This window comes from Chiloscyllium punctatum, unplaced genomic scaffold (genome assembly GCF_047496795.1).
Source record: "Chiloscyllium punctatum isolate Juve2018m unplaced genomic scaffold, sChiPun1.3 scaffold_57, whole genome shotgun sequence".
NCBI classification, from domain to species: Eukaryota; Metazoa; Chordata; class Chondrichthyes; order Orectolobiformes; family Hemiscylliidae; genus Chiloscyllium; species Chiloscyllium punctatum.
Genome location: NW_027309792.1, coordinates 432,996 through 565,089, shown reverse-complemented (window position 1 = coordinate 565,089; position 132,094 = coordinate 432,996).

The following is a 132,094-nucleotide window of genomic DNA, read 5'->3' as shown; positions in this document are numbered from 1 at the left end:
GCCCCTCTGATTCAGCCCCTCTGATTCAGCCCCTCTGATTCAGCCCCTCTGTTTCTCGCCCTCTGTTTCAGCCCCTCTGTTTCAGCCCCTCTGATTCAGCGCCTCTGTTTCTCGCCCTCTGTTTCAGCCCCTCTGTTTCTCGCCCTCTGTTTCAGCCCCTCTGATTCAGCCCCTCTGTTTCAGCCCCTATGTTTCTCCCCCTCTGTTCCAGCCCCTTTTTTCAGCCCCTCTGTTTCAGCCACTCTGTTTCAGCCACTCTGTTTCAGCCCCTCTGTTTCAGCCCCTCTGTTTCTCGCCCTCTGTTTCAGCCCCTCTGTTTCTCGCCCTCTGTTTCAGCCCCACTCTTTCAGCCCGTCTGTTTCAGCCACTCTGTTTCTCGCCCTCTGTTTCAGCCCCTCCAGTTCTCACCCTCTGTTTCAGCCCCTCTGATTCAGCCCCTCTGTTTCTCGCCCTCTGTTTCAGCCCCTCTGTTTCTCGCCCTCTGTTTCAGCCCCTCTGTTTCAGCCCCTCTGTTTCAGCCCCTCTGTTTCTCGCCCTCTGTTTCAGCCCCTCTGTTTCTCGCCCTCTGTTTCAGCCCCGCTGATTCAGCCCCTCTGTTTCAGCCCCTCTGAATCAGCCCCTCTGATTCAGCTCCTCTGTTTCACCCCCTCTGTTTCAGCCCCTCTCTTTCTCGCCCTCTGTTTCAGCCCATCTGATTCTCGCCCTCTGTTTCAGCCCTTCTGATACTCGCCCTCTGTTTCAGCCCCTCTGATTCAGCCCCTCTGTTTCAGCCCCTCTGATTCAGCCCCTCTGATTCAGCCCCTCTGATTCAGCCCCTCTGTTTCTCGCCCTCTGTTTCAGCCCCTCTGTTTCAGCCCCTCTGATTCAGCGCCTCTGTTTCTCGCCCTCTGTTTCAGCCCCTCTGTTTCTCGCCCTCTGTTTCAGCCCCTCTGATTCAGCCCCTCTGTTTCAGCCCCTATGTTTCTCCCCCTCTGTTCCAGCCGCTTTTTTCAGCCCCTCTGTTTCAGCCACTCTGTTTCAGCCACTCTGTTTCAGCCCCTCTGTTTCAGCCCCTCTGTTTCTCGCCCTCTGTTTCAGCCCCTCTGTTTCTCGCCCTCTGTTTCAGCCCCACTCTTTCAGCCCGTCTGTTTCAGCCACTCTGTTTCTCGCCCTCTGTTTCAGCCCCTCTGTTTCTCACCCTCTGTTTCAGCCCCTCTGATTCAGCCCCTCTGTTTCTCGCCCTCTGTTTCAGCCCCTCTGTTTCTCGCCCTCTGTTCCAGCCCCTCTGTTTCAGCCCCTCTGTTTCAGCTCCTCTGTTTCTCGCCCTCTGTTTCAGCCCCTCTGTTTCTCGCGCTCTGTTTCAGCCCCTCTGTATCAGCCCGTCTGTTTCAGCCACTCTGTTTCTCGCCCTCTGTTTCAGCCCCTCTGTTTCTCACCCTCTGTTTCAGCCCCTCTGATTCAGCCCCTCTGTTTCTCGCCCTCTGTTTCAGCCCCTCTGTTTCTCGCCCTCTGTTTCAGCCCCTCTGTTTCAGCACCTCTGTTTCAGCCCCTCTGTTTCTCGCCCTCTGTTTCAGCCACTCTGTTTCTCGCCCTCTGTTTCAGGCCATCTGTTTCTCGCCCTCTGTTTCAGCCACTCTGATTCAGCCCCTCTGTTTGAGCCCAACTGATTCAGCCCCTCTGTTTCAGCCCCTCTGTTTCAGCCCCTCTGTTTCAGCCCCTCTGTTTCTCGCCCTCTGTTTCTCACCCGCTGTTTCAGCCCCTTTGTTTCTCGCCTTCTGTTTCAGCCCCACTGTTTCAGCCCCTCTGATTCAGCCCCTCTGATTCAGCCCCTCTGTTTCTCGCCCTCTGTTTCAGCCCCTCTGTTTCAGCCCCTCTGTTTCAGCCCCTCTGTTTCTCGCCCTCTGTTTCAGACCCTCTGTTTCTCGCCCTCTGTTTCAGCCCCTCTGTTTCAGCCCCTCTGTTTATCGCCCTCTGTTTCTGCCCCTCTGTTTCTCGCACTCTGTTTCAGCCCCTCTGATTCTCGCCCTCTGTTTCAGCCCCGCTGTTTCTCGCCCTCTGTTTTGGCCCCGCTGATTCAGCCCCTCTGTTTCAGCCCCTCTGAATCAGCCCCTCTGATTCAGCCCCTCTGTTTCAGCCCCTCTGTTTCAGCCCCTCTGTTTCTTGCCCTCTGTTTCAGCCCCTCTGATTCTCGCCCTCTGTTTCAGCCCCTCTGTTTCTCGCCCTCTGTTTTAGCCCCTCTGATTCAGCCCCTCTGTTTCAGCCCCTCTGATTCAGCCCCTCTGATTCAGCCCCTCTGATTCAGCCCCTCTGTTTCTCGCCCTCTGTTTCAGCCCCTCTGTTTCTCGCCCTCTGTTTCAGCCCCTCTGTTTCTCGCCCTCTGTTTCAGCCCCTCTGTTTCAGCCCCTCTGATTCAGCCTCTCTGTTTCTCGCCCTCTGTTTCAGCCCCTCTGTTTCTCGCCCTCTGTTTCAGCCCCTCTGTTTCTCACCCTCTGTTTCAGCCCCTCTGTTTCAGCCCCTCTATTTCAGCCCCTCTGATTCAGCCCCTCTGTTTACGCCCCTCTGTTTCAGCCCCTCTGTTTCTCGCCCTCTGTTTCAGCCCCTCTGTTTCTCACCCTCTGTTTCAGCCCCTCTGTTTCAGCCCGTCTGTTTCACCCACTCTGTTTCTCGCCCTCTGTTTCAGCCCCTCTGTTTCTCACCCTCTGTTTCAGCCCCTCTGATTCAGCCCCTCTATTTCAGCACCTCTGATTCAGCCCCTCTGTTTACGCCCCTCTGTTTCAGCCCCTCTGTTTCAGCCCCTCTGTTTCTCGCCCTCCCTTTCTCACCCTCTGTTTCTCGCCCTCTGTTTCAGCCCCTCTGTTTTTCGCCCTCTGTTTCAGCCCCTCTGTTTCAGCCCCTCTGTTTCTCGCCCTCTGTTTCAGCCACTCTGTTTCTCGCCCTCTGTTTCAGCCACTCTGATTCAGCCCCTCTGTTTCAGCCCAACTGATTCAGCCCCTCTGTTTCAGCCCCTCTGTTTCAGCCCCTCTGTTTCAGCCCCTCTGTTTCTCGCCCTCTGTTTCTCGCCCGCTGTTTCAGCCCCCTTGTTTCTCGCCTTCTGTTTCAGCCCCACTGTTTCTCGCCCTCTGTTTCTCGCCCGCTGTTTCAGCCCCTCTGTTTCTCGCCCTCTGTTTCTCGACCTCTGTTTCAGCCCCTCTGTTTCTCGCGTTCTGTTTCAGCCCCTCTGTTTCAGACCGTCTGTTTCAGCCACTCTGTTTCTCGCCCTCTGTTTCAGCCCCTCCAGTTCTCACCCTCTGTTTCAGCCCCTCTGATTCAGCCCCTCTGTTTCTCGCCCTCTGTTTCAGCCCCTCTGTTTCTCGCCCTCTGTTTCAGCCCCTCTGTTTCAGCCCCTCTGTTTCAGCCCCTCTGTTTCTCGCCCTCTGTTTCAGCCCCTCTGTTTCTCGCCCTCTGTTTCAGCCCCGCTGATTCAGCCCCTCTGTTTCAGCCCCTCTGAATCAGCCCCTCTGATTCAGCCCCTCTGTTTCACCCCCTCTGTTTCAGCCCCTCTGTTTCTCGCCCTCTGTTTCAGCCCATCTGATTCTCGCCCTCTGTTTCAGCCCTTCTGATACTCGCCCTCTGTTTCAGCCCCTCTGATTCAGCCCCTCTGTTTCAGCCCCTCTGATTCAGCCCCTCTGATTCAGCCCCTCTGATTCAGCCCCTCTGTTTCTCGCCCTCTGTTTCAGCCCCTCTGTTTCAGCCCCTCTGATTCAGCGCCTCTGTTTCTCGCCCTCTGTTTCAGCCCCTCTGTTTCTCGCCCTCTGTTTCAGCCCCTCTGATTCAGCCCCTCTGTTTCAGCCCCTATGTTTCTCCCCCTCTGTTCCAGCCCCTTTTTTCAGCCCCTCTGTTTCAGCCACTCTGTTTCAGCCACTCTGTTTCAGCCCCTCTGTTTCAGCCCCTCTGTTTCTCGCCCTCTGTTTCAGCCCCTCTGTTTCTCGCCCTCTGTTTCAGCCCCTCTCTTTCAGCCCGTCTGTTTCAGCCACTCTGTTTCTCGCCCTCTGTTTCAGCCCCTCTGTTTCTCACCCTCTGTTTCAGCCCCTCTGATTCAGACCCTCTGTTTCTCGCCCTCTGTTTCAGCCCCTCTGTTTCTCGCCCTCTGTTCCAGCCCCTCTGTTTCAGCCCCTCTGTTTCAGCCCCTCTGTTTCTCGCCCTCTGTTTCAGCCCCTCTGTTTCTCGCGCTCTGTTTCAGCCCCTCTGTATCAGCCCGTCTGTTTCAGCCACTCTGTTTCTCGCCCTCTGTTTCAGCCCCTCTGTTTCTCACCCTCTGTTTCAGCCCCTCTGATTCAGCCCCTCTGTTTCTCGCCCTCTTTTTCAGCCCCTCTGTTTCTCGCCCTCTGTTTCAGCCCCTCTGTTTCAGCACCTCTGTTTCAGCCCCTCTGTTTCTCGCCCTCTGTTTCAGCCACTCTGTTTCTCGCCCTCTGTTTCAGGCCATCTGTTTCTCGCCCTCTGTTTCAGCCACTCTGATTCAGCCCCTCTGTTTGAGCCCAACTGATTCAGCCCCTCTGTTTCAGCCCCTCTGTTTCAGCCCCTCTGTTTCAGCCCCTCTGTTTCTCGCCCTCTGTTTCTCGCCCGCTGTTTCAGCCCCTTTGTTTCTCGCCTTCTGTTTCAGCCCCACTGTTTCAGCCCCTCTGATTCAGCCCCTCTGATTCAGCCCCTCTGTTTCTCGCCCTCTGTTTCAGCCCCTCTGTTTCAGCCCCTCTGTTTCAGCCCCTCTGTTTCTCGCCCTCTGTTTCAGACCCTCTGTTTCTCGCCCTCTGTTTCAGCCCCTCTGTTTCAGCCCCTCTGTTTATCGCCCTCTGTTTCTGCCCCTCTGTTTCTCGCACTCTGTTTCAGCCCCTCTGATTCTCGCCCTCTGTTTCAGCCCCGCTGTTTCTCGCCCTCTGTTTTGGCCCCGCTGATTCAGCCCCTCTGTTTCAGCCCCTCTGAATCAGCCCCTCTGATTCAGCCCCTCTGTTTCAGCCCCTCTGTTTCAGCCCCTCTGTTTCTTGCCCTCTGTTTCAGCCCCTCTGATTCTCGCCCTCTGTTTCAGCCCCTCTGTTTCTCGCCCTCTGTTTTAGCACCTCTGATTCAGCCCCTCTGTTTCAGCCCCTCTGATTCAGCCCCTCTGATTCAGCCCCTCTGTTTCTCGCCCTCTGTTTCAGCCCCTCTGTTTCTCGCCCTCTGTTTCAGCCCCTCTGTTTCTCGCCCTCTGTTTCAGCCCCTCTGTTTCAGCCCCTCTGATTCAGCCTCTCTGTTTCTCGCCCTCTGTTTCAGCCCCTCTGTTTCTCGCCCTCTGTTTCAGCCCCTCTGTTTCTCACCCTCTGTTTCAGCCCCACTGTTTCAGCCCCTCCGTTTCAGACCCTCTGTTTCTCGCCCTCTGTTTCAGCCCCTCTGTTTCAGCCACTCTGTTTCTCGCCCTCTGTTTCTGCCCCTCTGTTTCTCACCCTCTGTTTCGGCCCCTCTGATTCAGCCCCTCTGTTTCTCGCCCTCAGTTTCAGCCCCTCTGTTTCTCGCCCTCTGTTTCAGCCCCTCTGTTTCAGCCCCTCTGTTTCTCACCCTCTGTTTCGGCCCCTCTGATTCAGCCCCTCTGTTTCTCGCCCTCTGTTTCAGCCCCTCTGTTTCTCGCCCTCTGTTTCAGCCCCTCTGTTTCAGCCCCTCTGATTCAAACCCTCTGTTTCAGCCCCTCTGTTTCAGCCCCTCTGTTTCAGCCCCTCTGTTTCTCGCCCTCTCTTTCTCACCCTCTGTTTAACGCCCTCTGTTTCAGACCCTCTGTTTTTCGCCCTCTGTTTCAGCCCTTCTGTTTCTTGCCCTCTGTTTCAGGCTCTCTGTTTCAGCCCGTCTGTTTCAGCCCCTCTGTTTCTCGCCCACTGTTTCAGCCCCTCTGATTCTCGCCCTCTGTTTCAGCCCCTCTGTTTATCGCCCTCTGTTTCAGCCCCTCTGATTCAGCCCCTCTGTTTCAGCCCCTCTGATTCAGCCCCTCTGATTCAGCCCCTCTGATTCAGCCCCTCTGTTTCTCACCCTCTGTTTCAGCCCCTCTGTTTCAGCCCCTCTGTTTCAGCCCCTCTGTTTCTCACCCTCTGTTTCAGCCCCTCTGATTCAGCCCCTCTGATTCAGCCCCTCTGATTCAGCCCCTCTGTTTCCCGACCCTCTGTTTCAGCCCCTCTGTTTCAGCCCCTCTGTTTCAGCACCTCTGTTTCTCACCCTCTGTTTCAGCCCCTCTGTTTCCCGACCCTCTGTTTCAGCCCCTCTGTTTCTCACCCTCTGTTTCAGCCACTCTGATTCAGCCCCTCTGATTCAGCCCCTCTGATTCAGCCCCTCTGTTTCCCGACCCTCTGTTTCAGCCCCTCTGTTTCAGGCCCACTGTTTCAGCCCCTCTGTTTCAGCCCCTCTGTTTCAGCGCCTCTGTTTCTCGCCCTCTGTTTCAGCCCCTCTGTTTCTCGCCCTCTGTTTCAGCCCCTCTGATTCAGCCCCTCTGTTTCAGCCCCTCTGTTTCTCCGCCTCTGTTCCAGCCCCTCTGTTTCAGCCCCTCTGTTTCAGCCCCTCTGTTTCTCGCCCTCTGTTTCAGCCCCTCTGTTTCAGCCCGTCTGTTTCAGCCACTCTGTTTCTCGCCCTCTGTTTCAGCCCCTCTGTTTCTCACCCTCTGTTTCGGCCCCTCTGATTCAGCCCCTCTGTTTCTCGCCCTCTGTTTCAGCCCCTCTGTTTCTCGCCCTCTGTTTCAGCCCCTCTGTTTCAGCCCTTCTGTTTCAGCCCCTCTGTTTCTCGCCCTCTGTTTCAGGCCCTCTGTTTCTCGCCCTCTGTTTCAGCCCCTCTGATTCAGCCCCTCTGTTTCAGCCCCTCTGATTCAGCCCCTCTGTTTCAGCCCCTCTGTTTCAGCCCCTCTGTTTCAGCCCCTCTGTTTCTCGCCCTCTGTTTCTCGCCCGCTGTTTCAGCCCCTTTGTTTCTCGCCCTCTGTTTCAGCCCCACTGTTTCAGCCCCTCTGATTCAGCCCCTCTGATTCAGCCTCTCTGTTTCTCGCCCTCTGTTTCAGCCCCTCTGTTTCTCGCCCTCTGTTTCAGCCCCTCTGTTTCAGCCCCTCTGTTTCAGCCCCTCTGTTTCAGACACTCTGTTTCTCCCCCTCTGTTCCAGCCCCTCTGTTTCAGCCTCTCTGTTTCAGCCAATCTGTTTCAGCCCCTCTCTTTCAGCCCCTCTGTTTCAGCCCCTCTGTTTCTCGCCCTCTGTTTCAGCCCCTCTGTTTCTCGCCCTCTGTTTCAGCCCTTCTGTGTCAGCCCGTCTGTTACACGTACTCTGTTTCTCGCCCTCTGTTTCAGCCCCTCTGTTTCTCACCCTCTGTTTCAGCCCCTCTGATTCAGCCCCTCTGTTTCTCGCCCTCTGTTTCAGCCCCTCTGTTTCTCGCCCTCTGTTTCAGCCCCTCTGTTTCTCGCCCTCTGTTTCAGCCCCTCTGTTTCAGCCCCTCTGATTCAGCCTCTCTGTTTCTCGCCCTCTGTTTCAGCCCCTCTGTTTCTCACCCTCTGTTTCAGCCCCTCTGATTCTCGTCCACTGTTTCAGCCCCTCTGTTTCAGCCCGTCTGTTTCAGCCCCTCTGTTTCAGCCCCTCTGTTTCTCATCCTCTGTTACTCGCCCTCTGTTTCAGCCCCTCTGTTTTTCGCCCTCTGTTTCAGACCCTCTGTTTCTCACCCTCTGTTTCAGGCTCTCTTTTTCAGCCCCTCTGTTTCTCGCCCTCTATTTCACGCCCGCTGTTTCAGCCCCTCTGTTTCTCGCCCTCTGTTTCAGGCCCTCTGTATCTCGCCCTCTGTTTCAGCCCCTCTGATTCAGCCCCTCTGTTTCAGCCCCTCTGATTCAGCCCCTCTGTTTCAGCCCCTCTGTTTCAGCCCCTCTGTTTCTCGCCCTCTATTTCTCACCCTCTGTTTCACGCCCTCTGTTTCAGACCCTCTGTTTTTCGCCCTCTGTTTCAGCCCCTCTGTTTCAGCCCCTCTGTTTCTCGCCCTCTATTTCTCACCCTCTGTTTCACGCCCTCTGTTTCAGACCCTCTGTTTTTCGCCCTCTGATTCAGCCCCTCTGTTTCAGCCCCTCTGTTTCAGCCCCTCTGTTTCTCGCCCTCTATTTCTCACCCTCTGTTTCAGCCCCTCTGTTTCTTGCCCTCTGTTTCAGGTTCTCTATTTCAGACGGTCTGTTTCAGCCCCTCTGTTTCAGCCCCTCTGTTTCTCGCCCACTGTTTCAGCCCATCTGATTCTCGCTCTCTGTTTCAGCCCCTCTGTTTCTCGCCCTCTGTTTCAGCCCGTCTGATTCAGCCCCTCTGTTTCAGCCCCTCTGATTCAGCTCCTCTGATTCAGCCCCTCTGATTCAGCCCCTCTGTTTCTCGCCCTCTGTTACAGCCCCTCTGTTTCAGCCCCTCTGTTTCTCACCCTCTGTTTCAGCCCCTCAGATTCAGCCCCTCTGATTCAGCCCCTCTGATTCAGCCCCTCTGTTTCCCGCCCGTCTGTTTCAGCCCCTCTGTTTCTCGCCCTCTGTTTCAGCCCCTCTGTTTCTCGCCCTCTGTTTCAGCCCCACTGATTCAGACCCTCTGTTTCAGCCCCTCTGTTTCAGCGCCTCTGTTTCACGCCCTCTGTTTCAGCCCCTCTGTTTCTCGCCCTCTGATTCAGCCCCTCTGATTCAGCCCCTCTGTTTCAGTCCCTCTGTTTCTCCGCCTCTGTTCCAGCCCCTCTGTTTCAGACCCTCTGTTTCAGCCACTCTGTTTCTCACCCTCTGTTTCGGCCCCTCTGATTCAGCCCCTCTGTTTCTCGCCCTCTGTTTCAGCCCCTCTGTTTCTCGCCCTCTGTTTCAGCCCCTCTGTTTCAGCCACTCTGTTTCAGCCCCTCTGTTTCTCGCCCTCTGTTTCAGGCCCTCTGTTTCTCGCCCTCTGTTTCAGCCCCTCTGATTCAGCCCCTCTGTTTCAGCCCCTCTGATTCAGCCCCTCTGTTTCAGCCCCTCTGTTTCAGCCCCTCTGTTTCAGCCCCTCTGTTTCTCGCCCTCTGTTTCTCGCCCGCTGTTTCAGCCCCTTTGTTTCTCGCCCTCTGTTTCAGCCCCACAGTTTCAGCCCCTCTGATTCAGCCCCTCTGATTCAGCCTCTCTGTTTCTCGCCCTCTGTTTCAGCCCCTCTGTTTCTCACCCTCTGTTTCAGCCCCTCTGTTTCTCGCCCTCTGTTTCAGCCCCTCTGTTTCTCATCCTCTGTTACTCGCCCTCTGTTTCAGCCCCTCTGTTTTTCGCCCTCTGTTTCAGCCCCTCTGTTTCTCACCCTCTGTTTCAGGCTCTCTGTTTCAGCCCCTCTGTTTCTCGCCCTCTGTTTCTCGCCCTCTGTTTCTCGCCCGCTTTTTCTGCCCCTTTGTTTCTCGCCCTCTGTTTCAGCCCCTGTGTTTCTCGCCCTCTGTTTCAGGTCCTCTGTTTCTCGCCCTCTGTTTCAGCCGCTCTGATTCAGCCCCTCTGTTTCAGCCCCTCTGATTCAGCCCCTCTGTTTCAGCCCCTCTGTTTCAGCCCCTCTGTTTCAGGCTCTCTGTTTCTCGCCCTCTATTTCTCACCCTCTGTTTCTCGCCCCCTGTTTCAGCCCCTCTGTTTTTCGCCCTCTGTTTCAGCCCTTCTGTTTCTTGCCCGCTGTTTCAGGCTCTCTGTTTCAGCCCCTCTGTTTCAGCCCCTCTGTTTCAGCCCCTCTGTTTCTCGCCCTCTGTTTCAGCCCCTCTGATTCAGCCCCTCTGATTCAGCCCCTCTGTTTCTCGCCCTCTGTTTCAGCCCCTCTGTTTCAGCCCCTCTGTTTCAGCCCCTCTGTTTCCCACCCTCTGTTTCAGCCCCTCTGATTCAGCCTCTCTGATTCAGCCCCTCTGATTCAGCCCCTCTGTTTCCCGCCCCTCTGTTTCAGCCCCTCTGTTTCAGCCCCTCTGTTTCAGCGCCACTGTTTCTCGCCCTCTGTTTCAGCCCCTCTGTTTCTCGCCCTCAGTTTCAGCCCCTCTGATTCAGCCCCTCTGTTTCAGCCGCTCTGTTTCTCCCCCTCTGTTCCAGCCCCTCTGTTTCAGCCCATCTGTTTCAGCCCCTCTGTTTCTCGCCCTCAGTTTCAGCCCCTCTGTTTCTCTCCCTCTGTTTCAGCCCCTCTGTTTCAGCCGGTCTCTTTCAGCCCCTCTGTTTCAGCCCCTCTGTTTCTCATCCTCTGTTACTCGCCCTCTGTTTCAGCCCCTCTGTTTTTCGCCCTCTGTTTCAGCCCCTCTGTTTCTCACCCTCTGTTTCAGGCTCTCTGTTTCAGCCCTCTGTTTCTCGCCCGCTGTTTCAGCCCCTTTGTTTCTCGCCCTCTGTTTCAGCCCCTCTGTTTCTCGCCCTCTGTTTCAGGCCCTCTGTTTCTCGCCCTCTGTTTCAGCCCCTCTGATTCAGCCCCACAGTTTCAGCCCCTCTGATTCAGCCCCTCTGTTTCAGCCCCTTTGTATCAGCCCCTCTGTTTCAGCCCCTCTGTTTCTCGCCCTCTATTTCTCACCCGCTGTTTCTCGCCCCCTGTTTCAGCCCCTCTGTTTTTCGCCCTCTGTTTCAGCCCTTCTGTTTCTTGCCCTCTGTTTCAGGCTCTCTGTTTCAGCCCGTCTGTTTCAGCCCCTCTGTTTCAGCCCCTCTGTTTCTCGCCCACTGTTTCAGCCCCTCCGATTCTCGCCCTCTGTTTCAGCCCCTCTGTTTCTCGCCCTCTGTTTCAGCCCCTCTGATTCAGCCCCTCTGTTTCAGCCCCTCTGATTCAGCCCCTCTGATTCAGCCCCTCTGTTTCTCGCCCTCTGTTTCAGCCCCTCTGTTTCAGCCCCTCTCTTTCTCGCCCTCTGTTTCAGCCCCTCTGATTCAGCCCCTCTGATTCAGCCCCTCTGTTTCCCGCCCCTCTGTTTCAGCCCCTCTGTTTCTCGCCCTCTGTTTCAGCCCCTCTCTTTCTCGCCCTCTGTTTCAGCCCCTCTGATTCAGCCCCTCTGTTTCAGCCCCTCTGTTTCTCCGCCTCTGTTCCAGCCCCTCCGTTTGAGCCCCTCTGTTTCAGCCACTCTGTTTCAGCCCCTCTGTTTCAGCCCCTCTGTTTCAGTCCCTCTGTTTCTCGCCCTCTGTTTCAGCCCCTCTGTTTCTCGCCCTCTGTTTCAGACCCTCTGTTTCAGCCCCTCTGTTTCAGCCCCTCTGTTTTTCGCCCTCTGTTTCAGACCCCTGTGTTTCTTGCCCTCTGTTCAGCCCCTATGTTTCTCGCCCTCTGTTTCAGCCCCTCTGTTTCTCGCCCTCTGTTTCAGCCCATCTGTTTCAGCCCCTCTGTTTCTTCCCCTCTCATTCTGCCCCTCTGTTTCTCGCCCTCTGTTTCAGCCCCTCTGTTTCTCGCCCTCTGTTTCAGCCCCGCTGATTCAGCCCCTCTGTTTCAGCACCTCTGTTTCTCGCCCTCTGTTTCAGCCCATCTGATTCTCGCCCTCTGTTTCAGCCCTTCTGATTCTCCCACTCTGTTTCAGCCCCTCTGATTCAGCCCCTCTGTTTCAGCCCTTCTGATTCAGCTCCTCTGTTTCAGCCCCTCTGTTTCTCGCCCTCACTTTCAGCCCCTCTGTTTCAGCCCCTCTGTTTCAGCTCCTTTGTTTCAGCCCCTCTGTTTCTCGCCCTCTGTTTCAGCCCCTCTGTTTCTCACCCTCTGTTTCAGCCCCTCTGTTTCTCGCCCTCTGTTTCAGCCCCTCTGTTTCAGCCCCTCTGTTTCAGCCCCTCTGTTTCTCGCCCTCTGTTTCAGCCCCTCTGTTTCTCGCCCTCTGTTTCAGGCGCTCTTTTCAGCCCGTCTGTTTCAGCCCCTCTGTTTCAGCCCCTCTGTTTCTCGCACTCTGTTTCAGCCCCTCTATTTCTCGCCCTCTGTTTCAGCCCCACTGTTTCAGCCACTCTGTTTCAGCCCCTCTGTTTCTCCGCCTCTGTTCCAGCCCCTCTGTTTCAGCCCCTCTGTTTCTCGCCCTCTGTTTCAGCCCCTCTGATTCAGCCCCTCTGTTTCAGCCCCTCTGTTTCACCCCCTCTGTTCCAGCCCCTCTGTTTCAGCCCCTCTGTTTCAGCCCCTCTGTTTCTCGCCCTCAGTTTCAGCCCCTCTGTTTCTCGCCCACTGTTTCAGCCCCTCTGTTTCAGCCCGTCTCTTTCAGCCCCTCTGTTTCAGCCCCTCTGTTTCTCATCCTCTGTTACTTGCCCTCGGTTTCAGCCCCTCTGTTTTTCGCCCTCTGTTTCAGCCCCTCTGTTTCTCATCCTCTGTTTCAGGCTCTCTGTTTCAGCCCCTCTGTTTCTCGCCCTCTGTTTCTCGCCCGCTGTTTCAGCCCCTTTGTTTCTCGCCCTCTGTTTCAGCCCCTCTGTTTCTCATCCTCTGTTACTTGCCCTCTGTTTCAGCCCCTCTGTTTTTCGCCCTCTGTTTCAGCCCCTCTGTTTCTCATCCTCTGTTTCAGGCTCTCTGTTTCAGCCCCTCTGTTTCTCGCCCTCTGTTTCTCGCCCGCTGTTTCAGCCCCTTTGTTTCTCGCCCTCTGTTTCAGCCCCTCTGTTTCTCGCCTTCTGTTTCAGGCCCTCTGTTTCTCGACCTCTGTTTCAGCCCCTCTGATTCAGCCCCTCAGTTTCAGCCCCTCTGATTCAGCCCCTCTGTTTCAGCCCCTTTGTTTCAGCCCCTCTGTTTCTCGCCCCTCTGTTTCTCCGCCTCTGTTCCAGCCCCTCTGTTTGAGCCCCTCTGTTTCAGCCCCTCTGTTTCAACCCCTCTGTTTCAGTCCCTCTGTTTCTCGCCCTCTGTTTCAGCCCCTCTGTTTCTCGCCCTCTGTTTCAGCCCCTCTGTTTCAGCCCCTCTGTTTCAGACCCTCTGTTTTTCGCCCTCTGTTTCAGACCCCTCTGTTTCTCGCCCTCTGTTCAGCCCCTATGTTTCTCGCCCTCTGTTTCAGCCCCTCTGTTTCTCGCCCTCTGTTTCAGCCCATCTGTTTCAGCCCCTCTGTTTCTTGCCCTCTGTTTCTGCCCCTCTGTTTCTCGCCCTCTGTTTCAGCCCCTCTGTTTCTCGCCCTCTGTTTCAGCCCCGCTGATTCAGCCCCTCTGTTTCTGCCCCTCTGTTTCTCGCCCTCTGTTTCAGCCCATCTGATTCTCGCCCTCTGTTTCAGCCCTTCTGATTCTCCCCCTCTGTTTGAGCCCCTCTGATTCAGCCCCTCTGTTTCAGCCCCTCTGAATCAGCTCCTCTGTTTCAGCCCCTCTGTTTCTCGCCCTCACTTTCAGCCCCTCTGTTTCAGCTCCTTTGTTTCAGCCCCTCTGTTTCTCGCCCTCTGTTTCAGCCCCTCTGTTTCTCGCCCTCTGTTTCAGCCCCTCTGTTTCTCGCCCTCTGTTTCAGCCCCTCTGTTTCAGCCCCTCTGTTTCAGCCCCTCTGTTTCTCGCACTCTGTTTCAGCCCCTCTGTTTCTCTCCCTCTGTTTCAGGCGCTCTGTTTGAGCCCGTCTGTTTCAGCCCCTCTGTTTCAGCCCCTCTGTTTCTCGCCCTCTGTTTCAGCCCCTCTGTTTCTCGCCCTCTGTTTCAGCCCCACTGTTTCAGCCACTCTGTTTCAGCCCCTCTGTTTCAGAGCCTCTGTTTCTCGCCCTCTGTTTCAGCCCCTCTGTTTCTCGCACTCTGTTTCAGCCCCTCTGATTCAGCCCCTCTGTTTCCAGCCCCTCTGTTTCTCCGCCTCTGTTCCAGCCCCTCTGTTTCAGCCCCTCTGTTTCAGCCACTCTGTTTCAGCCCCTCTGTTTCAGCCCCTCTGTTTCAGCCCCTCTGTTTCTCGCCCTCTGTTTCAGCCCCTCTGTTTCTCGCCCTCTGTTTCAGCCCCTCTGTTTCAGCCCGTCTGTTTCAGCCACTCTGTTTCTCGCCCTCTGTTTCAGCCCCTCTGTTTCTCGCCCTCTGTTTCAGCCCCTCTGTTTCAGCCCCTCTGTTTCAGCCCCTCTGTTTCTCGCCCTCTGTTTCAGGCCCTCTGTTTCTCGCCCTCTGTTTCAGCCCCTCTGTTTCAGCCCCTCTGTTTCAGCCCCTCTGTTTCTCGCCCTCTGTTTCAGCCCCTCTGTTTCTCGCCCTCTGTTTCAGCCCCTCTGTTTCAGCCCGTCTGTTTCAGCCACTCTGTTTCTCGCCCTCTGTTTCAGCCCCTCTGTTTCTCGCCCTCTGTTTCAGCCCCTCTGTTGCAGCCCCTCTGATTCAGCCCCTCTGTTTCTCGCCCTCTGTTTCAGCCCCTCTGTTTCTCACCCTCTGTTTCAGCCCCTCTGTTTCAGCCCGTCTGTTTCACCCACTCTGTTTCTCGCCCTCTGTTTCAGCCCCTCTGTTTCTCACCCTCTGTTTCAGCCCCTCTGATTCAGCCCCTCTATTTCAGCACCTCTGATTCAGCCCCTCTGTTTACGCCCCTCTGTTTCAGCCCCTCTGTTTCAGCCCCTCTGTTTCTCGCCCTCCCTTTCTCACCCTCTGTTTCTCGCCCTCTGTTTCAGCCCCTCTGTTTTTCGCCCTCTGTTTCAGCCCTTCTGTTTCAGCCCCTCTGTTTCTCGCCCTCTGTTTCAGCCACTCTGTTTCTCGCCCTCTGTTTCAGCCACTCTGATTCAGCCCCTCTGTTTCAGCCCAACTGATTCAGCCCCTCTGTTTCAGCCCCTCTGTTTCAGCCCCTCTGTTTCAGCCCCTCTGTTTCTCGCCCTCTGTTTCTCGCCCGCTGTTTCAGCCCCCTTGTTTCTCGCCTTCTGTTTCAGCCCCACTGTTTCAGCCCCTCTGATTCAGCCCCTCTGATTCAGCCCCTCTGTTTCTCGCCCTCTGTTTCAGCCCCTCTGTTTCAGCCCCTCTGTTTCCGCCCCTCTGTTTCTCGCCCTCTGTTTCAGCCCCTCTGTTTCTCGCCCTCTGTTTCAGCCCCTCTGTTTATCGCCCTCTGTTTCTGACCCTCTGTTTCTCGCACTCTGTTTCAGCCCCGCTGTTTCTCGCCCTCTGTTTTGGCCCGGCTGATTCAGCCCCTCTGTTTCAGCCCCTCTGAATCAGCCCCTCTGATTCAGCCCCTCTGTTTCAGCCCCTCTGTTTCAGCCCCTCTGTTTCTCGCCCTCTGTTTCAGCCCCTCTGATTCTCGCCCTCTGTTTCAGCCCCTCTGTTTCTCGCCCTCTGTTTTAGCCCCTCTGATTCAGCCCCTCTGTTTCAGCCCCTCTGATTCAGCCCCTCTGATTCAGCCCGTCTGATTCAGCCCCTCTTTTTCTCGCCCTCTGTTTCATCCCCTCTGTTTAAGCCCCTCTGTATCTCGCCATCTGTTTCAGCCCCTCTGTTTCTCGCCCTCTGTTTCAGCCCCTCTGTTTCAGCCCCTCTGTTTCTCGCCCTCTGTTTCAGCCCCGCTGATTCAGCCCCTGTGTTTCAGCCCCTCTGATTCAGCCCCTCTGATTCAGGCCCTCTGTTTCAGCCCCTCTGTTTCTCGCCCTCTGTTTCAGCCCCTCTGTTTCTCGCCCTCTGTTTCAGCCCCTCTGTTTCAGCCCCTCTGTTTCTCGCCCTCTGTTTCTGCCCCTCTGTTTCTCGCATGTGTTTCAGCCCCGCTGTTTCTCGCCCTCTGTTTTGGCCGCGCTGATTCAGCCCCTCTGTTTCAGCCCCACTGAATCAGCCCCTCTGATTCACCCCCTCTGTTTCAGCCCCTCTGTTTCAGACCCTCTGTTTCTCGCCCTCTGTTTCTGCCCCTCTTTTTCTCGCACTCTGTTTCAGCCCCTCTGTTTCTCGCCCTCTGTTTTAGCCCCACTGATTCAGCCCCTCTGTTTCAGCCCCTCTGAATCAGCCCCTCTGATTCAGCCCCTCTGTTTCAGCCCCTCTGTTACAGCCCCTCTGTTTCTCGCCCTCTGTTTCAGCCCCTCTGATTCTCGCCCTCTGTTTCAGCCCCTCTGTTTCTCGCCCTCTGTTTTAGCCCCTCTGTTTCAGCCCCTCTGTTTCTCGCCCTCTGTTTCAGCCCCTCTGTTTCAGCCCCTCTGTTTCTCGCCCTCTGTTTCAGCCCCGCTGATTCAGCCCCTGTGTTTCAGCCCCTCTGATTCAGCCCCTCTGTTTCTCGCCCTCTGTTTCAGCCCCTCTGATTCTCGCCCGCTGTTTCAGCCCCTCTGTTTCTCGCCCTCTGTTTTAGCCACTCTGATTCAGCCCCTCTGTTTCAGCCTCTCTGTTTCTCGCCCTCTGTTTTAGCCCCTCTGATTCAGCCCCTCTGTTTCTCGCCCTCTGTTTCAGCCCCTCTGTTTCAGCCCCTCTGTTTCTCGACCTCTGTTTCAGCCCCTCTGTTTCTCGCGTTCTGTTTCAGCCCCTCTGTTTCAGACCGTCTGTTTCAGCCACTATGTTTCTCGCCCTCTGTTTCAGCCCCTCCAGTTCTCACCCTCTGTTTCAGCCCCTCTGATTCAGCCCCTCTGTTTCTCGCCCTCTGTTTCAGCCCCTCTGTTTCTCGCCCTCTGTTTCAGCCCCTCTGTTTCAGCCCCTCTGTTTCAGCCCCTCTGTTTCTCGCCCTCTGTTTCAGCCCCTCTGTTTCTCGCCCTCTGTTTCAGCCCCGCTGATTCAGCCCCTCTGTTTCAGCCCCTCTGAATCAGCCCCTCTGATTCAGCCCCTCTGTTTCACCCCCTCTGTTTCAGCCCCTCTGTTTCTCGCCCTCTGTTTCAGCCCATCTGATTCTCGCCCTCTGTTTCAGCCCTTCTGATACTCGCCCTCTGTTTCAGCCCCTCTGATTCAGCCCCTCTGTTTCAGCCCCTCTGATTCAGCCCCTCTGATTCAGCCCCTCTGATTCAGCCCCTCTGTTTCTCGCGTTCTGTTTCAGCCCCTCTGTTTCAGACCGTCTGTTTCAGCCACTATGTTTCTCGCCCTCTGTTTCAGCCCCTCCAGTTCTCACCCTCTGTTTCAGCCCCTCTGATTCAGCCCCTCTGTTTCTCGCCCTCTGTTTCAGCCCCTCTGTTTCTCGCCCTCTGTTTCAGCCCCTCTGTTTCAGCCCCTCTGTTTCAGCCCCTCTGTTTCTCGCCCTCTGTTTCAGCCCCTCTGTTTCTCGCCCTCTGTTTCAGCCCCGCTGATTCAGCCCCTCTGTTTCAGCCCCTCTGAATCAGCCCCTCTGATTCAGCCCCTCTGTTTCACCCCCTCTGTTTCAGCCCCTCTGTTTCTCGCCCTCTGTTTCAGCCCATCTGATTCTCGCCCTCTGTTTCAGCCCTTCTGATACTCGCCCTCTGTTTCAGCCCCTCTGATTCAGCCCCTCTGTTTCAGCCCCTCTGATTCAGCCCCTCTGATTCAGCCCCTCTGATTCAGCCCCTCTGTTTCTCGCCCTCTGTTTCAGCCCCTCTGTTTCAGCCCCTCTGATTCAGCGCCTCTGTTTCTCGCCCTCTGTTTCAGCCCCTATGTTTCTCCCCCTCTGTTCCAGCCCCTTTTTTCAGCCCCTCTGTTTCAGCCACTCTGTTTCAGCCACTCTGTTTCAGCCCCTCTGTTTCAGCCCCTCTGTTTCTCGCCCTCTGTTTCAGCCCCTCTGTTTCTCGCCCTCTGTTTCAGCCCCTCTCTTTCAGCCCGTCTGTTTCAGCCACTCTGTTTCTCGCCCTCTGTTTCAGCCCCTCTGTTTCTCACCCTCTGTTTCAGCCCCTCTGATTCAGCCCCTCTGTTTCTCGCCCTCTGTTTCAGCCCCTCTGTTTCTCGCCCTCTGTTCCAGCCCCTCTGTTTCAGCCCCTCTGTTTCAGCCCCTCTGTTTCTCGCCCTCTGTTTCAGCCCCTCTGTTTCTCGCGCTCTGTTTCAGCCCCTCTGTATCAGCCCGTCTGTTTCAGCCACTCTGTTTCTCGCCCTCTGTTTCAGCCCCTCTGTTTCTCACCCTCTGTTTCAGCCCCTCTGATTCAGCCCCTCTGTTTCTCGCCCTCTGTTTCAGCCCCTCTGTTTCTCGCCCTCTGTTTTAGCCCCTCTGTTTCAGCACCTCTGTTTCAGCCCCTCTGTTTCTCGCCCTCTGTTTCAGCCACTCTGTTTCTCGCCCTCTGTTTCAGGCCATCTGTTTCTCGCCCTCTGTTTCAGCCACTCTGATTCAGCCCCTCTGTTTGAGCCCAACTGATTCAGCCCCTCTGTTTCAGCCCCTCTGTTTCAGCCCCTCTGTTTCAGCCCCTCTGTTTCTCGCCCTCTGTTTCTCGCCTGCTGTTTCAGCCCCTTTGTTTCTCGCCTTCTGTTTCAGCCCCACTGTTTCAGCCCCTCTGATTCAGCCCCTCTGATTCAGCCCCTCTGTTTCTCGCCCTCTGTTTCAGCCCCTCTGTTTCAGCCCCTCTGTTTCTCGCCCTCTGTTTCAGACCCTCTGTTTCTCGCCCTCTGTTTCAGCCCCTCTGTTTCTCACCCTCTGTTTCAGCCCCTCTGTTTCAGTCCCTCTATTTCAGCCCCTCTGATTCAGCCCCTCTGTTTACGCCCCTCTGTTTCAGCCCCTCTGTTTCTCGCCCTCTGTTTCAGCCCCTCTGTTTCTCACCCTCTGTTTCAGCCCCTCTGTTTCTCGCCCTCTGTTTCAGCCCCTCTGTTTCTCGCCCTCTGTTTCAGCCCCTCTGTTTCTCGCCCTCTGTTTCAGCCCCTCTGTTTCAGCCCCTCTGTTTCAGCCCCTCTGTTTCTCGCCCTCTGTTTCAGCCCCTCTGTTTCTCACCCTCTGTTTCAGCCCCTCTGTTTCAGCCCCTCTATTTCAGCCCCTCTGATTCAGCCCCTCTGTTTACGCCCCTCTGTTTCAGCCCCTCTGTTTCTCGCCCTCTGTTTCAGCCCCTCTGTTTCTCACCCTCTGTTTCAGCCCCTCTGTTTCAGCCCGTCTGTTTCACCCACTCTGTTTCTCGCCCTCTGTTTCAGCCCCTCTGTTTCTCACCCTCTGTTTCAGCCCCTCTGATTCAGCCCCTCTATTTCAGCACCTCTGATTCAGCCCCTCTGTTTACGCCCCTCTGTTTCAGCCCCTCTGTTTCAGCCCCTCTGTTTCTCGACCTCCCTTTCTCACCCTCTGTTTCTCGCCCTCTGTTTCAGCCCCTCTGTTTTTCGCCCTCTGTTTCAGCCCCTCTGTTTCAGCCCCTCTGTTTCTCGCCCTCTGTTTCAGCCACTCTGTTTCTCGCTCTCTGTTTCAGCCACTCTGATTCAGCCCCTCTGTTTCAGCCCAACTGATTCAGCCCCTCTGTTTCAGCCCCTCTGTTTCAGCCCCTCTGTTTCAGCCCCTCTGTTTCTCGCCCTCTGTTTCTCGCCCGCTGTTTCAGCCCCCTTGTTTCTCGCCTTCTGTTTCAGCCCCACTGTTTCAGCCCCTCTGATTCAGCCCCTCTGATTCAGCCCCTCTGTTTCTCGCCCTCTGTTTCAGCCCCTCTGTTTCAGCCCCTCTGTTTCCGCCCCTCTGTTTCTCGCCCTCTGTTTCAGCCCCTCTGTTTCTCGCCCTCTGTTTCAGCCCCTCTGTTTATCGCCCTCTGTTTCTGACCCTCTGTTTCTCGCACTCTGTTTCAGCCCCGCTGTTTCTCGCCCTCTGTTTTGGCCCGGCTGATTCAGCCCCTCTGTTTCAGCCCCTCTGAATCAGCCCCTCTGATTCAGCCCCTCTGTTTCAGCCCCTCTGTTTCAGCCCCTCTGTTTCTCGCCCTCTGTTTCAGCCCCTCTGATTCTCGCCCTCTGTTTCAGCCCCTCTGTTTCTCGCCCTCTGTTTTAGCCCCTCTGATTCAGCCCCTCTGTTTCAGCCCCTCTGATTCAGCCCCTCTGATTCAGCCCGTCTGATTCAGCCCCTCTGTTTCTCGCCCTCTGTTTCATCCCCTCTGTTTAAGCCCCTCTGTTTCTCGCCATCTGTTTCAGCCCCTCTGTTTCTCGCCCTCTGTTTCAGCCCCTCTGTTTCAGCCCCTCTGTTTCTCGCCCTCTGTTTCAGCCCCGCTGATTCAGCCCCTGTGTTTCAGCCCCTCTGATTCAGCCCCTCTGATTCAGGCCCTCTGTTTCAGCCCCTCTGTTTCTCGCCCTCTGTTTCAGTCCCTCTGTTTCTCGCCCTCTGTTTCAGCCCCTCTGTTTCAGCCCCTCTGTTTCTCGCCCTCTGTTTCTGCCCCTCTGTTTCTCGCATGTGTTTCAGCCCCGCTGTTTCTCGCCCTCTGTTTTGGCCGCGCTGATTCAGCCCCTCTGTTTCAGCCCCACTGAATCAGCCCCTCTGATTCACCCCCTCTGTTTCAGCCCCTCTGTTTCAGACCCTCTGTTTCTCGCCCTCTGTTTCTGCACCTCTTTTTCTCGCACTCTGTTTCAGCCCCTCTGTTTCTCGCCCTCTGTTTTAGCCCCTCTGATTCAGCCCCTCTGTTTCAGCCCCTCTGAATCAGCCCCTCTGATTCAGCCCCTCTGTTTCAGCCCCTCTGTTACAGCCCCTCTGTTTCTCGCCCTCTGTTTCAGCCCCTCTGATTCTCGCCCTCTGTTTCAGCCCCTCTGTTTCTCGCCCTCTGTTTTAGCCCCTCTGTTTCAGCCCCTCTGTTTCTCGCCCTCTGTTTCAGCCCCTCTGTTTCAGCCCCTCTGTTTCTCGCCCTCTGTTTCAGCCCCGCTGATTCAGCCCCTGTGTTTCAGCCCCTCTGATTCAGCCCCTCTGTTTCTCGCCCTCTGTTTCAGCCCCTCTGATTCTCGCCCGCTGTTTCAGCCCCTCTGTTTCTCGCCCTCTGTTTTAGCCACTCTGATTCAGCCCCTCTGTTTCAGCCTCTCTGTTTCTCGCCCTCTGTTTTAGCCCCTCTGATTCAGCCCCTCTGTTTCTCGCCCTCTGTTTCAGCCCCTCTGTTTCAGCCCCTCTGTTTCTCGACCTCTGTTTCAGCCCCTCTGTTTCTCGCGTTCTGTTTCAGCCCCTCTGTTTCAGACCGTCTGTTTCAGCCACTATGTTTCTCGCCCTCTGTTTCAGCCCCTCCAGTTCTCACCCTCTGTTTCAGCCCCTCTGATTCAGCCCCTCTGTTTCTCGCCCTCTGTTTCAGCCCCTCTGTTTCTCGCCCTCTGTTTCAGCCCCTCTGTTTCAGCCCCTCTGTTTCAGCCCCTCTGTTTCTCGCCCTCTGTTTCAGCCCCTCTGTTTCTCGCCCTCTGTTTCAGCCCCGCTGATTCAGCCCCTCTGTTTCAGCCCCTCTGAATCAGCCCCTCTGATTCAGCCCCTCTGTTTCACCCCCTCTGTTTCAGCCCCTCTGTTTCTCGCCCTCTGTTTCAGCCCATCTGATTCTCGCCCTCTGTTTCAGCCCTTCTGATACTCGCCCTCTGTTTCAGCCCCTCTGATTCAGCCCCTCTGTTTCAGCCCCTCTGATTCAGCCCCTCTGATTCAGCCCCTCTGATTCAGCCCCTCTGTTTCTCGCCCTCTGTTTCAGCCCCTCTGTTTCAGCCCCTCTGATTCAGCGCCTCTGTTTCTCGCCCTCTGTTTCAGCCCCTCTGTTTCTCGCCCTCTGTTTCAGCCCCTCTGATTCAGCCCCTCTGTTTCAGCCCCTATGTTTCTCCCCCTCTGTTCCAGCCCCTTTTTTCAGCCCCTCTGTTTCAGCCACTCTGTTTCAGCCACTCTGTTTCAGCCCCTCTGTTTCAGCCCCTCTGTTTCTCGCCCTCTGTTTCAGCCCCTCTGTTTCTCGCCCTCTGTTTCAGCCCCTCTCTTTCAGCCCGTCTGTTTCAGCCACTCTGTTTCTCGCCCTCTGTTTCAGCCCCTCTGTTTCTCACCCTCTGTTTCAGCCCCTCTGATTCAGCCCCTCTGTTTCTCGCCCTCTGTTTCAGCCCCTCTGTTTCTCGCCCTCTCTTCCAGTCCCTCTGTTTCAGCCCCTCTGTTTCAGCCCCTCTGTTTCTCGCCCTCTGTTTCAGCCCCTCTGTTTCTCGCGCTCTGTTTCAGCCCCTCTGTATCAGCCCGTCTGTTTCAGCCACTCTGTTTCTCGCCCTCTGTTTCAGCCCCTCTGTTTCTCACCCTCTGTTTCAGCCCCTCTGATTCAGCCCCTCTGTTTCTCGCCCTCTGTTTCAGCCCCTCTGTTTCTCGCCCTCTGTTTCAGCCCCTCTGTTTCAGCACCTCTGTTTCAGCCCCTCTGTTTCTCGCCCTCTGTTTCAGCCACTCTGTTTCTCGCCCTCTGTTTCAGGCCATCTGTTTCTCGCCCTCTGTTTCAGCCACTCTGATTCAGCCCCTCTGTTTGAGCCCAACTGATTCAGCCCCTCTGTTTCAGCCCCTCTGTTTCAGCCCCTCTGTTTCAGCCCCTCTGTTTCTCGCCCTCTGTTTCTCGCCCGCTGTTTCAGCCCCTTTGTTTCTCGCCTTCTGTTTCAGCCCCACTGTTTCAGCCCCTCTGATTCAGCCCCTCTGATTCAGCCCCTCTGTTTCTCGCCCTCTGTTTCAGCCCCTCTGTTTCAGCCCCTCTGTTTCTCGCCCTCTGTTTCAGACCCTCTGTTTCTCGCCCTCTGTTTCAGCCCCTCTGTTTCAGCCCCTCTGTTTATCGCCCTCTGTTTCTGCCCCTCTGTTTCTCGCACTCTGTTTCAGCCCCTCTGATTCTCGCCCTCTGTTTCAGCCCCGCTGTTTCTCGCCCTCTGTTTTGGCCCCGCTGATTCAGCCCCTCTGTTTCAGCCCCTCTGAATCAGCCCCTCTGATTCAGCCCCTCTGTTTCAGCCCCTCTGTTTCAGCCCCTCTGTTTCTTGCCCTCTGTTTCAGCCCCTCTGATTCTCGCCCTCTGTTTCAGCCCCTCTGTTTCTCGCCCTCTGTTTTAGCCCCTCTGATTCAGCCCCTCTGTTTCAGCCCCTCTGATTCAGCCCCTCTGATTCAGCCCCTCTGATTCAGCCCCTCTGTTTCTCGCCCTCTGTTTCAGCCCCTCTGTTTCTCGCCCTCTGTTTCAGCCCCTCTGTTTCTCGCCCTCTGTTTCAGCCCCTCTGTTTCAGCCCCTCTGATTCAGCCTCTCTGTTTCTCGCCCTCTGTTTCAGCCCCTCTGTTTCTCGCCCTCTGTTTCAGCCCCTCTGTTTCTCACCCTCTGTTTCAGCCCCTCTGTTTCAGCCCCTCTATTTCAGCCCCTCTGATTCAGCCCCTCTGTTTACGCCCCTCTGTTTCAGCCCCTCTGTTTCTCGCCCTCTGTTTCAGCCCCTCTGTTTCTCACCCTCTGTTTCAGCCCCTCTGTTTCAGCCCGTCTGTTTCACCCACTCTGTTTCTCGCCCTCTGTTTCAGCCCCTCTGTTTCTCACCCTCTGTTTCAGCCCCTCTGATTCAGCCCCTCTATTTCAGCACCTCTGATTCAGCCCCTCTGTTTACGCCCCTCTGTTTCAGCCCCTCTGTTTCAGCCCCTCTGTTTCTCGCCCTCCCTTTCTCACCCTCTGTTTCTCGCCCTCTGTTTCAGCCCCTCTGTTTTTCGCCCTCTGTTTCAGCCCCTCTGTTTCAGCCCCTTTGTTTCTCGCCCTCTGTTTCAGCCACTATGTTTCTCGCCCTCTGTTTCAGCCACTCTGATTCAGCCCCTCTGTTTCAGCCCAACTGATTCAGCCCCTCTGTTTCAGCCCCTCTGGTTCAGCCCCTCTGTTTCAGCCCCTCTGTTTCAGCCCCTCTGTTTCTCGCCCGCTGTTTCAGCCCCCTTGTTTCTCGCCTTCTGTTTCAGCCCCACTGTTTCTCGCCCTCTGTTTCTCGCCCGCTGTTTCAGCCCCTCTGTTTCTCGCCCTCTGTTTCTCGACCTCTGTTTCAGCCCCTCTGTTTCTCGCGTTCTGTTTCAGCCCCTCTGTTTCAGACCGTCTGTTTCAGCCACTCTGTTTCTCGCCCTCTGTTTCAGCCCCTCCAGTTCTCACCCTCTGTTTCAGCCCCTCTGATTCAGCCCCTCTGTTTCTCGCCCTCTGTTTCAGCCCCTCTGTTTCTCGCCCTCTGTTTCAGCCCCTCTGTTTCAGCCCCTCTGTTTCAGCCCCTCTGTTTCTCGCCCTCTGTTTCAGCCCCTCTGTTTCTCGCCCTCTGTTTCAGCCCCGCTGATTCAGCCCCTCTGTTTCAGCCCCTCTGAATCAGCCCCTCTGATTCAGCCCCTCTGTTTCACCCCCTCTGTTTCAGCCCCTCTGTTTCTCGCCCTCTGTTTCAGCCCATCTGATTCTCGCCCTCTGTTTCAGCCCTTCTGATACTCGCCCTCTGTTTCAGCCCCTCTGATTCAGCCCCTCTGTTTCAGCCCCTCTGATTCAGCCCCTCTGATTCAGCCCCTCTGATTCAGCCCCTCTGTTTCTCGCCCTCTGTTTCAGCCCCTCTGTTTCAGCCCCTCTGATTCAGCGCCTCTGTTTCTCGCCCTCTGTTTCAGCCCCTCTGTTTCTCGCCCTCTGTTTCAGCCCCTCTGATTCAGCCCCTCTGTTTCAGCCCCTATGTTTCTCCCCCTCTGTTCCAGCCCCTTTTTTCAGCCCCTCTGTTTCAGCCACTCTGTTTCAGCCACTCTGTTTCAGCCCCTCTGTTTCAGCCCCTCTGTTTCTCGCCCTCTGTTTCAGCCCCTCTGTTTCTCGCCCTCTGTTTCAGCCCCTCTCTTTCAGCCCGTCTGTTTCAGCCACTCTGTTTCTCGCCCTCTGTTTCAGCCCCTCTGTTTCTCACCCTCTGTTTCAGCCCCTCTGATTCAGCCCCTCTGTTTCTCGCCCTCTGTTTCAGCCCCTCTGTTTCTCGCCCTCAGTTCCAGCCCCTCTGTTTCAGCCCCTCTGTTTCAGCCCCTCTGTTTCTCGCCCTCTGTTTCAGCCCCTCTGTTTATCGCGCTCTGTTTCAGCCCCTCTGTATCAGCCCGTCTGTTTCAGCCACTCTGTTTCTCGCCCTCTGTTTCAGCCCCTCTGTTTCTCACCCTCTGTTTCAGCCCCTCTGATTCAGCCCCTCTGTTTCTCGCCCTCTGTTTCAGCCCCTCTGTTTCTCGCCCTCTGTTTCAGCCCCTCTGTTTCAGCACCTCTGTTTCAGCCCCTCTGTTTCTCGCCCTCTGTTTCAGCCACTCTGTTTCTCGCCCTCTGTTTCAGGCCATCTGTTTCTCGCCCTCTGTTTCAGCCACTCTGATTCAGCCCCTCTGTTTGAGCCCAACTGATTCAGCCCCTCTGTTTCAGCCCCTCTGTTTCAGCCCCTCTGTTTCAGCCCCTCTGTTTCTCGCCCTCTGTTTCTCGCCCGCTGTTTCAGCCCCTTTGTTTCTCGACATCTGTTTCAGCCCCACTGTTTCAGCCCCTCTGATTCAGCCCCTCTGATTCAGCCCCTCTGTTTCTCGCCCTCTGTTTCAGCCCCTCTGTTTCAGCCCCTCTGTTTCAGCCCCTCTGTTTATCGCCCTCTGTTTCAGCCCCTCTGTTTCTCGCACTCTGTTTCAGCCCCTCTGATTCTCGCCCTCTGTTTCAGCCCCGCTGTTTCTCGCCCTCTGTTTTGGCCCCGCTGATTCAGCCCCTCTGTTTCAGCCCCTCTGAATCAGCCCCTCTGATTCAGCCCCTCTGTTTCAGCCCCTCTGTTTCAGCCCCTCTGTTTCTTGCCCTCTGTTTCAGCCCCACTGATTCTCGCCCTCTGTTTCAGCCCCTCTGTTTCTCGCCCTCTGTTTTAGCCCCTCTGATTCAGCCCCTCTGTTTCAGCCCCTCTGATTCAGCCCCTCTGATTCAGCCCCTCTGATTCAGCCCCTCTGTTTCTCGCCCTCTGTTTCAGCCCCTCTGTTTCTCGCCCTCTGTTTCAGCCCCTCTGTTTCTCGCCCTCTGTTTCAGCCCCTCTGTTTCAGCCCCTCTGATTCAGCCTCTCTGTTTCTCGCCCTCTGTTTCAGCCCCTCTGTTTCTCGCCCTCTGTTTCAGCCCCTCTGTTTCTCACCCTCTGTTTCAGCGCCTCTGTTTCAGCCCCTCTATTTCAGCCCCTCTGATTCAGCCCCTCTGTTTACGCCCCTCTGTTTCAGCCCCTCTGTTTCTCGCCCTCTGTTTCAGCCCCTCTGTTTCTCACCCTCTGTTTCAGCCCCTCTGTTTCAGCCCGTCTGTTTCACCCACTCTGTTTCTCGCCCTCTGTTTCAGCCCCTCTGTTTCTCACCCTCTGTTTCAGCCCCTCTGATTCAGCCCCTCTATTTCAGCACCTCTGATTCAGCCCCTCTGTTTACGCCCCTCTGTTTCAGCCCCTCTGTTTCAGCCCCTCTGTTTCTCGCCCTCCCTTTCTCACCCTCTGTTTCTCGCCCTCTGTTTCAGCCCCTCTGTTTTTCGCCCTCTGTTTCAGCCCCTCTGTTTCAGCCCCTCTGTTTCTCGCCCTCTGTTTCAGCCACTCTGTTTCTCGCCCTCTGTTTCAGCCACTCTGATTCAGCCCCTCTGTTTCAGCCCAACTGATTCAGCCCCTCTGTTTCAGCCCCTCTGTTTCAGCCCCTCTGTTTCTCGCCCTCTGTTTCTGCCCCTCTGTTTCTCGCATGTGTTTCAGCCCCGCTGTTTCTCGCCCTCTGTTTTGGCCGCGCTGATTCAGCCCCTCTGTTTCAGCCCCACTGAATCAGCCCCTCTGATTCACCCCCTCTGTTTCAGCCCCTCTGTTTCAGACCCTCTGTTTCTCGCCCTCTGTTTCTGCCCCTCTTTTTCTCGCACTCTGTTTCAGCCCCTCTGTTTCTCGCCCTCTGTTTTAGCCCCACTGATTCAGCCCCTCTGTTTCAGCCCCTCTGAATCAGCCCCTCTGATTCAGCCCCTCTGTTTCAGCCCCTCTGTTACAGCCCCTCTGTTTCTCGCCCTCTGTTTCAGCCCCTCTGATTCTCGCCCTCTGTTTCAGCCCCTCTGTTTCTCGCCCTCTGTTTTAGCCCCTCTGTTTCAGCCCCTCTGTTTCTCGCCCTCTGTTTCAGCCCCTCTGTTTCAGCCCCTCTGTTTCTCGCCCTCTGTTTCAGCCCCGCTGATTCAGCCCCTGTGTTTCAGCCCCTCTGATTCAGCCCCTCTGTTTCTCGCCCTCTGTTTCAGCCCCTCTGATTCTCGCCCGCTGTTTCAGCCCCTCTGTTTCTCGCCCTCTGTTTTAGCCACTCTGATTCAGCCCCTCTGTTTCAGCCTCTCTGTTTCTCGCCCTCTGTTTTAGCCCCTCTGATTCAGCCCCTCTGTTTCTCGCCCTCTGTTTCAGCCCCTCTGTTTCAGCCCCTCTGTTTCTCGACCTCTGTTTCAGCCCCTCTGTTTCTCGCGTTCTGTTTCAGCCCCTCTGTTTCAGACCGTCTGTTTCAGCCACTATGTTTCTCGCCCTCTGTTTCAGCCCCTCCAGTTCTCACCCTCTGTTTCAGCCCCTCTGATTCAGCCCCTCTGTTTCTCGCCCTCTGTTTCAGCCCCTCTGTTTCTCGCCCTCTGTTTCAGCCCCTCTGTTTCAGCCCCTCTGTTTCAGCCCCTCTGTTTCTCGCCCTCTGTTTCAGCCCCTCTGTTTCTCGCCCTCTGTTTCAGCCCCGCTGATTCAGCCCCTCTGTTTCAGCCCCTCTGAATCAGCCCCTCTGATTCAGCCCCTCTGTTTCACCCCCTCTGTTTCAGCCCCTCTGTTTCTCGCCCTCTGTTTCAGCCCATCTGATTCTCGCCCTCTGTTTCAGCCCTTCTGATACTCGCCCTCTGTTTCAGCCCCTCTGATTCAGCCCCTCTGTTTCAGCCCCTCTGATTCAGCCCCTCTGATTCAGCCCCTCTGATTCAGCCCCTCTGTTTCTCGCCCTCTGTTTCAGCCCCTCTGTTTCAGCCCCTCTGATTCAGCGCCTCTGTTTCTCGCCCTCTGTTTCAGCCCCTCTGTTTCTCGCCCTCTGTTTCAGCCCCTCTGATTCAGCCCCTCTGTTTCAGCCCCTATGTTTCTCCCCCTCTGTTCCAGCCCCTTTTTTCAGCCCCTCTGTTTCAGCCACTCTGTTTCAGCCACTCTGTTTCAGCCCCTCTGTTTCAGCCCCTCTGTTTCTCGCCCTCTGTTTCAGCCCCTCTGTTTCTCGCCCTCTGTTTCAGCCCCTCTCTTTCAGCCCGTCTGTTTCAGCCACTCTGTTTCTCGCCCTCTGTTTCAGCCCCTCTGTTTCTCACCCTCTGTTTCAGCCCCTCTGATTCAGCCCCTCTGTTTCTCGCCCTCTGTTTCAGCCCCTCTGTTTCTCGCCCTCTGTTCCAGCCCCTCTGTTTCAGCCCCTCTGTTTCAGCCCCTCTGTTTCTCGCCCTCTGTTTCAGCCCCTCTGTTTCTCGCGCTCTGTTTCAGCCCCTCTGTATCAGCCCGTCTGTTTCAGCCACTCTGTTTCTCGCCCTCTGTTTCAGCCCCTCTGTTTCTCACCCTCTGTTTCAGCCCCTCTGATTCAGCCCCTCTGTTTCTCGCCCTCTGTTTCAGCCCCTCTGTTTCTCGCCCTCTGTTTCAGCCCCTCTGTTTCAGCACCTCTGTTTCAGCCCCTCTGTTTCTCGCCCTCTGTTTCAGCCACTCTGTTTCTCGCCCTCTGTTTCAGGCCATCTGTTTCTCGCCCTCTGTTTCAGCCACTCTGATTCAGCCCCTCTGTTTGAGCCCAACTGATTCAGCCCCTCTGTTTCAGCCCCTCTGTTTCAGCCCCTCTGTTTCAGCCCCTCTGTTTCTCGCCCTCTGTTTCTCGCCTGCTGTTTCAGCCCCTTTGTTTCTCGCCTTCTGTTTCAGCCCCACTGTTTCAGCCCCTCTGATTCAGCCCCTCTGATTCAGCCCCTCTGTTTCTCGCCCTCTGTTTCAGCCCCTCTGTTTCAGCCCCTCTGTTTCTCGCCCTCTGTTTCAGACCCTCTGTTTCTCGCCCTCTGTTTCAGCCCCTCTGTTTCTCACCCTCTGTTTCAGCCCCTCTGTTTCAGCCCCTCTATTTCAGCCCCTCTGATTCAGCCCCTCTGTTTACGCCCCTCTGTTTCAGCCCCTCTGTTTCTCGCCCTCTGTTTCAGCCCCTCTGTTTCTCGCCCTCTGTTTCAGCCCCTCTGTTTCTCGCCCTCTGTTTCAGCCCCTCTGTTTCAGCCCCTCTGTTTCAGCCCCTCTGTTTCTCGCCCTCTGTTTCAGCCCCTCTGTTTCTCACCCTCTGTTTCAGCCCCTCTGTTTCAGCCCCTCTATTTCAGCCCCTCTGATTCAGCCCCTCTGTTTACGCCCCTCTGTTTCAGCCCCTCTGTTTCTCGCCCTCTGTTTCAGCCCCTCTGTTTCTCACCCTCTGTTTCAGCCCCTCTGTTTCAGCCCGTCTGTTTCACCCACTCTGTTTCTCGCCCTCTGTTTCAGCCCCTCTGTTTCTCACCCTCTGTTTCAGCCCCTCTGATTCAGCCCCTCTATTTCAGCACCTCTGATTCAGCCCCTCTGTTTACGCCCCTCTGTTTCAGCCCCTCTGTTTCAGCCCCTCTGTTTCTCGACCTCCCTTTCTCACCCTCTGTTTCTCGCCCTCTGTTTCAGCCCCTCTGTTTTTCGCCCTCTGTTTCAGCCCCTCTGTTTCAGCCCCTCTGTTTCTCGCCCTCTGTTTCAGCCACTCTGTTTCTCGCTCTCTGTTTCAGCCACTCTGATTCAGCCCCTCTGTTTCAGCCCAACTGATTCAGCCCCTCTGTTTCAGCCCCTCTGTTTCAGCCCCTCTGTTTCAGCCCCTCTGTTTCTCGCCCTCTGTTTCTCGCCCGCTGTTTCAGCCCCCTTGTTTCCCGCATTCTGTTTCAGCCCCACTGTTTCAGCCCCTCTGATTCAGCCCCTCTGATTCAGCCCCTCTGTTTCTCGCCCTCTGTTTCAGCCCCTCTGTTTCAGCCCCTCTGTTTCCGCCCCTCTGTTTCTCGCCCTCTGTTTCAGCCCCTCTGTTTCTCGCCCTCTGTTTCAGCCCCTCTGTTTATCGCCCTCTGTTTCTGACCCTCTGTTTCTCGCACTCTGTTTCAGCCCCGCTGTTTCTCGCCCTCTGTTTTGGCCCGGCTGATTCAGCCCCTCTGTTTCAGCCCCTCTGAATCAGCCCCTCTGATTCAGCCCCTCTGTTTCAGCCCCTCTGTTTCAGCCCCTCTGTTTCTCGCCCTCTGTTTCAGCCCCTCTGATTCTCGCCCTCTGTTTCAGCCCCTCTGTTTCTCGCCCTCTGTTTTAGCCCCTCTGATTCAGCCCCTCTGTTTCAGCCCCTCTGATTCAGCCCCTCTGATTCAGCCCGTCTGATTCAGCCCCTCTGTTTCTCGCCCTCTGTTTCATCCCCTCTGTTTAAGCCCCTCTGTTTCTCGCCATCTGTTTCAGCCCCTCTGTTTCTCGCCCTCTGTTTCAGCCCCTCTGTTTCAGCCCCTCTGTTTCTCGCCCTCTGTTTCAGCCCTGCTGATTCAGCCCCTGTGTTTCAGCCCCTCTGATTCAGCCCCTCTGATTCAGGCCCTCTGTTTCAGCCCCTCTGTTTCTCGCCCTCTGTTTCAGTCCCTCTGTTTCTCGCCCTCTGTTTCAGCCCCTCTGTTTCAGCCCCTCTGTTTCTCGCCCTCTGTTTCTGCCCCTCTGTTTCTCGCATGTGTTTCAGCCCCGCTGTTTCTCGCCCTCTGTTTTGGCCGCGCTGATTCAGCCCCTCTGTTTCAGCCCCACTGAATCAGCCCCTCTGATTCACCCCCTCTGTTTCAGCCCCTCTGTTTCAGACCCTCTGTTTCTCGCCCTCTGTTTCTGCACCTCTTTTTCTCGCACTCTGTTTCAGCCCCTCTGTTTCTCGCCCTCTGTTTTAGCCCCTCTGATTCAGCCCCTCTGTTTCAGCCCCTCTGAATCAGCCCCTCTGATTCAGCCCCTCTGTTTCAGCCCCTCTGTTACAGCCCCTCTGTTTCTCGCCCTCTGTTTCAGCCCCTCTGATTCTCGCCCTCTGTTTCAGCCCCTCTGTTTCTCGCCCTCTGTTTTAGCCCCTCTGTTTCAGCCCCTCTGTTTCTCGCCCTCTGTTTCAGCCCCTCTGTTTCAGCCCCTCTGTTTCTCGCCCTCTGTTTCAGCCCCGCTGATTCAGCCCCTGTGTTTCAGCCCCTCTGATTCAGCCCCTCTGTTTCTCGCCCTCTGTTTCAGCCCCTCTGATTCTCGCCCTCTGTTTCAGCCCCTCTGTTTCTCGCCCTCTGTTTTAGCCACTCTGATTCAGCCCCTCTGTTTCAGCCTCTCTGTTTCTCGCCCTCTGTTTTAGCCCCTCTGATTCAGCCCCTCTGTTTCTCGCCCTCTGTTTCAGCCCCTCTGTTTCAGCCCCTCTGTTTCTCGACCTCTGTTTCAGCCCCTCTGTTTCTCGCGTTCTGTTTCAGCCCCTCTGTTTCAGACCGTCTGTTTCAGCCACTATGTTTCTCGCCCTCTGTTTCAGCCCCTCCAGTTCTCACCCTCTGTTTCAGCCCCTCTGATTCAGCCCCTCTGTTTCTCGCCCTCTGTTTCAGCCCCTCTGTTTCTCGCCCTCTGTTTCAGCCCCTCTGTTTCAGCCCCTCTGTTTCAGCCCCTCTGTTTCTCGCCCTCTGTTTCAGCCCCTCTGTTTCTCGCCCTCTGTTTCAGCCCCGCTGATTCAGCCCCTCTGTTTCAGCCCCTCTGAATCAGCCCCTCTGATTCAGCCCCTCTGTTTCACCCCCTCTGTTTCAGCCCCTCTGTTTCTCGCCCTCTGTTTCAGCCCATCTGATTCTCGCCCTCTGTTTCAGCCCTTCTGATACTCGCCCTCTGTTTCAGCCCCTCTGATTCAGCCCCTCTGTTTCAGCCCCTCTGATTCAGCCCCTCTGATTCAGCCCCTCTGATTCAGCCCCTCTGTTTCTCGCCCTCTGTTTCAGCCCCTCTGTTTCAGCCCCTCTGATTCAGCGCCTCTGTTTCTCGCCCTCTGTTTCAGCCCCTCTGTTTCTCGCCCTCTGTTTCAGCCCCTCTGATTCAGCCCCTCTGTTTCAGCCCCTATGTTTCTCCCCCTCTGTTCCAGCCCCTTTTTTCAGCCCCTCTGTTTCAGCCACTCTGTTTCAGCCACTCTGTTTCAGCCCCTCTGTTTCAGCCCCTCTGTTTCTCGCCCTCTGTTTCAGCCCCTCTGTTTCTCGCCCTCTGTTTCAGCCCCTCTCTTTCAGCCCGTCTGTTTCAGCCACTCTGTTTCTCGCCCTCTGTTTCAGCCCCTCTGTTTCTCACCCTCTGTTTCAGCCCCTCTGATTCAGCCCCTCTGTTTCTCGCCCTCTGTTTCAGCCCCTCTGTTTCTCGCCCTCTCTTCCAGTCCCTCTGTTTCAGCCCCTCTGTTTCAGCCCCTCTGTTTCTCGCCCTCTGTTTCAGCCCCTCTGTTTCTCGCGCTCTGTTTCAGCCCCTCTGTATCAGCCCGTCTGTTTCAGCCACTCTGTTTCTCGCCCTCTGTTTCAGCCCCTCTGTTTCTCACCCTCTGTTTCAGCCCCTCTGATTCAGCCCCTCTGTTTCTCGCCCTCTGTTTCAGCCCCTCTGTTTCTCGCCCTCTGTTTCAGCCCCTCTGTTTCAGCACCTCTGTTTCAGCCCCTCTGTTTCTCGCCCTCTGTTTCAGCCACTCTGTTTCTCGCCCTCTGTTTCAGGCCATCTGTTTCTCGCCCTCTGTTTCAGCCACTCTGATTCAGCCCCTCTGTTTGAGCCCAACTGATTCAGCCCCTCTGTTTCAGCCCCTCTGTTTCAGCCCCTCTGTTTCAGCCCCTCTGTTTCTCGCCCTCTGTTTCTCGCCCGCTGTTTCAGCCCCTTTGTTTCTCGCCTTCTGTTTCAGCCCCACTGTTTCAGCCCCTCTGATTCAGCCCCTCTGATTCAGCCCCTCTGTTTCTCGCCCTCTGTTTCAGCCCCTCTGTTTCAGCCCCTCTGTTTCTCGCCCTCTGTTTCAGACCCTCTGTTTCTCGCCCTCTGTTTCAGCCCCTCTGTTTCAGCCCCTCTGTTTATCGCCCTCTGTTTCTGCCCCTCTGTTTCTCGCACTCTGTTTCAGCCCCTCTGATTCTCGCCCTCTGTTTCAGCCCCGCTGTTTCTCGCCCTCTGTTTTGGCCCCGCTGATTCAGCCCCTCTGTTTCAGCCCCTCTGAATCAGCCCCTCTGATTCAGCCCCTCTGTTTCAGCCCCTCTGTTTCAGCCCCTCTGTTTCTTGCCCTCTGTTTCAGCCCCTCTGATTCTCGCCCTCTGTTTCAGCCCCTCTGTTTCTCGCCCTCTGTTTTAGCCCCTCTGATTCAGCCCCTCTGTTTCAGCCCCTCTGATTCAGCCCCTCTGATTCAGCCCCTCTGATTCAGCCCCTCTGTTTCTCGCCCTCTGTTTCAGCCCCTCTGTTTCTCGCCCTCTGTTTCAGCCCCTCTGTTTCTCGCCCTCTGTTTCAGCCCCTCTGATTCAGCCCCTCTGATTCAGCCTCTCTGTTTCTCGCCCTCTGTTTCAGCCCCTCTGTTTCTCGCCCTCTGTTTCAGCCCCTCTGTTTCTCACCCTCTGTTTCAGCCCCTCTGTTTCAGCCCCTCTATTTCAGCCCCTCTGATTCAGCCCCTCTGTTTACGCCCCTCTGTTTCAGCCCCTCTGTTTCTCGCCCTCTGTTTCAGCCCCTCTGTTTCTCACCCTCTGTTTCAGCCCCTCTGTTTCAGCCCGTCTGTTTCACCCACTCTGTTTCTCGCCCTCTGTTTCAGCCCCTCTGTTTCTCACCCTCTGTTTCAGCCCCTCTGATTCAGCCCCTCTATTTCAGCACCTCTGATTCAGCCCCTCTGTTTACGCCCCTCTGTTTCAGCCCCTCTGTTTCAGCCCCTCTGTTTCTCGCCCTCCCTTTCTCACCCTCTGTTTCTCGCCCTCTGTTTCAGCCCCTCTGTTTTTCGCCCTCTGTTTCAGCCCCTCTGTTTCAGCCCCTCTGTTTCTCGCCCTCTGTTTCAGCCACTATGTTTCTCGCCCTCTGTTTCAGCCACTCTGATTCAGCCCCTCTGTTTCAGCCCAACTGATTCAGCCCCTCTGTTTCAGCCCCTCTGTTTCAGCCCCTCTGTTTCAGCCCCTCTGTTTCAGCCCCTCTGTTTCTCGCCCGCTGTTTCAGCCCCCTTGTTTCTCGCCTTCTGTTTCAGCCCCACTGTTTCTCGCCCTCTGTTTCTCGCCCGCTGTTTCAGCCCCTCTGTTTCTCGCCCTCTGTTTCTCGACCTCTGTTTCAGCCCCTCTGTTTCTCGCGTTCTGTTTCAGCCCCTCTGTTTCAGACCGTCTGTTTCAGCCACTCTGTTTCTCGCCCTCTGTTTCAGCCCCTCCAGTTCTCACCCTCTGTTTCAGCCCCTCTGATTCAGCCCCTCTGTTTCTCGCCCTCTGTTTCAGCCCCTCTGTTTCTCGCCCTCTGTTTCAGCCCCTCTGTTTCAGCCCCTCTGTTTCAGCCCCTCTGTTTCTCGCCCTCTGTTTCAGCCCCTCTGTTTCTCGCCCTCTGTTTCAGCCCCGCTGATTCAGCCCCTCTGTTTCAGCCCCTCTGAATCAGCCCCTCTGATTCAGCCCCTCTGTTTCACCCCCTCTGTTTCAGCCCCTCTGTTTCTCGCCCTCTGTTTCAGCCCATCTGATTCTCGCCCTCTGTTTCAGCCCTTCTGATACTCGCCCTCTGTTTCAGCCCCTCTGATTCAGCCCCTCTGTTTCAGCCCCTCTGATTCAGCCCCTCTGATTCAGCCCCTCTGATTCAGCCCCTCTGTTTCTCGCCCTCTGTTTCAGCCCCTCTGTTTCAGCCCCTCTGATTCAGCGCCTCTGTTTCTCGCCCTCTGTTTCAGCCCCTCTGTTTCTCGCCCTCTGTTTCAGCCCCTCTGATTCAGCCCCTCTGTTTCAGCCCCTATGTTTCTCCCCCTCTGTTCCAGCCCCTTTTTTCAGCCCCTCTGTTTCAGCCACTCTGTTTCAGCCACTCTGTTTCAGCCCCTCTGTTTCAGCCCCTCTGTTTCTCGCCCTCTGTTTCAGCCCCTCTGTTTCTCGCCCTCTGTTTCAGCCCCTCTCTTTCAGCCCGTCTGTTTCAGCCACTCTGTTTCTCGCCCTCTGTTTCAGCCCCTCTGTTTCTCACCCTCTGTTTCAGCCCCTCTGATTCAGCCCCTCTGTTTCTCGCCCTCTGTTTCAGCCCCTCTGTTTCTCGCCCTCAGTTCCAGCCCCTCTGTTTCAGCCCCTCTGTTTCAGCCCCTCTGTTTCTCGCCCTCTGTTTCAGCCCCTCTGTTTATCGCGCTCTGTTTCAGCCCCTCTGTATCAGCCCGTCTGTTTCAGCCACTCTGTTTCTCGCCCTCTGTTTCAGCCCCTCTGTTTCTCACCCTCTGTTTCAGCCCCTCTGATTCAGCCCCTCTGTTTCTCGCCCTCTGTTTCAGCCCCTCTGTTTCTCGCCCTCTGTTTCAGCCCCTCTGTTTCAGCACCTCTGTTTCAGCCCCTCTGTTTCTCGCCCTCTGTTTCAGCCACTCTGTTTCTCGCCCTCTGTTTCAGGCCATCTGTTTCTCGCCCTCTGTTTCAGCCACTCTGATTCAGCCCCTCTGTTTGAGCCCAACTGATTCAGCCCCTCTGTTTCAGCCCCTCTGTTTCAGCCCCTCTGTTTCAGCCCCTCTGTTTCTCGCCCTCTGTTTCTCGCCCGCTGTTTCAGCCCCTTTGTTTCTCGACATCTGTTTCAGCCCCACTGTTTCAGCCCCTCTGATTCAGCCCCTCTGATTCAGCCCCTCTGTTTCTCGCCCTCTGTTTCAGCCCCTCTTTTTCAGCCCCTCTGTTTCAGCCCCTCTGTTTATCGCCCTCTGTTTCAGCCCCTCTGTTTCTCGCACTCTGTTTCAGCCCCTCTGATTCTCGCCCTCTGTTTCAGCCCCGCTGTTTCTCGCCCTCTGTTTTGGCCCCGCTGATTCAGCCCCTCTGTTTCAGCCCCTCTGAATCAGCCCCTCTGATTCAGCCCCTCTGTTTCAGCCCCTCTGTTTCAGCCCCTCTGTTTCTTGCCCTCTGTTTCAGCCCCACTGATTCTCGCCCTCTGTTTCAGCCCCTCTGTTTCTCGCCCTCTGTTTTAGCCCCTCTGATTCAGCCCCTCTGTTTCAGCCCCTCTGATTCAGCCCCTCTGATTCAGCCCCTCTGATTCAGCCCCTCTGTTTCTCGCCCTCTGTTTCAGCCCCTCTGTTTCTCGCCCTCTGTTTCAGCCCCTCTGTTTCTCGCCCTCTGTTTCAGCCCCTCTGTTTCAGCCCCTCTGATTCAGCCTCTCTGTTTCTCGCCCTCTGTTTCAGCCCCTCTGTTTCTCGCCCTCTGTTTCAGCCCCTCTGTTTCTCACCCTCTGTTTCAGCGCCTCTGTTTCAGCCCCTCTATTTCAGCCCCTCTGATTCAGTCCCTCTGTTTACGCCCCTCTGTTTCAGCCCCTCTGTTTCTCGCCCTCTGTTTCAGCCCCTCTGTTTCTCACCCTCTGTTTCAGCCCCTCTGTTTCAGCCCGTCTGTTTCACCCACTCTGTTTCTCGCCCTCTGTTTCAGCCCCTCTGTTTCTCACCCTCTGTTTCAGCCCCTCTGATTCAGCCCCTCTATTTCAGCACCTCTGATTCAGCCCCTCTGTTTACGCCCCTCTGTTTCAGCCCCTCTGTTTCAGCCCCTCTGTTTCTCGCCCTCCCTTTCTCACCCTCTGTTTCTCGCCCTCTGTTTCAGCCCCTCTGTTTTTCGCCCTCTGTTTCAGCCCCTCTGTTTCAGCCCCTCTGTTTCTCGCCCTCTGTTTCAGCCACTCTGTTTCTCGCCCTCTGTTTCAGCCACTCTGATTCAGCCCCTCTGTTTCAGCCCAACTGATTCAGCCCCTCTGTTTCAGCCCCTCTGTTTCAGCCCCTCTGTTTCAGCCCCTCTGTTTCTCGCCCTCTGTTTCTCGCCCGCTGTTTCAGCCCCCTTGTTTCTCGCCTTCTGTTTCAGCCCCACTGTTTCAGCCCCTCTGATTCAGCCCCTCTGATTCAGCCCCTCTGTTTCTCGCCCTCTGTTTCAGCCCCTCTGTTTCAGCCCCTCTGTTTCCGCCCCTCTGTTTCTCGCCCTCTGTTTCAGCCCCTCTGTTTCTCGCCCTCTGTTTCAGCCCCTCTGTTTCTCGCCCTCTGTTTATGACCCTCTGTTTCTCGCACTCTGTTTCAGCCCCGCTGTTTCTCGCCCTCTGTTTTGGCCCCGCTGATTCAGCCCCTCTGTTTCAGCCCCTCTGAATCAGCCCCTCTGATTCAGCCCCTCTGTTTCAGCCCCTCTGTTTCAGCCCCTCTGTTTCTCGCCCTCTGTTTCAGCCCCTCTGATTCTCGCCCTCTGTTTCAGCCCCTCTGTTTCTCGCCCTCTGTTTTAGCCCCTCTGATTCAGCCCCTCTGTTTCAGCCCCTCTGATACAGCCCCTCTGATTCAGCCCCTCTGATTCAGCCCCTCTGTTTCTCGCCCTCTGTTTAAGCCCCTCTGTTTCTCGCCATCTGTTTCTGCCCCTCTGTTTCTCGCCCTCTGTTTCAGCCCCTCTGTTTCAGCCCCTCTGTTTCTCGCCCTCTGTTTCAGCCCCGCTGATTCAGCCCCTGTGTTTCAGCCCCTCTGATTCAGCCCCTCTGATTCAGCCCCTCTGTTTCAGCCCCTCTGTTTCTCGCCCTCTGTTTCAGCCCCTCTGTTTCTCGCCCTCTGTTTCAGCCCCTCTGTTTCAGCCCCTCTGTTTCTCGCCCTCTGTTTCTGCCCCTCTGTTTCTCGCATGTGTTTCAGCCCCGCTGTTTCTCGCCCTCTGTTTTGGCCCCGCTGATTCAGCCCCTCTGTTTCAGCCCCACTGAATCAGCCCCTCTGATTCACCCCCTCTGTTTCAGCCCCTCTGTTTCAGACCCTCTGTTTCTCGCCCTCTGTTTCTGCCCCTCTTTTTCTCGCACTCTGTTTCAGCCCCTCTGTTTCTCGCCCTCTGTTTTAGCTCCTCTGATTCAGCCCCTCTGTTTCAGCCCCTCTGAATCAGCCCCTCTGATTCAGCCCCTCTGCTTCAGCCCCTCTGTTACAGCCCCTCTGTTTCTCGCCCTCTGTTTCAGCCCCTCTGATTCTCGCCCTCTGTTTCAGCCCCTCTGTTTCTCGCCCTCTGTTTTAGCCCCTCTGTTTCAGCCCCTCTGTTTCTCGCCCTCTGTTTCAGCCCCTCTGTTTCAACCCCTCTGTTTCTCGCCCTCTGTTTCAGGCCATCTGTTTCTCGCCCTCTGTTTCAGCCACTCTGATTCAGCCCCTCTGTTTGAGCCCAACTGATTCAGCCCCTATGTTTCAGCCCCTCTGTTTCAGCCCCTCTGTTTCTCGCCCTCTGTTTCTCGCCCGCTGTTTCAGCCCCTTTGTTTCTCGCCTTCTGTTTCAGCCCCACTGTTTCAGCCCCTCTGATTCAGCCCCTCTGATTCAGCCCCTCTGTTTCTCGCCCTCTGTTTCAGCCCCTCTGTTTCAGCCCCTCTGTTTCTCGCCCTCTGTTTCAGACCCTCTGTTTCTCGCCCTCTGTTTCAGCCCCTCTGTTTCAGCCCCTCTGTTTATCGCCCTCTGTTTCTGCCCCTCTGTTTCTCGCACTCTGTTTCAGCCCCGCTGTTTCTCGCCCTCTGTTTTGGCCCCGCTGATTCAGCCCCTCTGTTTCAGCCCCTCTGAATCAGCCCCTCTGATTCAGCCCCTCTGTTTCAGCCCCTCTGTTTCAGCCCCTCTGTTTCTCGCCCTCTGTTTCAGCCCCTCTGTTTCAGCCCCTCTGTTTCAGCCCCTCTGTTTCTCGCCCTCTGTTTCTCGCCCTCTGATTCAGCCCCTCTGTTTCAGCCCCTCTGATTCAGCCCCTCTGATTCAGCCCCTCTGATTCAGCCCCTCTGTTTCTCGCCCTCTGTTTCAGCCCCTCTGTTTAAGCCCCTCTGTTTCTCGCCATCTGTTTCAGCCCCTCTGTTTCTCGCCCTCTGTTTCAGCCCCTCTGTTTCAGCCCCTCTGTTTCTCGCCCTCTGTTTCAGCCCCGCTGATTCAGCCCCTGTGTTTCAGCCCCTCTGATTCAGCCCCTCTGATTCAGCTCCTCTGTTTCAGCCCCTCTGTTTCTCGCCCTCTGTTTCAGCCCCTCTGTTTCTCGCCCTCTGTTTCAGCCCCTCTGTTTCAGCCCCTCTGTTTCTCGCCCTCTGTTTCTGCCCCTCTGTTTCTCGCATGTGTTTCAGCCCCGCTGTTTCTCGCCCTCTGTTTTGGCCCCGCTGATTCAGCCCCTCTGTTTCAGCCCCACTGAATCAGCCCCTCTGAATCACCCCCTCTGTTTCAGCCCCTCTGTTTCAGACCCTCTGTTTCTCGCCCTCTGTTTCTGTCCCTCTTTTTCTCGCACTCTGTTTCAGCCCCTCTGTTTCTCGCCCTCTGTTTTAGCCCCTCTGATTCAGCCCCTCTGTTTCAGCCCCTCTGAATCAGCCCCTCTGATTCAGCCCCTCTGTTTTAGCCCCTCTGTTACAGCCCCTCTGTTTCTCGCCCTCTGTTTCAGCCCCTCTTATTCTCGCCCTCTGTTTCAGCCCCTCTGTATCTCGCCCTCTGTTTTAGCCCCTCTGTTTCAGCCCCTCTGTTTCTCGCCCTCTGTTTCAGCCCCTCTGTTTCAGCCCCTCTGTTTCTCGCCCTCTGTTTCAGCCCCGCTGATTCAGCCCCTGTGTTTCAGCCCCTCTGATTCAGCCCCTCTGTTTCTCGCCCTCTGTTTCAGCCCCTCTGATTCTCGCCCTCTGTTTCAGCCCCTCTGTTTCTCGCCCTCTGTTTTAGCCACTCTGATTCAGCCCCTCTGTTTCAGCCCCTCTGTTTCTCGCCCTCTGTTTTAGCCCCTCTGATTCAGCCCCTCTGTTTCTCGCCCTCTGTTTCAGCCCCTCTGATTCAGCCCCTCTGTTTCTCGCCCTCTGTTTCAGCCCCTCTATTTCAATCCCTCTGTTTCAGCCCCACTGTTTCTCAACCTCTGTTTCAGCCCCTCTGATTCAGCCCCTCTGATTCAGCCCCTCTGATTCAGCCCCTCTGTTTCCCGCCCCTCTGTTTCAGCCCCTCTGTTTCTCGCCCTCTGTTTCAGCCCCTCTGTTTCAGCCCCTCTGTTTCAGCCCCTCTGTTTCAGCGCCTCTGTTTCAGCCCCTCTGTTTGAGCGCCTCCGTTCCAGCCCCTCTGTTTCAGCCCCTCTGTTTCAGCCACTCTGTTTCAGCCCCTCTCTTTCAGCCCCTCTGTTTCAGCCCCTCTGTTTCTCGCCCTCTGTTTCAGCCCCTCTGTTTCTCGCCCTCTGTTTCAGCCCCTCTCTTTCAGCCCGTCTGTTTCACCCACTCTGTTGCTCGCCCTCTGTTTCAGCCCATCTGTATCTCACCCACTGTTTCAGCCCCGCTGATTCAGCCCCTCTGTTTCTCGCCCTCTGTTTCAGCCCCTCTGTTTCTCGCCCTCTGTTTCAGCCCCTCTGTTTCTCGCCCTCTGTTTACGCCCCTCTGTTTCAGCCCCTCTGTTTCTCGCCCTCTGTTTCAGCCCCTCTGTTTCTCACCCTCTGTTTCAGCCCCTCTGTTTCAGCCCGTCTGTTTCACCCACTCTGTTTCTCGCCCTCTGTTTCAGCCCCTCTGTTTCTCACCCTCTGTTTCAGCCCCTCTGATTCAGCCCCTCTATTTCAGCACCTCTGATTCAGCCCCTCTGTTTACGCCCCTCTGTTTCAGCCCCTCTGTTTCAGCCCCTCTGTTTCTCGCCCTCCCTTTCTCACCCTCTGTTTCTCGCCCTCTGTTTCAGCCCCTCTGTTTTTCGCCCTCTGTTTCAGCCCCGCTGTTTCAGCCCCTCTGTTTCTCGCCCTCTGTTTCAGCCACTCTGTTTCTCGCCCTCTGTTTCAGGCCCTCTGTTTCTCGCCCTCTGTTTCAGCCACTCTGATTCAGCCCCTCTGTTTCAGCCCAACTGATTCAGCCCCTCTGTTTCAGCCCCTCTGTTTCAGCCCCTCTGTTTCAGCCCCTCTGTTTCTCGCCCTCTGTTTCTCGCCCGCTGTTTCAGCCCCTTTGTTTCTCGCCTTCTGTTTCAGCCCCACTGTTTCAGCCCCTCTGATTCAGCCCCTCTGATTCAGCCCCTCTGTTTCTCGCCCTCTGTTTCAGCCCCTCTGTTTCAGCCCCTCTGTTTTAGCCCCTCTGTTTCTCGCCCTCTGTTTCAGCCCCTCTGTTTCTCGCCCTCTGTTTCAGCCCCTCTGTTTCAGCCCCTCTGTTTATCGCCCTCTGTTTCTGCCCCTCTGTTTCTCGCACTCTGTTTCAGCCCCGCTGTTTCTCGCCCTCTGTTTTGGCCCCGCTGATTCAGCCCCTCTGTTTCAGCCCCTCTGAATCAGACCCTCTGATTCAGCCCCTCTGTTTCAGCCCCTCTGTTTCAGCCCCTCTGTTTCTCGCCCTCTGTTTCAGCCCCTCTGATTCTCGCCCTCTGTTTCAGCCCCTCTGTTTCTCGCCCTCTGTTTTAGCCCCTCTGATTCAGCCCCTCTGTTTCAGCCCCTCTGATTCAGCCCCTCTGATTCAGCCCATCTGATTCAGCCCCTCTGTTTCTCGCCCTCTGTTTCAGCCCCTCTGTTTAAGCCCCTCTGTTTCTCGCCATCTGTTTCAGCCTCTCTGTTTCTCGCCCTCTGTTTCAGCCCCTCTGTTTCAGCCCCTCTGTTTCTCGCCCTCTGTTTCAGCCCCGCTGATTCAGCCCCTGTGTTTCAGCCCCTCTGATTCAGCCCCTCTGATTCAGCCCCTCTGTTTCAGCCCCTCTGTTTCTCGCCCTCTGTTTCAGCCCCTCTGTTTCTCGCCCTCTGTTTCAGCCCCTCTGTTTCAGCCCCTCTGTTTCTCGCCCTCTGTTTCTGCCCCTCTGTTTCTCGCATGTGTTTCAGCCCCTCTGTTTCTCGCCCTCTGTTTCAGCCCCTCTGTTTCTCGCCCTCTGTTTCAGCCCCTCTCTTTCAGCCCGTCTGTTTCACCCACTCTGTTGCTCGCCCTCTGTTTCAGCCCATCTGTATCTCACCCACTGTTTCAGCCCCTCTGATTCAGCCCCTCTGTTTCTCGCCCTCTGTTTCAGCCCCTCTGTTTCTCGCCCTCTGTTTCAGCCCCTCTGTTTCTCGCCCTCTGTTTCAGCCCCTCTGTTTCAGCCCCTCTGATTCAGCCTCTCTGTTTCTCGTCCTCTGTTTCAGCCCCTCTGTTTCTCGCCCTCTGTTTCAGCACCTCTGTTTCTCACCCTCTGTTTCAGCCCCTCTGTTTCAGCCCGTCTGTTTCACCCACTCTGTTTCTCGCCCTCTGTTTCAGCCCCTTTGTTTCTCACCCTCTGTTTCAGCCCCTCTGATTCAGCCCCTCTATTTCAGCCCCTCTGATTCAGCCACTCTGTTTACGCCCCTCTGTTTCAGCCCCTCTGTTTCTCGTCCTCTGTTTCAGCCCCTCTGTTTCTCACCCTCTGTTTCAGCCCCTCTGTTTCAGCCCGTCTGTTTCAGCCACTCTGTTTCTCGCCCTCTGTTTCAGCCCCTCTGTTTCTCACCCTCTGTTTCAGCCCCTCTGATTCAGCCCCTCTATTTCAGCACCTCTGATTCAGCCCCTCTGTTTACGCCCCTCTGTTTCAGCCCCTCTGTTTCAGCCCCTCTGTTTCTCGCCCTCCCTTTCTCACCCTCTGTTTCTCGCCCTCTGTTTCAGCCCCTCTGTTTTTCGCCCTCTGTTTCAGCCCCTCTGTTTCTCGACCTCTGTTTCAGGCTCTCTGTTTCAGCCCGTCTGTTTCAGCCCCTCTGTTTCAGCCCCTCTGTTTCTCGCCCTCTGTTTCTCGCCCGCTGTTTCAGCCCCTTTGTTTCTCCCCCTCTCTTTCAGCCCCTATGTTTCAACCCCTCTGATTCAGCCCCTCTGATTCAGCCCCTCTGTTTCTCACCATCTGTTTCAGCCCCTCTGTTTCAGCCCCTCTGTTTCAGCTCCTCTGTTTCAGCCGCTCTGTTTCTCGCCCTCTGTTTCAGCCCCTCTGTTTCTCGCCCTCTGTTTCAGCCCCTCTGTTTCTCGCCCTCTGTTTCAGCCACTCTGTTTCAGCACCTCTGTTTCTCGCCCTGTGTTTCAGCCCCTCTGTTTCAGCCCCTCTGTTTCAGCCCCACTGTTTCTCGCCCTCTGTTTCAGCGCCTCTGTTTCATCCCCTCTGTTTCAGCCCCTCTGTTTCAGCCCCTCTGTTTCAGCCCCTCTGTTTCAGCCCCACTGTTTCTCGCCCTCTGTTTCAGCGCCTCTGTTTCATCCCCTCTGTTTCAGCCCCTCTGTTTCAGCCCCTCTGTTTCTCGCCCACTGTTTCAGACCCCTCTGTTTCTCGCCCTCTGTTCAGCCCCTATGTTTCTCGCCCTCTGTTTCAGCCCCTCTGTTTCTCGCCCTCTGTTTCAGCCCCTCTGTTTCAGCCCCTCTGTTTCTCGCCCTCTGTTCCTGCTCCTCTGTTTCTCGCCCTCTGTTTCAGCCCCTCTGTTTCTCGCCCTCTGTTTCAGCCCCGCTGATTCAGCCCCTCGGTTTCAACCCCTCTGAATCAGCCCCTCTGATTCAGCCCCACTGTTTCAGCCCCTCTGTTTCAGCCCCTCTGTTTCTCGCCCTCTGTTTCAGCCCATCTGATTCTCGCCCTCTGTTTCAGCCCTTCTGATTCTCGGCCTCTGTTTCAGCCCCTCTGATTCAGACCCTCTGTTTCAGCCCCTCTGATTCAGCCCCTCTGATTCAGCCCCTCTGTTTCTCGCCCTCTGTTTCAGCCCCTCTGTTTCAGCCCCTCTGTTTCAGCGCCTCTGTTTCCCCCCCCGTTTCAGCCCCTCTGATTCAGCCCCTCTGTTTCAGCCCCTATGTTTCTCCCCCTCTGTTCCAGCCCCTCTGTTTCAGCCCCTCTGTTTCAGCCACTCTGTTTCTCGCCCTCTGTTTCAGCCCCTCTGTTTCTCGCCCTCTGTATCAGCCCCTCTGTTTCTCGCCATCTGTTTCAGCCCCTCTGTTTCTCGCCCTCTGTTTCAGCCCCCCTGTTTCTCACGCTCTGTTTCAGCCCCTCTGATTCAGCCCCTCTGCTTCTCGCCCTCTGTTTCAGCCCCTCTGTTTCTCGCCCTCTGTTTCAGCCCCTCTGTTTCAGCCCCTCTGTTTCAGCCCCTCTGTTTCTCCCCCTCTGTTTCAGCCCCTCTGTTTCTCGCCCTCTGTTTCAGCCCCTCTGTTTCAGCCCGTCTGTTTCAGCCACTCTGTTTCTCGCCCTCTGTTTCAGCCCCTCTGATTCTCACCCTCTGTTTCAGCCCCTCTGATTCAGCCCCTCTGTTTCTCGCCCTCTGTTTCATCCCCTCTGTTTCTCGCCCTCTGTTTCAGCCCCTCTGTTTCTCGCCCTCTGTTTCAGCCCCTATGTTTCTCGCCCTGTGTTTCAGCCCCTCTGTTTCAGCCCCTCTGTTTCAGCCCCACTGTTTCTCGCCCTCTGTTTCAGCACCTCTGTTTCATCCCCTCTGTTTCATCCCCTCTGTTTCAGCCCCTCTGTTTCTCGCCCTCTGTTTCAGACCACTCTGTTTCTCGCCCTCTGTTCAGCCCCTATGTTTCTCGCCCTCTGTTTCAGCCCCTCTGTTTCTCGCCCTCTGTGTCAGCCCCTCTGTTTCAGCCCCTCTGTTTCTCGCCCTCTGTTTCTGCTCCTCTGTTTCTCGCCCTCTGTTTCAGCCCCTCTGTTTCTCGCCCTCTGTTTCAGCCCCGCTGATTCAGCCCCTCTGTTTCAACCCCTCTGAATCAGCCCCTCTGATTCAGCCCCTCTGTTTCAGCCCCTCTGTTTCAGCCCCTCTGTTTCTCGCCCTCTGTTTCAGCCCATCTGATTCTCGACCTCTGTTTCAGCCCTTCTGATTCTCGGCCTCTGTTTCAGCCCCTCTGATTCAGCCCCTCTGTTTCAGCCCCTCTGATTCAACCCTCTGATTCTCGCCCTCTGTTTCAGCCCCTCTGTTTCAGCCCCTCTGTTTCAGCGCCTCTGTTTCTCGCCCTCTGTTTCAGCCCCTCTGATTCAGCCCCTCTGTTTCAGCCCCTACGTTTCTCCCCCTCTGTTCCAGCCCCTCTGTTTCAGCCCCTCTGTTTCAGCCACTCCGTTTCAGACCCTCGGTTTCAGCCCCTCTGTTTCAGCCCCTCTCTTTCTCGCTCTCTGTTTCAGCCCCTCTGTTTCTCGCCCTCTGTTTCAGCCCCTCTGTTTCAGCCCGTCTGTTTCAGCCCCTCTGTTTCTCGCCCACTGTTTCAGACCACTCTGTTTCTCGCCCTCTGTTCAGCCCCTATGTTTCTCGCCCTCTGTTTCAGCCCCTCTGTTTCTCGCCCTCTGTTTCAGCCCCTCTGTTTCAGCCCCTCTGTTTCTCGCCCTCTGTTTCTGCTCCTCTGTTTCTCGCCCTCTGTTTCAGCCCCTCTGTTTCTCGCCCTCTGTTTCAGCCTCGCTGATTCAGCCCCTCTGTTTCAACCCCTCTGAATCAGCCCCTCTGATTCAGCCCCACTGTATCAGCCCCTCTGTTTCAGCCCCTCTGTTTCTCGCCCTCTGTTTCAGCCCATCTGATTCTCGCCCTCTGTTTCAGCCCTTCTGATTCTCGGCCTCTGTTTCAGCCCCTCTGATTCAGCCCCTCTGTTTCAGCCCCTCTGATTCAGCCCCTCTGATTCAGCCCCTCTGATTCAGCCCCTCTGTTTCTCGCCCTCTGTTTCAGCCCCTCTGTTTCAGCCCCTCTGTTTCAGCGCCTCTGTTTCTGGCCCTCTGTTTCAGCGCCTCTGATTCAGCCCCTCTGTTTCAGCCCCTATGTTTCGCCCCCTCTGTTCCAGCCCCTCTGTTTCAGCCCCTCTGTTTCAGCCATTCTGTTTCAGCCCCTCTGTTTCAGCCCCTCTGTTTCTCGCCCTCTGTTTCAGCCCCTCTGTTTCTCGCCCTCTGTTTCAGCCCCTCTGTTTCTCGCCATCTGTTTCAGCCCCTCTGTTTCTCGCCCTCTGTTTCAGCCCCCCTGTTTCTCACGCTCTGTTTCAGCCCCTCTGATTCAGCCCCTCTGCTTCTCGCCCTCTGTTTCAGCCCCTCTATTTCTCGTCCTCTGTTTCAGCCCCTCTGTTTCAGCCCCTCTGTTTCAGCCCCTCTGTTCCTCGCCCTCTGTTTCAGCCCCTCTGTTTCTCGCCCTCTGTTTCAGCCCCTCTGTTTCTCGCCCTCTGTTTCAGCCCCTCTGTTTCTCGCCCTCTGTTTCAGCCCCTCTGTTTCAGCCCCTCTGTTTCTCGCCCTGTGTTTCAGCCCCTCTGTTTCAGCCCCTCTGTTTCAGCCCCACTGTTTCTCGCCCTCTGTTTCAGCGCCTCTGTTTCATCCCCTCTGTTTCAGCCCCTCTGTTTCAGCCCCTCTGTTTCTCGCCCTCTGTTTCAGCCCCTCTGTTTCTCGCCCTCTGTTCAGCCCATATGTTTCTCGCCCTCTGTTTCAGCCCCTCTGTTTCTCGCCCTCTGTTTCAGCCCCTCTGTTTCAGCCCCTCTGTTTCTCGCCCTCTGTTTCTGCTCCTCTGTTTCTCGCCCTCTGTTTCAGCCCCTCTGTTTCTCGCCCTCTGTTTCAGCCCCGCTGATTCAGCCCCTCTGTTTCAACCCCTCTGAATCAGCCCCTCTGATTCAGCCCCTCTGTTTCAGCCCCTCTGTTTCAGCCCCTCTGTTTCTCGCCCTCTGTTTCAGCCCATCTGATTCTCGCCCTCTGTGTCAGCCCTTCTGATTCTCGGCCTCTGTTTCAGCCCCTCTGATTCAGCCCCTCTGTTTCAGCACCTCTGATTCAGCCCCTCTGATTCAGCCCCTCTGATTCAGCCCCTCTGTTTCTCGCCCTCTGTTTCAGCACCTCTGTTTCAGCCCCTCTGTTTCAGCGCCTCTGTTTCTCGCCCTCTGTTTCAGCCCCTCTGATTCAGCCCCTCTGTTTCAGCCCCTATGTTTCTCCCCCTCTGTTCCAGCCCCTCTGTTTCAGCCCCTCTGTTTCAGCCCCTCTGTTTCAGCCCCTCTCTTTCTCGCCCTCTGTTTCAGCCCCTCTGTTTCTCGCTCTCTGTTTCAGCCCCTCTGTTTCTCGCCCTCTGTTTCAGCCCCTCTGTTTCAGCCCGTCTGTTTCAGCCACTCTGTTTCTCGCCCTCTGTTTCAGCCCCCCTGTTTCTCACCCTCTGTTTCAGCCCCTCTGATTCAGCCGTTCTGCTTCTCGCCCTCTTTTTCAGCCCCTCTGTTTCTCGCCCTCTGTTTCAGCCCCTCTGTTTCAGCCCCTCTGTTTCTCGCCCTCTGTTTCAGCCCCTCTGTTTCTCGCCCTCTGTTTCAGCCCCTCTGTTTCAGCCCGTCTGTTTCAGCCACTCTGTTTCTCGCCCTCTGTTTCAGCCCCTCTGTTTCTCACCCTCTGTTTCAGCCCCTCTGATTCAGCCCCTCTGTTTCTCGCCCTCTGTTTCAGCCCCTCTGTTTCTCGCCCGCTGTTTCAGCCCCTCTGTTTCAGCCCCTCTGTTTCAGCCCCTCTGTTTCTCGCCCTCTGTTTCAGCCACTCTGTTTCTCGTCCTCTGTTTCAGGCCCTCTGTTTCTCGCCCTCTGTTTCAGCCCCTCTGATTCAGCCCCTCTGTTTCAGCCCAACTGATTCAGCCCCTCTGTTTCAGCCCCTCTGTTTCAGCCGCTCTGTTTCAGCCCCTCTGAATCTCGCCCTCTGTTTCTCGCCCGCTGTTTCAGCCCCTTTGTTTCTCGCCCTCTGTTTCAGCCCCACTGTTTCAGCCCCTCTGATTCAGCCCCTCTGATTCAGCCCCTCTGTTTCTCGCCCTCTGTTTCAGCCCCTCTGTTTCAGCCCCTGTGTTTCAGCCCCTCTGTTTCTCGCCCTCTGTTTCAGCCCCTCTGTTTCTCGCCCTCTGTTTCAGCCCCTCTGTTTCTCGCCCTCTGTTTCAGCCCCTCTGTTTCTCGCCCTCTGTTTCTGCCCCTCTGTTTCTTGCACTCTGTTTCAGCCCCGCTGTTTCTCGCCCTCTGTTTCAGCCCCGCTGATTCAGCCCCTCTGTTTCAGCCCCTCTGAATCAGCCCCTCTGTTTCTCGCACTCTGTTTCAGCCCTGCTGTTTCTCGCCCTCTGTTTCTGCCCCGCTGATTCAGCCCCTCTGTTTCAGCCCCTCTGAATCAGCCCCTCTGTTTCTGCCCCTCTGTTTCTCGCACTCTGTTTCAGCCCCGCTGTTTCTCGCCCTCTGTTTCAGCCCCGCTGATTCAGCCCCTCTGTTTCAGCCCCTCTGTTTCAGCCCCTCTGTTTCTCGCCCTCTGTTTCAGCCCCTCTGATTCTCGCCCTCTGTTTCAGCCCCTCTGTTTCTCGCCCTCTGTTTTAGCACCTCTGATTCAGCCCCTCTGTTTTAGCCCCTCTGATTCAGCCCCTCTGATTCAGCCCCTCTGATTCAGCCCCTCTGATTCAGCCCTTCTGTTTCTCGCCCTCTGTTTCAGCCCCTCTGTTTAAGCCCCTCTGTTTCTCGGCCTCTGTTTCAGCCCCTCTGTTTCAGCCCCTCTGTTTCAGCCCCTCTGTTTCAGCCCCTCTGTTTCAGCGCCTCTGTTTCTCGCCCTCTGTTTTTGCCCCTCTGTTTCTCGCCCTCTGTTTCAGCCCCTCTGATTCAGCCCCTCTGTTTCAGCCCCTCTGTTTCTCCCCCTCTGTTCCAGCCCCTCTGTTTCAGCCCCTCTGTTTCAGCCACTCGGTTTCAGCCCCTCTGATTCAGCCCGTCTGATTCAGCCCCTCTGTTTCTCGCCCTCTGTTTCAGCCCCTCTGTTTCAGCCTGTCTGTTTCACCCATTCTGTTTCTCGCCCTCTGTTTCAGCCCCTCTGTTTCTCACCCTCTGTTTCAGCCCGTCTGATTCAGCCCCTCTGTTTCTCGCCCTCTGTGTCAGCCCCTCTGTTTCTCGCCCTCTGTTTCAGCCCCTCTGTTTCTCGCCCTCTGTTTCAGCCCCTCTGTTTCAGCCCTTTTAATTCAGCCTCTCTGTTTCTCGCCCTCTGTTTCAGCCCCTCTGTTTCAGCCCCTCTGTTTCAGCCCGTCTGTTTCACCCACTCTGTTTCTTGCCCTCTGTTTCAGCACCTCTGTTTCTCACCCTCTGTTTCAGCCCCTCTGATTCAGCCCCTCTGTTTCAGCCCCTCTGATTCAGCCCCTCTGTTTCAGCCCCTCTGTTTCAGCCCCTCTATTTCTCGCCCTCTATTTCTCACCCTCTGTTTCTCGCCCTCTGTTTCAGCCCCTCTGTTTTTCGCCCTCTGTTTCAGCCCTTCTGTTTCTCGACCTCTGTTTCAGGCTCTCTGTTTCAGCCCGTCTGTTTCAGCCCCTCTGTTTCAGCCCCTCTGTTTCTCGCCCTCTGTTTCTCGCCCGCTGTATCAGCCCATTTGTTTCTCGCCCTCTGTTTCAGCCCCTCTGTTTCAGCCCCTCTGATTCAGCCCCTCTGATTCAGCCCCTCGGTTTCTCGCCATCTGTTTCAGCCCCTCTGTTTCAGCCCCTCTGTTTCAGCTCCTCTGTTTCAGCCCCTCTGTTTCTCGCCCTCTGTTTCAGCCCCTCTGTTTCTCGCCCTCTGTTTCAGCCCCTCTGTTTCTCGCCCTCTGTTTCAGCCCCTCTGTTTCAGCCCCTCTGATTCAGCCCCTCTGTTTCAGCCCCTCTGATTCATCCCCTCTGATTCAGCCCCTCTGATTCAGCCCCTCTATTTCTCGCCATCTGTTTCAGCCCCTCTGTTTCAGCCCCTCTGTTTCAGCGCCTCTGTTTCTCGCCCTCTGTTTCAGCCCCTCTGTTTCTCGCCCTCTGTTTCAGCCCCTCTGTTTCAGCCCCTCTGTTTCAGCCACTCTGTTTCAGCCCCTCTGTTTCAGCCCCGCTGTTTCAGCCCCTCTGTTTCTCGCCCTCTGTTTCAGCCCCTCTGTTTCTCGCTCTCTGTTTCAGCCCCCTCTGTTTCAGCCCGTCTGTTTCAGCCACTCTGTTTCTCGCCCTCTGTTTCAGCCCCTCTGTTTCTCACCCTCTGTTTCAGCCTCTCTGATTCAGCCCCTCTGTTTCTCGCCCTCTGTTTCAGCCCCTCTTTTTGTCGCCCTCAGTTTCAGCCCCTCTGTTTCAGCCCCTCTGTTTCAGCCTCTCTGTTTCTCGCCCTCTGTTTCAGCCCCTCTGTTTCTCGCCCTCTGTTTCAGCCCCTCTGTTTCAGCCCGTCTGTTTCAGCCACTCTGTTTCTCGCCCTCTGTTTCAGCACCTCTGTTTCTCACCCTCTGTTTCAGCCCCTCTGATTCAGCCCCTCTGTTTCTCGCCCTCTCTTTCAGCCCTCTGTTTCTCGCCCTCTGTTTCAGCCCCTCTGTTTCAGCCCCTCTGTTTCTCGCCCTCTGTTTCAGCCACTCTGTTTCTCGCCCTCTGTTTCAGGCCCTCTGTTTCTCGCCCTCTGTTTCAGCCACTCTGATTCAGCCCCTCTGTTTCGGCCCAACTGATTCAGCCCCTCTGTTTCAGCCCCTCTGTTTCAGCCCCACTGTTTCAGCCCCTCTGTTTCTCGCCCTCTGTTTCTCGCCCGCTGTTTCAGCCCCTTTGTTTCTCGCCCTCTGTTTCAGCCCCTCTGTTTCTCGACCTCTGTTTCAGCCCCTCTGTTTCAGCCCCTCCGTTTCTCGCCCTCTGTTTCAGCCACTCTGTTTCTCGCCCTCTGTTTCAGGCCCTCTATTTCTCCCCCTCTGTTTCAGCCACTCTGATTCAGCCCCTCTGTTTCAGCCCCACTGATTCAGCCCCTCTTTTTCAGCCCCTCTGTTGCAGCCACTCTGTTTCAGCCCCTCTGTTTCTCGCCCTCTGTTTCTCGCCCGCTGTTTCAGCCCCTTTGTTTCTCGCCCTCTGTTTCAGCCCCACTGTTTCAGCCCCTCTGATTCAGCCCCTCTGATTCAGCCCCTCTGTTTCTCGCCCTCTGTTTCTCGCCCTCTGTTTCAGCCCCTCTGTTTCTCACCCTCTGTTTCAGCCCCTCTGTTTCTCGCCCTCTGTTTCAACCCCTCTGATTCAGCCCCTCTGTTTCAGCCCAACTGATTCAGCCCCTCTGTTTCAGCCCCTCTGTTTCAGCCCCTCTGTTTCAGCCCCTCTGTTTCTCGCCCTCTGTTTCTCGCCCGCTGTTTCAGCCCCTTTGTTTCTCGCCCTCTGTTTCAGCCCCACTGTTTCAGCCCCTCTGATTCAGCCCCTCTGATTCAGCCCCTCTGTTTCTCGCCCTCTGTTTCAGCCCCTCTTTTTCAGCCCCTCTGTTTCAGCCCCTCTGTTTCTCGCCCTCTGTTTCAGCCCGTCTGTTTCTCGCCTTCTGTTTCAGCCACTCTGTTTCACGCCCTCTGTTTCAGCCCCTCTGTTTCTCGCCCTCTGTTTCAGCCCCTCTGTTTCAGCCCCTCTGTTTCTCGCCCTCTGTTTCTGCCCCTCTGTTTCTCGCACTCTGTTTCCGCCCCTTTGTTTCTCGCCCTCTGTTTCAGCCCCACTGTTTCAGCCCCTCTGATTCAGCCCCTCTGTTTCAGCCCCTCTGTTTCAGCCGCTCTGTTTCTCGCCCTCTGTTTCAGCCCCTCTGATTCTCGCCCTCTGTTTCAGCCCCTCTGTTTCTCGCCCTCTGTTTCAGCCCCGCTGATTCAGCCCCTGTGTTTCAGCCCCTCTGATTCAGCCCCTCTGATTCAGCCCCTCTGTTTCAGCCCCTCTGTTTCTCGCCCTCTGTTTCAGCCCCTCTGTTTCTCGCCCTCTGTTTCAGCCCCTCTGTTTCAGCCCCTCTGTTTCTCGCCCTCTGTTTCTGCCCCTCTGTTTCTCGCATGTGTTTCAGCCCCTCTGTTTCTCGCCCTCTGTTTCAGCCCCTCTGTTTCTCGCCCTCTGTTTCAGCCCCTCTCTTTCAGCCCGTCTGTTTCACCCACTCTGTTGCTCGCCCTCTGTTTCAGCCCATCTGTATCTCACCCACTGTTTCAGCCCCTCTGATTCAGCCCCTCTGTTTCTCGCCCTCTGTTTCAGCCCCTCTGTTTCTCGCCCTCTGTTTCAGCCCCTCTGTTTCTCGCCCTCTGTTTCAGCCCCTCTGTTTCAGCCCCTCTGATTCAGCCTCTCTGTTTCTCGTCCTCTGTTTCAGCCCCTCTGTTTCTCGCCCTCTGTTTCAGCACCTCTGTTTCTCACCCTCTGTTTCAGCCCCTCTGTTTCAGCCCGTCTGTTTCACCCACTCTGTTTCTCGCCCTCTGTTTCAGCCCCTCTGTTTCTCACCCTCTGTTTCAGCCCCTCTGATTCAGCCCCTCTATTTCAGCCCCTCTGATTCAGCCACTCTGTTTACGCCCCTCTGTTTCAGCCCCTCTGTTTCTCGTCCTCTGTTTCAGCCCCTCTGTTTCTCACCCTCTGTTTCAGCCCCTCTGTTTCAGCCCGTCTGTTTCAGCCACTCTGTTTCTCGCCCTCTGTTTCAGCCCCTCTGTTTCTCACCCTCTGTTTCAGCCCCTCTGATTCAGCCCCTCTATTTCAGCACCTCTGATTCAGCCCCTCTGTTTACGCCCCTCTGTTTCAGCCCCTCTGTTTCAGCCCCTCTGTTTCTCGCCCTCCCTTTCTCACCCTCTGTTTCTCGCCCTCTGTTTCAGCCCCTCTGTTTTTCGCCCTCTGTTTCAGCCCCTCTGTTTCTCGACCTCTGTTTCAGGCTCTCTGTTTCAGCCCGTCTGTTTCAGCCCCTCTGTTTCAGCCCCTCTGTTTCTCGCCCTCTGTTTCTCGCCCGCTGTTTCAGCCCCTTTGTTTCTCCCCCTCTCTTTCAGCCCCTATGTTTCAACCCCTCTGATTCAGCCCCTCTGATTCAGCCCCTCTGTTTCTCACCATCTGTTTCAGCCCCTCTGTTTCAGCCCCTCTGTTTCAGCTCCTCTGTTTCAGCCGCTCTGTTTCTCGCCCTCTGTTTCAGCCCCTCTGTTTCTCGCCCTCTGTTTCAGCCCCTCTGTTTCTCGCCCTCTGTTTCAGCCACTCTGTTTCAGCACCTCTGTTTCTCGCCCTGTGTTTCAGCCCCTCTGTTTCAGCCCCTCTGTTTCAGCCCCACTGTTTCTCGCCCTCTGTTTCAGCGCCTCTGTTTCATCCCCTCTGTTTCAGCCCCTCTGTTTCAGCCCCTCTGTTTCAGCCCCTCTGTTTCAGCCCCACTGTTTCTCGCCCTCTGTTTCAGCGCCTCTGTTTCATCCCCTCTGTTTCAGCCCCTCTGTTTCAGCCCCTCTGTTTCTCGCCCACTGTTTCAGACCCCTCTGTTTCTCGCCCTCTGTTCAGCCCCTATGTTTCTCGCCCTCTGTTTCAGCCCCTCTGTTTCTCGCCCTCTGTTTCAGCCCCTCTGTTTCAGCCCCTCTGTTTCTCGCCCTCTGTTCCTGCTCCTCTGTTTCTCGCCCTCTGTTTCAGCCCCTCTGTTTCTCGCCCTCTGTTTCAGCCCCGCTGATTCAGCCCCTCGGTTTCAACCCCTCTGAATCAGCCCCTCTGATTCAGCCCCACTGTTTCAGCCCCTCTGTTTCAGCCCCTCTGTTTCTCGCCCTCTGTTTCAGCCCATCTGATTCTCGCCCTCTGTTTCAGCCCTTCTGATTCTCGGCCTCTGTTTCAGCCCCTCTGATTCAGCCCCTCTGTTTCAGCCCCTCTGATTCAGCCCCTCTGATTCAGCCCCTCTGTTTCTCGCCCTCTGTTTCAGCCCCTCTGTTTCAGCCCCTCTGTTTCAGCGCCTCTGTTTCCCCCCCCGTTTCAGCCCCTCTGATTCAGCCCCTCTGTTTCAGCCCCTATGTTTCTCCCCCTCTCTTCCAGCCCCTCTGTTTCAGCCCCTCTGTTTCAGCCACTCTGCTCTCGCCCTCTGTTTCAGCCCCTCTGTTTCTCGCCCTCTGTATCAGCCCCTCTGTTTCTCGCCATCTGTTTCAGCCCCTCTGTTTCTCGCCCTCTGTTTCAGCCCCCCTGTTTCTCACGCTCTGTTTCAGCCCCTCTGATTCAGCCCCTCTGCTTCTCGCCCTCTGTTTCAGCCCCTCTGTTTCTCGCCCTCTGTTTCAGCCCCTCTGTTTCAGCCCCTCTGTTTCAGCCCCTCTGTTTCTCCCCCTCTGTTTCAGCCCCTCTGTTTCTCGCCCTCTGTTTCAGCCCCTCTGTTTCAGCCCGTCTGTTTCAGCCACTCTGTTTCTCGCCCTCTGTTTCAGCCCCTCTGATTCTCACCCTCTGTTTCAGCCCCTCTGATTCAGCCCCTCTGTTTCTCGCCCTCTGTTTCATCCCCTCTGTTTCTCGCCCTCTGTTTCAGCCCCTCTGTTTCTCGCCCTCTGTTTCAGCCCCTATGTTTCTCGCCCTGTGTTTCAGCCCCTCTGTTTCAGCCCCTCTGTTTCAGCCCCACTGTTTCTCGCCCTCTGTTTGAGCACCTCTGTTTCATCCCCTCTGTTTCATCCCCTCTGTTTCAGCCCCTCTGTTTCTCGCCCTCTGTTTCAGACCACTCTGTTTCTCGCCCTCTGTTCAGCCCCTATGTTTCTCGCCCTCTGTTTCAGCCCCTCTGTTTCTCGCCCTCTGTGTCAGCCCCTCTGTTTCAGCCCCTCTGTTTCTCGCCCTCTGTTTCTGCTCCTCTGTTTCTCGCCCTCTGTTTCAGCCCCTCTGTTTCTCGCCCTCTGTTTCAGCCCCGCTGATTCAGCCCCTCTGTTTCAACCCCTCTGAATCAGCCCCTCTGATTCAGCCCCTCTGTTTCAGCCCCTCTGTTTCAGCCCCTCTGTTTCTCGCCCTCTGTTTCAGCCCATCTGATTCTCGACCTCTGTTTCAGCCCTTCTGATTCTCGGCCTCTGTTTCAGCCCCTCTGATTCAGCCCCTCTGTTTCAGCCCCTCTGATTCAACCCTCTGATTCTCGCCCTCTGTTTCAGCCCCTCTGTTTCAGCCCCTCTGTTTCAGCGCCTCTGTTTCTCGCCCTCTGTTTCAGCCCCTCTGATTCAGCCCCTCTGTTTCAGCCCCTACGTTTCTCCCCCTCTGTTCCAGCCCCTCTGTTTCAGCCCCTCTGTTTCAGCCACTCCGTTTCAGACCCTCGGTTTCAGCCCCTCTGTTTCAGCCCCTCTCTTTCTCGCTCTCTGTTTCAGCCCCTCTGTTTCTCGCCCTCTGTTTCAGCCCCTCTGTTTCAGCCCGTCTGTTTCAGCCCCTCTGTTTCTCGCCCACTGTTTCAGACCACTCTGTTTCTCGCCCTCTGTTCAGCCCCTATGTTTCTCGCCCTCTGTTTCAGCCCCTCTGTTTCTCGCCCTCTGTTTCAGCCCCTCTGTTTCAGCCCCTCTGTTTCTCGCCCTCTGTTTCTGCTCCTCTGTTTCTCGCCCTCTGTTTCAGCCCCTCTGTTTCTCGCCCTCTGTTTCAGCCTCGCTGATTCAGCCCCTCTGTTTCAACCCCTCTGAATCAGCCCCTCTGATTCAGCCCCACTGTTTCAGCCCCTCTGTTTCAGCCCCTCTGTTTCTCGCCGTCTGTTTCAGCCCATCTGATTCTCGCCCTCTGTTTCAGCCCTTCTGATTCTCGGCCTCTGTTTCAGCCCCTCTGATTCAGCCCCTCTGTTTCAGCCCCTCTGATTCAGCCCCTCTGATTCAGCCCCTCTGATTCAGCCCCTCTGTTTCTCGCCCTCTGTTTCAGCCCCTCTGTTTCAGCCCCTCTGTTTCAGCGCCTCTGTTTCTGGCCCTCTGTTTCAGCGCCTCTGATTCAGCCCCTCTGTTTCAGCCCCTATGTTTCGCCCCCTCTGTTCCAGCCCCTCTGTTTCAGCCCCTCTGTTTCAGCCATTCTGTTTCAGCCCCTCTGTTTCAGCCCCTCTGTTTCTCGCCCTCTGTTTCAGCCCCTCTGTTTCTCGCCCTCTGTTTCAGCCCCTCTGTTTCTCGCCATCTGTTTCAGCCCCTCTGTTTCTCGCCCTCTGTTTCAGCCCCCCTGTTTCTCACGCTCTGTTTCAGCCCCTCTGATTCAGCCCCTCTGCTTCTCGCCCTCTGTTTCAGCCCCTCTATTTCTCGTCCTCTGTTTCAGCCCCTCTGTTTCAGCCCCTCTGTTTCAGCCCCTCTGTTTCTCGCCCTCTGTTTCAGCCCCTCTGTTTCTCGCCCTCTGTTTCAGCCCCTCTGTTTCTCGCCCTCTGTTTCAGCCCCTCTGTTTCTCGCCCTCTGTTTCAGCCCCTCTGTTTCAGCCCCTCTGTTTCTCGCCCTGTGTTTCAGCCCCTCTGTTTCAGCCCCTCTGTTTCAGCCCCACTGTTTCTCGCCCTCTGTTTCAGCGCCTCTGTTTCATCCCCTCTGTTTCAGCCCCTCTGTTTCAGCCCCTCTGTTTCTCGCCCTCTGTTTCAGCCCCTCTGTTTCTCGCCCTCTGTTCAGCCCATATGTTTCTCGCCCTCTGTTTCAGCCCCTCTGTTTCTCGCCCTCTGTTTCAGCCCCTCTGTTTCAGCCCCTCTGTTTCTCGCCCTCTGTTTCTGCTCCTCTGTTTCTCGCCCTCTGTTTCAGCCCCTCTGTTTCTCGCCCTCTGTTTCAGCCCCGCTGATTCAGCCCCTCTGTTTCAACCCCTCTGAATCAGCCCCTCTGATTCAGCCCCTCTGTTTCAGCCCCTCTGTTTCAGCCCCTCTGTTTCTCGCCCTCTGTTTCAGCCCATCTGATTCTCGCCCTCTGTGTCAGCCCTTCTGATTCTCGGCCTCTGTTTCAGCCCCTCTGATTCAGCCCCTCTGTTTCAGCACCTCTGATTCAGCCCCTCTGATTCAGCCCCTCTGATTCAGCCCCTCTGTTTCTCGCCCTCTGTTTCAGCCCCTCTGTTTCAGCCCCTCTGTTTCAGCGCCTCTGTTTCTCGCCCTCTGTTTCAGCCCCTCTGATTCAGCCCCTCTGTTTCAGCCCCTATGTTTCTCCCCCTCTGTTCCAGCCCCTCTGTTTCAGCCCCTCTGTTTCAGCCCCTCTGTTTCAGCCCCTCTCTTTCTCGCCCTCTGTTTCAGCCCCTCTGTTTCTCGCTCTCTGTTTCAGCCTCTCTGTTTCTCGCCCTCTGTTTCAGCCCCTCTGTTTCAGCCCGTCTGTTTCAGCCACTCTGTTTCTCGCCCTCTGTTTCAGCCCCCCTGTTTCTCACCCTCTGTTTCAGCCCCTCTGATTCAGCCGTTCTGCTTCTCGCCCTCTTTTTCAGCCCCTCTGTTTCTCGCCCTCTGTTTCAGCCCCTCTGTTTCAGCCCCTCTGTTTCTCGCCCTCTGTTTCAGCCCCTCTGTTTCTCGCCCTCTGTTTCAGCCCCTCTGTTTCAGCCCGTCTGTTTCAGCCACTCTGTTTCTCGCCCTCTGTTTCAGCCCCTCTGTTTCTCACCCTCTGTTTCAGCCCCTCTGATTCAGCCCCTCTGTTTCTCGCCCTCTGTTTCAGCCCCTCTGTTTCTCGCCCGCTGTTTCAGCCCCTCTGTTTCAGCCCCTCTGTTTCAGCCCCTCTGTTTCTCGCCCTCTGTTTCAGCCACTCTGTTTCTCGCCCTCTGTTTCAGGCCCTCTGTTTCTCGCCCTCTGTTTCAGCCCCTCTGATTCAGCTCCTCTGTTTCAGCCCAACTGATTCAGCCCCTCTGTTTCAGCCCCTCTGTTTCAGCCGCTCTGTTTCAGCCCCTCTGAATCTCGCCCTCTGTTTCTCGCCCGCTGTTTCAGCCCCTTTGTTTCTCGCCCTCTGTTTCAGCCCCACTGTTTCAGCCCCTCTGATTCAGCCCCTCTGATTCAGCCCCTCTGTTTCTCGCCCTCTGTTTCAGCCCCTCTGTTTCTCGCCCTCTGTTTCAGCCCCTCTGTTTCTCGCCCTCTGTTTCAGCCCCTCTGTTTCAGCTCCTCTGTTTCTCGCCCTCTGTTTCTGCCCCTCTGTTTCTTGCACTCTGTTTCAGCCCCGCTGTTTCTCGCCCTCTGTTTCAGCCCCGCTGATTCAGCCCCTCTGTTTCAGCCCCTCTGAATCAGCCCCTCTGTTTCTCGCACTCTGTTTCAGCCCTGCTGTTTCTCGCCCTCTGTTTCAGCCCCGCTGATTCAGCCCCTCTGTTTCAGCCCCTCTGAATCAGCCCCTCTGTTTCTGCCCCTCTGTTTCTCGCACTCTGTTTCAGCCCCGCTGTTTCTCGCCCTCTGTTTCAGCCCCGCTGATTCAGCCCCTCTGTTTCAGCCCCTCTGTTTCAGCCCCTCTGTTTCTCGCCCTCTGTTTCAGCCCCTCTGATTCTCGCCCTCTGTTTCAGCCCCTCTGTTTCTCGCCCTCTGTTTTAGCACCTCTGATTCAGCCCCTCTGTTTTAGCCCCTCTGATTCAGCCCCTCTGATTCAGCCCCTCTGATTCAGCCCCTCTGATTCAGCCCTTCTGTTTCTCGCCCTCTGTTTCAGCCCCTCTGTTTAAGCCCCTCTGTTTCTCGGCCTCTGTTTCAGCCCCTCTGTTTCAGCCCCTCTGTTTCAGCCCCTCTGTTTCAGCCCCTCTGTTTCAGCGCCTCTGTTTCTCGCCCTCTGTTTTTGCCCCTCTGTTTCTCGCCCTCTGTTTCAGCCCCTCTGATTCAGCCCCTCTGTTTCAGCCCCTCTGTTTCTCCCCCTCTGTTCCAGCCCCTCTGTTTCAGCCCCTCTGTTTCAGCCACTCGGTTTCAGCCCCTCTGATTCAGCCCGTCTGATTCAGCCCCTCTGTTTCTCGCCCTCTGTTTTTGCCCCTCTGTTTCTCGCCCTCTGTTTCAGCCCCTCTGATTCAGCCCCTCTGTTTCAGCCCCTCTGTTTCTCCCCCTCTGTTCCAGCCCCTCTGTTTCAGCCCCTCTGTTTCAGCCACTCGGTTTCAGCCCCTCTGATTCAGCCCGTCTGTTTCACCCATTCTGTTTCTCGCCCTCTGTTTCAGCCCCTCTGTTTCTCACCCTCTGTTTCAGCCCGTCTGATTCAGCCCCTCTGTTTCTCGCCCTCTGTGTCAGCCCCTCTGTTTCTCGCCCTCTGTTTCAGCCCCTCTGTTTCTCGCCCTCTGTTTCAGCCCCTCTGTTTCAGCCCTTTTAATTCAGCCTCTCTGTTTCTCGCCCTCTGTTTCAGCCCCTCTGTTTCAGCCCCTCTGTTTCAGCCCGTCTGTTTCACCCACTCTGTTTCTTGCCCTCTGTTTCAGCACCTCTGTTTCTCACCCTCTGTTTCAGCCCCTCTGATTCAGCCCCTCTGTTTCAGCCCCTCTGATTCAGCCCCTCTGTTTCAGCCCCTCTGTTTCAGCCCCTCTATTTCTCGCCCTCTATTTCTCACCCTCTGTTTCTCGCCCTCTGTTTCAGCCCCTCTGTTTTTCGCCCTCTGTTTCAGCCCTTCTGTTTCTCGACCTCTGTTTCAGGCTCTCTGTTTCAGCCCGTCTGTTTCAGCCCCTCTGTTTCAGCCCCTCTGTTTCTCGCCCTCTGTTTCTCGCCCGCTGTATCAGCCCATTTGTTTCTCGCCCTCTGTTTCAGCCCCTCTGTTTCAGCCCCTCTGATTCAGCCCCTCTGATTCAGCCCCTCGGTTTCTCGCCATCTGTTTCAGCCCCTCTGTTTCAGCCCCTCTGTTTCAGCTCCTCTGTTTCAGCCCCTCTGTTTCTCGCCCTCTGTTTCAGCCCCTCTGTTTCTCGCCCTCTGTTTCAGCCCCTCTGTTTCTCGCCCTCTGTTTCAGCCCCTCTGTTTCAGCCCCTCTGATTCAGCCCCTCTGTTTCAGCCCCTCTGATTCATCCCCTCTGATTCAGCCCCTCTGATTCAGCCCCTCTATTTCTCGCCATCTGTTTCAGCCCCTCTGTTTCAGCCCCTCTGTTTCAGCGCCTCTGTTTCTCGCCCTCTGTTTCAGCCCCTCTGTTTCTCGCCCTCTGTTTCAGCCCCTCTGATTCAGCCCCTCTGTTTCAGCCCCTATGTTTCTCCCCCTGTTCCAGCCCCTCTGTTTCAGCCCCTCTGTTTCAGCCACTCTGTTTCAGCCCCTCTGTTTCAGCCCCGCTGTTTCAGCCCCTCTGTTTCTCGCCCTCTGTTTCAGCCCCTCTGTTTCTCGCTCTCTGTTTCAGCCCCCTCTGTTTCAGCCCGTCTGTTTCAGCCACTCTGTTTCTCGCCCTCTGTTTCAGCCCCTCTGTTTCTCACCCTCTGTTTCAGCCTCTCTGATTCAGCCCCTCTGTTTCTCGCCCTCTGTTTCAGCCCCTCTTTTTGTCGCCCTCAGTTTCAGCCCCTCTGTTTCAGCCCCTCTGTTTCAGCCTCTCTGTTTCTCGCCCTCTGTTTCAGCACCTCTGTTTCTCGCCCTCTGTTTCAGCCCCTCTGTTTCAGCCCGTCTGTTTCAGCCACTCTGTTTCTCGCCCTCTGTTTCAGCACCTCTGTTTCTCACCCTCTGTTTCAGCCCCTCTGATTCAGCCCCTCTGTTTCTCGCCCTCTCTTTCAGCCCTCTGTTTCTCGCCCTCTGTTTCAGCCCCTCTGTTTCAGCCCCTCTGTTTCTCGCCCTCTGTTTCAGCCACTCTGTTTCTCGCCCTCTGTTTCAGGCCCTCTGTTTCTCGCCCTCTGTTTCAGCCACTCTGATTCAGCCCCTCTGTTTCGGCCCAACTGATTCAGCCCCTCTGTTTCAGCCCCTCTGTTTCAGCCCCACTGTTTCAGCCCCTCTGTTTCTCGCCCTCTGTTTCTCGCCCGCTGTTTCAGCCCCTTTGTTTCTCGCCCTCTGTTTCAGCCCCTCTGTTTCTCGACCTCTGTTTCAGCCCCTCTGTTTCAGCCCCTCCGTTTCTCGCCCTCTGTTTCAGCCACTCTGTTTCTCGCCCTCTGTTTCAGGCCCTCTATTTCTCCCCCTCTGTTTCAGCCACTCTGATTCAGCCCCTCTGTTTCAGCCCCACTGATTCAGCCCCTCTTTTTCAGCCCCTCTGTTGCAGCCACTCTGTTTCAGCCCCTCTGTTTCTCGCCCTCTGTTTCTCGCCCGCTGTTTCAGCCCCTTTGTTTCTCGCCCTCTGTTTCAGCCCCACTGTTTCAGCCCCTCTGATTCAGCCCCTCTGATTCAGCCCCTCTGTTTCTCGCCCTCTGTTTCTCGCCCTCTGTTTCAGCCCCTCTGTTTCTCACCCTCTGTTTCAGCCCCTCTGTTTCTCGCCCTCTGTTTCAGCCCCTCTGATTCAGCCCCTCTGTTTCAGCCCAACTGATTCAGCCCCTCTGTTTCAGCCCCTCTGTTTCAGCCCCTCTGTTTCAGCCCCTCTGTTTCTCGCCCTCTGTTTCTCGCCCGCTGTTTCAGCCCCTTTGTTTCTCGCCCTCTGTTTCAGCCCCACTGTTTCAGCCCCTCTGATTCAGCCCCTCTGATTCAGCCCCTCTGTTTCTCGCCCTCTGTTTCATCCCTCTTTTTCAGCCCCTCTGTTTCAGCCCCTCTGTTTCTCGCCCTCTGTTTCAGCCCGTCTGTTTCTCGCCTTCTGTTTCAGCCACTCTGTTTCTCGCCCTCTGTTTCAGCCCCTCTGTTTCTCGCCCTCTGTTTCAGCCCCTCTGTTTCAGCCCCTCTGTTTCTCGCCCTCTGTTTCTGCCCCTCTGTTTCTCGCACTCTGTTTCCGCCCCTTTGTTTCTCGCCCTCTGTTTCAGCCCCACTGTTTCAGCCCCTCTGATTCAGCCCCTCTGTTTCAGCCCCTCTGTTTCAGCCGCTCTGTTTCTCGCCCTCTGTTTCAGCCCCTCTGATTCTCGCCCTCTGTTTCAGCCCCTCTGTTTCTCGCCCTCTGTTTTAGCACCGCTGATTCAGCCCCTCTGTTTCAGCCCCTCTGATTCAGCCCCTCTGATTCAGCCCCTCTGATTCAGCCCCTCTGTTTCTCGCCCTCTGTTTCAGCCCCTCTCTTTAAGCCCCTCTGTTTCTCGCCCTCTGTTTCAGCCCCTCTGTTTCTCACCCTCTGTTTCAGCCCCTCTGTTTCAGCCCCTCTGTTTCAGCCCCTCTGTTTCAGCGCCTCTGTTTCTCGACCTCTGTTTCAGCCCCTCTGTTTCTCGCCCTCTGTTTCAGCCCCTTTGATTCAGCCCTTCTGTTTCAGCCCATCTGTTTCTCCCCCTCTGTTCCAGCCCCTCTGTTTCAGCCCCTCTGTTTCAGCCACTCTGTTTCAGCCCCTCTCCTTCAGCCCCTCTGTTTGAGCCCCTCTGTTTCTCGCCCTCTGTTTCAGCCCCTCTGTTTCAGCCCGTCTGTTTCACCCACTCTGTTTCTCGCCCTCTGTTTCAGCCCCTCTGTTTCTCACCCTCTGTTTCAGCCCGTCTGATTCAGCCCCTCTGTTTCTCGCCCTCTGTTTCAGCCCCTCTGTTTCTCGCCCTCTGTTTCAGCCCCTCTGTTTCTCGCCCTCTGTTTCAGCCCCTCTGTTTCAGCCCCTCTGATTCAGCCTCACTGTTTCTCGCCATCTGTTTCAGCCCCTCTGTTTCTCGCCCTCTGTTTCAGCCCCTCTGTTTCAGCCCGTCTGTTTCACCCACTCTGTTTCTCGCCTCTGTTTCAGCCCCTCTGTTTCTCACCCTCTGTTTTAGCCGCTCTGATTCAGCCCCTCTGTTTCAGCCCCTCTGATTCAGCGCCTCTGTTTCAGCCCCTCTGATTCAGCCCCTCTGTTTCAGCCCCTCTGTTTCTCGCCCTCTATTTCTCACCCTCTGTTTCTCGCCCTCTGTTTCAGCCCCTCTGTATTTCGCCCTCTGTTTCAGACCCTCTGTTTCTCGACCTCTGTTTCAGGCTCTCTGTTTCAGCCCGTCTGTTTCAGCCCCTCTGTTTCAGCCCCTCTGTTTCTCGCCCTCTGTTTCTCGCCCGCTGTTTCAGCCCATTTGTTTCTCGCCCTCTGTTTCAGCCCCTCTGTTTCAGCCCCTCTGATTCAGCCCCTCTGATTCAGCCCCTCTGTTTCTCGCCCTCTGTTTCAGCCCCTCTGTTTCTCGCCCTCTGTTTCAGCCCCTCTGTTTCTCACCCTCTGTTTCAGCCCCTCTGTTTCAGCCCCTCTGTTTCAGCCCCTCTGTTTCTCGCCCTCTGTTTCAGCCGCTCTGTTTCTCGCCCTCTGTTTCAGCGCCTCTGTTTCAGCCCCTCTGTTTCAGCCCCTCTGTTTCTCGCCCTCTGTTTCAGCCCCTCTGTTTCAGCCCGTCTGTTTCAGCCCCTCTGTTTCTCGCCCTCTGTTCAGCCCCTATGTTTCTCGCTCTCTGTTTCAGCCACTCTGTTTCTCGCCCTCTGTTTCAGCCCCTCTGTTTCAGCCCCTCTGTTTCTCGCCCTCTGTTTCTGCCCCTCTGTTTCTCACCCTCTGTTTCAGCCCCGCTGATTCAGCCCCTCTGTTTCAGCCCCTCTGAATCATCCCATGATTCAGCCCCTCTGTTTCAGCCCCTCTGTTTCAGCCCCTCTGTTTCTCGCCATCTGTTTCAGCCCCTCTGTTTCAGCCCCTCTGTTTCAGCCCCTCTGATTCAGCCCCTCTGTTTCAGCCCCTATGTTTCTCCCCCTCTGTTCCAGCCCCTCTGTTTCAGCCCCTCTGTTTCAGCCACTCTGTTTCAGCCCCTCTGTTTCAGCCCCGCTCTTTCAGCTCCTCTGTTTCTCGCCCTCTGTTTCAGCCCCTCTGTTTCTCGCTCTCTGTTTCAGCCCGTCTGTTTCAGCCACTCTGTTTCTCGCCCTCTGTTTCAGCCCCTCTGTTTCTCACCCTCTGTTTCAGCGCCTCTGATTCAGCCCCTCTGTTTCTCGCCCTCTGTTTCAGCCCCTCTGTTTCTCGCCCTCTGTTTCAGCCCCTCTGTTTCAGCCCCTATGTTTCAGCCCCTCTGTTTCTCGCCCTCTGTTTCAGCCCCTCTGTTTCTCGCGCTCTGTTTCAGCCCCTCTGTTTCAGCCCGTCTGTTTCAGCCACTCTGTTTCTCGCCCTCTGTTTCAGCCCCTCTGTTTCTCACCCTCTGTTTCAGCCCCTCTGATTCAGCCCCTCTGTTTCTCGCCCTCTGTTTCAGCCCCTCTGTTTCTCGCCCTCTGTTTCAGCCCCTCTGTTTCAGCCCCTCTGTTTCTCGCCCTCTGTTTCAGCCACTCTGTTTCTCGCCCTCTGTTTCAGGCCCTCTGAAACTCGCCCTCTGTTTCAGCCACTCTGATTCAGCCCCTCTGCTTCAGCCCAACTGATTCAGCCCCTCTGTTTCAGGCCCTCTGTTTCAGCCCCTCTGTTTCTCGCCCTCTGTTTCTCGCCCGCTGTTTCAGCCCCTTTGTTTCTCGCCCTCTGTTTCAGACCCTCTGTTTCTCGCCCTCTGTTTCAGCCCCTCTGTTTCAGCCCCTCTGTTTCAGCCCCTCTGTTTCTCGCCCTCTGTTTCAGCCACTCTGTTTTTCGCCCTCTGTTTCAGGCCCTCTGTTTCTCGCCCTCTGTTTCAGCCACTCTGATTCAGCCCCTCTGTTTCAGCCCAACTGATTCAGCCCCTCTGTTTCAGCCCCTCTGATTCAGCCACTCTGTTTCAACACCTCTGTTTCTCGCCCTCTGTTTCTCGCCCGCTGTTTCAGCCCCTTTGTTTCTCGCCCACTGTTTCAGCCCCACTGTTTCAGCCCCTCTGATTCAGCCCCTCTGATTGAGCCCCTCTGTTTCTCGCCCTCTGTTTCAGCCCCTCTGTTTCAGCCCCTCTGTTTCTCGCCCATTGTTTCAGCCCCTCTGTTTCTCGCCCTCTGTTTCAGCCCCTCTGTTTCTCGCCCTCTGTTTCAGCCCCTCTGTTTCAGCCCCTCTGTTTCTCGCCCTCTGTTTCTGCCCCTCTGTTTCTCGCACTCTGTTTCAGCCCCGCTGTTTCTCGCCCTCTGTTTCAGCCCCGCTGATTCAGCCCCTCTGTTTCAGCCCCTCTGAATCAGCCCCTCTGATTCAGCCCCTATGTTTCAGCCCCTCTGTTTCAGCCCCTCTGTTTCTCGCCCTCTGTTTCAGCCACTCTGATTCTCGCCCTCAGTTTCAGCCCCTCTGTTTCTCGCCCTCTGTTTTAGCCCCTCTGATTCAGCCCCTCTGTTTCAGCCCCTCTGATTCAGCCCCTCTGATTCAGCCCCTCTGATTCAGCCCCTCTGTTTCTCGCCCTCTGTTTCAGCCCCTCTGTTTAAGCCCCTCTGTTTCTCGCCCTCTGTTTTAGCCCCTCTGTTTCACGCCCTCTGTTTCAGCCCCTCTGTTTCAGCCCCTCTGTTTCTCGCCATCTGTTTCAGCCCCGCTGATTCAGCCCCTCTTTTTCAGCCCCTCTGATTCAGCCCCTCTGTTTCAGCCCCTCTGTTTCTCACCCTCTGTTTCAGCCCCTCTGATTCTCGCCCTCTGTTTCAGCCCCTCTGTTTCTCGCCCTCTGTTTTAGCCCCTCTGATTCAGCCCATCTGTTTCAGCCCCTCTGATTCAGCACATCTGATTCAGCCCCTCTGATTCAGCCCCTCTGTTTCCCGCCCCTCTGTTTCAGCCCCTCTGTTTCTCGCCCTCTGTTTCAGCCCCTCTGTTTCTCGCCCTCTGTTACAGCCCCTCTGTTTCAGCCCCTCTGTTTCAGCCCCTCTGTTTCAGCGCCTCTGTTCCAGCCCCTCTGTTTCAGCCCTTCTGTTTCAGCCACTCTGTTTCAGCCCCTCTCTTTCAGCCCCTCTGTTTGAGCCCCTCTGTTTCTCGCCCTCTATTTCAGCCCCTCTGTTTCTCGCCCTCTGTTTCAGCCCCTCCCTTTCAGCCCGTCTGTTTCACCCACTCTGTTGCTCGCCCTCTGTTTCAGCCCCTCTGTTTCTCACCCTCTGTTTCAGCCCCTCTGATTCAGCCCCGCTGTTTCTCGCCCTCTGTTTCAGCCCCTCTGTTTCTCGCCCTCTGTTTCAGCACCGCTGTTTCTCGCCCTCTGTTTCAGCCCCTCTTTTTCTGCCCCTCTGATTCAGCCTCTCTGTTTCTCGCCCTATGTTTCAGCCCCTCTGTTTCTCGTCCTCTGTTTCAGCCCCTCTGTTTCTCGCACTCTGTTTCAGCCCCTCTGTTTCAGCCCGTCTGTTTCACCCACTCTGTTTCTCGCCCTCTGTTTCAGCCCCTCTGTTTCTCACCCTCTGTTTCAGCCCCTCTGATTCAGCCCCTCTGTTTCAGCCCCTCTGATTCAGCCCCTCTGTTTCAGCCCCTCTGTTTCAGCCCCTCTGTTTCAGCCCCTCTGTTTCTCGCCCTCCCTTTCTCACCCTCTGTTTCTCGCCCTCTGTTTCAGCCCCTCTGTTTTTCGCCCTCTGTTTCAGCCCCTCTATTTCTCGACCTCTGTTTCAGGCTCTCTGTTTCAGCCTGTCTGTTTCAGCCCCTCTGTTTCAGCCCCTCTGTTTCTCGCCCTCTGTTTCTTGCCCGCTGTTTCAGCCCCTTTGTTTCTCGCCCTCTGTTTCAGCCCCTCTGTTTCAGCCCCTCTGATTCAGCCCCTTTGATTCAGCCCCTCTGTTTCTCGCCATCTGTTTCAGCCCCTCTGTTTCAGCCCCTCTGTTTCAGCTCCTCTGTTTCAGCCGCTCTGTTTTTCGCCCTCTGTTTCAGCCCCTCTGTTTCTCGCCCTCTATTTCAGCCCCTCTGTTTCTCGCCCTCTGTTTCAGCCCCTCTGTTTCAGCCCCTCTGTTTCAGCCCCTCTGTTTCAGCCCCTCTGTTTCTCGCCCTGTGTTTCAGCCCCTCTGTTTCAGCCACTCTGTTTCAGCCCCACTGTTTCTCACCCTCTGTTTCAGCGCCTCTGTTTCAGCCCCTCTGTTTCAGCCCCTCTGTTTCAGCCCCTCTGTTTCTCGCCCTCTGTTTCAGACCCCTCTGTTTCTCGCCCTCTGTTCAGCCCCTATGTTTCTCGCCCTCTGTTTCAGCCCCTCTGCTTCTCGCCCTCTGTTTCAGCCCCTCTGTTTCAGCCCCTCTGTTTCTCGCCCTCTGTTTCCGCCCCGCTGTTTCTCGCCCTCTGTTTCAGCCCCGCTGATTCAGCCCCTCTGTTTCAACCCCTCTGAATCAGCCCCTCTTATTCAGCCCCTCTGTTTCAGCCCCTCTGTTTCAGCCGCCCTGTTTCTCGCCCTCTGTTTCAGCCCCTCTGATTCTCGCCCTCTGTTTCAGCCCCGCTGTTTCTCGCCCTCTGTTTTAGCACCTCTGATTCAGCCCCTCTGTTTCAGCCCCTCTGATTCAGCCCCTCTGATTCAGCCCCTCTGATTCAGCCCCTCTGTTTCTCGCCCTCTGTTTCAGCCCCTCTCTTTAAGCCCCTCTGTTTCTCGCCCTCTGTTTCAGCCCCTCTGTTTCTCACCCTCTGTTTCAGCCCCTCTGTTTCAGCCCCTCTGTTTCAGCCCCTCTGTTTCAGCGCCTCTGTTTCTCGACCTCTGTTTCAGCCCCTCTGTTTCTCGCCCTCTGTTTCAGCCCCTTTGATTCAGCCCCTCTGTTTCAGCCCATCTGTTTCTCCCCCTCTGTTCCAGCCCCTCTGTTTCAGCCCCTCTGTTTCAGCCACTCTGTTTCAGCCCCTCTCCTTCAGCCCCTCTGTTTGAGCCCCTCTGTTTCTCGCCCTCTGTTTCAGCCCCTCTGTTTCAGCCCGTCTGTTTCACCCACTCTGTTTCTCGCCCTCTGTTTCAGCCCCTCTGTTTCTCACCCTCTGTTTCAGCCCGTCTGATTCAGCCCCTCTGTTTCTCGCCCTCTGTTTCAGCCCCTCTGTTTCTCGCCCTCTGTTTCAGCCCCTCTGTTTCTCGCCCTCTGTTTCAGCCCCTCTGCTTCAGCCCCTCTGATTCAGCCTCACTGTTTCTCGCCCTCTGTTTCAGCCCCTCTGTTTCTCGCCCTCTGTTTCAGCCCCTCTGTTTCAGCCCGTCTGTTTCACCCACTCTGTTTCTCGCCTCTGTTTCAGCCCCTCTGTTTCTCACCCTCTGTTTTAGCCGCTCTGATTCAGCCCCTCTGTTTCAGCCCCTCTGAGTCAGCGCCTCTGTTTCAGCCCCTCTGTTTCAGCCCCTCTGTTTCAGCCCCTCTGTTTCTCGCCCTCTATTTCTCACCCTCTGTTTCTCGCCCTCTGTTTCAGCCCCTCTGTATTTCGCCCTCTGTTTCAGACCCTCTGTTTCTCGACCTCTGTTTCAGGCTCTCTGTTTCAGCCCGTCTGTTTCAGCCCCTCTGTTTCAGCCCCTCTGTTTCTCGCCCTCTGTTTCTCGCCCGCTGTTTCAGCCCATTTGTTTCTCCCCCTCTGTTTCAGCCCCTCTGATTCAGCCCCTCTGATTCAGCCCCTCTGTTTCTCGCCCTCTGTTTCAGCCCCTCTGTTTCTCGCCCTCTGTTTCAGCTCCTCTGTTTCTCACCCTCTGTTTCAGCCCCTCTGTTTCAGCCCCTCTGTTTCAGCCCCTCTGTTTCTCGCCCTCTGTTTCAGCCGCTCTGTTTCTCGCCCTCTGTTTCAGCCCCTCTGTTTCAGCCCCTCTGTTTCAGCCCCTCTGTTTCTCGCCCTCTGTTTCAGCCCCTCTGTTTCAGCCCGTCTGTTTCAGCCCCTCTGTTTCTCGCCCTCTGTTCAGCCCCTATGTTTCTCGCCCTCTGTTTCAGCCCCTCTGATTCAGCCACTCTGTTTCAGCCCCTCTGTTTCTCGCCCTCTGTTTCTCGCCCGCTGTTTCAGCCCCTTTGTTTCTCGCCCACTGTTTCAGCCCCACTGTTTCAGCCCCTCTGATTCAGCCCCTCTGATTGAGCCCCTCTGTTTCTCGCCCTCTGTTTCAGCCCCTCTGTTTCAGCCCCTCTGTTTCTCGCCCATTGTTTCAGCCCCTCTGTTTCTCGCCCTCTGTTTCAGCCCCTCTGTTTCTCGCCCTCTGTTTCAGCCCCTCTGTTTCAGCCCCTCTGTTTCTCGCCCTCTGTTTCTGCCCCTCAGTTTCTCGCACTCTGTTTCAGCCCCGCTGTTTCTCGCCCTCTGTTTCAGCCCCGCTGATTCAGCCCCTCTGTTTCAGCCCCTATGTATCAGCCCCTCTGATTCAGCCCCTCTGTTTCAGCCCCTCTGTTTCAGCCCCTCTGTTTCTCGCCCTCTGTTTCAGCCAATCTGATTCTCGCCCTCAGTTTCAGCCCCTCTGTTTCTCGCCCTCTGTTTTAGCCCCTCTGATTCAGCCCCTCTGTTTCAGCCCCTCTGATTCAGCCCCTCTGATTCAGCCCCTCTGATTCAGCCCCTCTGTTTCTCGCCCTCTGTTTCAGCCCCTCTGTTTAAGCCCCTCTGTTTCTCGCCCTCTGTTTTAGCCCCTCTGTTTCACGCCCTCTGTTTCAGCCCCTCTGTTTCAGCCCCTCTGTTTCTCGCCATCTGTTTCAGCCCCGCTGATTCAGCCCCTCTTTTTCAGCCCCTCTGATTCAGCCCCTCTGATTCAGCCCCTCTGTTTCAGCCCCTCTGTTTCAGCCCCTCTGTTTCTCACCCTCTGTTTCAGCCCCTCTGATTCTCGCCCTCTGTTTCAGCCCCTCTGTTTCTCGCCCTCTGTTTCAGCCCCTCTGATTCAGCCCCTCTGATTCAGCCCCTCTGATTCAGCCCCTCTGTTTCCCGCCCTCTGTTTCTGCCCCTCTGTTTCTCGCCCTCTGTTTCAGCCCCTATGTTTCTCGCCCTCTTTTACAGCCCCGCTGATTTAGCACCTCTGTTTCAGCCCCTCTGAATCAGCCCCTCTGATTCAGCCATACTGTTTCAGCCCCTCTGTTTCAGCCCCTCTGTTTCTCGCCCTCTGTTTCAGCCCATCTGATTCTCGCCCTCTGTTTCAGCCCTTCTGTTTCTCGCCCTCTGTTTCAGCACCTCTGATTCAGCCCCTCTGCTTCAGCCCCTCTGATTCAGCCCCTCTGATTCAGCCCCTCTGATTCAGCCTCTCTGTTTCTCGCCCTCTGTTTCAGCCCCTAGGTTTCAGCCCCTCTGTTTCAGCGCCTCTGTTTCTCGCTCTCTGTTTCAGCCCCTCTGTTTCTCGCCCTCTGATTCAGCCCCGCTGATTCAGCCCCTCTGTTTCAGCCCCTCTGAATCAGCCCCTCTGATTCAGCCACTCTGTTTCAGCATCTCTGTTTCAGCCCCTCTGTTTCTCGCCCTCTGTTTCAGCCCATCTGATTCTCGCCCTCTGTTTCAGCCCTTCTGATTCTCGCCCTCTGTTTCAGCCCCTCTGATTCAGCCCCTCTGTTTCAGCCCCTCTGATTCAGCCCCTCTGATTCAGCCCCTCTGATTCAGCCCCTCTGTTTCTCGCCCTCTGTTTCAGCCCCTAGGTTTCAGCCCCTCTGTTTCAGCGCCTCTGTTTCTCGCCCTCTGTTTCAGCCCCTCTGTTTCTCGGCCTCTGTTTCAGCCCCTCTGTTTCAGCCCCTCTGTTTAAGCCACTCTGTTTCAGCCCCTCTGTTTCAGCCCCTCTGTTTCTCGCCCTCTGTTTCAGCCGCACTGTTTCTCGCTCTCTGTTTCAGCCCCTCTGTTTCAGCCCGTCTGTTTCAGCCACTCTGTTTCTCGCCCTCTGTTTCAGCACCTCTGTTTCTCACCCTCTGTTTCAGCCCCTCTGATTCAGTCCATCTGTTTCTCGCCCTCTGTTTCAGCCCCGCTGTTTCTCGCCCTCTGTTTCAGCCCCTCTGTTTCAGCCCCTCTGTTTCTCGCCCTCTGTTTCAGCCCCACTGTTTCTCGCCCACTGTTTCAGGCCCTCTGTTTCTCGCCCTCTGTTTCAGCCCCTCTGATTCAGCCCCTCTGTTTCAGCCCCTCTGATTCAGCCCCTCAGTTTCAGCCCCTCTGATTCAGCCCCTCTGTTTCAGCCCCTCTGTTTCTCGCCCTCTATTTCTCACCCTCTGTTTCTCGCCCTCTGTTTCAGCCCCTCTGTTTTTCGCCCTCTGTTTCAGCCCCTCTGTTTCTTGCCCTCTGATTCAGGCTCTCTTTTTCAGCCCGTCTGCTTCAGCCCCTCTGTTTCAGCCCCTCTGTTTCTCGCCCTCTGTTTCAGCCCCTCTGATTCTCGCCCTCTGTTTCAGCCCCTCTGTTTCTCGCCCTCTGTTTCAGCCCCTCTGATTCAGCCCCTCTGTTTCAGCCCCTCTGATTCAGCCCCTCTGATTCAGCCCCTCTGATTCAGCCCCTCTGTTTCTCGCCCTCTGTTTCAGCCCCTCTGTTTCAGCCCCTCTGTTTCAGCCCCTCTGTTTCTCACCCTCTGTTTCAGCCCCTCTGATTCAGCCCCTCTGATTCAGCCCCTCTGATTCAGCCCATCTTTCCCGCCCCTCTGTTTCAGCCCCTCTGTTTCCCGCCCCACTGTTTCAGCACCTCTGTTTCTCGCCCTCTGTTTCAGCCCCTCAGTTTCTCGACATCTGTTTCAGCCCCACTGTTTCAGCCCCTCTGTTTCAGCCACTCTGTTTCAGCCCCTCTGTTTCTCGCCCTCTGTTTCAGCCCCTCTGTTTCTCGCCCTCTGTTTCAGCCCCTCTGATTCAGCCCCTCTGTTTCAGCCCCTCTGTTTCTCCGCCTCTTTTCCAGCCCCTCTGTTTCAGCCCCTCTGTTTCAGTCACTCTGTTTCAGCCCCTCTGTTTCAGCCCCTCTGTTTCTCGCCCTCTGTTTCAGTCCCTCTGTTTCTCGCCCTCTGTTTCAGCCCCTCTGTTTCAGCCCGTCTGTTTCAGCCACTCTGTTTCTCGCCCTCTGTTTCAGCCCCTCTGTTTCTCACCATCTGTTTCAGCCCCTCTGATTCAGCCACTCTGTTTCTCGCCCTCTGTTTCAGCCCCTCTGTTTCTCGCCCTCTGTTTCAGCCCCTCTGTTTCAGCCCCTCTGTTTCAGCCCCTCTGTTTCTCGCCCTCTGTTTCAGCCCCTCTGTTTCTCGCACTCTGTTTCAGCCCTTCTGATTCTGCCCCTCTGTTTCAGCACCTCTGTTTCAGCCCCTCTGTTTCAGCCCCTCTGTTTCTCGCCCTCTGTTTCTCGCCCGCTGTTTCAGCCCCTTTGTTTCTCGCCCTCTGTCTCAGCCCCACTGTTTCAGCCCCTCTGATTCAGCCGCTCTGATTCAGCCCCTCTGTTTCTCGCCCTCTGTTTCAGCCCCTCTGTTTCAGCCCCTCTGTTTCTCGCCCTCTGTTTCAGCCCCTCTGTTTCTCGCCCTCTGTTTCAGCCCCACTGTTTCAGCCCCTCTGATTCAGCCCCTCTGATTCAGCCCCTCTGTTTCTCGCCCTCTGTTTCAGCCCCTCTGTTTCAGCCCCTCTGATTCAGCCCCTCAGTTTCAGCCCCTCTGATTCAGCCCCTCTGTTTCAGCCCCTCTGTTTCTCACCCTCTATTTCTCACCCTCTGTTTCTCGCCCTCTGTTTCAGCCCCTCTATTTATCGCCCTCTGTTTCAGCCCCTCTGTTTCTTGCCCTCTGATTCAGGCTCTCTTTTTCAGCCCGTCTGCTTCAGCCCCTCTGTTTCAGCCCCTCTGTTTCTCGCCCTCTGTTTCAGCCCCTCTGATTCTCGCCCTCTGTTTCAGCCCCTCTGTTTCTCGCCCTCTGTTTCAGCCCCTCTGATTCAGCCCCTCTGTTTCAGCCCCTCTGATTCAGCCCCTCTGATTCAGCCCCTCTGATTCAACCCCTCTGTTTCTCGCCCTCTGTTTCAGCCCCTCTGTTTCTCACCCTCTGTTTCAGCCCCTCTGTTTCTCACCCTCTGTTTCAGCCCCTCTGATTCAGCCCCTCTGATTCAGCCCCTCTGATTCAGACCCTCTGTTTCCCGCCCCTCTGTTTCAGCACCTCTGTTTCTCGCCGTCTGTTTCAGCCCCTCAGTTTCTCGACATCTGTTTCAGCCCCACTGTTTCAGCCCCTCTGTTTCAGCCCCTCTGTTTCAGCCCCTCTGTTTCAGTCACTCTGTTTCAGCCCCTCTGTTTCAGCCCCTCTGTTTCTCGCCCTCTGTTTCAGTCCCTCTGTTTCTCGCCCTCTGTTTCAGCCCCTCTGTTTCAGCCCGTCTGTTTCAGCCACTCTGTTTCTCGCCCTCTGTTTCAGCCCCTCTGTTTCTCACCCTCTGTTTCAGCCCCTCTGATTCAGCCACTCTGTTTCTCGCCCTCTGTTTCAGCCCCTCTGTTTCTCGCCCTCTGTTTCAGCCCCTCTGTTTCAGCCCCTCTGTTTCAGCCCCTCTGTTTCTCGCCCTCTGTTTCAGACCCTCTGTTTCTCGCCCTCTGTTTCAGCCCTTCTGATTCTGCCCCTCTGTTTCAGCACCTCTGTTTCAGCCCCTCTGTTTCAGCCCCTCTGTTTCTCGCCCTCTGTTTCTCGCCCGCTGTTTCAGCCCCTTTGTTTCTCGCCCTCTGTTTCAGCCCCTCTGATTCAGCCCCTCTGTTTCAGCCCCTCTGAATAAGCCCCTCTGATTCAGCCCCTCTGTTTCAGCCCCTCTGTTTCAGCCACCCTGTTTCTCGCCCTCTGTTTCAGCCCCGCTGATTCAGCCCCACTGTTTCAGCCCCTCTGAATAAGCCCCTCTGATTCAGCCCCTCTGTTTCAGCCCCTCTGTTTCAGCCCCTCTGTTTCTCGCCCTCTGTTTTTGCCCCTCTGATTCAGCCCCACTGTTTCAGCCCCTCTGATTCAGCCCCTCTGTTTCTCACCCTCTGTTTCAGCCCCTCTGTTTCCCGACCCTCTGTTTCAGCCCCTCTGTTTCAGCCCCTCTGTTTCAGCCCCTCTGTTTCTCACCCTCTGTTTCAGCCCCTCTGTTTCCTGACCCTCTGTTTCAGCCCCTCTGTTTCCTGACCCTCTGTTTCAGCCACTCTGATTCAGCCCCTCTGATTCAGCCTCTCTGATTCTGCCCCTCTGTTTTACCCCCTCTGATTCAGCCCCTCTGTTTCAGCCCCTCTGATTCAGACCCTCTGTTTCAGCCCCTCTGAATCAGCCCCTCTGATTCAGCCCCTCTGTTTCAGCCCCTCTGTTTCAGCCCCTCTGTTTCTCGCACTCTGTTTCAGCCCCTCTGATTATCGCCCTCTGTTTCAGCCCCTCTGTTTCTCGCCCTCTGTTTCAGCCCCTCTGATTCTGCCCCTCTGTTTTACCCCCTCTGATTCAGCACCTCTGATTCAGCCCCTCTGATACAGCCCCTCTGTTTCTCGACAACTGTTCCAGCCCCTCTGTTTCAGCCCCTCTGTTTCAGCCCCTCTGTTTCTCACCCTCTGTTTCAGCCCCTCTGATTCAGCCCCTCTGATTCAGCCCCTCTGTTTCAGCCCCTCTGTTTCAGCGGCTCTGTTTCGCCCTCTGTTTCAGCCCCTCTGGTTCTCGCCCTCTGTTTCAGCCCCTCTGATTCAGCCCCTGTGTATCAGCTCCTCTGTTTCTCCCCCTCTGTTCCAGCCCCTCTGTTTCAGCCCCTCTGTTTCAGCCACTCTGTTTCAGCCCCTCTGTTTCAGCCCCTCTGTTTCAGCCCCTCTGTTTCTCGCCCTCTGTTTCAGCCCCTCTGATTCTGCCCCTCTGTTTTACCCCCTCTGATTCAGCACCTCTGATTCAGCCCCTCTGATACAGCCCCTCTGTTTCTCGACCACTGTTTCAGCCCCTCTGTTTCAGCCCCTCTGTTTCAGCCCCTCTGTTTCTCAACCTCTGTTTCAGCCCCTCTGATTCAGCCCCTCTGATTCAGCACCTCTGATTCAGCCCCTCTGTTTCAGCACCTCTGTTTCAGCGGCTCTGTTTCGCCCTCTGTTTCAGCCCCTCTGTTTCTCGCCCTCTGTTTCAGCCCCTCTGATTCAGCCCCTCTGTTTCAGCTCCTCTGTTTCTCCCCCTCTGTTCCAGCCCCTCTGTTTCAGCCCCTCTGTTTCAGCCACTCTGTTTCAGCCCCTCTGTTTCAGCCCCTCAGTTTCAGCCCCTCTGTTTCTCGCCCTCTGTTTCAGCCCCTCTGTTTCTCGCCCTCAGTTTCAGCCCCTCTGTTTCTCGCCCTCTGTTTCAGCCCCTCTGTTTCTCGCCCTCTGTTTCAGCCCCTCTGTTTCAGCCCGTCTGTCTCAGGCCCTCTGTTTCTCGCCCTCTGTTTCAGCCCCTCTGATTCAGCCCCTCTGATTCAGCCCCTCTGATTCCGCCCCTCTGTTTCCCGCCCCTCTGTTTCAGCACCTCTGTTTCTCGCCCTCTGTTTCAGCCCCTCTGTTTCTCGCCCTCTGTTTCAGCCCCTCTGTTTAAGCCCCTCTGTTTCAGCCCCTCTGTTTCAGCGGCTCTGTTTCGCCCTCTGTTTCAGCCCCTCTGTTTCTCGCCCTCTGTTTCAGCCCCTCTGATTCAGCCCCTCTGTTTCAGCTCCTCTGTTTCTCCCCCTCTGTTCCAGCCCCTCTGTTTCAGCCCCTCTGTTTCAGCCACTCTGTTTCAGCCCCTCTGTTTCAGCCCCTCAGTTTCAGCCCCTCTGTTTCTCGCCCTCTGTTTCAGCCCCTCTGTTTCTCGCCCTCTGTTTCAGCCCCTCTGTTTCAGCCCGTCTGTTTCAGCCACTCTGTTTCTCGCCCTCTGTTTTTGCCCCTCTGATTCAGCCCCTCTGTTTCAGCCCCTCTGATTCAGCCCCTCTGTTTCAGCCCCTCTGTTTCAGCCACCCTGTTTCTCGCCCTCTGTTTCAGCCCCGCTGATTCAGCCCCACTGTTTCAGCCCCTCTGAATAAGCCCCTCTGATTCAGCCCCTCTGTTTCAGCCCCTCTGTTTCAGCCCCTCTGTTTCTCGCCCTCTGTTTTTGCCCCTCTGATTCAGCCCCTCTGTTTCAGCCCCTCTGATTCAGCCCCTCTGTTTCTCACCCTCTGTTTCAGCCCCTCAGTTTCCCGACCCTCTGTTTCAGCCCCTCTGTTTCAGCCCCTCTGTTTCAGCCCCTCTGTTTCTCACCCTCTGTTTCAGCCCCTCTGTTTCCTGACCCTCTGTTTCAGCCCCTCTGTTTCTCACCCTCTGTTTCAGCCTCTCTGATTCAGCCCCTCTGATTCAGCCTCTCTGATTCTGCCCCTCTGTTTTACCCCCTCTGATTCAGCCCCTCTGTTTCAGCCCCTCTGATTCAGACCCTCTGTTTCAGCCCCTCTGAATCAGCCCCTCTGATTCAGCCCCTCTGTTTCAGCCCCTCTGTTTCAGCCCCTCTGTTTCTCGCACTCTGTTTCAGCCCCTCTGATTATCGCCCTCTGTTTCAGCCCCTCTGTTTCTCGCCCTCTGTTTTACCCCCTCTGATTCAGCACCTCTGATTCAGCCCCTCTGATACAGCCCCTCTGTTTCTCGACAACTGTTCCAGCCCCTCTGTTTCAGCCCCTTTGTTTCAGCCCCTCTGTTTCTCACCCTCTGTTTCAGCCCCTCTGATTCAGCCCCTCTGATTCAGCCCCTCTGTTTCAGCCCCTCTGTTTCAGCGGCTCTGTTTCGCCCTCTGTTTCAGCCCCTCTGGTTCTCGCCCTCTGTTTCAGCCCCTCTGATTCAGCCCCTGTGTATCAGCTCCTCTGTTTCTCCCCCTCTGTTCCAGCCCCTCTGTTTCAGCCCCTCTGTTTCAGCCACTCTGTTTCAGCCCCTCTGTTTCAGCCCCTCTGTTTCAGCCCCTCTGTTTCTCGCCCTCTGTTTCAGCCCCTCTGATTCTGCCCCTCTGTTTTACCCCCTCTGATTCAGCACCTCTGATTCAGCCCCTCTGATACAGCCCCTCTGTTTCTCGACCACTGTTTCAGACCCTCTGTTTCAGCCCCTCTGTTTCAGCCCCTCTGTTTCTCACCCTCTGTTTCAGCCCCTCTGATTCAGCCCCTCTGATTCAGCACCTCTGATTCAGCCCCTCTGTTTCAGCCCCTCTGTTTCAGCGGCTCTGTTTCGCCCTCTGTTTCAGCCCCTCTGATTCAGCCCCTCTGTTTCAGCTCCTCTGTTTCTCCCCCTCTGTTCCAGCCCCTCTGTTTCAGCCCCTCTGTTTCAGCCACTCTGTTTCAGCCCCTCTGTTTCAGCCCCTCAGTTTCAGCCCCTCTGTTTCTCGCCCTCTGTTTCAGCCCCTCTGTTTCTCGCCCTCTGTTTCAGCCCCTCTGTTTCAGCCCGTCTGTTTCAGCCACTCTGTTTCTCGCCCTCTGTTTCAGCCCCTCTGATTCAGCCCCTCTGTTTCAGCCCCTCTGTCTCAGCCCCTCTGTTTCTCACCCTCTGTTTCAGCCCCTCTGATTCAGCCCCTCTGATTCAGCCCCTCTGATTCCGCCCCTCTGTTTCCCGCCCCTCTGTTTCAGCCCCTCTGTTTCTCGCCCTCTGTTTCAGCCCCTCTGTTTCTCGCCCTCTGTTTCAGCCCCTCTGTTTAAGCCCCTCTGTTTCAGCCCCTCTGTTTCAGCGCCTCTGTTTCGCCCTCTGTTTCTGCCCCTCTGCCTCTCGCCCTCTGTTTCAGCCCCTCTGATTCAGCCCCTCTGTTTCAGCTCCTCTGTTTCTCCCCCTCTGTTCCAGCACATCTGTTTCAGCCCCTATGTTTCAGCCACTCTGTTTAAGCCCCTCTGTTACATCCCCTACGTTTCAGCCCCTCTGTTTCTCGCCCTCTGTTTCAGCCCCTCTGATTCTCGCCCTCTGTTTCAGCCCCTCTGTTTCTCGCCCTCTGTTTCAGCCCCTCTGATTCAGCCCCTCTGTTTCAGCCCCTCTGATTCAGCACCTCTGATTCAGCCCCTCTGATTCAGCCCCTCTGTTTCTCGCCCTCTGTTTCAGCCCCTGTGATTCTCGCCCTCTGTTTCAGCCCCACTGTTTCAGCCCCTCTGATTCAGCCGCTCTGATTCAGCCCCTCTGTTTCTCGCCCTCTGTTTCTCGCCCTCTGTTTCAGCCCCTCTGTTTCAGCTCCTCTGTTTCTCGCCCTCTGTTTCAGCCCCTCTGTTTCTCGCCCTCTGTTTCAGCCCCTTTGTTTCAGCCCCTTTGTTTCTCGCCCTCTGTTTCTGCCGCTCTGTTTCTCGCCCGCTGTTTCGGCCCCGCTGTTTCTCGCCCTCTGTTTCAGCCTCGCTGATTCAGCCCCTCTGTTTCAGCCCCTCTGAATCAGCCCCTCTGTTTCTCGCCCTCTGTTTCAGCCCCTCTGATTCAGCCCCTCTGATTCAGCCCCTCTGATTCCGCCCCTCTGTTTCCCGCCCCTCTGTTTCAGCACCTCTGTTTCTCGCCCTCTGTTTCAGCCCCTCTGTTTCTCGCCCTCTGTTTCAGCCCCTCTGTTTAAGCCCCTCTGTTTCAGCCCCTCTGTTTCAGCGGCTCTGTTTCGCCCTCTGTTTCAGCCCCTCTGTTTCTCGCCCTCTGTTTCAGCCCCTCTGATTCAGCCCCTCTGTTTCAGCTCCTCTGTTTCTCCCCCTCTGTTCCAGCCCCTCTGTTTCAGCCCCTCTGTTTCAGCCACTCTGTTTCAGCCCCTCTGTTTCAGCCCCTCAGTTTCAGCCCCTCTGTTTCTCGCCCTCTGTTTCAGCCCCTCTGTTTCTCGCCCTCTGTTTCAGCCCCTCTGTTTCAGCCCGTCTGTTTCAGCCACTCTGTTTCTCGCCCTCTGTTTTTGCCCCTCTGATTCAGCCCCTCTGTTTCAGCCCCTCTGATTCAGCCCCTCTGTTTCAGCCCCTCTGTTTCAGCCACCCTGTTTCTCGCCCTCTGTTTCAGCCCCGCTGATTCAGCCCCACTGTTTCAGCCCCTCTGAATAAGCCCCTCTGATTCAGCCCCTCTGTTTCAGCCCCTCTGTTTCAGCCCCTCTGTTTCTCGCCCTCTGTTTTTGCCCCTCTGATTCAGCCCCTCTGTTTCAGCCCCTCTGATTCAGCCCCTCTGTTTCTCACCCTCTGTTTCAGCCCCTCAGTTTCCCGACCCTCTGTTTCAGCCCCTCTGTTTCAGCCCCTCTGTTTCAGCCCCTCTGTTTCTCACCCTCTGTTTCAGCCCCTCTGTTTCCTGACCCTCTGTTTCAGCCCCTCTGTTTCTCACCCTCTGTTTCAGCCTCTCTGATTCAGCCCCTCTGATTCAGCCTCTCTGATTCTGCCCCTCTGTTTTACCCCCTCTGATTCAGCCCCTCTGTTTCAGCCCCTCTGATTCAGACCCTCTGTTTCAGCCCCTCTGAATCAGCCCCTCTGATTCAGCCCCTCTGTTTCAGCCCCTCTGTTTCAGCCCCTCTGTTTCTCGCACTCTGTTTCAGCCCCTCTGATTATCGCCCTCTGTTTCAGCCCCTCTGTTTCTCGCCCTCTGTTTTACCCCCTCTGATTCAGCACCTCTGATTCAGCCCCTCTGATACAGCCCCTCTGTTTCTCGACAACTGTTCCAGCCCCTCTGTTTCAGCCCCTTTGTTTCAGCCCCTCTGTTTCTCACCCTCTGTTTCAGCCCCTCTGATTCAGCCCCTCTGATTCAGCCCCTCTGTTTCAGCCCCTCTGTTTCAGCGGCTCTGTTTCGCCCTCTGTTTCAGCCCCTCTGGTTCTCGCCCTCTGTTTCAGCCCCTCTGATTCAGCCCCTGTGTATCAGCTCCTCTGTTTCTCCCCCTCTGTTCCAGCCCCTCTGTTTCAGCCCCTCTGTTTCAGCCACTCTGTTTCAGCCCCTCTGTTTCAGCCCCTCTGTTTCAGCCCCTCTGTTTCTCGCCCTCTGTTTCAGCCCCTCTGATTCTGCCCCTCTGTTTTACCCCCTCTGATTCAGCACCTCTGATTCAGCCCCTCTGATACAGCCCCTCTGTTTCTCGACCACTGTTTCAGACCCTCTGTTTCAGCCCCTCTGTTTCAGCCCCTCTGTTTCTCACCCTCTGTTTCAGCCCCTCTGATTCAGCCCCTCTGATTCAGCACCTCTGATTCAGCCCCTCTGTTTCAGCCCCTCTGTTTCAGCGGCTCTGTTTCGCCCTCTGTTTCAGCCCCTCTGATTCAGCCCCTCTGTTTCAGCTCCTCTGTTTCTCCCCCTCTGTTCCAGCCCCTCTGTTTCAGCCCCTCTGTTTCAGCCACTCTGTTTCAGCCCCTCTGTTTCAGCCCCTCTGTTTCAGCCCCGCTGTTTCTCGCCCTCTGTTTCAGCCCCTCTGTTTCTCGCCCTCTGTTTCAGCCCCTCTGTTTCAGCCCGTCTGTTTCAGCCACTCTGTTTCTCGCCCTCTGTTTCAGCCCCTCTGATTCAGCCCCTCTGTTTCAGCCCCTCTGTCTCAGCCCCTCTGTTTCTCACCCTCTGTTTCAGCCCCTCTGATTCAGCCCCTCTGATTCAGCCCCTCTGATTCCGCCCCTCTGTTTCCCGCCCCTCTGTTTCAGCCCCTCTGTTTCTCGCCCTCTGTTTCAGCCCCTCTGTTTCTCGCCCTCTGTTTCAGCCCCTCTGTTTAAGCCCCTCTGTTTCAGCCCCTCTGTTTCAGCGCCTCTGTTTCGCCCTCTGTTTCTGCCCCTCTGCCTCTCGCCCTCTGTTTCAGCCCCTCTGATTCAGCCCCTCTGCTTCAGCTCCTCTGTTTCTCCCCCTCTGTTCCAGCACATCTGTTTCAGCCCCTATGTTTCAGCCACTCTGTTTAAGCCCCTCTGTTACATCCCCTCTGTTTCAGCCCCTCTGTTTCTCGCCCTCTGTTTCAGCCCCTCTGATTCTCGCCCTCTGTTTCAGCCCCTCTGTTTCTCGCCCTCTGTTTCAGCCCCTCTGATTCAGCCCCTCTGTTTCAGCCCCTCTGATTCAGCACCTCTGATTCAGCCCCTCTGATTCAGCCCCTCTGTTTCTCGCCCTCTGTTTCAGCCCCTGTGATTCTCGCCCTCTGTTTCAGCCCCACTGTTTCAGCCCCTCTGATTCAGCCGCTCTGATTCAGCCCCTCTGTTTCTCGCCCTCTGTTTCTCGCCCTCTGTTTCAGCCCCTCTGTTTCAGCTCCTCTGTTTCTCGCCCTCTGTTTCAGCCCCTCTGTTTCTCGCCCTCTGTTTCAGCCCCTTTGTTTCAGCCCCTTTGTTTCTCGCCCTCTGTTTCTGCCGCTCTGTTTCTCGCCCGCTGTTTCGGCCCCGCTGTTTCTCGCCCTCTGTTTCAGCCTCGCTGATTCAGCCCCTCTGTTTCAGCCCCTCTGAATCAGCCCCTCTGTTTCTCGCCCTCTGTTTCAGCCCCTCTGATTCTCGCCCTCTGTTTCAGCCCCTCTGTTTCTCGCCCTCTGTTTTAGCCCCTCTGATTCAGCCCCTCTGTTTCAGCCCCTCTGATTCAGCCCCTCTGATTCAGCCCCTCTGATTCAGCTCCTCTGTTTCTCGCCCTCTGTTTCAGCCTCTCTGTTTCAGCCCCTCTGTTTCTCACCCTCTGTTTCTCACCCTCTGTTTCAGCCCCTCTGATTCAGCCCCTCTGATTCAGCCCCTCTGTTTCCCGCCCCTCTGTTTCAGCCCCTCTGTTTCTCGCCCTCTGTTTCAGCCCCTCTGTTTCTCGCCCACTGTTTCAGCCCCTCTGTTTCAGCCCCTCTGTTTCAGCCCCTCTGAATAAGCCCCTCTGATTCAGCCCCTCTGTTTCAGCCCCTCTGTTTCAGCCCCTCTGTTTCTCGCCCTCTGTTTTTGCCCCTCTGATTCAGCCCCTCTGTTTCAGCCCCTCTGTTTCAGCCCCTCTGATTCAGCCCCTCTGTTTCAGCCCCTCTGTTTCAGCCACCCTGTTTCTCGCCCTCTGTTTCAGCCCCGCTGATTCAGCCCCACTGTTTCAGCCCCTCTGAATAAGCCCCTCTGATTCAGCCCCTCTGTTTCAGCCCCTCTGTTTCAGCCCCTCTGTTTCTCGCCCTCTGTTTTTGCCCCTCTGATTCAGCCCCTCTGTTTCAGCCCCTCTGATTCAGCCCCTCTGTTTCTCACCCTCTGTTTCAGCCCCTCTGTTTCCCGACCCTCTGTTTCAGCCCCTCTGTTTCAGCCCCTCTGTTTCAGCCCCTCTGTTTCTCACCCTCTGTTTCAGCCCCTCTGTTTCCTGACCCTCTGTTTCAGCCCCTCTGTTTCTCACCCTCTGTTTCAGCCACTCTGATTCAGCCCCTCTGATTCAGCCTCTCTGATTCTGCCCCTCTGTTTTACCCCCTCTGATTCAGCCCCTCTGATTCAGCCCCTCTGATTCAGACCCTCTGTTTCAGCCCCTCTGAATCAGCCCCTCTGATTCAGCTCCTCTGTTTCAGCCCCTCTGTTTCAGCCCCTCTGTTTCTCGCACTCTGTTTCAGCCCCTCTGATTATCGCCCTCTGTTTCAGCCCCTCTGTTTCTCGCCCTCTGTTTCAGCCCCTCTGATTCTGCCCCTCTGTTTTACCCCCTCTGATTCAGCACCTCTGATTCAGCCCCTCTGATACAGCCCCTCTGTTTCTCGACAACTGTTCCAGCCCCTCTGTTTCAGCCCCTCTGTTTCAGCCCCTCTGTTTCTCACCCTCTGTTTCAGCCCCTCTGATTCAGCCCCTCTGATTCAGCCCCTCTGTTTCAGCCCCTCTGTTTCAGCGGCTCTGTTTCGCCCTCTGTTTCAGCCCCTCTGGTTCTCGCCCTCTGTTTCAGCCCCTCTGATTCAGCCCCTGTGTATCAGCTCCTCTGTTTCTCCCCCTCTGTTCCAGCCCCTCTGTTTCAGCCCCTCTGTTTCAGCCACTCTGTTTCAGCCCCTCTGTTTCAGCCCCTCTGTTTCAGCCCCTCTGTTTCTCGCCCTCTGTTTCAGCCCCTCTGATTCTGCCCCTCTGTTTTACCCCCTCTGATTCAGCACCTCTGATTCAGCCCCTCTGATACAGCCCCTCTGTTTCTCGACCACTGTTTCAGCCCCTCTGTTTCAGCCCCTCTGTTTCAGCCCCTCTGTTTCTCACCCTCTGTTTCAGCCCCTCTGATTCAGCCCCTCTGATTCAGCACCTCTGATTCAGCCCCTCTGTTTCAGCACCTCTGTTTCAGCGGCTCTGTTTCGCCCTCTGTTTCAGCCCCTCTGTTTCTCGCCCTCTGTTTCAGCCCCTCTGATTCAGCCCCTCTGTTTCAGCTCCTCTGTTTCTCCCCCTCTGTTCCAGCCCCTCTGTTTCAGCCCCTCTGTTTCAGCCACTCTGTTTCAGCCCCTCTGTTTCAGCCCCTCAGTTTCAGCCCCTCTGTTTCTCGCCCTCTGTTTCAGCCCCTCTGTTTCTCGCCCTCAGTTTAAGCCCCTCTGTTTCTCGCCCTCTGTTTCAGCCCCTCTGTTTCTCGCCCTCTGTTTCAGCCCCTCTGTTTCAGCCCGTCTGTTTCAGCCACTCTGTTTCTCGCCCTCTGTTTCAGCCCCTCTGATTCAGCCCCTCTGTTTCAGCCCCTCTGTCTCAGCCCCTCTGTTTCTCACCCTCTGTTTCAGCCCCTCTGTTTCTCACCCTCTGTTTCAGCACCTCTGTTTCAGCGGCTCTGTTTCGCCTTCTGTTTCAGCCCCTCTGTTTCTCGCCCTCTGTTTCAGCCCCTCTGATTCAGCCCCTCTGTTTCAGCTCCTCTGTTTCTCCCCCTCTGTTCCAGCCCCTCTGTTTCAGCCCCTCTGTTTCAGCCACTCTGTTTCAGCCCCTCTGTTTCAGACCCTCAGTTTCAGCCCCTCTGTTTCTCGCCCTCTGTTTCAGCCCCTCTGTTTCTCGCCCTCAGTTTCAGCCCCTCTGTTTCTCGCCCTCTGTTTCAGCCCCTCTGTTTCTCGCCCTCTGTTTCAGCCCCTCTGTTTCAGCCCGTCTGTTTCAGCCACTCTGTTTCTCGCCCTCTGTTTCAGCCCCTCTGATTCAGCCCCTCTGTTTCAGCCCCTCTGTCTCAGCCCCTCTGTTTCTCACCCTCTGTTTCAGCCCCTCTGTTTCTCACCCTCTGTTTCAGCCACTCTGTTTCAGCCCCTCTGATTCAGCCCCTCTGATTCAGCCCCTCTGATTCTCGCCCTCTGTTTCAGCCCCTCTGTTTAAGCCCCTCTGTTTCAGCCCCTCTGTTTCAGCGGCTCTGTTTCGCCCTCTGTTTCAGCCCCTCTGTTTCTCGCCCTCTGTTTCAGCCCCTCTGATTCAGCCCCTCTGTTTCAGCTCCTCTGTTTCTCCCCCTCTGTTCCAGCCCCTCTGTTTCAGCCCCTCTGTTTCAGCCCCTCTGTTTCAGCCCCTCTGTTTCAGCCCCTCAGTTTCAGCCCCTCTGTTTCGCCCTCTGTTTCAGCCCCTCTGTTTCTCGCCCTCTGTTTCAGCCCCTCTGTTTCAGCCCGTCTGTTTCAGCCACTCTGTTTCTCGCCCTCTGTTTTTGCCCCTCTGATTCAGCCCCTCTGTTTCAGCCCCTCTGATTCAGCCCCTCTGTTTCAGCCCCTCTGTTTCAGCTACCCTGTTTCTCGCCCTCTGTTTCAGCCCCGCTGATTCAGCCCCACTGTTTCAGCCCCTCTGAATAAGCCCCTCTGATTCAGCCCCTCTGTTTCAGCCCCTCTGTTTCAGCCCCTCTGTTTCTCGCCCTCTGATTTTGCCCCTCTGATTCAGCCCCTCTGTTTCAGCCCCTCTGATTCAGCCCCTCTGTTTCTCACCCTCTGTTTCAGCCCCTCTGTTTCCCGACCCTCTGTTTCAGCCCCTCTGTTTCAGCCCCTCTGTTTCAGCCCCTCTGTTTCTCACCCTCTGTTTCAGCCCCTCTGTTTCCTGACCCTCTGTTTCAGCCCCTCTGTTTCTCACCCTCTGTTTCAGCCACTCTGATTCAGCCCCTCTGATTCAGCCTCTCTGATTCTGCCCCTCTGTTTTACCCCCTCTGATTCAGCCCCTCTGTTTCAGCCCCTCTGATTCAGACCCTCTGTTTCAGCCCCTCTGAATCAGCCCCTCTGATTCAGCCCCTCTGTTTCAGCCCCTCTGTTTCAGCCCCTCTGTTTCTCGCACTCTGTTTCAGCCCCTCTGATTATCGCCCTCTGTTTCAGCCCCTCTGTTTCTCGCCCTCTGTTTTACCCCCTCTGATTCAGCACCTCTGATTCAGCCCCTCTGATACAGCCCCTCTGTTTCTCGACAACTGTTCCAGCCCCTCTGTTTCAGCCCCTCTGTTTCAGCCCCTCTGTTTCTCACCCTCTGTTTCAGCCCCTCTGATTCAGCCCCTCTGATTCAGCCCCTCTGTTTCAGCCCCTCTGTTTCAGCGGCTCTGTTTCGCCCTCTGTTTCAGCCCCTCTGGTTCTCGCCCTCTGTTTCAGCCCCTCTGATTCAGCCCCTGTGTATCAGCTCCTCTGTTTCTCCCCCTCTGTTCCAGCACCTTTGTTTCAGCCCCTCTGTTTCAGCCACTCTGTTTCAGCCCCTCTGTTTCAGCCCCTCTGTTTCTCGCCCTCTGTTTCAGCCCCTCTGATTCTGCCCCTCTGTTTTACCCCCTCTGATTCAGCACCTCTGAATTCAGCCCCTCTGATACAGCCCCTCTGTTTCTCGACCACTGTTTCAGCCCCTCTGTTTCAGCCCCTCTGTTTCAGCCCCTCTGTTTCTCACCCTCAGTTTCAGCCCCTCTGATTCAGCCCCTCTGATTCAGCACCTCTGATTCAGCCCCTCTGTTTCAGCCCCTCTGTTTCAGCGGCTCTGTTTCGCCCTCTGTTTCAGCCCCTCTGATTCAGCCCCTCTGTTTCAGCTCCTCTGTTTCAGCCCCTCTGTTTCTCGCCCTCTGTTTCAGCCCCTCTGTTTCAGCCACTCTGTTTCAGCCCCTCTGTTTCAGCCCCTCAGTTTCAGCCCCTCTGTTTCTCGCCCTCTGTTTCAGCCCCTCTGTTTCTCGCCCTCTGTTTCAGCCCCTCTGTTTCAGCCCGTCTGTTTCAGCCCCTCTGATTCAGCCCCTCTGATTCAGCCCCTCTGATTCCGCCCCTCTGTTTCCCGCCCCTCTGTTTCAGCCCCTCTGTTTCTCGCCCTCTGTTTCAGCCCCTCTGTTTCTCGCCCTCTGTTTCAGCCCCTCTGTTTAAGCCCCTCTGTTTCAGCCCCTCTGTTTCAGCGCCTCTGTTTCGCCCTCTGTTTCTGCCCCTCTGCCTCTCGCCCTCTGTTTCAGCCCCTCTGATTCAGCCCCTCTGTTTCAGCTCCTCTGTTTCTCCCACTCTGTTCCAGCCCATCTGTTTCAGCCCCTCTGTTTCAGCCACTCTGTTTAAGCCCCTCTGTTTCAGCCCCTCTGTTTCAGCCTTTTCTGTTTCTCGCCCTCTGTTTCAGCACCTCTGATTCTCGCCCTCTGTTTCAGCCCCTCTGTTTCTCGCCCTCTGTTTCAGCCCCTCTGATTCAGCCCCTCTGTTTCAGCCCCTCTGATTCAGCACCTCTGATTCAGCCCCTCTGATTCAGCCCCTCTGTTTCTCGCCCTCTGTTTCAGCCCCTGTGATTCTCGCCCTCTGTTTCAGCCCCACTGTTTCAGCCCCTCTGATTCAGCCGCTCTGATTCAGCCCCTCTGTTTCTCGCCCTCTGTTTCAGCCCCTCTGTTTCAGCTCCTCTGTTTCTCGCCCTCTGTTTCAGCCCCTCTGTTTCTCGCCCTCTGTTTCAGCCCCTTTGTTTCAGCCCCTTTGTTTCTCGCCCTCTGTTTCTGCCGCTCTGTTTCTCGCCCGCTGTTTCGGCCCCGCTGTTTCTCGCCCTCTGTTTCAGCCTCGCTGATTCAGCCCCTCTGTTTCAGCCCCTCTGAATCAGACCCTCTGATTCAGCCCCTCTGTTTCAGCCCCTCTGTTTCAGCCCCTCTGTTTCTCGCCCTCTGTTTCAGCACCTCTGATTCTCGCCCTCTGTTTCAGCCCCTCTGTTTCTCGCCCTCTGTTTTAGCCCCTCTGATTCAGCCCCTCTGTTTCAGCCCCTCTGATTCAGCCCCTCTGATTCAGCCCCTCTGATTCAGCTCCTCTGTTTCTCGCCCTCTGTTTCAGCCTCTCTGTTTCAGCCCCTCTGTTTCAGCCCCTCTGTTTCTCACCCTCTGTTTCAGCCCCTCTGATTCAGCCCCTCTGATTCAGCCCCTCTGTTTCCCACCCCTCTGTTTCAGCCCCTCTGTTTCTCGCCCTCTGTTTCAGCCCCTCTGTTTCTCGCCCACTGTTTCAGCCCCTCTGTTTCAGCCCCTCTGTTTCAGCACCTCTGAATAAGCCCCTCTGATTCAGCCCCTCTGTTTCAGCCCCTCTGTTTCAGCCCCTCTGTTTCTCGCCCTCTGTTTTTGCCCCTCTGATTCAGCCCCTCTGTTTCAGCCCCTCTGTTTCAGCCCCTCTGATTCAGCCCCTCTGTTTCAGCCCCTCTGTTTCAGCCACCCTGTTTCTCGCCCTCTGTTTCAGCCCCGCTGATTCAGCCCCACTGTTTCAGCCCCTCTGAATAAGCCCCTCTGATTCAGCCCCTCTGTTTCAGCCCCTCTGTTTCAGCCCCTCTGTTTCTCGCCCTCTGTTTTTGCCCCTCTGATTCAGCCCCTCTGTTTCAGCCCCTCTGATTCAGCCCCTCTGTTTCTCACCCTCTGTTTCAGCCCCTCTGTTTCCCGACCCTCTGTTTCAGCCCCTCTGTTTCAGCCCCTCTGTTTCAGCCCCTCTGTTTCTCACCCTCTGTTTCAGCCCCTCTGTTTCCTGACCCTCTGTTTCAGCCCCTCTGTTTCTCACCCTCTGTTTCAGCCACTCTGATTCAGCCCCTCTGATTCAGCCTCTCTGATTCTGCCCCTCTGTTTTACCCCCTCTGATTCAGCCCCTCTGTTTCAGCCCCTCTGATTCAGACCCTCTGTTTCAGCCCCTCTGAATCAGCCCCTCTGATTCAGCCCCTCTGTTTCAGCCCCTCTGTTTCAGCCCCTCTGTTTCTCGCACTCTGTTTCAGCCCCTCTGATTAACGCCCTCTGTTTCAGCCCCTCTGTTTCTCGCCCTCTGTTTCAGCCCCTCTGATTCTGCCCCTCTGTTTTACCCCTCTGATTCAGCACCTCTGATTCAGCCCCTCTGATACAGCCCCTCTGTTTCTCGACAACTGTTCCAGCCCCTCTGTTTCAGCCCCTCTGTTTCAGCCCCTCTGTTTCTCACCCTCTGTTTCAGCCCCTCTGATTCAGCCCCTCTGATTCAGCCCCTCTGTTTCAGCCCCTCTGTTTCAGCGGCTCTGTTTTGCCCTCTGTTTCAGCCCCTCGGGTTCTCGCCCTCTGTTTCAGCCCCTCTGATTCAGCCCCTGTGTATCAGCTCCTCTGTTTCTCCCCCTCTGTTCCAGCCCCTCTGTTTCAGCCCCTCTGTTTCAGCCACTCTGTTTCAGCCCCTCTGTTTCAGCCCCTCTGTTTCAGCCCCTCTGTTTCTCGCCCTCTGTTTCAGCCCCTCTGATTCTGCCCCTCTGTTTTACCCCCTCTGATTCAGCACCTCTGACTCAGCCCCTCTGATACAGCCCCTCTGTTTCTCGAATACTGTTTCAGCCCCTCTGTTTCAGCCCCTCTGTTTCAGCCCCTCTGTTTCTCACCCTCTGTTTCAGCCCCTCTGATTCAGCCCCTCTGATTCAGCACCTCTGATTCAGCCCCTCTGTTTCAGCACCTCTGTTTCAGCGGCTCTGTTTCGCCCTCTGTTTCAGCCCCTCTGTTTCTCGCCCTCTGTTTCAGCCCCTCTGATTCAGCCCCTCTGTTTCAGCTCCTCTGTTTCTCCCCCTCTGTTCCAGCCCCTCTGTTTCAGCCCCTCTGTTTCAGCCACTCTGTTTCAGCCCCTCTGTTTCAGCCCCTCAGTTTCAGCCCCTCTGTTTCTCGCCCTCTGTTTCAGCCCCTCTGTTTCTCGCCCTCTGTTTCAGCCCCTCTGATTCAGCCCCTCTGTTTCAGCCCCTCTGTTTCTCGCCCTCTGTTTCAGCCCCTCTGTTTCAGCCCGTCTGTTTCAGCCACTCTGTTTCTCGCCCTCTGTTTCAGCCCCTCTGATTCAGCCCCTCTGTTTCAGCCCCTCTGTCTCAGCCCCTCTGTTTCTCACCCTCTGTTTCAGCCCCTCTGATTCAGCCCCTCTGATTCAGCCCCTCTGATTCCGCCCCTCTGTTTCCCGCCCCTCTGTTTCAGCCCCTCTGTTTCTCGCCCTCTGTTTCAGCCCCTCTGTTTCTCGCCCTCTGTTTCAGCCCCTCTGTTTAAGCCCCTCTGTTTCAGCCCCTCTGTTTCAGCGGCTCTGTTTCGCCCTCTGTTTCAGCCCCTCTGTTTCTCGCCCTCTGTTTCAGCCCCTCTGATTCAGCCCCTCTGTTTCAGCTCCTCTGTTTCTCCCCCTCTGTTCCAGCCCCTCTGTTTCAGCCCCTCTGTTTCAGCCACTCTGTTTCAGCCCCTCTGTTTCAGCCCCTCAGTTTCAGCCCCTCTGTTTCTCGCCCTCTGTTTCAGCCCCTCTGTTTCTCGCTCTCTGTTTCAGCCCCTCTGTTTCAGCCCGTCTGTTTCAGCCACTCTGTTTCTCGCCCTCTGTTTTTGCCCCTCTGATTCAGCCCCTCTGTTTCAGCCCCTCTGATTCAGCCCCTCTGTTTCAGCCCCTCTGTTTCAGCCACCCTGTTTCTCGCCCTCTGTTTCAGCCCCGCTGATTCAGCCCCACTGTTTCAGCCCCTCTGAATAAGCCCCTCTGATTCAGCCCCTCTGTTTCAGCCCCTCTGTTTCAGCCCCTCTGTTTCTCGCCCTCTGTTTTTGCCCCTCTGATTCAGCCCCTCTGTTTCAGCCCCTCTGATTCAGCCCCTCTGTTTCTGACCCTCTGTTTCAGCCCCTCTGTTTCCCGACCCTCTGTTTCAGCCCCTCTGTTTCAGCCCCTCTGTTTCAGCCCCTCTGTTTCTCACCCTCTGTTTCAGCCCCTCTGTTTCCTGACCCTCTGTTTCAGCCCCTCTGTTTCTCACCCTCTGTTTCAGCCACTCTGATTCAGCCCCTCTGATTCAGCCTCTCTGATTCTGCCCCTCTGTTTTACCCCCTCTGATTCAGCCCCTCTGTTTCAGCCCCTCTGATTCAGACCCTCTGTTTCAGCCCCTCTGAATCAGCCCCTCTGATTCAGCCCCTCTGTTTCAGCCCCTCTGTTTCAGCCCCTCTGTTTCTCGCACTCTGTTTCAGCCCCTCTGATTATCGCCCTCTGTTTCAGCCCCTCTGTTTCTCGCCCTCTGTTTTACCCCCTCTGATTCAGCACCTCTGATTCAGCCCCTCTGATACAGCCCCTCTGTTTCTCGACAACTGTTCCAGCCCCTCTGTTTCAGCCCCTCTGTTTCAGCCCCTCTGTTTCTCACCCTCTGTTTCAGCCCCTCTGATTCAGCCCCTCTGATTCAGCCCCTCTGTTTCAGCCCCTCTGTTTCAGCGGCTCTGTTTCGCCCTCTGTTTCAGCCCCTCTGGTTCTCGCCCTCTGTTTCAGCCCCTCTGATTCAGCCCCTGTGTATCAGCTCCTCTGTTTCTCCCCCTCTGTTCCAGCCCCTCTGTTTCAGCCCCTCTGTTTCAGCCACTCTGTTTCAGCCCCTCTGTTTCAGCCCCTCTGTTTCAGCCCCTCTGTTTCTCGCCCTCTGTTTCAGCCCCTCTGATTCTGCCCCTCTGTTTTACCCCCTCTGATTCAGCACCTCTGATTCAGCCCCTCTGATACAGCCCCTCTGTTTCTCGACCACTGTTTCAGCCCCTCTGTTTCAGCCCCTCTGTTTCAGCCCCTCTGTTTCTCACCCTCTGTTTCAGCCCCTCTGATTCAGCCGCTCTGATTCAGCACCTCTGATTCAGCCCCTCTGTTTCAGCCCCTCTGTTTCAGCGGCTCTGTTTCGCCCTCTGTTTCAGCCCCTCTGTTTCTCGCCCTCTGTTTCAGCCCCTCTGATTCAGCCCCTCTGTTTCAGCTCCTCTGTTTCTCCCCCTCTGTTCCAGCCCCTCTGTTTCAGCCCCTCTGTTTCAGCCACTCTGTTTCAGCCCCTCTGTTTCAGCCCCTCAGTTTCAGCCCCTCTGTTTCTCGCCCTCTGTTTCAGCCCCTCTGTTTCTCGCCCTCTGTTTCAGCCCCTCTGTTTCAGCCCGTCTGTTTCAGCCACTCTGTTTCTCGCCCTCTGTTTCAGCCCCTCTGATTCAGCCCCTCTGTTTCAGCCCCTCTGTCTCAGCCCCTCTGTTTCTCACCCTCTGTTTCAGCCCCTCTGATTCAGCCCCTCTGATTCAGCCCCTCTGATTCCGCCCCTCTGTTTCCCGCCCCTCTGTTTCAGCCCCTCTGTTTCTCGCCCTCTTTTTCAGCCCCTCTGTTTCTCGCCCTCTGTTTCAGCCCCTCTGTTTAAGCCCCTCTGTTTCAGCGCCTCTGTTTCAGCGCCTCTGTTTCGCCCTCTGTTTCTGCCCCTCTGCCTCTCGCCCTCTGTTTCAGCCCCTCTGATTCAGCCCCTCTGTTTCAGCTCCTCTGTTTCTCCCCCTCTGTTCCAGCCCATCTGTTTCAGCCCCTCTGTTTCTGCCACTCTGTTTAAGCCCCTCTGTTTCAGCCCCTCTGTTTCAGCCCCTCTGTTACTCGCCCTCTGTTTCAGCTCCTCTGTTTCTCGCCCTCTGTTTCAGCCCCTCAGATTCAGCCCCTCTGTTTCAGCCCCTCTGATTCAGCACCTCTGATTCAGCCCCTCTGTTTCAGCCCCTCTGTTTCTCACCCTCTGTTTCAGCCCCTCTGATTCAGCCCCTCTGATTCAGCCCCTCTGTTTCCCGCCCCTCTGTTTCAGCCCCTCTGTTTCTCGCCCTCTGTTTCAGTCCCTCTGTTTCTCGCCCTCTGTTTCAGCCCCTCTGTTTCAGCCCCTCTGTTTCAGCCCCTCTGATCCAGCCCCTCTGTTTCAGCTCCTCTGTTTCTCCCCCTCTGTTCCAGCCCCTCTGCTTCAGCCCCTCTGTTTCAGCCACTCTGTTTCAGCCCCTCTGTTTCAGCCCTCTCTGTTTCAGCCCCTCTGTTTCTCGCCCTCTGTTTCAGCCCCTCTGTTTCAGCCCCTCTGATTCAGCCCCTCTGTTTCAGCTCCTCTGTTTCTCCCCCTCTGTTCCAGCCCCTCTGCTTCAGCCCCTCTGTTTCAGCCACTCTGTTTCAGCCCCTCTGTTTCAGCCCTCTCTGTTTCAGCCCCTCTGTTTCTCGCCCTCTGTTTCAGCCCTTCTGATTCTCGCCCTCTGTTTCAGCCCCTCTGATTCAGCCCCTCTGTTTCAGCCCCTCTGATTCAGCCCCTCTGATTCAGCCCCTCTGATTCAGCCCCTCTGTTTCTCGGCCTCTGTTTCAGCCCCTCTGTTTCAGCCCCTCTGTTTCAGCGCCTCTGTTTCTCGCACTCTGTTTCAGCCCCTCTGTTTCTCGCCCTCTGTTTCAGCCCCTCTGATTCAGCCCCTCTGTTTCAGCCCCTATGTTTCACCCCCTCTGTTTCAGCCCCTCTGTTTCAGCCACTCTGTTTCAGCCCCTCTGTTTCAGCCCGTCTGTTTCTCACCCTCTGTTTCAGCCCCTCTGTTTCAGCCCGTCTGTTTCAGCCACTCTGTTTCTCGCCCTCTGTTTCAGCCCCTCTGTTTCTCGCCCTCTGTTTCAGCCCCTCTGTTTCAGCCCGTCTGTTTCAGCCACTCTGTTTCTCGCCTTCTGTTTCAGCCCCTCTGTTTCTCACCCTCTGTTTCCGCCCCTCTGATTCAGCCCCTCTGTTTCTCGCCCTCTGTCTCAGCCCCTCTGTTTCAGCCCCTCTGTTTCAGCCCCTCTGTTTCTCGCCCACTGTTTCAGCCCATCTGATTCTGCCCCTCTGTTTTACCCCCTCTGATTCAGCCCCTCTGTTTCAGACTCTCTGATTCAGACCCTCTGTTTCAGCCCCTCTGAATCAGCCCCTCTGATTCAGCCCCTCTGTTTCAGCCCCTCTGTTTCAGCCCCTCTGTTTCTCGCACTCTGTTTCAGCCCCTCTGATTATCGCCCTCTGTTTCAGCCCCTCTGTTTCTCGCCCTCTGTTTCAGCCCCTCTGATTCTGCCCCTCTGTTTTACCCCCTCTGATTCAGCACCTCTGATTCAGCCCCTCTGATACAGCCCCTCTGTTTCTCGACCACTGTTTCAGCCCCTCTGTTTCAGCCCCTCTGTTTCAGCACCTCTGTTTCTCACCCTCTGTTTCAGCCCCTCTGATTCAGCCCCTCTGTTTCAGCCCCTATGTTTCAGCGGCTCTGTTTCGCCCTCTGTTTCAGCCCCTCTGTTTCTCGCCCTCTGTTTCAGCCCATCTGATTCAGCCCCTGTGTATCAGCTCCTCTGTTTCTCCCCCTCTGTTCCAGCCCCTCTGTTTCAGCCCCTCTGTTTCAGCCCCTCTGTTTCTCGCCCTCTGTTTCAGCCCCTCTGATTCTCGCCCTCTGTTTCAGCCCCTGTGTTTCTCGCCCTCTGTTTCAGCCCCTCTGATTCTGCCCCTCTGTTTTACCCCCTCTGATTCAGCACCTCTGATTCAGCCCCTCTGATACAGCCCCTCTGTTTCTCGACCACTGTTTCAGCCCCTCTGTTTCAGCCACTCTGTTTCAGGCCCTCTGTTTCTCACCCACTGTTTCAGACCCTCTGATTCAGCCCCTCTGATTCAGCCCCTCTGATTCAGCCCCTCTGTTTCAGCCCCTCTGTTTCAGCGGCTCTGTTTCGCCCTCTAATTCAGCCCCTCTGTTTCAGCTCCTCTGTTTCTCCCCCTCTGTTCCAGCCCCTCTGTTTCAGCCCCTCTGTTTCAGCCACTCTGTTTCAGCCCCTCTGTTTCAGCCCCTCAGTTTCAGCCCCTCTGTTTCTCGCCCTCTGTTTCAGCCCCTCTGTTTCTCGCCCTCTGTTTCAGCCCCTCTGTTTCAGCCCGTCTGTTTCAGCCACTCTGTTTCTCGCCCTCTGTTTCAGCCCCTCTGATTCAGCCCCTCTGTTTCAGCCCCTCTGTCTCAGCCCCTCTGTTTCTCACCCTCTGTTTCAGCCCCTCTGATTCAGCCCCTCTGATTCAGCCCCTCTGATTCAGCCCCTCTGTTTCCCGCCCCTCTGTTTCAGCCCCTCTGTTTCTCGCCCTCTGTTTCAGACCCTCTGTTTCTCGCCCTCTGTTTCAGCCCCTCTGTTTCAGCCACTCTGTTTCAGCCCCTCTGTTTCAGCCCCTCAGTTTCAGCCCCTCTGTTTCTCGCCCTCTGTTTCAGCCCCTCTGTTTCTCGCCCTCTGTTTCAGCCCCTCTGTTTCAGCCCGTCTGTTTCAGCCACTCTGTTTCTCGCCCTCTGTTTCAGCCCCTCTGATTCAGCCCCTCTGTTTCAGCCCCTCTGTCTCAGCCCCTCTGTTTCTCACCCTCTGTTTCAGCCCCTCTGATTCAGCCCCTCTGATTCAGCCCCTCTGATTCAGCCCCTCTGATTCCCGCCCCTCTGTTTCAGCCCCTCTGTTTCTCGCCCTCTGTTTCAGCCCCTCTGATTCTCGCCCTCTGTTTCAGCCCCTCTGTTTCTCGCCCTCTGTTTTAGCCCCTCTGATTCAGCCCCTCTGTTTCAGCCCCTCTGATTCAGCCCCTCTGATTCAGCCCCTCTGATTCAGCTCCTCTGTTTCTCGCCCTCTGTTTCAGCCTCTCTGTTTCAGCCCCTCTGTTTCAGCCCCTCTGTTTCTCACCCTCTGTTTCAGCCCCTCTGATTCAGCCCCTCTGATTCAGCCCCTCTGTTTCCCGCCCCTCTGTTTCAGCCCCTCTGTTTCTCGCCCTCTGTTTCAGCCCCTCTGTTTCTCGCCCACTGTTTCAGCCCCTCTGTTTCAGCCCCTCTGAATAAGCCCCTCTGATTCAGCCCCTCTGTTTCAGCCCCTCTGTTTCAGCCCCTCTGTTTCTCGCCCTCTGTTTTTGCCCCTCTGATTCAGCCCCTCTGTTTCAGCCCCTCTGAATAAGCCCCTCTGATTCAGCCCCTCTGTTTCAGCCCCTCTGTTTCAGCCACCCTGTTTCTCGCCCTCTGTTTCAGCCCCGCTGATTCAGCCCCACTGTTTCAGCCCCTCTGAATAAGCCCCTCTGATTCAGCCCCTCTGTTTCAGCCCCTCTGTTTCAGCCCCTCTGTTTCTCGCCCTCTGTTTTTGCCCCTCTGATTCAGCCCCTCTGTTTCAGCCCCTCTGATTCAGCCCCTCTGTTTCTCACCCTCTGTTTCAGCCCCTCTGTTTCCCGACCCTCTGTTTCAGCCCCTCTGTTTCAGCCCCTCTGTTTCAGCCCCTCTGTTTCTCACCCTCTGTTTCAGCCCCTCTGTTTCCTGACCCTCTGTTTCAGCCCCTCTGTTTCTCACCCTCTGTTTCAGCCACTCTGATTCAGCCCCTCTGATTCAGCCTCTCTGATTCTGCCCCTCTGTTTTACCCCCTCTGATTCAGCCCCTCTGTTTCAGCCCCTCTGATTCAGACCCTCTGTTTCAGCCTCTCTGAATCAGCCCCTCTGATTCAGCCCCTCTGTTTCAGCCCCTCTGTTTCAGCCCCTCTGTTTCTCGCACTCTGTTTCAGCCCCTCTGATTATCGCCCTCTGTTTCAGCCCCTCTGTTTCTCGCCCTCTGTTTCAGCCCCTCTGATTCTGCCCCTCTGTTTTACCCCCTCTGATCCAGCACCTCTGATTCAGCCCCTCTGATACAGCCCCTCTGTTTCTCGACAACTGTTCCAGCCCCTCTGTTTCAGCCCCTCTGTTTCAGCCCCTCTGTTTCTCACCCTCTGTTTCAGCCCCTCTGATTCAGCCCCTCTGATTCAGCCCCTCTGTTTCAGCCCCTCTGTTTCAGCGGCTCTGTTTCGCCCTCTGTTTCAGCCCCTCTGGTTCTCGCCCTCTGTTTCAGCCCCTCTGATTCAGCCCCTGTGTATCAGCTCCTCTGTTTCTCCCCCTCTGTTCCAGCCCCTCTGTTTCAGCCCCTCTGTTTCAGCCACTCTGTTTCAGCCCCTCTGTTTCAGCCCCTCTGTTTCAGCCCCTCTGTTTCTCGCCCTCTGTTTCAGCCCCTCTGATTCTGCCCCTCTGTTTTACCCCCTCTGATTCAGCACCTCTGATTCAGCCCCTCTGATACAGCCCCTCTGTTTCTCGACCACTGTTTCAGCCCCTCTGTTTCAGCCCCTCTGTTTCAGCCCCGCTGTTTCTCACCCTCTGTTTCAGCCCCTCTGATTCAGCCCCTCTGATTCAGCACCTCTGATTCAGCCCCTCTGTTTCAGCACCTCTGTTTCAGCGGCTCTGTTTCGCCCTCTGTTTCAGCCCCTCTGTTTCTCGCCCTCTGTTTCAGCCCCTCTGATTCAGCCCCTCTGTTTCAGCCCCTCTGTTTCTCCCCCTCTGTTCCAGCCCCTCTGTTTCAGCCCCTCTGTTTCAGCCACTCTGTTTCAGCCCCTCTGTTTCAGCCCCTCTGTTTCAGCCCCTCTGTTTCTCGCCCTCTGTTTCAGCCCCTCTGTTTCTCGCCCTCAGTTTCAGCCCCTCTGTTTCTCGCCCTCTGTTTCAGCCCCTCTGTTTCTCGCCCTCTGTTTCAGCCCCTCTGTTTCAGCCCGTCTGTTTCAGCCACTCTGTTTCTCGCCCTCTGTTTCAGCCCCTCTGATTCAGCCCCTCTGTTTCAGCCCCTCTGTCTCAGCCCCTCTGTTTCTCACCCTCTGTTTCAGCCCCTCTGATTCAGCCCCTCTGATTCAGCCCCTCTGATTCCGCCCCTCTGTTTCCCGCCCCTCTGTTTCAGCCCCTCTGTTTCTCGCCCTCTGTTTCAGCCCCTCTGTTTCTCGCCCTCTGTTTCAGCCCCTCTGTTTAAGCCCCTCTGTTTCAGCCCCTCTGTTTCAGCGGCTCTGTTTCGCCCTCTGTTTCAGCCCCTCTGTTTCTCGCCCTCTGTTTCAGCCCCTCTGATTCAGCCCCTCTGTTTCAGCTCCTCTGTTTCTCCCCCTCTGTTCCAGCCCCTCTGTTTCAGCCCCTCTGTTTCAGCCTCTCTGTTTCAGCCCCTCTGTTTCAGCCCCTCAGTTTCAGCCCCTCTGTTTCTCGCCCTCTGTTTCAGCCCCTCTGTTTCTCGCCCTCTGTTTCAGCCCCTCTGTTTCAGCCCGTCTGTTTCAGCCACTCTGTTTCTCGCCCTCTGTTTTTGCCCCTCTGATTCAGCCCCTCTGTTTCAGCCCCTCTGATTCAGCCCCTCTGTTTCAGCCCCTCTGTTTCAGCCACCCTGTTTCTCGCCCTCTGTTTCAGCCCCGCTGATTCAGCCCCACTGTTTCAGCCCCTCTGAATAAGCCCCTCTGATTCAGCCCCTCTGTTTCAGCCCCTCTGTTTCAGCCCCTCTGTTTCTCGCCCTCTGTTTTTGCCCCTCTGATTCAGCCCCTCTGTTTCAGCCCCTCTGATTCAGCCCCTCTGTTTCTCACCCTCTGTTTCAGCCCCTCTGTTTCCCGACCCTCTGTTTCAGCCCCTCTGTTTCAGCCCCTCTGTTTCAGCCCCTCTGTTTCTCACCCTCTGTTTCAGCCCCTCTGTTTCCTGACCCTCTGTTTCAGCCCCTCTGTTTCTCACCCTCTGTTTCAGCCACTCTGATTCAGCCCCTCTGATTCAGCCTCTCTGATTCTGCCCCTCTGTTTTAGCCCCTCTGATTCAGCCCCTCTGTTTCAGCCCCTCTGATTCAGACCCTCTGTTTCAGCCCCTCTGAATCAGCCCCTCTGATTCAGCCCCTCTGTTTCAGCCCCTCTGTTTCAGCCCCTCTGTTTCTCGCACTCTGTTTCAGCCCCTCTGATTATCGCCCTCTGTTTCAGCCCCTCTGTTTCTCGCCCTCTGTTTTACCCCCTCTGATTCAGCACCTCTGATTCAGCCCCTCTGATACAGCCCCTCTGTTTCTCGACAACTGTTCCAGCCCCTCTGTTTCAGCCCCTCTGTTTCAGCCCCTCTGTTTCTCACCCTCTGTTTCAGCCCCTCTGATTCAGCCCCTCTGATTCAGCCCCTCTGTTTCAGCCCCTCTGTTTCAGCGGCTCTGTTTCGCCCTCTGTTTCAGCCCCTCTGGTTCTCGCCCTCTGTTTCAGCCCCTCTGATTCAGCCCCTGTGTATCAGCTCCTCTGTTTCTCCCCCTCTGTTCCAGCCCCTCTGTTTCAGCCCCTCTGTTTCAGCCACTCTGTTTCAGCCCCTCTGTTTCAGCCCCTCTGTTTCAGCCCCTCTGTTTCTCGCCCTCTGTTTCAGCCCCTCTGATTCTGCCCCTCTGTTTTACCCCCTCTGATTCAGCACCTCTGATTCAGCCCCTCTGATACAGCCCCTCTGTTTCTCGACCACTGTTTCAGCCCCTCTGTTTCAGCCCCTCTGTTTCAGCCCCTCTGTTTCTCACCCTCTGTTTCAGCCCCTCTGATTCAGCCCCTCTGATTCAGCACCTCTGATTCAGCCCCTCTGTTTCAGCCCCTCTGTTTCAGCGGCTCTGTTTCGCCCTCTGTTTCAGCCCCTCTGTTTCTCGCCCTCTGTTTCAGCCCCTCTGATTCAGCCCCTCTGTTTCAGCTCCTCTGTTTCTCCCCCTCTGTTCCAGCCCCTCTGTTTCAGCCCCTCTGTTTCAGCCACTCTGTTTCAGCCCCTCTGTTTCAGCCCCTCAGTTTCAGCCCCTCTGTTTCTCGCCCTCTGTTTCAGCCCCTCTGTTTCTCGCCCTCTGTTTCAGCCCCTCTGTTTCAGCCCCTCTGTTTCAGCCACTCTGTTTCTCGCCCTCTGTTTCAGCCCCTCTGATTCAGCCCCTCTGTTTCAGCCCCTCTGTCTCAGCCCCTCTGTTTCTCACCCTCTGTTTCAGCCGCTCTGATTCAGCCCCTCTGATTCAGCCCCTCTGATTCCGCCCCTCTGTTTCCCGCCCCTCTGTTTCAGCCCCTCTGTTTCTCGCCCTCTGTTTCAGCCCCTCTGTTTCTCGCCCTCTGTTTCAGCCCCTCTGTTTAAGCCCCTCTGTTTCAGCCCCTCTGTTTCAGCGCCTCTGTTTCGCCCTCTGTTTCTGCCCCTCTGCCTCTCGCCCTCTGTTTCAGCCCCTCTGATTCAGCCCCTCTGTTTCAGCTCCTCTGTTTCTCCCCCTCTGTTCCAGCCCATCTGTTTCAGCCCCTCTGTTTCAGCCACTCTGTTTAAGCCCCTCTGTTTCAGCCCCTCTGTTTCAGCCCCTCTGTTTCTCGCCCTCTGTTTCAGCCCCTCTGATTCTCGCCCTCTGTTTCAGCCCCTCTGTTTCTCGCCCTCTGTTTCAGCCCCTCTGATTCAGCCCCTCTGTTTCAGCCCCTCTGATTCAGCACCTCTGATTCAGCCCCTCTGATTCAGCCCCTCTGTTTCTCACCCTCTGTTTCAGCCCCTCTGATTCAGCCCCTCTGATTCAGCCCCTCTGTTTCCCGCCCCTCTGTTTCAGCCCCTCTGTTTCTCGCCCTCTGTTTCAGTCCCTCTGTTTCTCGCCCTCTGTTTCAGCCCCTCTGTTTCAGCCCCTCTGTTTAAGCCCCTCTGTTTCAGCCCCTCTGTTTCAGCGGCTCTGTTTCGCCCTCTGTTTCAGCCCCTCTGTTTCTCGCCCTCTGTTTCAGCCCCTCTGATTCAGCCCCTCTGTTTCAGCTCCTCTGTTTCTCCCCCTCTGTTCCAGCCCCTCTGTTTCAGCCCCTCTGTTTCAGCCACTCTGTTTCAGCCCCTCTGTTTCAGCCCCTCAGTTTCAGCCCCTCTGTTTCTCGCCCTCTGTTTCAGCCCCTCTGTTTCTCGCCCTCTGTTTCAGCCCCTCTGTTTCAGCCCGTCTGTTTCAGCCACTCTGTTTCTCGCCCTCTGTTTTTGCCCCTCTGATTCAGCCCCTCTGTTTCAGCCCCTCTGATTCAGCCCCTCTGTTTCAGCCCCTCTGTTTCAGCCACCCTGTTTCTCGCCCTCTGTTTCAGCCCCGCTGATTCAGCCCCACTGTTTCAGCCCCTCTGAATAAGCCCCTCTGATTCAGCCCCTCTGTTTCAGCCCCTCTGTTTCAGCCCCTCTGTTTCTCGCCCTCTGTTTTTGCCCCTCTGATTCAGCCCCTCTGTTTCAGCCCCTCTGATTCAGCCCCTCTGTTTCTCACCCTCTGTTTCAGCCCCTCTGTTTCCCGACCCTCTGTTTCAGCCCCTCTGTTTCAGCCCCTCTGTTTCAGCCCCTCTGTTTCTCACCCTCTGTTTCAGCCCCTCTGTTTCCTGACCCTCTGTTTCAGCCCCTCTGTTTCTCACCCTCTGTTTCAGCCACTCTGATTCAGCCCCTCTGATTCAGCCTCTCTGATTCTGCCCCTCTGTTTTACCCCCTCTGATTCAGCCCCTCTGTTTCAGCCCCTCTGATTCAGACCCTCTGTTTCAGCCCCTCTGAATCAGCCCCTCTTATTCAGCCCCTCTGTTTCAGCCCCTCTGTTTCAGCCCCTCTGTTTCTCGCACTCTGTTTCAGCCCCTCTGATTATCGCCCTCTGTTTCAGCCCCTCTGTTTCTCGCCCTCTGTTTTACCCCCTCTGATTCAGCACCTCTGATTCAGCCCCTCTGATACAGCCCCTCTGTTTCTCGACAACTGTTCCAGCCCCTCTGTTTCAGCCCCTCTGTTTCAGCCCCTCTGTTTCGCACCCTCTGTTTCAGCCCCTCTGATTCAGCCCCTCTGATTCAGCCCCTCTGTTTCAGCCCCTCTGTTTCAGCGGCTCTGTTTCGCCCTCTGTTTCAGCCCCTCTGGTTCTCGCCCTCTGTTTCAGCCCCTCTGATTCAGCCCCTGTGTATCAGCTCCTCTGTTTCTCCCCCTCTGTTCCAGCCCCTCTGTTTCAGCCCCTCTGTTTCAGCCACTCTGTTTCAGCCCCTCTGTTTCAGCCCCTCTGTTTCAGCCCCTCTGTTTCTCGCCCTCTATTTCAGCCCCTCTGATTCTGCCCCTCTGTTTTACCCCCTCTGATTCAGCACCTCTGATTCAGCCCCTCTGATACAGCCCCTCTGTTTCTCGACCACTGTTTCAGCCCCTCTGTTTCAGCCCCTCTGTTTCAGCCCCTCTGTTTCTCACCCTCTGTTTCAGCCCCTCTGATTCAGCCCCTCTGATTCAGCACCTCTGATTCAGCCCTCTGTTTCAGCCCCTCTGTTTCAGCGGCTCTGTTTCGCCCTCTGTTTCAGCCCCTCTGTTTCTCGCCCTCTGTTTCAGCCCCTCTGATTCAGCCCCTCTGTTTCACCTCCTCTGATTCTCCCCCTCTGTTCCAGCCCCTCTGTTTCAGCCCCTCTGTTTCAGCCACTCTGTTTCAGCCCCTCTGTTTCAGCCCCTCAGTTTCAGCCCCTCTGTTTCTCGCCCTCTGTTTCAGCCCCTCTGTTTCTCGCCCTCTGTTTCAGCCCCTCTGTTTCAGCCCGTCTGTTTCAGCCACTCTGTTTCTCGCCCTCTGTTTCAGCCCCTCTGATTCAGCCCCTCTGTTTCAGCCCCTCTGTCTCAGCCCCTCTGTTTCTCACCCTCTGTTTCAGCCCCTCTGATTCAGCCCCTCTGATTCAGCCCCTCTGATTCCGCCCCTCTGTTTCCCGCCCCTCTGTTTCAGCCCCTCTGTTTCTCGCCCTCTGTTTCAGCCCCTCTGTTTCTCGCCCTCTGTTTCAGCCCCTCTGTTTAAGCCCCTCTGTTTCAGCCCCTCTGTTTCAGCGCCTCTGTTTCGCCCTCTGTTTCTGCCCCTCTGCCTCTCGCCCTCTGTTTCAGCCCCTCTGATCCAGCCCCTCTGTTTCAGCTCCTCTGTTTCTCCCCCTCTGTTCCAGCCCATCTGTTTCAGCCCCTCTGTTTCAGCCACTCTGTTTAAGCCCCTCTGTTTCAGCCCCTCTGTTTCAGCCCCTCTGTTACTCGCCCTCTGTTTCAGCCCCTCTGATTCTCGCCCTCTGTTTCAGCCCCTCTGTTTCTCGCCCTCTGTTTCAGCCCCTCTGATTCAGCCCCTCTGTTTCAGCCCCTCTGATTCAGCACCTCTGATTCAGCCCCTCTGATTCAGCCCCTCTGTTTCTCACCCTCTGTTTCAGCCCCTCTGATTCAGCCCCTCTGATTCAGCCCCTCTGTTTCCCGCCCCTCTGTTTCAGCCCCTCTGTTTCTCGCCCTCTGTTTCAGTCCCTCTGTTTCTCGCCCTCTGTTTCAGCCCCTCTGTTTCAGCCCCTCTGTTTCAGCCCCTCTGTTTCAGCGCCTCTGTTTCGCCCTCTGTTTCAGCCCCTCTGTTTCTCGCCCTCTGTTTCAGCCCCTCTGATTCAGCCCCTCTGTTTCAGCTCCTCTGTTTCTCCCCCTCTGTTCCAGCCCCTCTGCTTCAGCCCCTCTGTTTCAGCCACTCTGTTTCAGCCCCTCTGTTTCAGCCCTCTCTGTTTCAGCCCCTCTGTTTCTCGCCCTCTGTTTCAGCCCCTCTGTTTCAGCCCCTCTGATTCAGCCCCTCTGTTTCAGCTCCTCTGTTTCTCCCCCTCTGTTCCAGCCCCTCTGCTTCAGCCCCTCTGTTTCAGCCACTCTGTTTCAGCCCCTCTGTTTCAGCCCTCTCTGTTTCAGCCCCTCTGTTTCTCGCCCTCTGTTTCAGCCCTTCTGATTCTCGCCCTCTGTTTCAGCCCCTCTGATTCAGCCCCTCTGTTTCAGCCCCTCTGATTCAGCCCCTCTGATTCAGCCCCTCTGATTCAGCCCCTCTGTTTCTCGGCCTCTGTTTCAGCCACTCTGTTTCAGCCCCTCTGTTTCAGCCCGTCTGTTTCTCACCCTCTGTTTCAGCCCCTCTGTTTCAGCCCGTCTGTTTCAGCCACTCTGTTTCTCGCCCTCTGTTTCAGCCCCTCTGTTTCTCGCCCTCTGTTTCAGCCCCTCTGTTTCAGCCCGTCTGTTTCAGCCACTCTGTCTCTCGCCTTCTGTTTCAGCCCCTCTGTTTCTCACCCTCTGTTTCCGCCCCTCTGATTCAGCCCCTCTGTTTCTCGCCCTCTGTCTCAGCCCCTCTGTTTCAGCCCCTCTGTTTCAGCCCCTCTGTTTCTCGCCCACTGTTTCAGCCCCTCTGATTCTGCCCCTCTGTTTTACCCCCTCTGATTCAGCCCCTCTGTTTCAGACTCTCTGATTCAGACCCTCTGTTTCAGCCCCTCTGAATCAGCCCCTCTGATTCAGCCCCTCTGTTTCAGCCCCTCTGTTTCAGCCCCTCTGTTTCTCGCACTCTGTTTCAGCCCCTCTGATTATCGCCCTCTGTTTCAGCCCCTCTGTTTCTCGCCCTCTGTTTCAGCCCCTCTGATTCTGCCCCTCTGTTTTACCCCCTCTGATTCAGCCCCTCTGATTCAGCCCCTCTGATACAGCCCCTCTGTTTCTCGACCACTGTTTCAGCCCCTCTGTTTCAGCCCCTCTGTTTCATCACCTCTGTTTCTCACCCTCTGTTTCAGCCCCTCTGATTCAGCCCCTCTGTTTCAGCCCCTATGTTTCAGCGGGTCTGTTTCGCCCTCTGTTTCAGCCCCTCTGTTTCTCGCCCTCTGTTTCAGCCCATCTGATTCAGCCCCTGTGTATCAGCTCCTCTGTTTCTCCCCCTCTGTTCCAGCCCCTCTGTTTCAGCCCCTCTGTTTCAGCCCCTCTGTTTCTCGCCCTCTGTTTCAGCCCCTCTGATTCTCGCCCTCTGTTTCAGCCCCTCTGTTTCTCGCCCTCTGTTTCAGCCCCTCTGATTCTGCCCCTCTGTTTTACCCCCTCTGATTCAGCACCTCTGATTCAGCCCCTCTGATACAGCCCCTCTGTTTCTCGACCACTGTTTCAGCCCCTCTGTTTCAGCCCCTCTGTTTCAGGCCCTCTGTTTCTCACCCTCTGTTTCAGACCCTCTCATTCAGCCCCTCTGATTCAGCCCCTCTGATTCAGCCCCTCTGTTTCAGCCCCTCTGTTTCAGCGGCTCTGTTTCGCCCTCTAATTCAGCCCCTCTGTTTCAGCTCCTCTGTTTCTCCCCCTCTGTTCCAGCCCCTCTGTTTCAGCCCCTCTGTTTCAGCCACTCTGTTTCAGCCCCTCTGTTTCAGCCCCTCAGTTTCAGCCCCTCTGTTTCTCGCCCTCTGTTTCAGCCCCTCTGTTTCTCGCCCTCTGTTTCAGCCCCTCTGTTTCAGCCCGTCTGTTTCAGCCACTCTGTTTCTCGCCCTCTGTTTCAGCCCCTCTGATTCAGCCCCTCTGTTTCAGCCCCTCTGTCTCAGCCCCTCTGTTTCTCACCCTCTGTTTCAGCCCCTCTGATTCAGCCCCTCTGTTTCAGCCCCTCTGTTTCTCACCCTCTGTTTCAGCCCCTCTGTTTCCTGACCCTCTGTTTCAGCCCCTCTGTTTCTCACCCTCTGTTTCAGCCACTCTGATTCAGCCCCTCTGATTCAGCCTCTCTGATTCTGCCCCTCTGTTTTACCCCCTCTGATTCAGCCCCTCTGTTTCAGCCCCTCTGATTCAGACCCTCTGTTTCAGCCCCTCTGAATCAGCCCCTCTGATTCAGCCCCTCTGTTTCAGCCCCTCTGTTTCAGCCCCTCTGTTTCTCGCACTCTGTTTCAGCCCCTCTGATTATCGCCCTCTGTTTCAGCCCCTCTGTTTCTCGCCCTCTGTTTTACCCCCTCTGATTCAGCACCTCTGATTCAGCCCCTCTGATACAGCCCCTCTGTTTCTCGACAACTGTTCCAGCCCCTCTGTTTCAGCCCCTCTGTTTCAGCCCCTCTGTTTCGCACCCTCTGTTTCAGCCCCTCTGATTCAGCCCCTCTGATTCAGCCCCTCTGTTTCAGCCCCTCTGTTTCAGCGGCTCTGTTTCGCCCTCTGTTTCAGCCCCTCTGGTTCTCGCCCTCTGTTTCAGCCCCTCTGATTCAGCCCCTGTGTATCAGCTCCTCTGTTTCTCCCCCTCTGTTCCAGCCCCTCTGTTTCAGCCCCTCTGTTTCAGCCACTCTGTTTCAGCCCCTCTGTTTCAGCCCCTCTGTTTCAGCCCCTCTGTTTCTCGCCCTCTGTTTCAGCCCCTCTGATTCTGCCCCTCTGTTTTACCCCCTCTGATTCAGCACCTCTGATTCAGCCCCTCTGATACAGCCCCTCTGTTTCTCGACCACTGTTTCAGCCCCTCTGTTTCAGCCCCTCTGTTTCAGCCCCTCTGTTTCTCACCCTCTGTTTCAGCCCCTCTGATTCAGCCGCTCTGATTCAGCACCTCTGATTCAGCCCCTCTGTTTCAGCCCCTCTGTTTCAGCGGCTCTGTTTCGCCCTCTGTTTCAGCCCCTCTGTTTCTCGCCCTCTGTTTCAGCCCCTCTGATTCAGCCCCTCTGTTTCAGCTCCTCTGTTTCTCCCCCTCTGTTCCAGCCCCTCTGTTTCAGCCCCTCTGTTTCAGCCACTCTGTTTCAGCCCCTCTGTTTCAGCCCCTCAGTTTCAGCCCCTCTGTTTCTCGCCCTCTGTTTCAGCCCCTCTGTTTCTCGCCCTCTGTTTCAGCCCCTCTGTTTCAGCCCGTCTGTTTCAGCCACTCTGTTTCTCGCCCTCTGTTTCAGCCCCTCTGATTCAGCCCCTCTGTTTCAGCCCCTCTGTCTCAGCCCCTCTGTTTCTCACCCTCTGTTTCAGCCCCTCTGATTCAGCCCCTCTGATTCAGCCCCTCTGATTCCGCCCCTCTGTTTCCCGCCCCTCTGTTTCAGCCCCTCTGTTTCTCGCCCTCTGTTTCAGCCCCTCTGTTTCTCGCCCTCTGTTTCAGCCCCTCTGTTTAAGCCCCTCTGTTTCAGCGCCTCTGTTTCAGCGCCTCTGTTTCGCCCTCTGTTTCTGCCCCTCTGCCTCTCGCCCTCTGTTTCAGCCCCTCTGATTCAGCCCCTCTGTTTCAGCTCCTCTGTTTCTCCCCCTCTGTTCCAGCCCATCTGTTTCAGCCCCTCTGTTTCTGCCACTCTGTTTAAGCCCCTCTGTTTCAGCCCCTCTGTTTCAGCCCCTCTGTTACTCGCCCTCTGTTTCAGCTCCTCTGTTTCTCGCCCTCTGTTTCAGCCCCTCAGATTCAGCCCCTCTGTTTCAGCCCCTCTGATTCAGCACCTCTGATTCAGCCCCTCTGATTCAGCCCCTCTGTTTCTCACCCTCTGTTTCAGCCCCTCTGATTCAGCCCCTCTGATTCAGCCCCTCTGTTTCCCGCCCCTCTGTTTCAGCCCCTCTGTTTCTCGACCTCTGTTTCAGTCCCTCTGTTTCTCGCCCTCTGTTTCAGCCCCTCTGTTTCAGCCCCTCTGTTTCAGCCCCTCTGATCCAGCCCCTCTGTTTCAGCTCCTCTGTTTCTCCCCCTCTGTTCCAGCCCCTCTGCTTCAGCCCCTCTGTTTCAGCCACTCTGTTTCAGCCCCTCTGTTTCAGCCCTCTCTGTTTCAGCCCCTCTGTTTCTCGCCCTCTGTTTCAGCCCCTCTGTTTCAGCCCCTCTGATTCAGCCCCTCTGTTTCAGCTCCTCTGTTTCTCCCCCTCTGTTCCAGCCCCTCTGCTTCAGCCCCTCTGTTTCAGCCACTCTGTTTCAGCCCCTCTGTTTCAGCCCTCTCTGTTTCAGCCCCTCTGTTTCTCGCCCTCTGTTTCAGCCCTTCTGATTCTCGCCCTCTGTTTCAGCCCCTCTGATTCAGCCCCTCTGTTTCAGCCCCTCTGATTCAGCCCCTCTGATTCAGCCCCTCTGATTCAGCCCCTCTGTTTCTCGGCCTCTGTTTCAGCCCCTCTGTTTCAGCCCCTCTGTTTCAGCGCCTCTGTTTCTCGCACTCTGTTTCAGCCCCTCTGTTTCTCGCCCTCTGTTTCAGCCCCTCTGATTCAGCCCCTCTGTTTCAGCCCCTATGTTTCACCCCCTCTGTTTCAGCCCCTCTGTTTCAGCCACTCTGTTTCAGCCCCTCTGTTTCAGCCCGTCTGTTTCTCACCCTCTGTTTCAGCCCCTCTGTTTCAGCCCGTCTGTTTCAGCCACTCTGTTTCTCGCCCTCTGTTTCAGCCCCTCTGTTTCTCGCCCTCTGTTTCAGCCCCTCTGTTTCAGCCCGTCTGTTTCAGCCACTCTGTTTCTCGCCTTCTGTTTCAGCCCCTCTGTTTCTCACCCTCTGTTTCCGCCCCTCTGATTCAGCCCCTCTGTTTCTCGCCCTCTGTCTCAGCCCCTCTGTTTCAGCCCCTCTGTTTCAGCCCCTCTGTTTCTCGCCCACTGTTTCAGCCCATCTGATTCTGCCCCTCTGTTTTACCCCCTCTGATTCAGCCCCTCTGTTTCAGACTCTCTGATTCAGACCCTCTGTTTCAGCCCCTCTGAATCAGCCCCTCTGATTCAGCCCCTCTGTTTCAGCCCCTCTGTTTCAGCCCCTCTGTTTCTCGCACTCTGTTTCAGCCCCTCTGATTATCGCCCTCTGTTTCAGCCCCTCTGTTTCTCGCCCTCTGTTTCAGCCCCTCTGATTCTGCCCCTCTGTTTTACCCCCTCTGATTCAGCACCTCTGATTCAGCCCCTCTGATACAGCCCCTCTGTTTCTCGACCACTGTTTCAGCCCCTCTGTTTCAGCCCCTCTGTTTCAGCACCTCTGTTTCTCACCCTCTGTTTCAGCCCCTCTGATTCAGCCCCTCTGTTTCAGCCCCTATGTTTCAGCGGCTCTGTTTCGCCCTCTGTTTCAGCCCCTCTGTTTCTCGCCCTCTGTTTCAGCCCATCTGATTCAGCCCCTGTGTATCAGCTCCTCTGTTTCTCCCCCTCTGTTCCAGCCCCTCTGTTTCAGCCCCTCTGTTTCAGCCCCTCTGTTTCTCGCCCTCTGTTTCAGCCCCTCTGATTCTCGCCCTCTGTTTCAGCCCCTCTGTTTCTCGCCCTCTGTTTCAGCCCCTCTGATTCTGCCCCTCTGTTTTACCCCCTCTGATTCAGCACCTCTGATTCAGCCCCTCTGATACAGCCCCTCTGTTTCTCGACCACTGTTTCAGCCCCTCTGTTTCAGCCCCTCTGTTTCAGGCCCTCTGTTTCTCACCCTCTGTTTCAGACCCTCTGATTCAGCCCCTCTGATTCAGCCCCTCTGATTCAGCCCCTCTGTTTCAGCCCCTCTGTTTCAGCGGCTCTGTTTCGCCCTCTAATTCAGCCCCTCTGTTTCAGCTCCTCTGTTTCTCCCCCTCTGTTCCAGCCCCTCTGTTTCAGCCCCTCTGTTTCAGCCACTCTGTTTCAGCCCCTCTGTTTCAGCCCCTCAGTTTCAGCCCCTCTGTTTCTCGCCCTCTGTTTCAGCCCCTCTGTTTCTCGCCCTCTGTTTCAGCCCCTCTGTTTCAGCCCGTCTGTTTCAGCCACTCTGTTTCTCGCCCTCTGTTTCAGCCCCTCTGATTCAGCCCCTCTGTTTCAGCCCCTCTGTCTCAGCCCCTCTGTTTCTCACCCTCTGTTTCAGCCCCTCTGATTCAGCCCCTCTGATTCAGCCCCTCTGATTCAGCCCCTCTGTTTCCCGCCCCTCTGTTTCAGCCCCTCTGTTTCTCGCCCTCTGTTTCAGACCCTCTGTTTCTCGCCCTCTGTTTCAGCCCCTCTGTTTCAGCCACTCTGTTTCAGCCCCTCTGTTTCAGCCCCTCAGTTTCAGCCCCTCTGTTTCTCGCCCTCTGTTTCAGCCCCTCTGTTTCTCGCCCTCTGTTTCAGCCCCTCTGTTTCAGCCCGTCTGTTTCAGCCACTCTGTTTCTCGCCCTCTGTTTCAGCCCCTCTGATTCAGCCCCTCTGTTTCAGCCCCTCTGTCTCAGCCCTTCTGTTTCTCACCCTCTGTTTCAGCCCCTCTGATTCAGCCCCTCTGATTCAGCCCCTCTGATTCAGCCCCTCTGATTCCCGCCCCTCTGTTTCAGCCCCTCTGTTTCTCGCCCTCTGTTTCAGCCCCTCTGATTCTCGCCCTCTGTTTCAGCCCCTCTGTTTCTCGCCCTCTGTTTTAGCCCCTCTGATTCAGCCCCTCTGTTTCAGCCCCTCTGATTCAGCCCCTCTGATTCAGCCCCTCTGATTCAGCTCCTCTGTTTCTCGCCCTCTGTTTCAGCCTCTCTGTTTCAGCCCCTCTGTTTCAGCCCCTCTGTTTCTCACCCTCTGTTTCAGCCCCTCTGATTCAGCCCCTCTGATTCAGCCCCTCTGTTTCCCGCCCCTCTGTTTCAGCCCCTCTGTTTCTCGCCCTCTGTTTCAGCCCCTCTGTTTCTCGCCCACTGTTTCAGCCCCTCTGTTTCAGCCCCTCTGAATAAGCCCCTCTGATTCAGCCCCTCTGTTTCAGCCCCTCTGTTTCAGCCCCTCTGTTTCTCGCCCTCTGTTTTTGCCCCTCTGATTCAGCCCCTCTGTTTCAGCCCCTCTGAATAAGCCCCTCTGATTCAGCCCCTCTGTTTCAGCCCCTCTGTTTCAGCCACCCTGTTTCTCGCCCTCTGTTTCAGCCCCGCTGATTCAGCCCCACTGTTTCAGCCCCTCTGAATAAGCCCCTCTGATTCAGCCCCTCTGTTTCAGCCCCTCTGTTTCAGCCCCTCTGTTTCTCGCCCTCTGTTTTTGCCCCTCTGATTCAGCCCCTCTGTTTCAGCCCCTCTGATTCAGCCCCTCTGTTTCTCACCCTCTGTTTCAGCCCCTCTGTTTCCCGACCCTCTGTTTCAGCCCCTCTGTTTCAGCCCCTCTGTTTCAGCCCCTCTGTTTCTCACCCTCTGTTTCAGCCCCTCTGTTTCCTGACCCTCTGTTTCAGCCCCTCTGTTTCTCACCCTCTGTTTCAGCCACTCTGATTCAGCCCCTCTGATTCAGCCTCTCTGATTCGGCCCCTCTGTTTTACCCCCTCTGATTCAGCCCGTCTGTTTCAGCCCCTCTGATTCAGACCCTCTGTTTCAGCCTCTCTGAATCAGCCCCTCTGATTCAGCCCCTCTGTTTCAGCCCCTCTGTTTCAGCCCCTCTGTTTCTCGCACTCTGTTTCAGCCCCTCTGATTATCGCACTCTGTTTCAGCCCCTCTGTTTCTCGCCCTCTGTTTCAGCCCCTCTGATTCTGCCCCTCTGTTTTACCCCCTCTGATCCAGCACCTCTGATTCAGCCCCTCTGTTTCGGCCCCTCTGTTTCTCACCCTCTGTTTCAGCCCCTCTGATTCAGCCCCTCTGATTCAGCCCCTCTGTTTCAGCCCCTCTGTTTCAGCGGCTCTGTTTCGCCCTCTGTTTCAGCCCCTCTGGTTCTCGCCCTCTGTTTCAGCCCCTCTGATTCAGCCCCTGTGTATCAGCTCCTCTGTTTCTCCCCCTCTGTTCCAGCCCCTCTGTTTCAGCCCCTCTGTTTCAGCCACTCTGTTTCAGCCCCTCTGTTTCAGCCCCTCTGTTTCAGCCCCTCTGTTTCTCGCCCTCTGTTTCAGCCCCTCTGATTCTGCCCCTCTGTTTTACCCCCTCTGATTCAGCACCTCTGATTCAGCCCCTCTGATACAGCCCCTCTGTTTCTCGACCACTGTTTCAGCCCCTCTGTTTCAGCCCCTCTGTTTCAGCCCCGCTGTTTCTCACCCTCTGTTTCAGCCCCTCTGATTCAGCCCCTCTGATTCAGCACCTCTGATTCAGCTCCTCTGTTTCAGCACCTCTGTTTCAGCGGCTCTGTTTCGCCCTCTGTTTCAGCCCCTCTGTTTCTCGCCCTCTGTTTCAGCCCCTCTGATTCAGCCCCTCTGTTTCAGCCCCTCTGTTTCTCCCCCTCTGTTCCAGCCCCTCTGTTTCAGCCCCTCTGTTTCAGCCACTCTGTTTCAGCCCCTCTGTTTCAGCCCCTCTGTTTCAGCCCCTCTGTTTCTCGCCCTCTGTTTCAGCCCCTCTGTTTCTCGCCCTCAGTTTCAGCCCCTCTGTTTCTCGCCCTCTGTTTCAGCCCCTCTGTTTCTCGCCCTCAGTTTCAGCCCCTCTGTTTCAGCCCGTCTGTTTCAGCCACTCTGTTTCTCGCCCTCTGTTTCAGCCCCTCTGATTCAGCCCCTCTGTTTCAGCCCCTCTGTCTCAGCCCCTCTGTTTCTCACCCTCTGTTTCAGCCCCTCTGATTCAGCCCCTCTGATTCAGCCCCTCTGATTCCGCCCCTCTGTTTCCCGCCCCTCTGTTTCAGCCCCTCTGTTTCTCGCCCTCTGTTTCAGCCCCTCTGTTTCTCGCCCTCTGTTTCAGCCCCTCTGTTTAAGCCCCTCTGTTTCAGCCCCTCTGTTTCAGCGGCTCTGTTTCGCCCTCTGTTTCAGCCACTCTGTTTCAGCCCCTCTGTTTCAGCCCCTCAGTTTCAGCCCCTCTGTTTCTCGCCCTCTGTTTCAGCCCCTCTGTTTCTCGCCCTCTGTTTCAGCCCCTCTGTTTCAGCCCGTCTGTTTCAGCCACTCTGTTTCTCGCCCTCTGTTTTTGCCCCTCTGATTCAGCCCCTCTGTTTCAGCCCCTCTGATTCAGCCCCTCTGTTTCAGCCCCTCTGTTTCAGCCACCCTGTTTCTCGCCCTCTGTTTCAGCCCCGCTGATTCAGCCCCACTGTTTCAGCCCCTCTGAATAAGCCCCTCTGATTCAGCCCCTCTGTTTCAGCCCCTCTGTTTCAGCCCCTCTGTTTCTCGCCCTCTGTTTTTGCCCCTCTGATTCAGCCCCTCTGTTTCAGCCCCTCTGATTCAGCCCCTCTGTTTCTCACCCTCTGTTTCAGCCCCTCTGTTTCCCGACCCTCTGTTTCAGCCCCTCTGTTTCAGCCCCTCTGTTTCAGCCCCTCTGTTTCTCACCCTCTGTTTCAGCCCCTCTGTTTCCTGACCCTCTGTTTCAGCCCCTCTGTTTCTCACCCTCTGTTTCAGCCACTCTGATTCAGACCCTCTGATTCAGCCTCTCTGATTCTGCCCCTCTGTTTTAGCCCCTCTGATTCAGCCCCTCTGTTTCAGCCCCTCTGATTCAGACCCTCTGTTTCAGCCCCTCTGAATCAGCCCCTCTGATTCAGCCCCTCTGTTTCAGCCCCTCTGTTTCAGCCCCTCTGTTTCTCGCACTCTGTTTCAGCCCCTCTGATTATCGCCCTCTGTTTCAGCCCCTCTGTTTCTCGCCCTCTGTTTTACCCCCTCTGATTCAGCACCTCTGATTCAGCCCCTCTGATACAGCCCCTCTGTTTCTCGACAACTGTTCCAGCCCCTCTGTTTCAGCCCCTCTGTTTCAGCCCCTCTGTTTCTCACCCTCTGTTTCAGCCCCTCTGATTCAGCCCCTCTGATTCAGCCCCTCTGTTTCAGCCCCTCTGTTTCAGCGGCTCTGTTTCGCCCTCTGTTTCAGCCCCTCTGGTTCTCGCCCTCTGTTTCAGCCCCTCTGATTCAGCCCCTGTGTATCAGCTCCTCTGTTTCTCCCCCTCTGTTCCAGCCCCTCTGTTTCAGCCCCTCTGTTTCAGCCACTCTGTTTCAGCCCCTCTGTTTCAGCCCCTCTGTTTCAGCCCCTCTGTTTCTCGCCCTCTGTTTCAGCCCCTCTGATTCTGCCCCTCTGTTTTACCCCCTCTGATTCAGCACCTCTGATTCAGCCCCTCTGATACAGCCCCTCTGTTTCTCGACCACTGTTTCAGCCCGACTGTTTCAGCCCCTCTGTTTCAGCCCCTCTGTTTCTCACCCTCTGTTTCAGCCCCTCTGATTCAGCCCCTCTGATTCAGCCCCTCTGTTTCAGCCCCTCTGTTTCAGCCCCTCAGTTTCAGCCCCTCTGTTTCTCCCCCTCTGTTCCAGCCCCTCTGTTTCAGCCCCTCTGTTTCAGCCACTCTGTTTCAGCCCCTCTGTTTCAGCCCCTCAGTTTCAGCCCCTCTGTTTCTCGCCCTCTGTTTCAGCCCCTCTGTTTCTCGCCCTCTGTTTCAGCCCCTCTGTTTCAGCCCGTCTGTTTCAGCCACTCTGTTTCTCGCCCTCTGTTTTTGCCCCTCTGATTCAGCCCCTCTGTTTCAGCCCCTCTGATTCAGCCCCTCTGTTTCAGCCCCTCTGTTTCAGCCACCCTGTTTCTCGCCCTCTGTTTCAGCCCCGCTGATTCAGCCCCACTGTTTCAGCCCCTCTGAATAAGCCCCTCTGATTCAGCCCCTCTGTTTCAGCCCCTCTGTTTCAGCCCCTCTGTTTCTCGCCCTCTGTTTTTGCCCCTCTGATTCAGCCCCTCTGTTTCAGCCCCTCTGATTCAGCCCCTCTGTTTCTCACCCTCTGTTTCAGCCCCTCTGTTTCCCGACCCTCTGTTTCAGCCCCTCTGTTTCAGCCCCTCTGTTTCAGCCCCTCTGTTTCTCACCCTCTGTTTCAGCCCCTCTGTTTCCTGACCCTCTGTTTCAGCCCCTCTGTTTCTCACCCTCTGTTTCAGCCACTCTGATTCAGCCCCTCTGATTCAGCCTCTCTGATTCTGCCCCTCTGTTTTACCCCCTCTGATTCAGCCCCTCTGTTTCAGCCCCTCTGATTCAGACCCTCTGTTTCAGCCCCTCTGAATCAGCCCCTCTGATTCAGCCCCTCTGTTTCAGCCCCTCTGTTTCAGCCCCTCTGTTTCTCGCACTCTGTTTCAGCCCCTCTGATTATCGCCCTCTGTTTCAGCCCCTCTGTTTCTCGCCCTCTGTTTTACCCCCTCTGATTCAGCACCTCTGATTCAGCCCCTCTGATACAGCCCCTCTGTTTCTCGACAACTGTTCCAGCCCCTCTGTTTCAGCCCCTCTGTTTCAGCCCCTCTGTTTCGCACCCTCTGTTTCAGCCCCTCTGATTCAGCCCCTCTGATTCAGCCCCTCTGTTTCAGCCCCTCTGTTTCAGCGGCTCTGTTTCGCCCTCTGTTTCAGCCCCTCTGGTTCTCGCCCTCTGTTTCAGCCCCTCTGATTCAGCCCCTGTGTATCAGCTCCTCTGTTTCTCCCCCTCTGTTCCAGCCCCTCTGTTTCAGCCCCTCTGTTTCAGCCACTCTGTTTCAGCCCCTCTGTTTCAGCCCCTCTGTTTCAGCCCCTCTGTTTCTCGCCCTCTATTTCAGCCCCTCTGATTCTGCCCCTCTGTTTTACCCCCTCTGATTCAGCACCTCTGATTCAGCCCCTCTGATACAGCCCCTCTGTTTCTCGACCACTGTTTCAGCCCCTCTGTTTCAGCCCCTCTGTTTCAGCCCCTCTGTTTCTCACCCTCTGTTTCAGCCCCTCTGATTCAGCCCCTCTGATTCAGCACCTCTGATTCAGCCCTCTGTTTCAGCCCCTCTGTTTCAGCGGCTCTGTTTCGCCCTCTGTTTCAGCCCCTCTGTTTCTCGCCCTCTGTTTCAGCCCCTCTGATTCAGCCCCTCTGTTTCACCTCCTCTGATTCTCCCCCTCTGTTCCAGCCCCTCTGTTTCAGCCCCTCTGTTTCAGCCACTCTGTTTCAGCCCCTCTGTTTCAGCCCCTCAGTTTCAGCCCCTCTGTTTCTCGCCCTCTGTTTCAGCCCCTCTGTTTCTCGCCCTCTGTTTCAGCCCCTCTGTTTCAGCCCGTCTGTTTCAGCCACTCTGTTTCTCGCCCTCTGTTTCAGCCCCTCTGATTCAGCCCCTCTGTTTCAGCCCCTCTGTCTCAGCCCCTCTGTTTCTCACCCTCTGTTTCAGCCCCTCTGATTCAGCCCCTCTGATTCAGCCCCTCTGATTCCGCCCCTCTGTTTCCCGCCCCTCTGTTTCAGCCCCTCTGTTTCTCGCCCTCTGTTTCAGCCCCTCTGTTTCTCGCCCTCTGTTTCAGCCCCTCTGTTTAAGCCCCTCTGTTTCAGCCCCTCTGTTTCAGCGCCTCTGTTTCGCCCTCTGTTTCTGCCCCTCTGCCTCTCGCCCTCTGTTTCAGCCCCTCTGATTCAGCCCCTCTGTTTCAGCTCCTCTGTTTCTCCCCCTCTGTTCCAGCCCATCTGTTTCAGCCCCTCTGTTTCAGCCACTCTGTTTAAGCCCCTCTGTTTCAGCCCCTCTGTTTCAGCCCCTCTGTTACTCGCCCTCTGTTTCAGCCCCTCTGATTCTCGCCCTCTGTTTCAGCCCCTCTGTTTCTCGCCCTCTGTTTCAGCCCCTCTGATTCAGCCCCTCTGTTTCAGCCCCTCTGATTCAGCACCTCTGATTCAGCCCCTCTGATTCAGCCCCTCTGTTTCTCACCCTCTGTTTCAGCCCCTCTGATTCAGCCCCTCTGATTCAGCCCCTCTGTTTCCCGCCCCTCTGTTTCAGCCCCTCTGTTTCTCGCCCTCTGTTTCAGTCCCTCTGTTTCTCGCCCTCTGTTTCAGCCCCTCTGTTTCAGCCCCTCTGTTTCAGCCCCTCTGTTTCAGCGCCTCTGTTTCGCCCTCTGTTTCAGCCCCTCTGTTTCTCGCCCTCTGTTTCAGCCCCTCTGATTCAGCCCCTCTGTTTCAGCTCCTCTGTTTCTCCCCCTCTGTTCCAGCCCCTCTGCTTCAGCCCCTCTGTTTCAGCCACTCTGTTTCAGCCCCTCTGTTTCAGCCCTCTCTGTTTCAGCCCCTCTGTTTCTCGCCCTCTGTTTCAGCCCCTCTGTTTCAGCCCCTCTGATTCAGCCCCTCTGTTTCAGCTCCTCTGTTTCTCCCCCTCTGTTCCAGCCCCTCTGCTTCAGCCCCTCTGTTTCAGCCACTCTGTTTCAGCCCCTCTGTTTCAGCCCTCTCTGTTTCAGCCCCTCTGTTTCTCGCCCTCTGTTTCAGCCCTTCTGATTCTCGCCCTCTGTTTCAGCCCCTCTGATTCAGCCCCTCTGTTTCAGCCCCTCTGATTCAGCCCCTCTGATTCAGCCCCTCTGATTCAGCCCCTCTGTTTCTCGGCCTCTGTTTCAGCCCCTCTGTTTCAGCCCCTCTGTTTCAGCGCCTCTGTTTCTCGCACTCTGTTTCAGCCCCTCTGTTTCTCGCCCTCTGTTTCAGCCCCTCTGATTCAGCCCCTCTGTTTCAGCCCCTATGTTTCTCCCCCTCTGTTCCAGCCCCTCTGTTTCAGCCCCTCTGTTTCAGCCACTCTGTTTCAGCCCCTCTGTTTCAGCCCGTCTGTTTCTCACCCTCTGTTTCAGCCCCTCTGTTTCAGCCCGTCTGTTTCAGCCACTCTGTTTCTCGCCCTCTGTTTCAGCCCCTCTGTTTCTCGCCCTCTGTTTCAGCCCCTCTGTTTCAGCCCGTCTGTTTCAGCCACTCTGTCTCTCGCCTTCTGTTTCAGCCCCTCTGTTTCTCACCCTCTGTTTCCGCCCCTCTGATTCAGCCCCTCTGTTTCTCGCCCTCTGTCTCAGCCCCTCTGTTTCAGCCCCTCTGTTTCAGCCCCTCTGATTCTGCCCCTCTGTTTTACCCCCTCTGATTCAGCCCCTCTGTTTCAGACTCTCTGATTCAGACCCTCTGTTTCAGCCCCACTGAATCAGCCCCTCTGATTCAGCCCCTCTGTTTCAGCCCCTCTGTTTCAGCCCCTCTGTTTCTCGCACTCTGTTTCAGCCCCTCTGATTATCGCCCTCTGTTTCAGCCCCTCTGTTTCTCGCCCTCTGTTTCAGCCCCTCTGATTCTGCCCCTCTGTTTTACCCCCTCTGATTCAGCCCCTCTGATTCAGCCCCTCTGATACAGCCCCTCTGTTTCTCGACCACTGTTTCAGCCCCTCTGTTTCAGCCCCTCTGTTTCATCACCTCTGTTTCTCACCCTCTGTTTCAGCCCCTCTGATTCAGCCCCTCTGTTTCAGCCCCTATGTTTCAGCGGCTCTGTTTCGCCCTCTGTTTCAGCCCCTCTGTTTCTCGCCCTCTGTTTCAGCCCATCTGATTCAGCCCCTGTGTATCAGCTCCTCTGTTTCTCCCCCTCTGTTCCAGCCCCTCTGTTTCAGCCCCTCTGTTTCAGCCCCTCTGTTTCTCGCCCTCTGTTTCAGCCCCTCTGATTCTCGCCCTCTGTTTCAGCCCCTCTGTTTCTCGCCCTCTGTTTCAGCCCCTCTGATTCTGCCCCTCTGTTTTACCCCCTCTGATTCAGCACCTCTGATTCAGCCCCTCTGATACAGCCCCTCTGTTTCTCGACCACTGTTTCAGCCCCTCTGTTTCAGCCCCTCTGTTTCAGGCCCTCTGTTTCTCACCCTCTGTTTCAGACCCTCTCATTCAGCCCCTCTGATTCAGCCCCTCTGATTCAGCCCCTCTGTTTCAGACCCTCTGTTTCAGCGGCTCTGTTTCGCCCTCTAATTCAGCCCCTCTGTTTCAGCTCCTCTGTTTCTCCCCCTCTGTTCCAGCCCCTCTGTTTCAGCCCCTCTGTTTCAGCCACTCTGTTTCAGCCCCTCTGTTTCAGCCCCTCAGTTTCAGCCCCTCTGTTTCTCGCCCTCTGTTTCAGCCCCTCTGTTTCTCGCCCTCTGTTTCAGCCCCTCTGTTTCAGCCCGTCTGTTTCAGCCACTCTGTTTCTCGCCCTCTGTTTCAGCCCCTCTGATTCAGCCCCTCTGTTTCAGCCCCTCTGTCTCAGCCCCTCTGTTTCTCACCCTCTGTTTCAGCCCCTCTGATTCAGCCCCTCTGTTTCAGCCCCTCTGTTTCTCACCCTCTGTTTCAGCCCCTCTGTTTCCTGACCCTCTGTTTCAGCCCCTCTGTTTCTCACCCTCTGTTTCAGCCACTCTGATTCAGCCCCTCTGATTCAGCCTCTCTGATTCTGCCCCTCTGTTTTACCCCCTCTGATTCAGCCCCTCTGTTTCAGCCCCTCTGATTCAGACCCTCTGTTTCAGCCCCTCTGAATCAGCCCCTCTGATTCAGCCCCTCTGTTTCAGCCCCTCTGTTTCAGCCCCTCTGTTTCTCGCACTCTGTTTCAGCCCCTCTGATTATCGCCCTCTGTTTCAGCCCCTCTGTTTCTCGCCCTCTGTTTTACCCCCTCTGATTCAGCACCTCTGATTCAGCCCCTCTGATACAGCCCCTCTGTTTCTCGACAACTGTTCCAGCCCCTCTGTTTCAGCCCCTCTGTTTCAGCCTCTCTGTTTCGCACCCTCTGTTTCAGCCCCTCTGATTCAGCCCCTCTGATTCAGCCCCTCTGTTTCAGCCCCTCTGTTTCAGCGGCTCTGTTTCGCCCTCTGTTTCAGCCCCTCTGGTTCTCGCCCTCTGTTTCAGCCCCTCTGATTCAGCCCCTGTGTATCAGCTCCTCTGTTTCTCCCCCTCTGTTCCAGCCCCTCTGTTTCAGCCCCTCTGTTTCAGCCACTCTGTTTCAGCCCCTCTGTTTCAGCCCCTCTGTTTCAGCCCCTCTGTTTCTCGCCCTCTGTTTCAGCCCCTCTGATTCTGCCCCTCTGTTTTACCCCCTCTGATTCAGCACCTCTGATTCAGCCCCTCTGATACAGCCCCTCTGTTTCTCGACCACTGTTTCAGCCCCTCTGTTTCAGCCCCTCTGTTTCAGCCCCTCTGTTTCTCACCCTCTGTTTCAGCCCCTCTGATTCAGCCCCTCTGATTCAGCACCTCTGATTCAGCCCCTCTGTTTCAGCCCCTCTGTTTCAGCGGCTCTGTTTCGCCCTCTGTTTCAGCCCCTCTGTTTCTCGCCCTCTGTTTCAGCCCCTCTGATTCAGCCCCTCTGTTTCAGCTCCTCTGTTTCTCCCCCTCTGTTCCAGCCCCTCTGTTTCAGCCCCTCTGTTTCAGCCACTCTGTTTCAGCCCCTCTGTTTCAGCCCGTCTGTTTCAGCCACTCTGTTTCTCGCCCTCTGTTTCAGCCCCTCTGATTCAGCCCCTCTGTTTCAGCCCCTCTGTCTCAGCCCCTCTGTTTCTCACCCTCTGTTTCAGCCCCTCTGATTCAGCCCCTCTGATTCAGCCCCTCTGATTCCGCCCCTCTGTTTCCCGCCCCTCTGTTTCAGCCCCTCTGTTTCTCGCCCTCTGTTTCAGCCCCTCTGTTTCTCGCCCTCTGTTTCAGCCCCTCTGTTTAAGCCCCTCTGTTTCAGCCCCTCTGTTTCAGCGCCTCTGTTTCGCCCTCTGTTTCTGCCCCTCTGCCTCTCGCCCTCTGTTTCAGCCCCTCTGATTCAGCCCCTCTGTTTCAGCTCCTCTGTTTCTCCCCCTCTGTTCCAGCCCATCTGTTTCAGCCCCTCTGTTTCAGCCACTCTGTTTAAGCCCCTCTGTTTCAGCCCCTCTGTTTCAGCCCCTCTGTTACTCGCCCTCTGTTTCAGCCCCTCTGATTCTCGCCCTCTGTTTCAGCCCCTCTGTTTCTCGCCCTCTGTTTCAGCCCCTCTGATTCAGCCACTCTGTTTCAGCCCCTCTGATTCAGCACCTCTGATTCAGCCCCTCTGATTCAGCCCCTCTGTTTCTCACCCTCTGTTTCAGCCCCTCTGATTCAGCCCCTCTGATTCAGCCCCTCTGTTTCCCGCCCCTCTGTTTCAGCCCCTCTGTTTCTCGCCCTCTGTTTCAGTCCCTCTGTTTCTCGCCCTCTGTTTCAGCCCCTCTGTTTCAGCCCCTCTGTTTCAGCCCCTCTGTTTCAGCGCCTCTGTTTCGCCCTCTGTTTCAGCCCCTCTGTTTCTCGCCCTCTGTTTCAGCCCCTCTGATTCAGCCCCTCTGTTTCAGCTCCTCTGTTTCTCCCCCTCTGTTCCAGCCCCTCTGCTTCAGCCCCTCTGTTTCAGCCACTCTGTTTCAGCCCCTCTGTTTCAGCCCTCTCTGTTTCAGCCCCTCTGTTTCTCGCCCTCTGTTTCAGCCCCTCTGTTTCAGCCCCTCTGATTCAGCCCCTCTGTTTCAGCTCCTCTGTTTCTCCCCCTCTGTTCCAGCCCCTCTGCTTCAGCCCCTCTGTTTCAGCCACTCTGTTTCAGCCCCTCTGTTTCAGCCCTCTCTGTTTCAGCCCCTCTTTTTGTCGCCCTCTGTTTCAGCCCTTCTGATTCTCGCCCTCTGTTTCAGCCCCTCTGATTCAGCCCCTCTGTTTCAGCCCCTCTGATTCAGCCCCTCTGATTCAGCCCCTCTGATTCAGCCCCTCTGTTTCTCGGCCTCTGTTTCAGCCCCTCTGTTTCAGCCCCTCTGTTTCAGCGCCTCTGTTTCTCGCACTCTGTTTCAGCCCCTCTGTTTCTCGCCCTCTGTTTCAGCCCCTCTGATTCAGCCCCTCTGTTTCAGCCCCTATGTTTCTCCCCCTCTGTTCCAGCCCCTCTGTTTCAGCCCCTCTGTTTCAGCCACTCTGTTTCAGCCCCTCTGTTTCAGCCCGTCTGTTTCTCACCCTCTGTTTCAGCCCCTCTGTTTCAGCCCGTCTGTTTCAGCCACTCTGTTTCTCGCCCTCTGTTTCAGCCCCTCTGTTTCTCGCCCTCTGTTTCAGCCCCTCTGTTTCAGCCCGTCTGTTTCAGCCACTCTGTCTCTCGCCTTCTGTTTCAGCCCCTCTGTTTCTCACCCTCTGTTTCCGCCCCTCTGATTCAGCCCCTCTGTTTCTCGCCCTCTGTCTCAGCCCCTCTGTTTCAGCCCCTCTGTTTCAGCCCCTCTGTTTCTCGCCCACTGTTTCAGCCCCTCTGATTCTGCCCCTCTGTTTTACCCCCTCTGATTCAGCCCCTCTGTTTCAGACTCTCTGATTCAGACCCTCTGTTTCAGCCCCTCTGAATCAGCCCCTCTGATTCAGCCCCTCTGTTTCAGCCCCTCTGTTTCAGCCCCTCTGTTTCTCGCACTCTGTTTCAGCCCCTCTGATTATCGCCCTCTGTTTCAGCCCCTCTGTTTCTCGCCCTCTGTTTCAGCCCCTCTGATTCTGCCCCTCTGTTTTACCCCCTCTGATTCAGCCCCTCTGATTCAGCCCCTCTGATACAGCCCCTCTGTTTCTCGACCACTGTTTCAGCCCCTCTGTTTCAGCCCCTCTGTTTCATCACCTCTGTTTCTCACCCTCTGTTTCAGCCCCTCTGATTCAGCCCCTCTGTTTCAGCCCCTATGTTTCAGCGGCTCTGTTTCGCCCTCTGTTTCAGCCCCTCTGTTTCTCGCCCTCTGTTTCAGCCCATCTGATTCAGCCCCTGTGTATCAGCTCCTCTGTTTCTCCCCCTCTGTTCCAGCCCCTCTGTTTCAGCCCCTCTGTTTCAGCCCCTCTGTTTCTCGCCCTCTGTTTCAGCCCCTCTGATTCTCGCCCTCTGTTTCAGCCCCTCTGTTTCTCGCCCTCTGTTTCAGCCCCTCTGATTCTGCCCCTCTGTTTTACCCCCTCTGATTCAGCACCTCTGATTCAGCCCCTCTGATACAGCCCCTCTGTTTCTCGACCACTGTTTCAGCCCCTCTGTTTCAGCCCCTCTGTTTCAGGCCCTCTGTTTCTCAACCTCTGTTTCAGACCCTCTGATTCAGCCCCTCTGATTCAGCCCCTCTGATTCAGCCCCTCTGTTTCAGCCCCTCTGTTTCAGCGGCTCTGTTTCGCCCTCTAATTCAGCCCCTCTGTTTCAGCTCCTCTGTTTCTCCCCCTCTGTTCCAGCCCCTCTGTTTCAGCCCCTCTGTTTCAGCCACTCTGTTTCAGCCCCTCTGTTTCAGCCCCTCAGTTTCAGCCCCTCTGTTTCTCGCCCTCTGTTTCAGCCCCTCTGTTTCTCGCCCTCTGTTTCAGCCCCTCTGTTTCAGCCCGTCTGTTTCAGCCACTCTGTTTCTCGCCCTCTGTTTCAGCCCCTCTGATTCAGCCCCTCTGTTTCAGCCCCTCTGTCTCAGCCCCTCTGTTTCTCACCCTCTGTTTCAGCCCCTCTGATTCAGCCCCTCTGATTCAGCCCCTCTGTTTCCCGCCCCTCTGTTTCAGCCCCTCTGTTTCTCGCCCTCTGTTTCAGACCCTCTGTTTCTCGCCCTCTGTTTCAGCCCCTCTGTTTCAGCCACTCTGTTTCAGCCCCTCTGTTTCAGCCCCTCTGTTTCAGCCCCTCTGTTTCTCGCCCTCTGTTTCAGCCCCTCTGTTTCTCGCCCTCTGTTTCAGCCCCTCTGTTTCAGCCCGTCTGTTTCAGCCACTCTGTTTCTCGCCCTCTGTTTCAGCCCCTCTGATTCAGCCCCTCTGTTTCAGCCCCTCTGTCTCAGCCCCTCTGTTTCTCACCCTCTGTTTCAGCCCCTCTGATTCAGCCCCTCTGATTCAGCCCCTCTGATTCAGCCCCTCTGTTTCCCGCCCCTCTGTTTCAGCCCCTCTGTTTCTCGCCCTCTGTTTCAGCCCCTCTGATTCTCGCCCTCTGTTTCAGTCCCTCTGTTTCTCGCCCTCTGTTTTAGCCCCTCTGATTCAGCCCCTCTGTTTCAGCCCCTCTGATTCAGCCCCTCTGATTCAGCCCCTCTGATTCAGCTCCTCTGTTTCTCGCCCTCTGTTTCAGTCCCTCTGTTTCTCGCCCTCTGTTTCAGCCCCTCTGTTTCAGCCCCTCTGTTTCAGCCCCTCTGTTTCAGCGCCTCTGTTTCGCCCTCTGTTTCAGCCCCTCTGTTTCTCGCCCTCTGTTTCAGCCCCTCTGATTCAGCCCCTCTGTTTCAGCTCCTCTGTTTCTCCCCCTCTGTTCCAGCCCCTCTGCTTCAGCCCCTCTGTTTCAGCCACTCTGTTTCAGCCCCTCTGTTTCAGCCCTCTCTGTTTCAGCCCCTCTGTTTCTCGCCCTCTGTTTCAGCCCCTCTGTTTCAGCCCCTCTGATTCAGCCCCTCTGTTTCAGCTCCTCTGTTTCTCCCCCTCTGTTCCAGCCCCTCTGCTTCAGCCCCTCTGTTTCAGCCACTCTGTTTCAGCCCCTCTGTTTCAGCCCTCTCTGTTTCAGCCCCTCTGTTTCTCGCCCTCTGTTTCAGCCCTTCTGATTCTCGCCCTCTGTTTCAGCCCCTCTGATTCAGCCCCTCTGTTTCAGCCCCTCTGATTCAGCCCCTCTGATTCAGCCCCTCTGATTCAGCCCCTCTGTTTCAGCCCCTCTGTCTCAGCCCCTCTGTTTCTCACCCTCTGTTTCAGCCCCTCTGATTCAGCCCCTCTGTTTCAGCCCCTCTGTTTCTCACCCTCTGTTTCAGCCCCTCTGTTTCCTGACCCTCTGTTTCAGCCCCTCTGTTTCTCACCCTCTGTTTCAGCCACTCTGATTCAGCCCCTCTGATTCAGCCTCTCTGATTCTGCCCCTCTGTTTTACCCCCTCTGATTCAGCCCCTCTGTTTCAGCCCCTCTGATTCAGACCCTCTGTTTCAGCCCCTCTGAATCAGCCCCTCTGATTCAGCCCCTCTGTTTCAGCCCCTCTGTTTCAGCCCCTCTGTTTCTCGCACTTTGTTTCAGCCCCTCTGATTATCGCCCTCTGTTTCAGCCCCTCTGTTTCTCGCCCTCTGTTTTACCCCCTCTGATTCAGCACCTCTGATTCAGCCCCTCTGATACAGCCCCTCTGTTTCTCGACAACTGTTCCAGCCCCTCTGTTTCAGCCCCTCTGTTTCAGCCCCTCTGTTTCGCACCCTCTGTTTCAGCCCCTCTGATTCAGCCCCTCTGATTCAGCCCCTCTGTTTCAGCCCCTCTGTTTCAGCGGCTCTGTTTCGCCCTCTGTTTCAGCCCCTCTGGTTCTCGCCCTCTGTTTCAGCCCCTCTGATTCAGCCCCTGTGTATCAGCTCCTCTGTTTCTCCCCCTCTGTTCCAGCCCCTCTGTTTCAGCCCCTCTGTTTCAGCCACTCTGTTTCAGCCCCTCTGTTTCAGCCCCTCAGTTTCAGCCCCTCTGTTTCTCGCCCTCTGTTTCAGCCCCTCTGATTCTGCCCCTCTGTTTTACCCCCTCTGATTCAGCACCTCTGATTCAGCCCCTCTGATACAGCCCCTCTGTTTCTCGACCACTGTTTCAGCCCCTCTGTTTCAGCCCCTCTGTTTCAGCCCCTCTGTTTCTCACCCTCTGTTTCAGCCCCTCTGATTCAGCCCCTCTGATTCAGCACCTCTGATTCAGCCCCTCTGTTTCAGCCCCTCTGTTTCAGCGGCTCTGTTTCGCCCTCTGTTTCAGCCCCTCTGTTTCTCGCCCTCTGTTTCAGTCCCTCTGATTCAGCCCCTCTGTTTCAGCTCCTCTGTTTCTCCCCCTCTGTTCCAGCCCCTCTGTTTCAGCCCCTCTGTTTCAGCCACTCTGTTTCAGCCCCTCTGTTTCAGCCCCTCAGTTTCAGCCCCTCTGTTTCTCGCCCTCTGTTTCAGCCCCTCTGTTTCTCGCCCTCTGTTTCAGCCCCTCTGTTTCAGCCCGTCTGTTTCAGCCACTCTGTTTCTCGCCCTCTGTTTCAGCCCCTCTGATTCAGCCCCTCTGTTTCAGCCCCTCTGTCTCAGCCCCTCTGTTTCTCACCCTCTGTTTCAGCCCCTCTGATTCAGCCCCTCTGATTCAGCCCCTCTGATTCCGCCCCTCTGTTTCCCGCCCCTCTGTTTCAGCCCCTCTGTTTCTCGCCCTCTGTTTCAGCCCCTCTGTTTCTCGCCCTCTGTTTCAGCCCCTCTGTTTAAGCCCCTCTGTTTCAGCCCCTCTGTTTCAGCGCCTCTGTTTCGCCCTCTGTTTCTGCCCCTCTGCCTCTCGCCCTCTGTTTCAGCCCCTCTGATTCAGCCCCTCTGTTTCAGCTCCTCTGTTTCTCCCCCTCTGTTCCAGCCCATCTGTTTCAGCCCCTCTGTTTCAGCCACTCTGTTTAAGCCCCTCTGTTTCAGCCCCTCTGTTTCAGCCCCTCTGTTACTCGCCCTCTGTTTCAGCCCCTCTGATTCTCGCCCTCTGTTTCAGCCCCTCTGTTTCTCGCCCTCTGTTTCAGCCCCTCTGATTCAGCCCCTCTGTTTCAGCCCCTCTGATTCAGCACCTCTGATTCAGCCCCTCTGATTCAGCCCCTCTGTTTCTCACCCTCTGTTTCAGCCCCTCTGATTCAGCCCCTCTGATTCAGCCCCTCTGTTTCCCGCCCCTCTGTTTCAGCCCCTCTGTTTCTCGCCCTCTGTTTCAGTCCCTCTGTTTCTCGCCCTCTGTTTCAGCCCCTCTGTTTCAGCCCCTCTGTTTCAGCCCCTCTGTTTCAGCGCCTCTGTTTCGCCCTCTGTTTCAGCCCCTCTGTTTCTCGCCCTCTGTTTCAGCCCCTCTGATTCAGCCCCTCTGTTTCAGCTCCTCTGTTTCTCCCCCTCTGTTCCAGCCCCTCTGCTTCAGCCCCTCTGTTTCAGCCACTCTGTTTCAGCCCCTCTGTTTCAGCCCTCTCTGTTTCAGCCCCTCTGTTTCTCGCCCTCTGTTTCAGCCCCTCTGTTTCAGCCCCTCTGATTCAGCCCCTCTGTTTCAGCTCCTCTGTTTCTCCCCCTCTGTTCCAGCCCCTCTGCTTCAGCCCCTCTGTTTCAGCCACTCTGTTTCAGCCCCTCTGTTTCAGCCCTCTCTGTTTCAGCCCCTCTTTTTGTCGCCCTCTGTTTCAGCCCTTCTGATTCTCGCCCTCTGTTTCAGCCCCTCTGATTCAGCCCCTCTGTTTCAGCCCCTCTGATTCAGCCCCTCTGATTCAGCCCCTCTGATTCAGCCCCTCTGTTTCTCGGCCTCTGTTTCAGCCCCTCTGTTTCAGCCCCTCTGTTTCAGCGCCTCTGTTTCTCGCACTCTGTTTCAGCCCCTCTGTTTCTCGCCCTCTGTTTCAGCCCCTCTGATTCAGCCCCTCTGTTTCAGCCCCTATGTTTCTCCCCCTCTGTTCCAGCCCCTCTGTTTCAGCCCCTCTGTTTCAGCCACTCTGTTTCAGCCCCTCTGTTTCAGCCCGTCTGTTTCTCACCCTCTGTTTCAGCCCCTCTGTTTCAGCCCGTCTGTTTCAGCCACTCTGTTTCTCGCCCTCTGTTTCAGCCCCTCTGTTTCTCGCCCTCTGTTTCAGCCCCTCTGTTTCAGCCCGTCTGTTTCAGCCACTCTGTCTCTCGCCTTCTGTTTCAGCCCCTCTGTTTCTCACCCTCTGTTTCCGCCCCTCTGATTCAGCCCCTCTGTTTCTCGCCCTCTGTCTCAGCCCCTCTGTTTCAGCCCCTCTGTTTCAGCCCCTCTGTTTCTCGCCCACTGTTTCAGCCCCTCTGATTCTGCCCCTCTGTTTTACCCCCTCTGATTCAGCCCCTCTGTTTCAGACTCTCTGATTCAGACCCTCTGTTTCAGCCCCTCTGAATCAGCCCCTCTGATTCAGCCCCTCTGTTTCAGCCCCTCTGTTTCAGCCCCTCTGTTTCTCGCACTCTGTTTCAGCCCCTCTGATTATCGCCCTCTGTTTCAGCCCCTCTGTTTCTCGCCCTCTGTTTCAGCCCCTCTGATTCTGCCCCTCTGTTTTACCCCCTCTGATTCAGCCCCTCTGATTCAGCCCCTCTGATACAGCCCCTCTGTTTCTCGACCACTGTTTCAGCCCCTCTGTTTCAGCCCCTCTGTTTCATCACCTCTGTTTCTCACCCTCTGTTTCAGCCCCTCTGATTCAGCCCCTCTGTTTCAGCCCCTATGTTTCAGCGGCTCTGTTTCGCCCTCTGTTTCAGCCCCTCTGTTTCTCGCCCTCTGTTTCAGCCCATCTGATTCAGCCCCTGTGTATCAGCTCCTCTGTTTCTCCCCCTCTGTTCCAGCCCCTCTGTTTCAGCCCCTCTGTTTCAGCCCCTCTGTTTCTCGCCCTCTGTTTCAGCCCCTCTGATTCTCGCCCTCTGTTTCAGCCCCTCTGTTTCTCGCCCTCTGTTTCAGCCCCTCTGATTCTGCCCCTCTGTTTTACCCCCTCTGATTCTGCACCTCTGATTCAGCCCCTCTGATACAGCCCCTCTGTTTCTCGACCACTGTTTCAGCCCCTCTGTTTCAGCCCCTCTGTTTCAGGCCCTCTGTTTCTCAACCTCTGTTTCAGACCCTCTGATTCAGCCCCTCTGATTCAGCCCCTCTGATTCAGCCCCTCTGTTTCAGCCCCTCTGTTTCAGCGGCTCTGTTTCGCCCTCTAATTCAGCCCCTCTGTTTCAGCTCCTCTGTTTCTCCCCCTCTGTTCCAGCCCCTCTGTTTCAGCCCCTCTGTTTCAGCCACTCTGTTTCAGCCCCTCTGTTTCAGCCCCTCAGTTTCAGCCCCTCTGTTTCTCGCCCTCTGTTTCAGCCCCTCTGTTTCTCGCCCTCTGTTTCAGCCCCTCTGTTTCAGCCCGTCTGTTTCAGCCACTCTGTTTCTCGCCCTCTGTTTCAGCCCCTCTGATTCAGCCCCTCTGTTTCAGCCCCTCTGTCTCAGCCCCTCTGTTTCTCACCCTCTGTTTCAGCCCCTCTGATTCAGCCCCTCTGATTCAGCCCCTCTGTTTCCCGCCCCTCTGTTTCAGCCCCTCTGTTTCTCGCCCTCTGTTTCAGACCCTCTGTTTCTCGCCCTCTGTTTCAGCCCCTCTGTTTCAGCCACTCTGTTTCAGCCCCTCTGTTTCAGCCCCTCTGTTTCAGCCCCTCTGTTTCTCGCCCTCTGTTTCAGCCCCTCTGATTCAGACCCTCTGTTTCAGCCCCTCTGTTTCAGCCCGTCTGTTTCAGCCACTCTGTTTCTCGCCCTCTGTTTCAGCCCCTCTGATTCAGCCCCTCTGTTTCAGCCCCTCTGTCTCAGCCCCTCTGTTTCTCACCCTCTGTTTCAGCCCCTCTGATTCAGCCCCTCTGATTCAGCCCCTCTGATTCAGCCCCTCTGTTTCCCGCCCCTCTGTTTCAGCCCCTCTGTTTCTCGCCCTCTGTTTCAGCCCCTCTGATTCTCGCCCTCTGTTTCAGCCCCTCTGTTTCTCGCCCTCTGTTTTAGCCCCTCTGATTCAGCCCCTCTGTTTCAGCCCCTCTGATTCAGCCCCTCTGATTCAGCCCCTCTGATTCAGCTCCTCTGTTTCTCGCCCTCTGTTTCAGTCCCTCTGTTTCTCGCCCTCTGTTTCAGCCCCTCTGTTTCAGCCCCTCTGTTTCAGCCCCTCTGTTTCAGCGCCTCTGTTTCGCCCTCTGTTTCAGCCCCTCTGTTTCTCGCCCTCTGTTTCAGCCCCTCTGATTCAGCCCCTCTGTTTCAGCTCCTCTGTTTCTCCCCCTCTGTTCCAGCCCCTCTGCTTCAGCCCCTCTGTTTCAGCCACTCTGTTTCAGCCCCTCTGTTTCAGCCCTCTCTGTTTCAGCCCCTCTGTTTCTCGCCCTCTGTTTCAGCCCCTCTGTTTCAGCCCCTCTGATTCAGCCCCTCTGTTTCAGCTCCTCTGTTTCTCCCCCTCTGTTCCAGCCCCTCTGCTTCAGCCCCTCTGTTTCAGCCACTCTGTTTCAGCCCCTCTGTTTCAGCCCTCTCTGTTTCAGCCCCTCTGTTTCTCGCCCTCTGTTTCAGCCCTTCTGATTCTCGCCCTCTGTTTCAGCCCCTCTGATTCAGCCCCTCTGTTTCAGCCCCTCTGATTCAGCCCCTCTGATTCAGCCCCTCTGATTCAGCCCCTCTGTTTCTCGGCCTCTGTTTCAGCCCCTCTGTTTCAGCCCCTCTGTTTCAGCGCCTCTGTTTCTCGCACTCTGTTTCAGCCCCTCTGTTTCTCGCCCTCTGTTTCAGCCCCTCTGATTCAGCCCCTCTGTTTCAGCCCCTATGTTTCTCCCCCTCTGTTCCAGCCCCTCTGTTTCAGCCCCTCTGTTTCAGCCACTCTGTTTCAGCCCCTCTGTTTCAGCCCGTCTGTTTCTCACCCTCTGTTTCAGCCCCTCTGTTTCAGCCCGTCTGTTTCAGCCACTCTGTTTCTCGCCCTCTGTTTCAGCCCCTCTGTTTCTCGCCCTCTGTTTCAGCCCCTCTGTTTCAGCCCGTCTGTTTCAGCCACTCTGTCTCTCGCCTTCTGTTTCAGCCCCTCTGTTTCTCACCCTCTGTTTCCGCCCCTCTGATTCAGCCCCTCTGTTTCTCGCCCTCTGTCTCAGCCCCTCTGTTTCAGCCCCTCTGTTTCAGCCCCTCTGTTTCTCGCCCACTGTTTCAGCCCCTCTGATTCTGCCCCTCTGTTTTACCCCCTCTGATTCAGCCCCTCTGTTTCAGACTCTCTGATTCAGACCCTCTGTTTCAGCCCCTCTGAATCAGCCCCTCTGATTCAGCCCCTCTGTTTCAGCCCCTCTGTTTCAGCCCCTCTGTTTCTCGCACTCTGTTTCAGCCCCTCTGATTATCGCCCTCTGTTTCAGACCCTCTGTTTCTCGCCCTCTGTTTCAGCCCCTCTGATTCTGCCCCTCTGTTTTACCCCCTCTGATTCAGCCCCTCTGATTCAGCCCCTCTGATACAGCCCCTCTGTTTCTCGACCACTGTTTCAGCCCCTCTGTTTCAGCCCCTCTGTTTCATCACCTCTGTTTCTCACCCTCTGTTTCAGCCCCTCTGATTCAGCCCCTCTGTTTCAGCCCCTATGTTTCAGCGGCTCTGTTTCGCCCTCTGTTTCAGCCCCTCTGTTTCTCGCCCTCTGTTTCAGCCCATCTGATTCAGCCCCTGTGTATCAGCTCCTCTGTTTCTCCCCCTCTGTTCCAGCCCCTCTGTTTCAGCCCCTCTGTTTCAGCCCCTCTGTTTCTCGCCCTCTGTTTCAGCCCCTCTGATTCTCGCCCTCTGTTTCAGCCCCTCTGTTTCTCGCCCTCTGTTTCAGCCCCTCTGTATCTGCCCCTCTGTTTTACCCCCTCTGATTCAGCACCTCTGATTCAGCCCCTCTGATACAGCCCCTCTGTTTCTCGACCACTGTTTCAGCCCCTCTGTTTCAGCCCCTCTGTTTCAGCCCCTCTGATTCAGCCCCTCTGATTCAGCCCCTCTGTTTCAGCCCCTCTGTTTCAGCGGCTCTGTTTCGCCCTCTAATTCAGCCCCTCTGTTTCAGCTCCTCTGTTTCTCACCCTCTGTTCCAGCCCCTCTGTTTCAGCCCCTCTGTTTCAGCCACTCTGTTTCAGCCCCTCTGTTTCAGCCCCTCAGTTTCAGCCCCTCTGTTTCTCGCCCTCTGTTTCAGCCCCTCTGTTTCTCGCCCTCTGTTTCAGCCCCTCTGTTTCAGCCCGTCTGTTTCAGCCACTCTGTTTCTCGCCCTCTGTTTCAGCCCCTCTGATTCAGCCCCTCTGTTTCAGCCCCTCTGTCTCAGCCCCTCTGTTTCTCACCCTCTGTTTCAGCCCCTCTGATTCAGCCCCTCTGTTTCAGCCCCTCTGTTTCTCACCCTCTGTTTCAGCCCCTCTGTTTCCTGACCCTCTGTTTCAGCCCCTCTGTTTCTCACCCTCTGTTTCAGCCACTCTGATTCAGCCCCTCTGATTCAGCCTCTCTGATTCTGCCCCTCTGTTTTACCCCCTCTGATTCAGCCCCTCTGTTTCAGCCCCTCTGATTCAGACCCTCTGTTTCAGCCCCTCTGAATCAGCCCCTCTGATTCAGCCCCTCTGTTTCAGCCCCTCTGTTTCAGCCCCTCTGTTTCTCGCACTTTGTTTCAGCCCCTCTGATTATCGCCCTCTGTTTCAGCCCCTCTGTTTCTCGCCCTCTGTTTTACCCCCTCTGATTCAGCACCTCTGATTCAGCCCCTCTGATACAGCCCCTCTGTTTCTCGATAACTGTTCCAGCCCCTCTGTTTCAGCCCCTCTGTTTCAGCCCCTCTGTTTCGCACCCTCTGTTTCAGCCCCTCTGATTCAGCCCCTCTGATTCAGCCCCTCTGTTTCAGCCCCTCTGTTTCAGCGGCTCTGTTTCGCCCTCTGTTTCAGCCCCTCTGGTTCTCGCCCTCTGTTTCAGCCCCTCTGATTCAGCCCCTGTGTATCAGCTCCTCTGTTTCTCCCCCTCTGTTCCAGCCCCTCTGTTTCAGCCCCTCTGTTTCAGCCACTCTGTTTCAGCCCCTCTGTTTCAGCCCCTCAGTTTCAGCCCCTCTGTTTCTCGCCCTCTGTTTCAGCCCCTCTGATTCTGCCCCTCTGTTTTACCCCCTCTGATTCAGCACCTCTGATTCAGCCCCTCTGATACAGCCCCTCTGTTTCTCGACCACTGTTTCAGCCCCTCTGTTTCAGCCCCTCTGTTTCAGCCCCTCTGTTTCTCACCCTCTGTTTCAGCCCCTCTGATTCAGCCCCTCTGATTCAGCACCTCTGTTCCAGCCCCTCTGTTTCAGCCCCTCTGTTTCAGCGGCTCTGTTTCGCCCTCTGTTTCAGCCCCTCTGTTTCTCGCCCTCTGTTTCAGTCCCTCTGATTCAGCCCCTCTGTTTCAGCTCCTCTGTTTCTCCCCCTCTGTTCCAGCCCCTCTGTTTCAGCCCCTCTGTTTCAGCCACTCTGTTTCAGCCCCTCTGTTTCAGCCCCTCAGTTTCAGCCCCTCTGTTTCTCGCCCTCTGTTTCAGCCCCTCTGTTTCTCGCCCTCTGTTTCAGCCCGTCTGTTTCAGCCACTCTGTTTCTCGCCCTCTGTTTCAGCCCCTCTGATTCAGCCCCTCTGTTTCAGCCCCTCTGTCTCAGCCCCTCTGTTTCTCACCCTCTGTTTCAGCCCCTCTGATTCAGCCCCTCTGATTCAGCCCCTCTGATTCCGCCCCTCTGTTTCCCGCCCCTCTGTTTCAGCCCCTCTGTTTCTCGCCCTCTGTTTCAGCCCCTCTGTTTCTCGCCCTCTGTTTCAGCCCCTCTGTTTAAGCCCCTCTGTTTCAGCCCCTCTGTTTCAGCGCCTCTGTTTCGCCCTCTGTTTCTGCCCCTCTGCCTCTCGCCCTCTGTTTCAGCCCCTCTGATTCAGCCCCTCTGTTTCAGCTCCTCTGTTTCTCCCCCTCTGTTCCAGCCCATCTGTTTCAGCCCCTCTGTTTCAGCCACTCTGTTTAAGCCCCTCTGTTTCAGCCCCTCTGTTTCAGCCCCTCTGTTACTCGCCCTCTGTTTCAGCCCCTCTGATTCTCGCCCTCTGTTTCAGCCCCTCTGTTTCTCGCCCTCTGTTTCAGCCCCTCTGATTCAGCCCCTCTGTTTCAGCCCCTCTGATTCAGCACCTCTGATTCAGCCCCTCTGATTCAGCCCCTCTGTTTCTCACCCTCTGTTTCAGCCCCTCTGATTCAGCCCCTCTGATTCAGCCCCTCTGTTTCCCGCCCCTCTGTTTCAGCCCCTCTGTTTCTCGCCCTCTGTTTCAGTCCCTCTGTTTCTCGCCCTCTGTTTCAGCCCCTCTGTTTCAGCCCCTCTGTTTCAGCCCCTCTGTTTCAGCGCCTCTGTTTCGCCCTCTGTTTCAGCCCCTCTGTTTCTCGCCCTCTGTTTCAGCCCCTCTGATTCAGCCCCTCTGTTTCAGCTCCTCTGTTTCTCCCCCTCTGTTCCAGCCCCTCTGCTTCAGCCCCTCTGTTTCAGCCACTCTGTTTCAGCCCCTCTGTTTCAGCCCTCTCTGTTTCAGCCCCTCTGTTTCTCGCCCTCTGTTTCAGCCCCTCTGTTTCAGCCCCTCTGATTCAGCCCCTCTGTTTCAGCTCCTCTGTTTCTCCCCCTCTGTTCCAGCCCCTCTGCTTCAGCCCCTCTGTTTCAGCCACTCTGTTTCAGCCCCTCTGTTTCAGCCCTCTCTGTTTCAGCCCCTCTGTTTCTCGCCCTCTGTTTCAGCCCTTCTGATTCTCGCCCTCTGTTTCAGCCCCTCTGATTCAGCCCCTCTGTTTCAGCCCCTCTGATTCAGCCCCTCTGATTCAGCCCCTCTGATTCAGCCCCTCTGTTTCTCGGCCTCTGTTTCAGCCCCTCTGTTTCAGCCCCTCTGTTTCAGCGCCTCTGTTTCTCGCACTCTGTTTCAGCCCCTCTGTTTCTCGCCCTCTGTTTCAGCCCCTCTGATTCAGCCCCTCTGTTTCAGCCCCTATGTTTCTCCCCCTCTGTTCCAGCCCCTCTGTTTCAGCCCCTCTGTTTCAGCCACTCTGTTTCAGCCCCTCTGTTTCAGCCCGTCTGTTTCTCACCCTCTGTTTCAGCCCCTCTGTTTCAGCCCGTCTGTTTCAGCCACTCTGTTTCTCGCCCTCTGTTTCAGCCCCTCTGTTTCTCGCCCTCTGTTTCAGCCCCTCTGTTTCAGCCCGTCTGTTTCAGCCACTCTGTCTCTCGCCTTCGGTTTCAGCCCCTCTGTTTCTCACCCTCTGTTTCCGCCCCTCTGATTCAGCCCCTCTGTTTCTCGCCCTCTGTCTCAGCCCCTCTGTTTCAGCCCCTCTGTTTCAGCCCCTCTGTTTCTCGCCCACTGTTTCAGCCCCTCTGATTCTGCCCCTCTGTTTTACCCCCTCTGATTCAGCCCCTCTGTTTCAGACTCTCTGATTCAGACCCTCTGTTTCAGCCCCTCTGAATCAGCCCCTCTGATTCAGCCCCTCTGTTTCAGCCCCTCTGTTTCAGCCCCTCTGTTTCTCGCACTCTGTTTCAGCCCCTCTGATTATCGCCCTCTGTTTCAGCCCCTCTGTTTCTCGCCCTCTGTTTCAGCCCCTCTGATTCTGCCCCTCTGTTTTACCCCCTCTGATTCAGCCCCTCTGATTCAGCCCCTCTGATACAGCCCCTCTGTTTCTCGACCACTGTTTCAGCCCCTCTGTTTCAGCCCCTCTGTTTCATCACCTCTGTTTCTCACCCTCTGTTTCAGCCCCTCTGATTCAGCCCCTCTGTTTCAGCCCCTATGTTTCAGCGGCTCTGTTTCGCCCTCTGTTTCAGCCCCTCTGTTTCTCGCCCTCTGTTTCAGCCCATCTGATTCAGCCCCTGTGTATCAGCTCCTCTGTTTCTCCCCCTCTGTTCCAGCCCCTCTGTTTCAGCCCCTCTGTTTCAGCCCCACTGATTCTCGCCCTCTGTTTCAGCCCCTCTGTTTCTCGCCCTCTGTTTCAGCCCCTCTGATTCTGCCCCTCTCTTTTACCCCCTCTGATTCAGCACCTCTGATTCAGCCCCTCTGATACAGCCCCTCTGTTTCTCGACCACTGTTTCAGCCCCTCTGTTTCAGCCCCTCTGTTTCAGGCCCTCTGTTTCTCACCCTCTGTTTCAGACCCTCTGATTCAGCCCCTCTGATTCAGCCCCTCTGATACAGCCCCTCTGTTTCAGCCCCTCTGTTTCAGCTGCTCTGTTTCGCCCTCTAATTCAGCCCCTCTGTTTCAGCTCCTCTGTTTCTCCCCCTCTGTTCCAGCCCCTCTGTTTCAGCCCCTCTGTTTCAGCCACTCTGTTTCAGCCCCTCTGTTTCAGCCCCTCAGTTTCAGCCCCTCTGTTTCTCGCCCTATGTTTCAGCCCCTCTGTTTCTCGCCCTCTGTTTCAGCCCCTCTGTTTCAGCCCGTCTGTTTCAGCCACTCTGTTTCTCGCCCTCTGTTTCAGCCCCTCTGATTCAGCCCCTCTGTTTCAGCCCCTCTGTCTCAGCCCCTCTGTTTCTCACCCTCTGTTTCAGCCCCTCTGATTCAGCCCCTCTGATTCAGCCCCTCTGTTTCCCGCCCCTCTGTTTCAGCCCCTCTGTTTC